At 42.2% G+C, this 135,802-nt stretch overlaps 4 protein-coding genes across 7 annotated transcripts; 3 read left to right on the forward strand and 1 right to left on the reverse strand.

Annotated features, from left to right (window-relative positions):
- The first annotated feature begins 3,992 nt into the window (after nucleotides 1–3,992).
- On the forward strand, nucleotides 3,993–73,311 carry LOC130855061 (ubiquitin-conjugating enzyme E2 E1). 2 transcript variants are annotated; one of them, XM_057737913.1, is made up of 6 exons: nucleotides 3,993–4,140; nucleotides 5,241–5,425; nucleotides 9,335–9,385; nucleotides 69,686–69,818; nucleotides 71,318–71,465; nucleotides 72,521–73,311. In XM_057737913.1, exons 2-6 carry the CDS (start codon nucleotides 5,274–5,276, stop codon nucleotides 72,616–72,618), a joined length of 582 nt encoding a protein of 193 aa, XP_057593896.1. In that variant the 5' UTR covers nucleotides 3,993–4,140; nucleotides 5,241–5,273; the 3' UTR covers nucleotides 72,619–73,311. The 2 variants fall into 2 exon arrangements, with proteins under 2 accessions (XP_057593896.1, XP_057593895.1); XM_057737912.1 differs by lacking the exon at nucleotides 9,335–9,385 and having other exon boundaries at nucleotides 4,005–4,140.
- On the reverse strand, nucleotides 69,842–100,615 carry NKIRAS1 (NFKB inhibitor interacting Ras like 1). 3 transcript variants are annotated; one of them, XM_057737917.1, is made up of 5 exons: nucleotides 100,315–100,615; nucleotides 91,513–91,623; nucleotides 85,067–85,308; nucleotides 75,418–75,525; nucleotides 69,842–70,380 (listed from the first exon to the last, which is right to left on the reverse strand). In XM_057737917.1, the coding sequence occupies exons 2-5, from the start codon at nucleotides 91,604–91,606 to the stop codon at nucleotides 70,378–70,380; spliced, it is 447 nt and encodes a 148-aa protein (XP_057593900.1). In that variant the 5' UTR covers nucleotides 91,607–91,623; nucleotides 100,315–100,615; the 3' UTR covers nucleotides 69,842–70,377. The 3 variants fall into 3 exon arrangements, with proteins under 3 accessions (XP_057593900.1, XP_057593899.1, XP_057593901.1); XM_057737916.1 differs by having other exon boundaries at nucleotides 74,106–75,525; nucleotides 100,315–100,613; XM_057737918.1 differs by lacking the exon at nucleotides 75,418–75,525.
- A 141-nt stretch (nucleotides 100,616–100,756) lies between these two features.
- Nucleotides 100,757–103,259, forward strand: RPL15 (ribosomal protein L15). Its single transcript, XM_057737915.1, has 4 exons — nucleotides 100,757–100,842; nucleotides 101,452–101,633; nucleotides 101,830–101,966; nucleotides 102,903–103,259. Exons 2-4 carry the CDS (start codon nucleotides 101,462–101,464, stop codon nucleotides 103,206–103,208), a joined length of 615 nt encoding a protein of 204 aa, XP_057593898.1. The 5' UTR covers nucleotides 100,757–100,842; nucleotides 101,452–101,461; the 3' UTR covers nucleotides 103,209–103,259.
- Nucleotides 103,260–117,697: 14,438 nt separating this feature from the next.
- Nucleotides 117,698–120,812, forward strand: LOC130854946 (putative uncharacterized protein MSANTD5). The gene is made up of 2 exons (XM_057737782.1): nucleotides 117,698–117,706; nucleotides 120,327–120,812. Exons 1-2 carry the CDS (start codon nucleotides 117,698–117,700, stop codon nucleotides 120,810–120,812), a joined length of 495 nt encoding a protein of 164 aa, XP_057593765.1.
- The last annotated feature ends 14,990 nt before the right edge of the window (nucleotides 120,813–135,802 follow it).

The raw sequence follows: 135,802 nt of genomic DNA on the forward strand, positions 1-135,802 counted from the left end.
TCAGAGGAGATGCTAAATTATAAACTGAGAAGAATGCTTTCATACTAAGCACTATCCCTTGCCCGAGAAAGCTTTAGACTCTTATCAAGTCTTGGTAAATTTTGAAAATCACATGGTTGTTCAATGCCTCCATGTGGTAGGAAAAATAATTTAGCTCTGTCCTAGCTTCCTGTGATAGCAACATTCAGGACCAATACAGTCGGATAATGCTTAGGGTCCTTCAAAGGGATCAGTGTTTTTTGAAAAAGAAGCCTGTGGAAAAAAGACCCGAATTAAAGATAAAAGCCCTAGATCTCATTAGGCTTCATGGAATTGACCCTTCTTTGCAAACCTTCCTTATCCTTCTGTATAAGGAATGGCTTTTCAGGCAAAGGAGCATCATAAAATAAAACAAGTGGACTGAATTCCATAGTGAGTCTATCTTTTCAGAGAAGCTTTATAGAAATTCTTTTTACATTCGAAACATAAATTTTTTTTCTTTTGACAAAAAGGAAATCCTTTCTACCCAGCCACAAGGTAACTTTAAAATATATATATATTAACAAATGTTAATTTTTTTGACAATTCTTTGGAAGTGAAATTGGACAAAGAGAACAGTCACCTTTATGAAATATTTGAAGTTCCGTGTAAGCAACAGGCCAAAAATAGGTGTGCTCGAAAGTTAGACGGGGTCTCTTTCTTTTCAATCAACCGTGTCATTCCACCTCCTAGGGATCAGTCAACACCTTAGTCTTCAAGTGCTTCTACTTAAACATACTTGATACTCTAAAGATGGCTTGAAGAAGAGGATTGGATCATTCTGAGAATCAGGAATAGGAATCAGTAAAAACTAGAGCCCACTTTTTCAAAACCCAGGGACGGCACAGTGCTGCACCACGTGGGTCTGTGGCTGAATGCGTCTTTTAAATGTAGATTGAGGCTTCCTCTCAAAGCAGCCACTGTGTAAGCGCACATTAGCCTGACTTTGACTTCCACAGAGTTGGGAGGAGGAGTGGAGGGATATTTTCGTGGCATTCCCTTTGGTTTCTTTAGGCTAATGTAGCACGAGAATGTATTATCTACTTAAAATATACCTGTCAATACGAAATAGAGAAATTATAAGGATTATTTTCACAATAGGGAGTCGGGGACTTCAATTAATTGGTTCAAGTAAATGTTATAAAATCAGCAATTCCCTTCACTTGCTTCCATTTTTTTCCACTTTCCCAACTGTCTTGATTGTTAATATGCTCTTTAAAATATTATCAGAGTGCTTTTATAGTTAATATATTGCTCTTCAGTGTAACTAAGACTCTTCCCCACTCCTCCCAACCCTGCCAGGACTGGTAAAATCCTCATGGACCACGGTCACAACTCTGCCCCCGACTTACTGCTTGACCTTGGACAAGCCACACTGCTTTCTTTGCCTTAATTTCTTCATCTGCAACACGAGGAGTTTGAACTTGAAGATATCTTAGGCCTCTTTTAGTATATAAAGTCCTATGATTCCTCCACTCTTACCTTTTCTCTTAGGCGGTTTCTTATACTGTCATCAATTCTACGTCATAAAGACCCCTTGTCCTAACAAAATTGCTGAGAAGTAGGATCACGGTGGGATTATTAATACTTTACTTTGAGTAACGGTTAATAAACCATCTTTATTATAGATATATTTGATCCTTCTTACAACTAGCCAGTCAGTATGGCACAGGTATTGCCCTTCACAGCTGAGCAAAGGGAGGCTTAGGTCAATTTAGCTCCTTAGGCCTTGCAGCTAATAAGTAGAGAGTCAGAAGATCGCAAATGAATTATTATTTTTTTATGACTGAGACAACCGTATATTTAAAATAATCTGACATAAAGAATAGTCTTTCGAGAGCAGCAGATTCCTTTCTAAACATTTTGAGGTTTTTATTCCCCCTCGGCAGGTCATTCCTGAACCATAAAGCTCCAACCAGGGTTAGAGATAAGAAAGACCAGTACACAAAAGAGAGCTAGTGTCCCTCCAGACTGGTGGTTGGGAAAGCACTTCCCTGCAGAGGAGGGGCCTTTCCATTACAGATTTATTTCCCCAGGGATCAGGCCAATCCAAGCATCAACAACGCAACACAAAATACCACGTTCAGATTTTTTTAAAAAATATTATTATAGTTACTATCCAAATATACGATTCATGCAAGCCAAAAGTAATGAAAAAATTCACCCACCGTCCTAGTCACATCAGGAAATCAAACCTTTTCTTTTCCTGTATTCTTTGCCAGCTCTCGTCTTGACACGTATATGAGTTTTTACTGACTGTACTCACAGGGTAGACATGTATTTTAAAGTATCAGGAACCCAAATTTTCGTAAGAGGAAGTCTCAATTTTAATAACTGTCTTCAGATTATTGTTTTCATCCCAATGGAGTTTGTTTCATGTTTGCTTATTATTTTGTCTTGAATTTATATCTTTTTCATCAGAAGTACAAAAAGTATACAACCTGGTTTTAAGGAGATTTTGGGGGGTTGCTTTCAAATGATATACAGCAGAGAATGTTATTATTTTTATATGCTCTACCAGGACTCATGAACCCAAACACACATCTGGGATCTTTTCAAAATTTCTAGGCATGTGACTGAGGGATTGCTATGGCTGGAGGTAGGAGGCTGAAATGATGACCTATATGGGTTTTTTTCCTCAGCTTTTGGACCCCTTGATTCTATGACAATTCTTGGTAGATACAGGTTTCCTGATAAGGACTGAGCAAGAAGTCTGCACAATTACTTTATGAGTCTTAATAAAGTTGGAGTTTCATGTTAAGGGCTAGAAGGGGTTTAGGTGGGTGGTAAGAATGCTGTTTTCCTGGTTAGTGGATATGCCACGGGTTTTATAGCTGGTGTTGTCCTGTGGTAACTGAAGCCGCACTGTTGCCATGGAAAAGGATGGCAATTTGAATGAGATAATTTAGAGTGGCCCATGGAAATCTGACTGGACAGTTGCTGAACGTGTGACACCGTACATATTTCTTCAGTTTCCTTCAACTGAAATGACCAATAAGTGAGAAACTAAATTGTAACGTGATGGCTTAATCTTAAAAACATTAACCTTGGTAAAAATGCTAAATAAGGAACAATTCAGAAGAATTAGAGGGACTATTATAAAAACATTATGATTATTTGAATAGCATTTATATCGTAGCTGAAGAAGGTACAGCAGCCCCCCCCAATTTTTAATCCAATTTCCGACACCAAAAATTCTAAATCCAGTCTAATTCAGTAGTATGCGGTTTATTCCCATTGATTTCTCACATCTGTAAGGCTGTCTCTCGTTGGTTGGTTTTACCTGTCACGAACTCCTTTGTATCACTTTTATAAAACACCACCTCTTTCTATAAAAAGTGACTGGAAGAATCTAAAATTGTAAAAATTGCACGTGCCTGAACAGAAAACTCCTAGCTTGGGATTTTCTCACAGGCGTGCCTAAGCCGACCTCTGTTCCTAGCAGGTAAACTGCCAGAGGGAGAAGCCAGGGTCGTCAGCTCGCTGGAAACCCTGTTGTAGGATTTATTTCCCCCTTAAACTGATCACTTTTTTGGGGAGGAGTTCCCGCGGCGTTCTCTAGTCCAAAGTCCTGGCCACCAGATTACCATCTTTTTTTTTTTTTAACCAATTTGCCCCCCACCCTCCTTCCGAAAGCCCTTTCGGGAAGAACTTCCTCTCGTGATCGCCCTATTCCCTACGGTTCCCAGCTTCCCCACCCCCGCCCGGGTATGGGCACGGGTTCCCCTCTCCAGCCCAGGAGCCGGGGGTCCCCAGACCACTCGGGAGGAAATTCATAGCTCCTCGCCCCCTGGCCGGGCGTCCCGGATGGGAGGGGGCCGGGCCGCCCAGGGTCCCCCCCCCCGCCCCCCAGGGCTGCTCGTGCCCCGCCGGAGGTGTGCAGGGGGAGGGGAGCGCGGGTGGGTGGGACCGGGCCGGTGGGGGAGGGGCGGGGAGGGGGAGGGGGAGGAGGAGGAGTGTGTGCGAGCGTGTGTGGCTGGGGGAAGCCATTGCCTGTTTAATAGTTGCTGTTGCTGCACTTCCGCTTCTCTCCCAGCGAGAGAGAGACACGAGTGGCCAGGCCCAGCCGCAGCCGCAGCAGCAGCCGCCGCGGCGGCACGGAGCAGCCAGACACAAAGAGAGGTACGGGGATCCCCCCCGCCGCCCGCCGCCCCCCGGCCGCGCCGCCGGGCCTCGGGGACACCCCTCGCCGCCTCCCCCGAGCCGCGCCGCCCGGGCCGCCGGGCACGGGGTCGGGGGGGCGGGGAGGGGCCGGGGAGCCCCGGGGGGCCCCGGGGGGCCGGGCCCGCCCGCGGGGGATGGGCAGGGACCCCGGGCCGCGTGGGGTGCGGGGGCCGCCCGCGTCGGGGCCGGGGGGGGGGGCGCCGGGGCTCGAACTGTCAGCGCTGCCCCGGGAGCCCCCCGCTGGCTGCCGAGGGGGGCCGGGAGCGGGGGAGGGGCGGCGGAGGAGCCCCGTTTTCCTCCGGGGCGGGGGCCCGCGGGGATTAACCCCTCCGGGGCGGACGGGCTCATTGTTATTCCTTCGCGGAGGAGGCCGAGTCCCCCCGCGCCCGCACCCCCACCGGGGTGCCCATCGGGCGTGTGCTCGGGACCCCCGCTACGGCCGCGCAGCCCCGAGCCGGACGGCCGAGGGGCGGGCGGCGGAGGGGCGTCGGGGCGCGGCGGGGGCCTCGGGCCTCGCCGCCCCTGCCCCCCCCGTCGGCCTCTCCCTTCCCCCACCCGGGCACCCGCTCCCCGCCTCCGTCCCCCCGTTTCGGCTTCCTCTCTTACTCCCCTCCGCCCTCCTCTCCTCCCGACCTCGCCAAACTCCGCTCCCGGCCCTCCGGGCCCCCGCGACCCCCCGGAAAGCCGCCGAAAACTGCCCGAGGCCGGCCGGCCGCCGGGACCTTCCCTGCCCGCCCGGGCCGGGCGCCCCGCGCCCCCGCCTGCCCGGTTGCTCCCCTCCCGGCCCGGAGGGGAGCCCCGGGGGGACGAGGGAGGGGCTGCTCGCTGCGCTCCCGACCGTTTTCCCACCGAGTCCCCCATTGGGGGCCAAGAATAAACAAACACACCGCGTCCGATTTGCAAAAGCCGCGATGGGCCTGAAGACTTTGGAAAGCGAGTGGAGGGCGGTGGGCGGCCGGGTGCACCCCTGGCCAAAGCCCTCCTGACAGCACCCGAGTTCCTTATTTACACTGGTTGCATGGTTCGTGTGTTTCTGTTTTGTTCCCCTCCCCCTACAGGGGCTGTTTGCGGGGTGGGGTGGGGGGTTCGCTATGTCGGATGACGATTCGAGGGCCAGCACCAGCTCCTCCTCATCTTCGTCCTCCAACCAGCAAACCGAGAAAGAAACAAACACCCCCAAGAAGAAGGAGAGTAAAGTCAGCATGAGCAAAAACTCCAAACTCCTCTCCACCAGCGCCAAGAGGTACCGTACCTCCCCCCCCACCCCCCCCAAGCAGGCTTCCTATTTCCCGAACGCACTGCCTCTTGCTGCATTTGGTCTGCCTCCAGCGAGGGGAGCTTAAATGCTCCTCATGGGTTACGTGTTCTTAAAAAGGAAAAAAAAAAGGGCCTTAGAAGCCCTAATTATTTTTCTCTGTTGCTTCTTCTGTTTTTTCTTTTAATCATTGTCCACACGCAGCTGCTGTGGCTTGCCTTTCCCATATCTTGCTGCCGTTTGTGAGACTCCTCGTTAGCATTAGTAGTGACCCTCAAGTCTGATTTCAAGTTACTCGTCCTATTAATCACTAATCTGTGACCCTTCCCAAGGCTGGCATCCCACTTAATTACTAATACCTGCCCGGACAGCTCTATCACAAGGAATTCTATTACCATCTTACTTCCTTCTCACCTGTTGCACATATCTGTTTTGAATAGCTTTTTCCGCAAATCGCATAAGGAATAACGAACTCACATTAGCAGAGTAAAACATTTAATAGGTGGAGATAGATGTTTTCGGATGGAATTTAGATTTTTTCTGATTTACAGAGTTGAGGCAAGTGAATGAATCAATAAATGATGTAAAATGGTTATTTAGGCTATTTGGGGATTCTTTGAGAACTTCAGTTTACCAGGTTTCAGTGCAACTCAATTTTTTTCATGCTATTTTCTCTTAGGCTGTAAAATTTTTTGTTTTTGTTTTTTGTTTTTGTTTTTTCCCCTCAAGATGAATTCAAGCAGTGGCTCTTTTTCTTTCCCCTCTTTCTCTTATGTCTCTGGAAGAAGCTACTTTTTACCTCCATCATCCTTCAGAGGTATACTTTGATCCCTGTGACTGTTAATCTCTAGCAGATTCCTGGGAACCCCCATACTTTCTGATAAATCCTTCTGTCAGGTGTACAGTCATTGAACATTAAAGTGGCAAACCAGAAAGATAGTAAGGAATCCAAATGGTAGGTTAGAGGGAGATATCTGTCTTAAAAGAATGTAAAATAAAATGGAACATGAGGCTTTAGATCTCTCCTCTGAGGAGTGAGCCAAAACTTAGAAATTGAAAGTGTGTCCTGTCATTCTCCCTGACTTGAAATTTGGAAAGTTGGTAAAGCACTTTGGTGAGCTAACCATAGGAGGATGAAGGAATGACTTTAGCTTATTGTAAACGGTGTAGAGGTGTAGAGTTAAGTGGCTAGATGTCTTGGCAAGATTGTTCTCATTTTCAGAGGGTTAGTTTGATTGCATCTCAGCTTCCTAGGAGTCTTGACGGGCTCTCCTTGATTAGCCCTGTGCTGGTTCTTCCAGAATTTTGGCACCTACCCTGCCAGCTTTGGATGGGGCCTTCCTTAATCAACAACCCCGTCCCCCTCTTTCCCAGCTTCTGGGCTCCCTCATCCAAGCTCGGGCAGCTTTTGGCCTGATCTAAGGTAGAATATTTGCTTTAAGTCATTAGTATTTTTATATTTTGCTGGCTATCCCTGGCGTGCATGAATATATTTGGGATAAAGGCACAGGTGTCAAATATAAGATAGTGTGTGTCAGCAAATTACAGAGGGGTTTTTTTTTTTTTTTTTTTTTTTTTTTCAGTAGACGTAGTTTGTCCATTTACGCTAAGGAGGTTAGAAACTCATTTGGAAATGCCTGGGAAAGAGATGGTAGGTGTAAAATAAATGAAAGGTGGGAAGCTACCGACAAGTAATTTTATCTGTAAAATTAACATCAGCTTTAGCTCCCTGGGAATCTTGCTGAAAGAGTGGCTGTTAGTGTAAAGCAGAGCTATGGTTAATAGTAAAGGTAAAAAAATGGAGAGGGATAGTGTATCTAGGAAAGAATAAAGGGAAGAGTGATGTTAGCGGGACCCTATAGATGCTGTTCTGGGAAATAGATTGACTTGGAAGGTAGGTGTTGCCCATAGAATTGGAAAAGGCACATATATTAGGAGATGGAATGAAAGAGAATCCTGAATTGGCAGATGGAAGGTTGCTTAACTGCATGTTGGTTTTTACTCCACGGGTAAAGGAAAAGCTCCTATTGAGGGTGGTCTGGACAAGAATTGCTCTGGAATATATGTGTGGGTTACTGTTAACAAATCTTTTACCAGTATTCTAGAAATGGTGTGAATGTTTGTCGTAGAGTGGATAAAACTGTCTGGTATTACACTTCTTAGGTATTAGAGAAGCAGCTACCTTTTCAGTGACTATTTTATAGGAGAGGTTGGGTTGGCAAGGAGCAGTGAAGTCAGTATGTGTCTTTATAAAAGTTGCACTGGGGGAGGTTATTTTTGCCCATGTACATAGGTCTTAGCATATACAGTCATTCTAGTAGGTGCAGGTAAGAATCAGGAAGCCAGGGTTCCAAACTTTTGACTCAAATAAGAGTCAAACAGTGGGGATGCCAAGGTCTTAGAACTAAAGTGATGATTGATAGCAATAGAATTGAGCTGGACACAGATAAGTAGATATCAGAGATAGTGAGCAAAGCCCTTTCTAAAGTTCACCAGATTTGTAGGGACAGGAAATGTCCTCCAACAGGAAAGTTTAAAGAACTTCCCTAATCAGCACCCCAATCAGAAGTAAATTTCTCTTTACTTATAAATGGAAAAAACAGTGTGTTCTAAAACCTATTCTCCATCGCATCTAGCCAGCCTGTCTTCCTACCCTTAGAAAGCCTTTGGGAAGAGAAAAGCATCCATTGTGATTGATTGCTTTGAGAGAGAGACAGAGAGAGAAAATGAGTATGTGTGTGTGTGTGTTAGTTTTTTACTACTGTGCTGCCTCGGTGAGATTTTTAAGTTGTAACATAGCCCTTTAGGGCTTTATATGATAGGAGCAGGAAAGGTTATAAAAATAGAAGGCTCCGTTTAGAAGGTGGAGGAGGCTTAAAGGCCTCAAACTTCGCCGTAGGAATTGATGCTCTAAGTGCCTAGGTAAGCTGAAGACAAAGGCCAGGGCTCGGTGTGAACTGCCTTGTGGCGTCGGCCTAGGGGTGGGGGATGGGCTCTTTGTGGAGTCGCGGGCCGCTGCGGAGATGGGAAACCGGGTGTGTGTGGGGGGGGGTGTCCCGGGCTCTGAGCCAGCGTGGGGTGCACACCCACGGGAAGTGAGAGAGTGTCCGGGCGAGAGCAGGGCCGGGCAGGTGGGCCGGGCGGGCGGCCGGTGCACCTGTGCGGGCCGCGGGCGCAGGGGTGTCCGGGCGCGAGACGGCGGGCGCGGCGGGGCGAGCTGCGGGGACCCCCACCCGGCCGGCGACGGGTCCGCGCCCCGCGTGAGTGCGGCGTGGGGGTGGGGCCCGCCGGCGGGGTGGGGGTGGGCAGCCCACCCGGGGTCCGTCGTGCGGCCCGCGCCGCCCCCAGCTCGACGGCGGCGGGTTAGTCGGCGCCCGCGGGGCCTCGCGGGGAGCGGCCATGTTGGCTTCGTCCCCGGGGCCGCGGGCGGCCGAGGGGGGGCGCTCTGCGGGGGGAGGGAGCGCCCGGGGTGCCCGCGCGTGGGGGGAGGGGGCGCCGAGGTGCGGGGCGGCGGGCGGGCTCCGAGGCGGTAGGGGGTTGCCCTTCGCGGTCCCCCCGCCCCCGGGCAGGGCGGAGGGAACGCGCCCCACATATTCTGATTCAGTTCAGGAAAGTAGGTGCGAGTGAGGAGCTTCAAAATGATTTCCTAAGTGGAAATTGCTGAGAAATACCGCTGCCGTAGTGCGCGAGGCGGGATTCGAACCCAGGCCGGTGGAGGGGCCGGAGGCAGGGGCTCCCACCCGGGTGGGGTCGGTTCTCTCCCCGCGGGGAGCGCAGCCCGGGGCGCAGGTCCCGCTCCCCAGCAGCTCCGCCGCGGCGGGGGCTCTTTCTGCCCAGCGGGGCGGCCGCCCACCCCTGATTCCCTCTCTCTCTCCCCCCCTCGCTTCCTGCCTCCAGGATTCAGAAGGAGCTGGCGGACATCACTTTAGACCCTCCACCCAACTGCAGGTGAGCTCCTCTTCCTTTTTTTTTTTAAACTTTTAAGTTTTTTTCTTTTTGTTATTGTAAACTTTTGCTTTTGTTCCTTGGTTAACGCTTGTTTGGGTACTAACATCAAGTTAACAGTTGAAATTGAATAACCTGAGTATAACGTTTTGATGAGCCTCTGACCGGTTCAGTCCCATGTCGAAGAGAAGTGGTGGATTTATTTGGAGTGGACCCTTGTACGTATGTGTAAACTGAACTCAAAGATGTATGCTTGCCTGGTCAGTGACCTTTGATAGGGCATTAAGGATGATGTAAAGCCTTTTAGATGCTCGGGTACATTTTAGTTTAGAAAATTGCTTTACTATCATAATCTGTTATTCAGGCTCTCTACTAAGCTAATAGAGCATAGAATGAAACACTGGATCCTCAAACTTATTTTATATAAATTTTGTGTTGGACTTGGGCAGACAGGTTCAGGACATAATTTTGTGACTTTGATTAAAAGGTTTTGATTTTAATTATTTTATAGATTTAAACTCTTCCGCAGGGATGTTTTTCTTGCAGTTGCTTTACTCGGACTATACATGATGTGCGTTTCAGTTTCAGAACACTGATACCAGCTTTTGAAAGATTTGGTAGTGACTTGATTTTATTTAAGATAGCCTTTTGGCTACTGTTGAGTCAAGGTGGAAGACTTGATGATTTTACTAAATCAAAGTGAAGTGAGGAAGGACATATATTACAGTGGTGCAACTTAAGAGAGATTAATCGTTCCATTCTATTACTCCCTTAGTTTAAAAATTAAGTATAACAACCTAATGCTCAGTTCTCAGGATCGTTTCAGGAATGGGATGTGAGATTTCAGGATTGTACTAGACTTGTAGACCTAGAGGAAGAAGTTGTTGCTGGCAAGAAAATATTCAGTGGTTGTACACAGAATTTAACGTGAGCCTGTGGAAATACTCAGGAGTATTGAAAGAATATTTTGCTTATGAACACTGAACTTTCTAAACTAACGTTAATGGATTAAATGGAAGCTTTAGTATTGCCATTTTGGGAACACGTTCTTAATGTTGGTCAGGTGTGGGATGTTCTTTGGTAAAACTTCATCCTGTTTTGTAAGGAAAGTAAATCATTTTGGGCTTGCTCTTGCAGTGCTCCTAAACTATAGTTTGTAACCAGTTAACAGTTCTGGAGGAGTTCTTTCATGGCTGTGAAGAATCTTTCCAGATTGTTCTCAACAGTGGAGAGATAGGTCAGACTTGGCTGGGATATTTTCTGTTTTCATTTTAGTGGAATTGTTGTTCCGATGGAGGCCTGGAGCTTCCCTTGGTTGGCTGTGTTGAACCCATGGGCCTTCCCCGTGGTATATCTACGCCGTGTACTTATTGCCCCTGTTTGGTATCATGTCTGCTCTGCGTATGTGTCTGTTGTGAGTTCAGACAGCTTTACCAGGTTTTTAAAGCATGGTGTCAAAACTAATAACGTGTATCAAGGTGTAAAGAGCTTTCTTATAAGTGCAGTCAAATTTAAACTTGATGTAATTTGAAGGTTTTCATGGGATTAATCACTTTAAAAAAAATTGGTTACGTACTCTTTAGTTTCATACCATTTTAGCCAAGTTCACGTGTGAACAGCGTGTGAGCAGTTTGTGTTGCTGAACATATAGAACTTATTCGTGGAAGGCCCTCCTAATTACCCCTTCAGGGTGAAACCTCTGAATGTTACCTGAGGGTCAGGGGAAGCACCAAACTGGATGGATATTGGGTGGTGGGTGGTGGAGAGACAAACTTCCACATACTTAATTGATTTCAGAGAGAACACAGGCGTTTTTATTTTGTGAGAGAAATGTGTATTATGTTCACTTTTAAAAGTAAAAACTGCTTTATTTTCTGAAGACACTTTTTAGTAGAGCTGCTTAAGTAGTATGATCTGCAGTTTCTACTTTTGGTTGGCTTACTGGTGTTACTGACAGAATGTTATACAGAATGTTTTATGTTATATATAACCTCAATGTTCAGCTAACTTAAATGAGTTTGGTTTTATGTTTCTGTTGGTACCTTATAGGATTGAATTATTTACTGTTTTAATGTCCATTGCTGCTTAGTTGGAAATGGATAATTTACAGATACTTTTTGAAAGTTAGCATCCAATTAAAATGTGTGAATTAAGTGATATACTGAATGCATGCTTTTTTTTACATAATTTTCTTAATGTTACTCTGCATGAAAGCTTGATAGCTTGGTTCCTATGAAGTTGTAATTTCATCAATTGTAAATTATGTTTTGAATGAGTTAAATAATTGGTTTTCAATTAAAGTATCTTATATATTAAGCTTTTGTAGAACTGCCTTTCTTTAGTCAGTATTCAGTGCGTGGTTTTGAATTTAAGCACATTAGTTTATTAAAATATAGCAGATGGCACATAGTAACCTCTCAATAAACCAATAATTATTGCAAGTCAGTGGGAAGTTGCTTCTGAATGTGCACTGAATGTGTTCAGTAATTTTAGCACTTGGCAAAAATATTTGAATTCAAAGTTATTGAACTTCAAAACTTGTTTGAAGTGCAGTTTCTAAAAAAGTTATGTATGAGCATCAAGTTATGTCCTCAGTGTTTTATATTATGTTGAATAGATTTTTTTTAGAACAAAACGTGGAATGTATTCAATGACAAGGTCAAAAGTATTTTAAGTGAAGTTTAAAAGTTGCTGTGTATTGCCTTTTAAATAAAATTCCTTGGTATCTCTGAACTGTTTGATTATATGTACAGGTGTAATAGTCTCTCAACTCATGTACCAAGCTTTTGGCTGTTAGGCTTTTCCCTCTGCATTCTGGCTCTTAATCATTTAGGAAAAATTGTTGTCTTAACTACGGTAGTGATTTCCTAAAGCATTGGATTGTAAAATTATGCCCTTTTAGATAGCTGGTGAACTCTGAGCCACTAGAGTCAGTTTTGTAGCTGTTATTTATAGCCTGGGGTTCAAGCTTTGCTAAATTGACTAGTTATAGCTATATAACTAACCTGTAGCCATAAATGTCTGTAGGCAGTATGTCTGCACATAATAAATGACACATTTTGCCTAAATCCTTTAAACTTCAGATTTCACTTAATAGATATATTAGAATTACGAGTAAATACTCATTTAGTGCCTCAAAACCTAAAAACTAAGATTTGGGGGGGGGTTGCTATTTAGGACAAAGTGTCTTCAAGAAGTTATTAGACATTTCAAGCATGGTGGAGAATAATAAAAGTAAATTTCCTTTTATATGACTTTATTACATTTTGACCATTTTTCTGTTTCCTAGATATTAATATTTAAGCCCAAGTAAGTCAATGCTATTTATTTGGGGGGATAACTAGTATGTTTTAAAGTTTTACAGCTAAATCGCACATTTTTGAGGATGATATGAAGGCTACCGTGAGGAGCATTAAAAAAAATGTAAAGCAGTGTCTAAGGAGTTTTCTCAACCTTCTTTTCCGCATTTACTAAAAGGGCTGAGTACCTCATCAGGTTGTAAAGTTCAAATGAGATTATAGAGTTTTCTGTGTTAGATGGTGATATTATTGGAACTGCCCATTTAGCTCCTTTTAATAGCTTATTTTTTTTCCTAACATTGCCTTTCATTGCTTGTATTTTAAATACAATTTTAGGCCATTACACAATTATGATATAAGAATGTATTTTTTTTAAAAAGAGTTATTTATTTTATTGGCTGTGTTGGGTCTTTGTTGCTGCACGCGGGCTTTCTGTAGTTGCGGTGAGTGGGGGCTACTCTTCGTTGTGGTGCGCGGGCTCCTCATTGTGGTGGCTTCTCTTGTTGCAGAGCATGGGCTCTAGGCACATGGGCTTCAGTAGTAGCAGCACATGGGCTCCATAGTTGTGGCGCACGGGCTTAGTTGCTCCGCTGCATGTGGGATCTTCCTGGAGCAGGGATCGAACCCATGTCCCCTGCATTTGCAGGTGAATTCTTAACCACTGCGCCACCTAGGAAGCCCAAGAATGTATGTTTTTGAAAAGCTGAAATGCAGAAGTTTTGGAGTGAAAAGTGAAAGATCCCCCTCATGACCCCTTTTCATCCTGCCCCCTGCACAGAGGTGCTCTAAGGTAGCACAGATCACTTCTGTGAATTTACATTGTTGGATTTTGTGGTTTTATAAAACCTCCTGGCATTGGCGGTAATAATAATGAGATGTCAGTTTAGAAATCCTGGGCTGCTAACCTTGGAGTGAAAAGAGATGATCCTTTTCTTACAGTAGTAAAGGCTTATACATATCCTCCAAGTTTAGCATGTTTTGTATGCTTGTTTGGGGTTAAGAAATGGGTTCAACAGAAGTCATCCTGTAGAAAACCCTAAATCATCTTACTTGCTGAAAAATATCCTTCCTTTTATGTATCATTCACTTATCTGATGTTACTAATTACATTCAGGATATAAATGTGACTGCACCATCTGGATAATGTTTAGTTTCATCATAATTTTCATTTGGAGAGTTACTACTACAGTGTGCTTCCCTTTGTGTGCAAAAGGTAGTGTGGAAAAGTAGTGAGAACTGGGAGACTGGAGTGTCGGCACAATCAAAATGGCATCCAAACCTGGGTCAGGTTCCTGGAAATTAGATCCTCACTTGGGGCCTGAGTGGGTAGGTAGGAAGGAAATCCATCCAAAAGTGAATTGTTTCCTAAATGAGTAGGAACTCTTGTGGCTGTTGTGCTGACCAGAAGACGTGTGTGTGGATTGTAAAACTATACTGCTGTTGTTTCTCAGAAAGTGAAAAAGAATTACTGTATGACCCAGCAATTCTACGTCCAGATGTATTGCCTAAAGGATTAAAAACAGGGACTCAAACAAGTATTGAGTCAGTGTGCATAGCAGCTCGTAGTAGCCAAAAAGCAGAAACAACCCAATATCTGTTGACAGATGAGTAGATAAACAAGATGTGGTCTGTCCATACCATGGAATGTTATTCAGCCATAAAAAGAAATGAAGTTCTGATACATGCTATACCAAGAATGAGCTTGAAAATACTACACTAAGGAAAATAAGTTAGACAAAAGGACAAATATTGTATGACTGCACTTACGAGAAATATCTAGAATAGGCAAATTCATGGAGACAGAAAGATGAGAGGTTTCCAGGGGCACGGGGGCGGGGAGGATGGGTAGTTATTTCTTAATGGGGACAGAGTTTCTGTTTGGCGTGATGAAAATTTTGCAAACTGATGGTGGTGATGGTTGCACAACATTGTCAGTGTAATTAATGGCTTTAGATTTTACCCTTTCAAATGGTTAAAAATGGCAAATTTTATATATTTTACCACACCCAAACGTAAAAAAACCCCAAAAACTATACTGCTGTTAAAATGTTATTGGTATTTTGAGGGAGAATTGCTGATGGTTTAGAAGGCAAGACTTCAGTTTTTCGGAATTTGTTTAAAGGATTCTAATGTTAGGTTCCTGTCACAGACCATTTCCGCCTGTGAAACGTGGAACGTTACTGCCTTCAAGGAGTTCACTGTCTAGTAAGCACAGTGAGAAATGCACGTACAGATTTTGGATTGTACTTGGAAACATGAATATTACTTGGAAAGTATTAGTAAGTGCTGTATGCCATCTTTTAAAGGTTCAGAGGAGTGAGGGTGCGAGGGGTTGTCTCTGGAGCAGGGGAGGGGACTGGAAGTGGGTGGGAAGAGTGAGGTGCACCTGTTGAGGGGGGAATCAGCGCAAGCAAAGGCATCACAGAGGAGAGGCATCGACGGCACTGCTGGGCAACAGGGAGTCCGCCTGTGGCCGGGAGCAGGCAGAGGGGCAAAACAGGCAGGTGAGACCTGCGCTCCTCAGTGTCACCAGGAGGCGCTGACTGCATTTTACTGATACTGGAGAGTGGCTGAAAACCCTTTGGACCTGGCATGGTAATCCAGTTAGAGCTCAGCATCTGGACAGAGACAAAGCAAGGGCCGCGTGGTGCTCCTGCCGCAGTGGTCCAGGTGGGAGGCCAGGTGGGCCTCGGTTGCGGACAGGTGGTGGCCATCAAAGTGGAGAGGAGAGAGGTGGACAGCTCTAGAGAGAACTTGGCCACTCATTTAGACGTGGAGGACTGGAAAGGAGTCAGGGATCTTTGGTTGTCAGGGAAGATGGTGGGTGCCGTTCGCAGATGCAGATGAACCAGGAATACTGGTTCCTGCTCCCGAGGTTTAATGAAGTGCTTTGTTGACCGTATACAGCGCTGAGCATGTTGCTGCCCCTTAGTAGGCCCTCAGTAAATATTTGCATTTTGATTATACATTTAAGCTTATTGTTAATCAATCATTGAACTCTCAGATCTACCTATCCTCCTTCTGGATTAGACAAAGTAAATAGATTATAAACTTCCTAACAGCCACTAACCATGATTTCTGTCTTTGATTCTGGTCTTACATGGTTTTTCCCCCAACTTTTTAAATTTGAAAAATTACAAACCACAGAAGAGTTGAAAGAATACTGTAGGTCACACCAGCCTTCGCCCTGATACATCAGCTGTTCACGTTTCCCCTTGTTTGCTTTGTCTCTGTCTCATCTCTGTATTTATTTTGTGGAACCATTTGAAAGTGAGGTGCAGGCATCGTGACGCTCGTGTGTTTAGGTTTCCAGGCATTGAGTCTGAGGTGGGCTGGCAGGGTGCTGGGGCTGGAACTGGCCTCAGGTGCCTGCGTTCGATTTGGAAGTGGGTGGTAAGGTACACCCAGTTGCCCAGGGAAGAGAAGGATTGAGACTTGTGCTGTGAGGAATGGCAAAGCAGAGGGGACCTGGAGACAAAAGACGCAAAGTAGGAGGAGAGCTGCGAGCCCTAGGGGAGGTCAAGGTTAAAGTTAAGAGTATACTTTGTAGACTGAGAGGGAGAAAGGGAAAAGGAGAGAGAGGGAGATGCAGTGTTTTGTTTTCTAATTAATTACTTAATTTTTATCTTTGGCTGCGTGGGGTCTTTGTTGCCACATGCAGATCTCGTTGCAGCGCGTGGGCCTCTCTCTAGTTTCGGCACGGGCTCAGTACTTGTGACACAAGGGCTTAGTTGCCCCAGGGCGTGTGGGATCTTAGTTCCCTGACCAGGGATCGAACCTGCATCCCTTGCAGGACGGATTCTGTACCACGGGACCACCAGGGAAGTCCCAAGATGCAGTGTTTTTTGAACACGATTGTAGAGAAGGTGATAGACTATAGAACTGAGGTTGTAAGTGGAGAGTGTGTATTTTAAAAGGCTTGTGTCCTGAACTTGATGCTGAAGTGACAGTTTCCAGAGGACTGGAAGCCTTCGTGGTCCTTGAGTAACACTCCAGCTGCTTGAAAAGCAGCATCTGTCCCCAGTGTCCTTCGGTTTATTCTTTTCCAGGAGACTTGAAGTTCCTTGAGAGCAAGGATTATGTCTTTGCATCCTTACATTGTCTGAGAGAGAGTAGATAAACAACAATACATATTTGTTAAATTAAAACACAAACACAAGAACCTAATTTGGGTTTGATGATTTAATGGAACGTCCTCATTACCCTCTTTAGAAAATAATGGAAAGAGCTGAGGAAATTGCTGTCGCATTTTACTGCTGTCCATGGCTGGCAGTCTTTCCGAGTTGGCACCCAAGCACTTTTGGCAATTTTCACCTTCCCGGAATCACAGAGGAGCTCTGGACTGCAGTGTGATACAAAAGACAGTGCTGCAGCTGGATTGAGAAGATGTATACAGAAAATACCACTACCTTTGATTCCTGTGTTTTGACTTGATAAGATTACTGTTTGCCAACACGTGAGTGTGGGTTTAAGGGTGCTAAGTAAATTGGGCTTCCCAGAGATGTTCTTCCTGTCCCAGAGCCGTTCCAGAGATTGGGTTATGTCGGAGATGCTGGCACCGCCTGAGACCTCTGACACGTTGCCCATCATCAGCCGGGTGAGACAGGGCTTCATAATAAGCCCATTCTTATCCAGCCTCTCTTATGCAGTCATGCTCTAACGTGAAACAGAGGGCCTAGTAACTGGTGTCAGAATACGCTTCTAATCCTCTGGGAAACTTCCTGCTCTAAAGGCTAAGGAACTCATCAGAGCTCCTTGCTGGATAACTGCAGTCCAGAACTGCTGTGTGCTGACGGCTCCTTTCTAGAAACGTATATGCGAGTGATGTGGATTGCTTGTAGAGTCTGTGCCACGCTGCACAGGTGACGGACTTGCAGAAGCCTAGAGTGATGTCTCAGTCAGGAAAGTCCTACAAAGCCAGCAGTTTTTATATGCCAAACATAACTGAAAGTTATCACCAGGTTTTGCTACCTGAAGCAGCATACTGTTCACTGATACTTTAATTATCAAAGTAGTCAAAAACTGACTTCTGTCTGCTTTCTGAAGAACCTGAACATGACGACGTGAAATGCCAGGCCAGGATAAAAGGACTGTGTTATCCAGTTCTTACATAGCATCAACATTGCATTTGCCACAGGTGTCACGTCTGATTGTCTGTAGTGACTTGTGTCAGTACTAATTTTTAAATAGTAATTGTCAACGAGAGGTCCCAGTAGGGTCTACCAGCGTGGAAATGGTGACCATTATGTGTAAGACCAGGAAATACAGGGTGTTTGTATCTACTTAAGTTGACAAATGAAAAATTGATGTGGGCTGGACCCAAATAATAAGTTCTGTAGGCAAGAGACATTGAAGCACATTCTCTAATAGTAATGGATAGAGCAGCTTGAAATGACTTTACTTGAAAGTTTTAGAGGGGGTACAGCTCAAGGAGTCAGAGTTATAATCAGGAAGCAGTGCTGTAGAAGAGTGACAGCAGCATGAGTGAATCGGATCGTATTCGTTTAAAATGCAGGCAGACCTCGTTTTGTTGCGCTTCACAGATACCACTCTTATTACAGATTGAAGATTTGTGGCAACCCTGTGTTGTCGAGCGACAGCATCTTTTAGCAATAAAGTATTGTTTGAGGTGTGTAGGTGGCTTTTGTGGACGAGATGCTGGTACACGCTTAGACTGCTGTACAGTGTAAACGTAACTTAGGTATGCTCTGGGAAACCAGGCAGTGTGTGTGACGCAGTGTCCTGCGGTATTTGCTCTATGGCGGTGGTCAGGGTCTGAACCTGCAGTATCTTCAAGGTGTGTCTTCTGTGTGCTAGGCTCTGTGGGTGACTACACAGACCTGGCCTCTGCCTTGCACAGCTTGAGTTTTAGTAGGCAGTACAGACATTAACCAAGTTAGAGGATCAGTAAGTACAGATTGTGTTGGCTGGTGGGAGAGAAATTAACAGTGCAGTAGTGGAGAAAAATTGCGGAGGGGGTACTTAGAGAAGGCTTAAAAAGACATTTAGGCAAGGAAGGACCTGAAAGATGAGAAGAAAGGAGATAACCTTGTGAAAATCAGAACACATCCCTGGGAAGAACGTCCCAGACAGAGGGAAGTACACACATAGACTGTGGGGTTGGCAGGGCCACGTGATGCAGGATCTTGTAAACTATTGCATTCTGAGACCAGTGGGAAGCCATTGAAGGTTTGGAAGCAAGGAAGTGACATTGTTTCAGTAATGGCTTAAAAGTCTTACCCCACCCTCTTTGCTGTGTGGCAAATAGCTGGGAGGAAGGCATGCGTTGGAGAAAGGGAGACAAGAAAGTAGGGTGTGGCTTTGTTCCAGGCAGCTGGTGATGGTAGCAGGGACTAGGGTGGTGGCAGTGGAGGTGGGCTTAGAACCCCTAGACCTGTCGATAGGTTGCATTTGGCAGGTGAGTAAGGACCAAGAATGGCTCCAGGTTTCTGTGGTTTTAACAGTTAGGTAGATGGTGATGTGTTTGTTGGTTTTTGGTTTTTGGTGTTTTTTTTTTTTGTATTTTATTTATTTTTTTAAAGAACTTTTATTGAGATACAATTGACGTAAAATAAACTGCATATATTTAAAGTGTACAGTTTACTGGAATAAAGTGTGCTTGCGTACGTGTGTGTGTGTGTGTGTTGGAATGAAGCAGGAAAGGAAAATGAGGTGTTTTGGATGTGTCAGGTTTGAGATAGATGCAAATGACGCATCCAAATGAAGGTGTCAAGTAGACGTTAGCTGCAAGTAATTGGAATTCAGAGGAATATCGTGAACTCAAGACACATAAAACCTTGAGATATGTATACACTTGGGGGACATTGGTATATAGAAGCTCTTGAGTGTTTGGGGAACACCTCTGGCTCATCTGGAGAGGAAAGGTGTAGTGAGAAGAGAGCTCAGGATAAAGACTTGGACATCTTTAGTTAGAGGTTGTAGAGTCTGAAGAAGTCAGCAAAGGAGACAAAGAAGGAAAATCAAGAGAATGCGGGATCAGAAAGCAGCGAGTGGAAAGGGTTTTGAGGTGGAGTAAAGTAAAGCTGCTGAGGTGGGAAAAGATGAAGGCCAGCAAGTACCATTGGATTTTACAACGTCACGTTTGTTAGTGAACTTCCCAAGACAGATCCAAGAGAGGGACTGATTTTTGAGAAGCAAAAGATGTTATTTGTGTTACTCTTCCCAACTAGACAATTTCGTTGTATTTATACCGGGAAGTGATTCCTTATTGCCAGATTTTTACACTAGTGGAGAATTTCTTAACATTGTATATGTTATTTCTCTTGGGGGTTGGAGGTATGTCATTTTCAATGAATTCTCAAAGGATTTGGGGGAGGGGGGGTTTCTTTTCTCTCCCTCCACCAGAAAAAGTTCAGCTTTACTAGATTCAACGCCTTTGTGATCTTTATGGCTGAGATTGTGGTATGGATACTCTATGTAAATAGTGTGGGGTTCATACCTTGATGAATCCCTTTTGCTGGACTTAGTTTGAGAATGCTAGGCAGCAGATAAATTGGAAAATCTGTAAATTGCTGCTGCCATCCTTAAACTTTCTTTACATGCTTTGATTTGCAGCAACATTCTGTGCTCTTCACACTTGTGAATGCACTAGAATGAGTAGGTATATGTGTTTACTTTTAACACAGCGTAAGTTATTTATCATAGTCAATATCTTTTCATCCTTTTAAGATTATTTTAATGTTTTGCACTGAATGTACCTGGAACTCTTAAAGCATCACGTAAGCATCATCTTTCCAATCATCTACCTGTCACTTTTTATTAATTTGCTTCAGAATATCCCAGGCACCCTTGGTCCTGTGTAACTTGATAATGAAGATTGTCCCCTTTTCTGAGACTGGTTTTCCAGACACATGCTTGTAAATTACATACAGTAAGCCAGGGGGCAATAAGACACCTAGAGTTATTGCTGAATGGTTAATAGTTTCATATGAGAAAATGTCCCACAGTTTATCTTAGTTCTTCCCATCAGAGCAGTATGTTTAAATAGCAGCTGTTTAGAAAAACTCAGATGCCAGATTCCTGTGCAGATTTGGAGCGGGCTGAGTGGGGGGAGGCTTGGGGGAAGTGCTGCACAAGCATCCTAAGTGATCTGGTTGGTGTCTTTTTAGTCACATCACAAAAGTTGTCTCTCAAAGCACTACATTTTTAGTCTCAAAAACATATTTCATTGACCTTAGCTTTGTTTAAAAGTGGGTTCTTTGGGTTGTAATTGATGTTTTTCACATTTTAAAACAATTAGAGGTTATTTTCTAGTACATCCTTATAGTAAATAAGTATTTGGAGGATAAGTTATTTATGAGCTCTCTTATTCAAATAACTGTCAAACTTATAAGTTAAAATGGACAACGCAGAGAAATCGTTTTTATTTGTATGACATGAAGCTTCAGACTTGAGTCCTGGTGCTGGGTCACCCGGTGAGATGGAGGCGTCCAGTAAATTGTGTCGTTTGGGTGAGTCAGTGACTCAGGCTATCTGGAGAAGTGAGAGCAGAGGTCTGGGAGTGTTGCCGACAGAGTTAAGAAATTTTCAGGATTGGGAGACACTGCTAGTTCAGAGTAGTAGTTGGAATCACAGAAGCATTAGCTGCTGCCAAAGGAAAGCAAACAGTAACTTGTGGAATCACAGGTGTTTTGGCTACATGGCACTTTGCTCCCCAAATCACTTAAATTTCTCCTACTACCACTCATAACCCTTCCTCCTGTATGGGAATACATCTCACTTTTTTAAGGAAAATTATTGGAATTGGCTTTTTAAAATTTTATTTCTTACACTGGATGGGTGGTGAAGGGGAAGCTGGGATGAAGTGAGAGAGTAGCATTGACATATATACACTACCGGATGTAAAATAGATAGCTAGTGGGAAGTTGCATAACACAGGGAGATCAACTCGATGATGGGTGATGACTTAGAGGGCTGGGATAGGGAGGGTGGGAGGGAGTTGCAGGAGGGGGAGGGGATATGGGGATATATGTATAAATACAACTGATTCACTTTGTTGTACAGCAAAAACTGGCACAACGGTGTAACAAGCACCCAGAAGGATTTTTTTATATAAACATGAAAGATAACTTTCCTCTAACATAAGTAAATAGTTCAACACATGTATGTTAAGTGGTTGTAGTAATGTGTGAGCAGAGACTGGCAGCAAAGATAGCAATGCCTTATGTTACTTAATAGTGTATGATACTGCTTTGACCTTGGTCCTTTTTCTGAGCGTCTCTTTTTAGGAAAGTCCTCAATGCATAGCTTTATTCTTCAGCTGGATTGGCCACCCCCCAGAAAGTGCTGCTGCTTTGTAGCTCGGAATACGGAGATGTTTCCACATCCAAAATGTATTTATTACATAGTAAACAGTGTCAAGCCATATGGACCAGTCCTAAAATAAACCATATGTTAAGGACAAAATTCTTGTTAGAACAGAAATTTGAAATTGGTTCTTATTCTGTGTGGCCATACAGCTGGATTCTGTGTAGATGTAAGGATTTCTTCTGCTGCATTTTACTTTAACTATTTACGTTTAGATCTACTGGGAGGAAATTCTGTATTGTAGTACTTGCAAGTTAAAAAAAACACACAATGAAAAAAACTAAAAAGTTATTAAGGCCTTGGAGCCCAAATTAATTGTTATGATAGAAATTTTGTAGCTTGGAGGATTGGATCCTCCCTTTTCTCTGATTCTGTGTCCTGTTTGCTATGAGATGAGTGAATTTTCATCCACAGATTACTGGTGCTGTGTTTGTCTTTTTCGAGGACCATTCTTGAAACCGTTGTACATTTAAAGGTTTGTCATACTCCAGCTGTCATTGCTCTCCAAAGGTTTAAACTTCCCAACCTGGTAGTCAGACCCTCCAGTTCTGAAGCTTTTCTGAGATCCGACGAGCCCCTAAGTGTAGTGTGTGGTGTGCGGATGATAGCATTTACTCATTGTCCTTTGACCTGGAGGTGCAGGAGAAGAAATGCTGTCTTATTTAACGGGCTAAGTCACAACTCCGATACTTAATGACACTGCTGCAGGCTTAATTTGCGATTTCCTTTCTGGTTGAAACCTTTGTTGGCTCACTCTGGCATTTCTGGCTTTCTCATACACTGCTGTGCTCCCTCTCCGCCCTGTCTCTTCAGAACAAAAAAGTTAGCCAGTTGGTAAAGTTTTCTCAGTTTCTTCTGAACATGTTCACTTGAGCCAGAAAACAGTTGGTGACACTTCACTTTTTGAGGAAGAGGTTTGATTGTGTGTATCTAGACTATATATATGAATTGCTATTGGCCTAAATACCCCAACAGGTATTTACCAAGCCTGGTAGATTAGTAATTATGTTCCTTGAATGAGTTTTTAAAATGTATAACATACTGAATACACATGAGTTACATCATGAGAATTGTCTGTAATAACAGATTTTTGTTTGTTCCAGTTAAATCTTTTTTTTTTTTTTTAATTTATTTATTTGTTGGCTGTGTTGGGTCTTTGTTACTGCACACGGGCTTTCTCTAGTTGCGTAGAGCGGAGGCTACTCTTCATTGTGGTGCACAGGCTCCTAATTGCTGTGGCTTCTCTTGTTGCAAAGCATGGGCTCTAGGCACTCAAGCTTCAGTAGTTGTGGCTCATGGGCTCTAAAGCGCAGGCTTGATAGTTGTGGCACACGGGCTTAGTTGCTCCAAGGCATGTGGGATCTTCCTGGGCAGGGATCAAACCCGTGTCCCCTGCATTTGCAGGCAGATTCTTAACCACTGCTCCACCTAAGCCCCCTCCTGTTAAATCTTATTGCTGGTTTTGCAAGTGTATGAGGCCTGGCAGGGTTATCAGTGACTCAGCTGGAGTGGGTGGGGTGTCTCCTGCGTGCCCCACCTGCGTCCCCACCTTCCTGTTTCACTGTGACCCAGGCTGAGCTGTACAGATCACTGACAACACTGCCGGTACCTTGGTCTGTGTCTGCTCTGGCTTATGCCATCGTATGGCCCTTTGACTTAAGATACAGCTGTAATCAACTGTTCCTCACCTGCTGACATTTATTGGGCATTTCCTGTTGTGCCAGGTACTGAAGATAGAGCAGTGGGGAAGCTCTCATGGAGTTTACATTCATATGGCGGGAGGAACAATTTTAAAAAAGTACAAAACAGTTCTCATCACAAGAAAAAAAATTTCCGTTTCTTTAATTTTGTGTCTGTATGAGATGATGGATGTTCACTCAGCTTGAGTGATACTTCACGATGGAAGTCAAATCATTATGCTGTACACCTTATACAGTGCTGTATGCCAATTATATCTCAGTGAAACTGGAAGGAAAAATTTCCAAAAATAATTTCAGGTACCAGTACTAAGAAATTAAAATGGCGTAACGGCATAGTGAGTGACAGGGCAGGTGGGAGCAGGTGGCCCTGAGTGATGACGAGGACCCAGCCATGAGAAGGGCATTTTTAGATCCAAAGACAACAAATAGAAGGCTGGACGTGATGAGGGAGGGCCGAGAGTAGTAGAAGAGGTAGGCAGGAGTTGGATCTTACTGATTTCAGTAGAAGGCCATTGAGAGTTTTACTAGAGGAGCGATCTACCACCATGACCTGTTCTCAGACAAAATTTCCAGCTCATAAAAAGAGAGCTTATGGAGATACTCTTTGTAAATATCCTTGGTTTTTGCTTTTTTTTTGTTTGTTTGTTTTTGGCCTTATAAACAGATTCACTGACATTCTTTATATAGCATTTCTTTTATATCTGGATATAGTAGATCTGTCATACCTATTACATCTAGATATCTTATATCTGCTATGTCTAGAAATGTTATAAAAATTAAAGACACGCTACCACATTTGTGTCTGAACCTGTGAGGGCAAGTATAACAGTGCTCAGCTTGCTTGCCCGGCCATATTGGTCGTGTGAAAGTGGGAATGCTTTGTAATGCCTGCGTTAGCCGACAAAACAGCTTGTTACTGGCCTCTGTAGCCTGCTTGCCTGGCTTCCGGCTGAAGTGCCGATGGCTGGGTCGGCCCGTGTGGAAGCATCAGGAGTCTGGCTGCTGCCTCTGCAGAGCGGGAGCAGCACGCGAGAGCTTGGGGAGAGCAGGGCCCTGGTGGTTGGGGGCAGCTTGCCGGCTCTCCTCCCCGTCCCCGCTTGGTTACCTGTGATGTTTAAGAGGTTGATTTCTGCAGCATGAAGCCCCACATGTGTGTGAGAGGACTGTGTGGCATGCTTTCCAGTTTCCTTGATTTGGTAGATTCCTTTATGGAGTAATAGTTTTGCTGTACTTCTTAGGATAGCTGAAATATTTGGATTAAAAGGGGGCCTGTGGGCCGAACACAGGTGATAAGGCTAATAAACATTGGTGATACAATCATTCTTAGGTGTGTATTTTGAAACTTCAGTTACTAAAAGTCTGTTTTGATTTGTTTTTTTATGCTATAGAAATGACCTGTAAAATGAAATGTAATTCCAGCATATCTTAATAATTGATTACAGGAGGTTTGGAGTTGCATTGATAAGAAATTACATCATTTCTTACGGAAGGGTACGTTTTCTTACTGAAGGAGTAGTTCTCATGATTTTTTTCAACTGAACTAAGAAGAAAGAGGCCTCTTGGAAAAATTGTTTTCACTACTTACCAATATAGAAAAAAATTACATATATCATCCCAGATTTATACATGTCATTCAAAATTCTTAAGGGGACAAAATTTCAGTGCAAATGTAAGATGGGTATTCGCTCAAAGGGAAACTCCAATAATACAAAATAATCAAAATACAAAAAACCTTAAGTAATTTGTATTTGACTTGGAAGTGAATTTTGGTAATTATACTGTAAGATGATATGAATGTGTCCAGCTCCCTGGGTATTCACTTTATGCAGAATAATGAAGGAACAGTGGGAAGCTTGATATATGATATTCTGGACAACTCTTTAGTCTTACCATACAAATCTTAGTTTAGCTTCTTTCTGCCTCATATTCTGTGCTGTGGAGACTTTAAAAATAGAATAAAACTTAAATAGTAATTATTGCAGCTAACACTTATGTCAATATGGTGGTTACTGCCATTTTACAAATGAGGAAGGAGAAGCTTCACATGGTTAGGTAGCTCTCCCTAGGTCACTTGGCTCTTAGCAGGGGGAGCTGCATTTAGGCCCCAGCCTTCAAAGCCTTGCACGCCCACCATCCTGCTCACTCAGGGGCTCTGAATTAGACCTCGCTTCACGTCGCTGCCTGTTCAATTTTTACTCTGCAAAACTGTGTTTAGATTTTAAGAGACAGGCTTATTTCACAACTTAGCCACTGACATTGTTTTATCAGGCTGCCCATTTATCCCTCTCTGTATTCTCCAAGGAAGGTTTCCTGGTCATGGCCTTCCTCTTTTAAAAATTGAAGGACTCCAATTGCCCTTAGAATTAAGTACCCCCCCAAAAATAAGGTGATTTGTAGTTGAGAGAAACCAAATAATAAATTAGTCTTTTCAGAGGGATGTAGTAGGAAAGCTACTAGAAAAGAAGGTAACAGTGTAGCTTTTAAGTCCTATCTCTTTTACCTGCTAGCACCATGAACTTGGATAGGATACTTACCTGCAAGGAGCTGCCATCACCATGTAGATTGTGACAGTTGTCTTGCTTATTAATTTACTTTAGCGCACATGACATTTTTCTGCATAGTAAATCAAAGGATATTTTAAAAGCCTTTCCTGATTCCAGAAGGAATTATAACACTGAATGTTTGCATCGGCTTTCATTCCTGGATTGTAAGATGATTTACAGACAGGTACCACTCATCTCCAAGATTTCAATGAGAGATGGGAAGGAAATAAAAAACTTAATCAAAAAAAAAAAAAGGAATTAAGCACCCCCAAGTTTTTTATGTGATGTGCAAATCACTTACAACCTGATTCCAGTCCGCTTGACCCCCATCTTGTTGTTTCTCCCCCTGTAACTTACTATATCCAGTCTGCTCCCTGGAGCGTTCCTGGTTTCTGTCCTTATCGTTCTTCCAAGCCCAGATGGGGATTCGCCCCACACAGCTCTCACCTGTGTCCCATGGCACTTCATACTTACTTCTGTACATGTTTATCACACTCAGTTACCGTCGTTTGTGTTTTCTTTAAAATCTGATTGTTTTATGTCTTGAGCGTAACGCCAGGAGATGCCTAAAGAAGTTTGAATGATTACTGAAACAAATTATTTGATTAGCAGTGGTTGTATAAATGTTTCCTTAGATGTTAACATCAGTCACTAAGAAATTATAGTCAAGTTGAAGTGATGAAACCACAAAGTCAGTTTTAATCTTTCATTGGTAGAAACAAAACTATCTCTGCTACTTCGTGTAAGATTTATCCTTAAGATTTTAAATATAGGTTTAATTTTTTAAGAAAATATACAGTATACCTGGTGATTTAAAATTTAGATCAAAATGAGAAAATGGGATCATGATTTGGATGTTTACCAGTACTAGTTGAAGCATTTGCTGGTAAAGGCATTGAAGTTGCTGCATTATAGATAGATGTTACTGTTTGTAAATAAAATGTTAGAGTAACAGCCACCATCAGAAAAAAAGATTTGAAGAATTTTTTTGAATAAAATGATAAGCTGAGCATTTATGTGTGTGTATAGCATGAACTAGATTGTGTGCTGATAGATGCTCTCAACATAAAATGACAAAATAGGTAGTGAACAAGACGTCGTACATTAAGGTTGGTTAGTGACCTAAGATATAACTGTTTGACTTTTTTTTTTAAATCATAATTCCCTTTCATCTACACCTCCTATCCCGTGATCACAGTGATTCCCAGTTGAGCCTCTATCCCAGCACAGCTGAGGGAGAGGCAAGAGCCCACCTGTAACGGGCTTGCTTCCAGTGCTGGGGGTGGGGAGGGGAAGAGAGATGAGCAGTTTGCTGGGGGGCTGGGGAGAAGGAGGGAAAAGCCCTCCAGCGGTTCTGAGGTGCCTGGAGGAGGTGGGGGTGGCCTGAGAGGCATCCCCTCCCCTTTCTTCTCCCGTGAACCTAGGGAAGGCAGCATGATGTGGAGGGTTTGCTGACTGAGGGAGCTGAAGGGAAAGGTGGTCCTTGGAAGGCTCTGAACTGAGAAGGGAAAGGGGTCTAAAGAGAGGTGACCTATTTCTCTCGAGGTTAGAAATGGGGTCTCCCTTGTTTTTCCTCACAGGCTATATTTGCACCCTCACATTTGCTGTTTTGTACAAATAAGATACACCCAGAGAGAAGCAGAAAAAAGCAAAGGAGAAACCATGGATTGATTGGCTCTGCTGGACCTGGGTTCCTGGGAAGAGGAGCCCCCAGAGTTTGCCATTATTTCAGAATTTCTAGAGAAGCCCCGGTGCTGTAAGATTGTGGACATGCTACATGCTTCCCGTCTCCCCTCTCCTTTTTACTACCTCCATGGCCACACACCTGGAATTTTGGTCTAGAATTATTTTAAAAACATTTTTGCCAAGAAAATATCTTTGGAAAAAATCATGTATGTATGATTTTTTTTTTTTTAACTAGTTCCTGGCCCTTCAGAACTCTTTGATTTTTTCCCCCTTTTCTTTCCCTTCCTTCCTCCCCCCCCCCCCCCATTTCTTTCTGAAGTATAATTGACATACAACAGTATATTAGCTTCATGGGACTTCCCTAGTGGTCCAGTTGTTAAGACTGCACACTTCCAATGCAGGGGGTGTGGGTTCAGTCCCTGGTCAGGGAATGAAGATCCTGCATGCCGCACAGCCAGTCACCAATCTGTTCTTTGTAGCCATGAGCTTGGTTTTGGGGTTTTTGAGTCCACGTGTAACTAAGATCATGTGGTATTTGTCTTTCTCTGTCTGACTTGTTTCACTCAGCATACTGTCCTCAAGGTCCATCACACTTTTGCAAATGGAAGATTTCATTCTTTTTTTATGACAGAGTAATATTCCATTTAGAGTGTGTGTGTACACATGTACACACACACACACCGATCTTCACTCATCTGTCAATGGGCAGATGTTAGGTTGTTTCTCTATCTTGGCTGTTGTGAATAATGCTGCAGTGGAAGTAGGGGTGCAGATATCTTTTCAAATTGGTGTTTTCATTTTCTTTGGGTAATACCCAGAAGTGGAATTCCCACATCATATGATAGTTCTATTTTTAGTTTTTTGAGGAACTTCCATCCTCACCAGCTGTTTTCATTCCCACCAACAGCGCACAAGGTGGAACCCTCTATTTCTTTCTTTTTTAAAAAAATTGAAGTATAGTTGATTCACGATATTATTAGTTTCAGGTAAACAACAGTGATTCGGTATTTTTAAAAGTTATACTGCACTTAAAGTTATTAGAAGATAATGGCTATGTTCCCTGTGCTGTTCAGTATATCCTTTGCTTATCTGTTTTATAGATAGTAGTTTGTATCTCTTAATCCCACACCCCTAACTTGCTCTCCCCCCATTCTCCCCCTCTGGTAACCACTAGTTTGTGTCTGTGCGTCTCTGTTTTGTTATATACATTTGTTTTATGTTTTAGGTTCCACGTATAAGTGATAATGTAGAATATTTGCCTTTCTCTGTCTGACTTATTTCACTAAGCACAATATCTTCTGGTCCATCCACATTATTGCAGATGGCAGAATTTCATTCTTTTTTATGGCTAATATTCCATTATATGTATGTACCACATCTTCTTTATCCATTCATCTGTTGATGGAATCGTAGGTTTCTTCTGTATCTTGGCTATTGTAAGTAATGCTGCAGTAAACACTGGGGTGCATGTATCTTTTTGAAGTGCTGTTACTGTTTTCTTTGGATAAATACCCAAGAGTAGAAGTGCTGGATCATATGTTAGTTCTATTTTCAGTTTTTTAGGGAACATCCATACTGTTCCCCTTAGTGGCTGTACCAGTTTACATTCCCACCAACAGTGTACGAAGATTTCCTTTCCTCCACACCCTCACCAGCGTTTGTTATTTGTAGACTTTCTGATGATGGCCATTCTGACAGGTGTGAGGTGATATCTCATTGTGGTTTTGATTTGCATTTCTCTGACGATTAGGGATGTTGAGCATCTTGTCATGTGCCTGTTGGCCATCAGTATGTCTTTGGGAAAATATCGGCTCAGGTCTTCTGCCCATTTTTTTTTTTAATAAATTTATTTATTTGTGGCTGCGTTGGATCTTTGTTGCTGCACACGGGCTTTCTCTAGTTGCGGTGAGCGAGGGCTACTCTTGGTTGTGGTGCGCGGTCTCCTCATGGTGGCTTCTCTTGTTGCAGAGCACAGGCTCTAGGCACGCGGGCTTCAGTAGTTGCAGCACGCAGATTCAATAGTTGTGGCTCACGGGCTCTAGAGTGCAGGCTCAGTAGTTGTGGTGCACGGGCTTAGTTGCTCTGCAGCATGTGGGATCTTCCTGGACTAGGGCTCAAACCCATGTCCCCTGCATTGGCTGGCAGATTCTTAACCACTGTGCCACCTAGGAAGTCCTTGCCCATTGTTAATGGGGTTTTTTTTTTATATTGAATTGTATTGGCTGATTAAGTATTAGAACCCTCTGTTTCTTTTTTTTTTTTTTTTTTTTTATTTATTTATTTTTTGGGGGGGTACACCAGGTTCAATCATCCGTTTTTATACACATATCCCCATCTTCCCTCCCTTCCTTGACGCCCCCCCCCAAGCCCCCCCCACGCTCCCCGCCCCAGTCCTCAAAGGCATCTTCCATCCTCGAGTTGGACTCCCTTTGTTATACAACAACTTCCCACTGACTATTTTACAGTTGGTAGTTTATATATGTCTGTGTTACTCTCTCGCTTCGTCTCAGTTTCCCCTTCACCCCCCGCCCCCTCCCATACCTCGAGTTCTCCAGTCCATTCTCTGTATCTGCATCCTTGTAGAACCCTCTGTTTCTTAAAAGCAGGTGCTTGATCTCCTGGCTGTGCTTGGGCCATGTTTAGTCCTAGTTCAGTGAGCCCTTCAGGATGTTGTTCACATTTATTCCAAACTCTTTACATCAAGTCTTCTAATATCGCCTTGACAGGACCACGGATGGGTATAGTGTCTCAGTTGTTACATGTCATAAACAGATTGAAGTTTCAGAGATTCAGTAGCCTAATTGCCTAATCCCCATTACATGTGAAAATAAAAATCACAAATAATGAAGAATTGTAAAGTTACACCAGTCAGGGGTGATTTTTTGGCAAGCCAAAATCATCTATTGAATCTGAAAACATGATGAAATCTTTAGGTTTAGAAAATGAACAGAGTGGAAGGAAGGGCAGTGTGACTGAATGTTGGGCGGTGCCTGGGTCTGTGCATCACCCGGCACTGCTTTTCTCTCTCCTTCACTGCTCTTCTCTGTTCCAGAGGTGGAACCCGCCTGTGCGTGAGGGTGGCCTTGCCGTTGCTCTCCCCGGCCCCCAGCAATGCTGTAGGGAACGTGTGGAGCCGGGTGCCTGGTCTCCATGGAGTTGTGCTAAGGGAACAACAAAAGCAGTAACTCTTGTTTGGCAGTTGCTGTGGGGCAAGCTTTGCTTTCAGTGTAGAAACTCATTTAACAGTTAAATCATCCCTATTGGTGGGTCTTGTTAGGCCCATTTTACAGATGATGAAGTCAAGGCACAGGCTCTGTGTAGCTAGTGCGTGGAAGAGGTGCCCAGGCATCTGGCTCAGGGCCCGTGTTCTCAACCCCTCCACTTTGTGGGGAGTTAGGGAGTCCAGTCTGATACCACTTTTGTTATTGGTTAAGACTCTTTATGTTGCAAGTAACAAAAGTCCAGTTTCAACTCGTTTAAATAAAAAGAGGAGGTTATTATAAGGACATGCAAGTGTGTGACTTTATGAGTCTGATAACTGGAGACCTGAGATGCTCTGGGTAACAAACAGCAGAAGCCTTGGATTCTTTCCGCCTCTCATGTCTGCTGCTCTCTACACGTGTGCCTTGTTCTTTCTAACCTTGCAGGCCGCTGCTGGCTGCGTGCCAGCTGCCTGGAGGAACAGGACCACAGGCACTCAAAAAAGCTGACTTATTTTTTTGCAGGGGGTGGGGTGGGGTGGGGTTGTTTTTTGTTTTTTTGCTAATTCTAAAACTTCTGGCTAAGGGGCCAGTTAGTGCAGTTTGATTAACTTCTGGACCAACCAGCTAGTTTGGTAACTGGTCCAAAGGACACCAGTGTTGATAATTAATTTAACAAAATGGAAGAAACTGGTTCATTTGACTCTTTAATAACTGGCCGTGGAGGTTTCTCAGTACTCTAATAGGCGCTCTGAGGAAGGGACGGTGCCAGCCACCTAGCAGCACAGTGCTTGGGAAAAGGTAACTGCCCAAATGTTTACTGAATGAAGGGAGGAATAAGTGAATGATTTTCCTGAGAAAGGAACACTTCTAAACATAGAACTCAATTTTCTGATGGTTGTCCAGGGAGTGGCATAGATACAAATAGCCTGTTGGAACGTTTTTAGCAAGGGAGAAGGGACTGTTTTTCCTGGGCTGTGAAGTGTTACAGTTTATTTTAGCTCTGTAGCACCACACCTCCCATTTCTTTGCTCTTCCTCCACTTTTTCCTCAGTCTGCTCATGGCTGTCTCTCAGTACCACCTTAGTATGAAGTGGAGATATTTTGTATTTCTTAAATAGAAGTTTTGTACTGCCTGTTCCTAACCTAAAAAAAGAGTAGTGGGTGTGCCTCCCTTGAAAAGTGAGCCGTTTGATAATCAGATATTAAAAAGTAAGAATTTAGTAGACTATCCCAGTGGGGAGGATTTGTTTCCTAGACACCTTTGGAAGCAGTGACATTAATTAATTTATTTATATGTAATACACAAATTAATTTTATTTGGTTTCTTTTATGTTTTTATTTTATTTTTAATTTCTTCTTGGCTGGGTTGGGTCTTCATTGCTGCACGCCACCTTTCTCTAGTTGCGGCGAGCAGGAGCTACTTTTTGTTGCGGTGCGCAGGCTTCTCATTGTGGTGGCTTCTCTTGTTGCGGAGCACAGGCTCTAGGTGCACGAGCTTCAGTAGTTGTGGCACTCAGGGTCAGTAGTTGTGGCTCGAGGGCTCTAGAGCACAGGCTCAGTAGTTGTGGCACACGGACTTAGTTGCTCCGCAGCATGTGGGATCTTCCCCAACCAGGGCTCAAACCCATGTCCCCTGCGTTGGCAGGCAGATTCTTAACCACTGCACCATCAGGATGTCCCTTAATTTGGTTTATTCTTTTCAACAACAATTTGTTTTCCCCATTTTTAGATTATTAACAGTGATTCAGAAAGCCACATGTGGTCCGAAAGCCATTGCGGAGCAGTGGTTAGAGTACTGAATGTCACGTGGTAGAGAAGGATGCTGGAAAGCAGTGGCAGTGTTAGGAAAACTGGAGGGAGGGTGAGCTTTTGTGTTTAACAGCAAATTTTGTTGCCAATGTAAAGAAAATTATAGGCATTCCTATGAAGAAAGAGGCTGACTTAAGGTACTAAAAGTTTTATATCAGAAAATGGCAACTTTTGGTATTGATGACTTCACAGGTTAACTCTTGGTCTGTGTGCAGACATTTTTTGAAACATCTGTGGGCAAGGCGCACACTGCTTCATTCTTGCACAGCCGTGCAGTTATCTTTGCTGTAATGAGAGTTCGGTTTTGAGCCTCACAAAACGTTCATTCACATCTTAACTCTGCTTCTTAGTAGCGCTGTAACCTGGGGCACATCACTTAACCCCTTGCAACTTTATTTTCTCATCTGTAAATTGGAGATAATAACCCCTATCAGATTCTCCTTCAAAGGGCAAATATTTGTCACCATTGAGGGCGGTTTTTCTAAACCATGTCACGTTGTTTACCTTTCTCATTTGAAGTCCTTTGTCTTCCCTCAGGAACCTGGAAGCAGGTCTCCACCCCGCAGCTCTCCTGAGATCACTGCTAACCTCCCTTCCTCTAGTCTGCTGTTCCTTTGAGACGAGGAATTGGATACACTTATTTTCTTACGCTTCTATTTTATAAATGTTTTAACTTAAACTATTTTTATGATGGGAGAGTTCACTTTGGGTACAGTTCTGCAACGCTCATAGCTTTTCAGTTGTATCTCTTTAGCTAAACGTAAGCAGAAAGACAGACCAGGGCTCGACCTTATTTCTTTTCTAACTTCGTAATATATGAGAAGGGTGTGTTTCAGAAACTCAGTTTTAGGGGGTATTCCCTTTTCTTCTTTTAAGTTAAGGAATTTCTTTTTAAAATTGAAGTAAGCTTATATTGAATTTTGTTTTAATATAGGACTTGTATTCCCTGGAATGCATACAAATCAGTATGAGGAATCACTGCTCCAATTGATAATGCTTAAATTCAGGAAAAGACACTGAGTTAATTACTTGCCTTGAAGTAATTACTTAAAGCAATCTAGCAGTGTTGTAGTTCAGTGCAGTGCAGTGGTTCTCAACCCTGTTGCTGTCTCAGTTACGTGTAACCTTTTAAAAAGTATTGAGGCCAGAGCCCACCCCAGTGAATCATCATCTCCACTGGAGGCTCAGACATCTACATTAAGATAGAACGCCCAGGCCAGGGGTAAGAAGGCATATAGTATATCTTCTGCTTGTAGTATCCTTTTGGCCATGATTTCTGTTATGACATAATCATAAATTATTAAAACAAAATAAAAAGTCTTTCAATTTTAGAAACTTATTTTTTCATTTTTCAGACTTTTAGAAGGAAAACCTCAGAGTAAAGATGTATAGCTTTCATCAATCATAAATAATCGTTTAAAGAATCCTGGTGAATTGAGACTGCGTTAAATTTCAGTGTGTGGTTCTATGCATAATCTACAGAAATAATCCTCAAAGTTAATGGTTTATTTCAACATGTAATAGCTTCGTACTTAAAGGCATTAGGAAAAGGACGGCGGTTCGGTGTCTGTCCCTCTGAGTTTTGAGCTGTGTCTGATGACTTCAGTTGCTGTTTTTATGATCTAGTTGTAGCGTAGACAAGATATATATATTTCAGAAAAAAGTTTTGAGTGTTTACTGTTGATGTTAAGATTACTTTTTATGTTCTATGGGCCTTTTGGGACAAAATCTGCTTAGATGTAGGTGAAATATATTGAAATAGGAAGAACTAAAGCACTTTAAAGTCTTGTGAACAAGTCTTTAAAGCACAATTTTTGTAACTAAAGTAAATAGATATACCTAAAATGAACATCCAGCTAATAAAATTAGACATCCATTCACAGAATTTAGGAAACAGCTGATTTAGAGTGCCACATAAAAATATTTTCTCATTTCACTCATGGCTCATAAGTTTTCACCAGTAATGCATTCACTCATTAAACACCAGATATCTTCCATGGGTCAGGTATGTTGTTGGGGGAGCACGTGTAAACGAGATAGGCTAGACCCAGGCCCCGTTGGAGCTCTTAGTCTGGAGGAGCAAGGGATTTTAAACAAGAAATAAAAGAGTTTTAAATGTTACTCTGAAAACTGCAAGGGGCTTCGATTCTCTTGGTCTGAGGCAGCTCTTTTGTCCATTCTTCCAAAGAGCTATTTGGCTTTTCTTGGAAATTTTAGAGCTGAAAGCGAACTTAGATCTAGTCCATTTCTTCATTTTACAAATGAGAACACTTAGATCTAGGGAGGTGATGTGACCTTCCTACAGCGGCAGAGCTGAGGCCTGGCCTGGTTGGGAGAGAACAGCAGTCTTCTGATTCTACCCATGTACGAGTGACGTGCGACGCTACCCAGGTGCTCTGTGTGCATTTAGGGGGCTGAGCCAGAGTGTGTTCCAAACTTACTATGGATACTAGAAAAGCTTCCAGAATTCTAAGCATCCCGGATATTGGTGTCACAAAAAGATAGTAATGTGTTAACTGTGAAATATTTAGTCATACATTTGCTTTCTTCTGAAGAGAGGAGAGACTATGTTTGGGGAATTTTGCCTGCTTCACCCAAGTCCAGTTTGCCACGTGTTTTTAGCCTTGGTTGATCCCAACTTGAAATTCAGAGGATTTCTGGTGTGTTAAAAATCGTGCCTTGTTGGACTTTATAAAGCATTGGACATAGTATTTGGTTGGTAGGTTTTGGTTTTTCCTTTTGTTTTGTTTTTTAATAGGAGTAGCCTATATTTGATTTGGTTTAAAACAGCTTTTTTTTTTTTTTTTTTTTTTTTTTTTTTTTTTTTGAGAACGTTTTGACATAAAGAGGATTAGAATAGTATATGGTATGTACTTTCAGTAGAAGACAGACTCTGGTAGTATGGAGAATTGAAAATTATAAATCTTTATCATTCTCTTATAAATTTCCCTTTCTTTCCACCTGTCAGTTAATCTGTGTTGCTTTATACTACACATTGACACTTTTCAGTCCCTGCAGGAGAAGTTTTTCATATTGATTAGTATGTGTTTAATGAGTGATGGCTGGTACATGACTTTTTTAATATTTAATATGGATTTCTTTTAAGCAGCGTGTAGTTGGGACTTCTTTTCCAATCTGGCAATCTTTGTATTTAAATTGGAATGTTTAGTCCATTTACATTTAATGTTATTGTTGATGTGAGTGGGTTTAAATCTATTGTCTTACTATTTGTTTTCAATTTATTCCATCTGTTCTTTTTTTTCATGCTTTCTTTTGGGTTGAGTTTATCTTTTAATGATCACGTATGATTTGTTGGGTTACTGGCTATAACTTTTTTTTTTTTAGTGGTTGCTTTAGAGTTTATAAAATGTCTTTAGCATATTATAGTCTGCCTTCAGGAGATGTTATGCCCCTTCCTTATAGTACAGGATCCTTCAACATTTATTCCTCCTAGCTGGTGTGCTAATTGGTGTCATAATTTTTATTTTTACAAGTTATAAACCCCATAATACTTTGTTACTATTTTTCTTTAATACTTAATTATCTTTTAAAGCAATTTAAGAAATAATTTGTATTTTCCACGTCTATTACTATTTCTAGTGTTCTTTATTCCTTTGTGTAATTCTAGATACTCACCTATTACCATTTCCTTCCACCTGAGAGATTGTCTTTTAACATTTTTTACAGTCAGGTTTGCTGGTCATGAATTCTTTCAGTTTTTGTATATCTGAAAAAAAAAACCTTTATTTTGCCTTTGTTTTTGAAACGTTTTTTGCTGGGTATAGAGTTCTATGGTAATAGTTTTTTTTCTTTTTGTATTAAGGATGTTGCTCCTCTGTCTTCTGTCTTTCATTGTTTCTTATGAGAGGTCTGCCATCATCCTTATCTTTGTTCTTCCATGTATTGTCTTTTTTTTTCTTTCCCCTATGTATTGTCTTTTTTCCCTTTGACGACTTTTAGGATTTACTGTTTATTACTGGTTTTATGCATTGTAATTATAATCTGCCTTGGTGTAGTTGGCTTCATGTTTCTTGTACTTAAGGATTGTTGAGCTTTTTGGATCTATGAGTTTATAGGTTTCATCATATTTGGAAATTTTTTTGGCCATTAATTTTTTCTGCCTTTTTCTCCTTTGTGTATTAGGCTATTTGAAGTTGTTCCACAGCTCACTGATGCTCTGTTCAAAGTCTTTTATTTTTTTATTTTTGTTTGTTTCATGTTAAATAATTTCTATTGCTGTGTTTTCAAATTTATTCGTCTTTTCTGTTGCAATATTTAACATGCTGTTTATCCCATCCAGAGTATTTTTTGTCTTGGATATTGCATTTTTTATATCTTGAAGTTTGACTTGGGTCTTTTTATAATTTCCATGGCTGCACCTAACACACTCAGATATTAGTCAGTCATTTAGAACTTAGAGAATGGTCATAACAGTGTTTATTGTCTTTGTCAGTTTTATTATCTGTCATTTGGGGGGTTGTTTCTGTTGATTAGTTTTTCTCCTTGCATTTTCAAACTTTTCCATATCTGGTAATTTTTATTGAATACCAGACGTTGTGAATTTTACCTTTTTGGGTGCTGAGTGTTTTTGTATTCTTCAACATATTCTTGAGCTTTGTGGTTGAGATGCAGTTAAGTTACTTAGAAATAGTCTGATCCTTTAGAGACTTGCCTCTAAGCTTTGTGTAGGGTGATCAGAACAGCTGTGAAGGCTTACTTTTCAAACCCTTTGCTGAGGCAATATCACTCTGAGTATTTTACCCAAGGCCCCAGGAATTAGGAGATTTTTCTTCTCTAGCAAGTGGGAACACAGACTATACTTTCCTGGGGATTGGGTAGTGTGGTGCCCTCTTGTGCGTGTGCTGATAAGTACTCTGCCAGACGTCTGGAGCTCTCTCTCTGGGCAGCTCTTTCCTGGCCACCTGGGTTCTCTCGCTGCACCACAGGGACAACTGTAGGCGTGTGTGTGTGTGTGTGTGTGTGTGTGTGTTTCTTTTTTAGGAGTCACTGCCCTGAGCTGCCTGATGTCTAGTGTTTAGAAACTATTGTTTCCTGTATTTTGTTCTTTTTTTTTTTTTTCCAGTCATTTAAAGTGGTAGGGTAAATTTGGGCCCTGTTATCCATCCAAAGTGACTTAAAAAGGCTCAGACAATTTTTTCGTAAATAAAAATTAGTCATTAAAAAGCAGTACTTTTATGTTATTTCAATTTTTATACATTTATTATAATACTTTTAGAAATGTGGGTGAACTGTTTGAAAAGATTGACAAGATATAAAGTTACTGGCTTCTTGTCATAATGACTGGGGATGGGGAGTGGGAATTAAGTTCATCTTAAATGGCTTGTGTTTCAAATTTTATCCACTATAAATGAGTAAGAGATTTTGTTTAAAATTTGTCTTGACATTGGAAATTGGTACTGTTTCTGGCCATATCAACTGCATTTTGTAATTAGAAGTTTTAGTTGTTTAAGACTGTTGGTTTAGCTTTTACTCCTCTAACTGACTTAGGATTAAGTGTGTTTTTAGTACCTACTAACTCTTTTATGTATTTATTTATTTATTTATTTATTGGCTGCATTGGGTCTTCGTTGCTGCACAGGAGCAGGGGCCACTCTCCATTGTGGTGCGTGGGCTCCTCGTTGTGGTGGCTTCTCTTGTTGCAGAGCATGGGCTCTAGGCATGTGCGCTTCAGTAGTTGCAGCTCATGGGCTCAATAGTTGCGGCACACGAGCTTAGTGCTCCGTGGCATGTGGGATCTTCCTGGAGCAGGGATCGAACCCATGTCCCCTGCATTGGCAGGCGGATTCTTAACCAATGTGCCACCTAGGAAGTCTCTAGTACGTACAAATTCTACCATGATTATAGGTCAGGCTGCATCAGAAAAATACATGTATTGAGTATAATAGGACTTAAATGGCTTCATTGTTAGAGATTACAGTTCTGTTTTCCACAAATTTCTGTTGGATTTGCAAATGAAATATTTTGAATCTGATAGGGAGAAAATGTAAATGTCATATATTCATCTCTTACACTTCTTTCATTTTTAAAAATTGCCTTTTCTAAACCAGTGCCATTCAGTTGTGGGATTCTGAGGCTGTGTTCATAGTCACCATTAGCCAAAAAGCCCACACAACTACTAGTTTGAAGAGTGTTATACTGTACTGTCCTGACACGAATTTGAAATCCTGTGGGTTGGAGAGTGAAAGAGCCACATGTAGCTGAAGAGTCCCAGCTTTATATCATTGTCCTAGATCATCTTGTTTTGTGAAAGTGTGTTTGGATGGTGGTGGTTTGGGGTTCCGGTAGGAGAGGGCTGAAGGCATTCTGGGGGGAACTGCTGTCGGGGGTAGAAAAGAAGACTTGAGGCACAGGGTTTAGTACTGTGATTATTCTCGTGACTGTTACGCTGCACCAGAAAATTAATTTACCTTACAACATTTACTGTAACCAAATAAAAGTAAATATGGTATAACTTTTAGTTTGACTGTAGTGGGTGGTAAATCTTAGATTTAATAGGCTTTATGTTAGGATCAGGTAGGAAGGGAGATTTGAACTATTTCATGGCTCGTTGGGGATATTTTTGGTGTTGGGTGATTAGCAGCTTTAGTGACATGAAGTCACAAAAGTTGTAAGTATATTTTTAGATTTTTAAAATTTTGATTCTTTAAGTCATACATAAAATTTTATACTTTTTGAGGAAAGATAGATTCCTTATTGTAGAAGACTAAATGGAATAAACGCTTACAACTTAGACTTTCCTGCAGTAGGTGCTCAAAGCTTTCTTTTTCCTTGCTTGATATTGATGACCTCTGAGGAAAACAATGGCTTATTTTACTTAAGTAAAGAACCTTATGGTACTATAGTTATGGTATAACTACCATAACATAGTATTATAGTATACTATTATAATACATAGTGTATATCCTATATGTATAAGTATATAAATCTAATACTATATGCTACTTATTACTATATCATAGTATATATGCTATGTATTATATGTACATATATACTTAAAATATGTATTAGAGCAATGTAAAGTATGGTATGAAGCTGTTTTTCTGGCAAGAGCATAGTTTGAGGACAACTCCCTTCAGATTTCTAAGGTTAAAATTGACTTCATTTCTGTCACTCCAGGGTAGATTTTGTTGGGGGTAGAGAGAGGGACAGAGGGGTTTCTATTACACCTTGTCTTAGTTTGTATATTTGTGAAGTTAATGCCAGTCTTATTAATAACCACAGGCTCTGCAGTTCCTAATGTATTGTCTAGCACGTAGTAGATGTTAAATATTTATTGACTGACAATCTGAACTGTGCACAGTAATTGCTGTCAATAAAAGTGAGTCAGGACCAGTGACTTGCACAGCTCTGTGGAACACCATTCACATAATGACACTCTAGGTTTTTTCTCAGTTCTTTGCTTGCAGAAATCTGTCTGAAATCTTTGGTGCCTACTGCTGTTGAAGTAGAATATAATGGCATGTGAACACAGAGTTATGTATTTAGTCTTTATTACACACGGTCAACTTTGAGTGAGAGCTGCAGTAACTTACTCCCTGCCTTGTCCCCTCTCACCTTGCACAGTTATTTCCTGCTCTGCCTCCTAGTGGTTTGCCTGCATTTGAAACAGCACTTTTCCACGCCCCCCAGAGCGTCTGTATCATTAGTACTGTGTGTCTCCCACACCACTGCCATCTTGGCGGTTAGAACAGCGGATGACCCAGATGACTCTCAAGTGCATGTCCAGCCATCCTTGCCTGCCCTCTGGAGTCAGTGCTTTCAACCAAGCATTGGAACTTAAAAACGAAACGTCTAAAATTACCTAGTTTTTCTTTCACCCAAATGCTGTTCTGTATTCCTTTATCTCTTTAGCGGTGTCATATTGTTTACCCAAATTAACAGATATTGCCACTTTGTCCTGCATTCTGGTTGTACCAGTACCCATTCAGGATGTCTTTCTGATATTTCTTTTTACCATTTACAATTTCTTACACTCAGAGTTCCTTTAATAAAGGTCTGTTAGATGTGAAACTGGAGTATGTAAAAATACTCAGCGTAGAGCTGTGGTGTATGCCGGCCGTGCTGTGGTTGGGGTGGTCTCTCCAGGGTGCAGGCTGCAGTAGCTCGTGTGGCGTGTGTTACTGCGCCCTCCACCCCTCCCCACCCCAGAGCCGAGTTTGTATAAACTAGGTTCCTTTTCCTCCTCTTCCCTTCTTGCTTGTTTTATTCCATTTTATCCTCATTTTCCACTTGTATTAACTCCCAGAGCACCCATCCTAATGTGTTTCAATATATCATGGGTAAGTGCTCTTGCCAATATATTTAGTGAGTTTGTATGTTTAACCTGCATAAACGATGATATCGTTTTCTTTCCTAAGCACAGTGTTTTAAGCTCTCTCCCTCTTGCTATGCACAGGTCTAAGTCATTGCTTTGGTCGGCTATATAGTATTCCATAGGGTGTATCCATTCTGTCTGTACAAGCCTAGCGTGCCTCCAGCTCCGTCACCACTGGCAGAGCCACAGCACGCATTCTAGCGTCTGTCCTTTTATGGACCTCTGTAAGAGTGTAGCCAGATGGCAGGGGGTCATAGGGTTTGCTTAAGTGTAATTTAAGTCGTGCCATGTAGCTCTGCAGAATGATTGTCCCTGTCTCCATGCCCAGCAGTAGCAGGGCATGGGAGTTCTCATAGCCCCGTATCTCCTTGGTGATTTTCTCATTTTTGCCATTCTGCACGTGTAAGGTGGTATCTTGTGGTTCCATGTGTATTTCTTGGATTATGCCACTTCTTAGCCTCTTGTCATATATTTGTCAGATTTTTGTGTCCTAGTCTATATATCTGCCTAATCATCATGTGTCCACTTTTCTGTTGAAGTGCTGTTTTATACCTTATGTATTAAATCTTTGTTCTAGACTTTGCAAATATCTTCTCTGACCACTGTTATCTTTATAATACAATGTCAATTCTCCCCATTGTAAATTTTAAGTCAGTCCCAATCTAAATTCCAGTCGTATTTTGTTTATTTGTTTGTTTTTGAGGCAACTCTATAAACTTACTCCAAACTTATACATGGAGAATGTATCCAGACAACTAGGTCATTCTTAGAAAAAGAAGAAGTTGTGTGGAGGGCAGGAATTGTTGCTTTACGAGAGGCGAAGACATGCCCCAATATTTAACGGTTTTATTGCCCTGGCCTTGTAGTAAGGTAAAGCACTGAAGTAGATGTAGCGTGCTTAGAGATACAGACTTATGTATATATAGGATTTTCATATATGATTACAGTGACACTGGAAAAACAGTGGGGGAAAGGATGAATTGTTTAATAGATGGTGCAGGGGAAACTAACTCACCCTACGGAGGCAAGTAAAACTGGATTCCTACCTAATACCATATATGAGGAGAGAGCAAGATGGATTAAAGGCCTACATTGGAAAGTAAACTATAAAATTAAAGAAGAAAATGTGACCCATAGGCTAGGAAGGACCTTTTAAGCATATCTTCAAAAGCACAGACCTTAAGGTGAAATGAAATTAATTTATCACGTGAAATTAAAACATTCTGCTTAGTGGACTTCTCTCTCCCTCGAGCTCTAAGTGCCTGGCAGTGTGCATGGCATGTCCTTTCGGGGAGGGAGGCTGGGTTGGCTGTGCATGTATGTACCATTGGCAGCAGGCCGGAAGCCTCTGCGCTGAGCTCTCCCATCTTGCTCAGCTGTGAAATTAGAATCCTCCATGTGACAGTCCCCCCTCTCCTGAGCATCTGTAGAGGAATAATCCAGAGCAGCGTTTTCTGAATAATACAAGAATTACCCGCGGTGGCTGTTTAAGAGGAAAAGTCCTCTTTTCTCCATCTCTCCCTCCCATGTCATTTCAGTAAGTGGAGTGGAGATGATCTGCCTTTTCCTGAAAGCCTCTAGAACAGGCGGTGGCACACCTGTAAAGGGCCAAATGATAAATATTTTAGGCTTAGCAGGCCATGTGGTCTCTATTAAAACTATTCAACTCTACTCATAGTGTAAAAGCTGCCATAGACAATAATACAGAAGTGAAAGAGCATGGTGGTGTCCCAGTAAAACTTTATAGACACTGATAAAATATTGGTGTCACAAAATGTCATTAAAAATTTTTTTCAATTACTTAAAAAATGTAAAATTCTCCATTCTTAGCTTGCAGACGAAACAGAAACAGGCAGTGGGCCCGATTTGCCCCATGTGTGTCATAGTTTGTCAGTCCTGCTCCAGAGTAGTCCTTAGGCAACTAAAGTTTGAAAACCAGTGCTCTAAATTATCGAATATAGTTGTTATTGTCTATATCATTTGGGGAAATCTTATTTCATAATAACAAGAACTTCCAGGACCTCTGAGGGGAAGTAATTCTTGATGCTCAGGCAGAAGTGATTGTTTTACGGTCTAATGTAACCTTTAATTTTTTTAAAATTGTTTCTTAAACATATTCAAGAACAGGTGATGGAAAGGTAAAGTGGAGTGTTTAAGCTATATTTACTATGTCCTGAAATGTACCATTCAAGATGCAGTTGTTAGAGATGAGAAATAGAAACAGCCTTTTTTTTTTTTTTGCTTTCTGAAGTAATGATAATCAGGTGTCTAGCTCTGTTTTTGTCTTTTTAAATTGATTTGTCGGGATGAATACATAACTGCTACCTTGAAATATTCTAAAGGCAGAGACCAGATGTGCTGTGTGTGGTCAAATGTTAATCATAGTGTTACACACTTCTTGAAACTTCCAAGAGAGGAGTTTACTATGCAGAGTTGTCAATAATTCTTTCTTTAAGTTGGTGGAATGGCCTTTCTGATGGATGGTACAAGAAGAATAAACTTCTCTTCCCTTTGGTTCATCAGTAGGGTAACCATATAGTTATCAACAGTAATTATGGCAGGACAGTCGGCACAAACTAGAATTGTCCAGGATGTGCACTGTGACCTTGTTCACCAGGCACGTTACATACTGTTAAGATGGACCAGCTTTTTAAACTCCTGGATGAAGAGGAGACATCCATTAATACCGTGTTTCAGTAGTACATGATGATGTCAAGATGAGCACTTTTAAAGAAAGTAAGGGTGGTTAGAAATATTAGCAAGGTAACTACAACTGAAATGAAGTTTTACTTTCACCTCGAAGGGTGGAAACACTCTGTGGTGTTAATATTTTTAAAACTATGTTTCATACATTTGTGTGTTTGTGGGTATGTACACATATAATTTTTAAAAATTTTGTTTTGCAGCTAGACATGAGAGACAATTCAAACAGTAGAAAAGGGTAGAGAAAGTAAGTTTTCCCTTGTCCAGCCCTGAAAGCAGTTGCCATTGTCAGTTTCCTGTGCATCCTGTGCAAGTCACTGTAGGTCTGTCTAATCGGTAGATACACACACATCTCCTCTACCTCCATTTTTTATAAACACAAGTGGTAATATGTTACAGACACTTTTGTACCTTGCTTTTTTCATTTAAGATATCTTGGATTTTTGCCACTGTTTTCACAGCAGGCATTGGTGGTACCATCCTGATTTATAAGTGAAGAAACTCAGGCTCAGAGTCTAAAACTTATTTAAAGGTAGTGTATATTAAGTATTTAGCTAAGCAGGTGTTTAATAAATATTAGGTCCCATCATGTTCCCTTGACCAGGTATGTCCTTATCCTTAAGAAGCTTAATCACAGCACAACTTAAGGAAGAACAGTAAGACTACTAGTTAAATGCCCCAATATGTGATATAATTGGTCACTGGCCTCGCAGATCAGACATGGGAGAAGTCAGAGTGTAGTCAGGGAAAATTTTTAGATGAATGTAGTGAGACTGGGAAAGGACTTACACAGAAGGCCAAAGCAGGACACTTAAGAAGGGAAGAGAGAGAGCAGCATTAGCAAGAAAGCCCTGACTGGAACCAGAGTGGGAGGTGCTGGTAAGCAATGGGGTGCTGCCAGTTCCGTGTGGTCATTTGTGACTGGTCCTTCACTTGGCACAGGGCTTTCAAAGGTCATCCGTGTTTTAGCAGTTATCAGTTCTTTATCCCTTTCATGGCTTAATAATGTTCCCCTGTAAGGATATCCCACCTTTTATCCATTCATCATTTGATGGATGTGTAGGTTATTTCTCCCTGTGGCTGTTATGCATAATGTGGCTATGACGTTCACGTGCAAGTTTTTGTGTTTACGTGCTTCATTTCTCTTGGGTGTATATCTAGGAGTGGAATTGGTGAGTCAGGTGGTAACTCTGTTAACATTTTGAGGAATTGCAAAAACTATTTTCCAGAGTGGCTGCACTATTTTACATTCTTATCTAGCCAGTACTTGTTATTGTTATCTGTGTTTTATTATAGCCAACCTAGTGGGTGTGAAGTGGTGTATCACTGTGGCTTTGGTTTGCATTGTTTTTTAATTGAAGTATAGTTGATTTACAATAATATATTAATCTGAGGTGTACAGCATAGTGATTCAGTAATTCTACAGATTTTTGATCTGCATTTTTCTAGTAGCTAATGATGTTGAGCATCTTTCTGTGTGCTTTTTGGTCATTTGTATGTCTTCTTTGGAGAAATCTCTATTTAGGTCTTTTGCCCATTTTTTGATTGGGTTGTTTTTGACATTGAACTGTATGAGCTGTTTGTATAATTTAGAAATGAATCCCTTGTTGGTCATAGAATTTGCAAATATTTTCTCCCCTTCCGTAGATTGTCTTCTCATTTTGTTTGTGGTTTTCTTTGCTGTGCAAATGCTTTTAAATTTAATTAGGTGCCATTTGTTTATTTTTGCTTTTATTTCCATTATTCTAGGGGATGGGTTGAAGAAAATATTGCATTGTGTTCTGCCTATGTTTTCCTCTAGGAGTTTCATAGTATCCAGTCTTATATTTAGATCTTTAGTCTATTTTGAGTTTATTTTTGTATCTCGTGTTAGAGAATGGTCTAATTTCATTCTTCTACATGTAGCTGTCCAGTTTTCAGAGCACCACTTATTGAAGAGACTGTCTTTTCTCCATTGTATATTCTTGCCTCTTTTGTCAAAGATTAATTGACTGTAGGTGTGTGAGTTTACTTCTGGGTTTTCTATTCTGTTCCATTGAATCTTATGTCTGTTTTTGTGCTAATACCATGCTGTTTTGATTACTGTTGCTTTGTAGTATTGTTTGAAGTCTGGGAGAGTTATGCCTCCAGCTTTGTTCTTTTTCCTCAGGACTGCTGTGGCAATTCTGGGTCTTTTATGGTTCCATATAAATTTTAGGATTATTTGTTCTAGTTCTGTGAAAAATGTCATGGTTGACTTGATAGGGATCACATTGAATCTGTAGATTGCTGTGGCCATTTTAACTGTATTAACTCTTCCAATCCAAGAGCATGGCAGATCTCTCTCTTTCTTTAAATCATCTTCAGGTTCCTTTATCAATGTTTTATAGTTCTCAGCATATGTCTTTCATCAATAGTGTCTTTTTAAGGGCCAAATATTTTAATTTTGGTGAAGTCCAGTTTGTTAGTTTTTTTCTTATGTGGTTTTTGTTTTTTTGTATCCTAGGAATTCCTTACCTACCCCCCAAATTATAAAGATTTCTCCTGTGCTTTCCTCTAGAAGTTTTATAGTTTTAACTCTTAAATTTAGGTCTACTCATTTCTGTTCATAATTCAGTTTTTAAGATTAAATGCATACAGGAGAGTTGGCAGGGGAGGGAGGTACTTGTTGCTGATTCCTTGGTTCTCGGTAGTGAGTAAATTGGTGAGAATAATGGCCAATAAATAACGTGTAAACCAGTGGCCCTTCTCTATACAAGATTTTGCATTTGATAGTCTGCCAGTGCTCCTCAAAAACCCTGGTGGTGTTTGTTGAGGAGCACTACCCTGACATCTATGATGGTCGTGTGTCAGTTGTCCACCGAATATCCCCTTGGGCTACCAACACTTCTCATTTTATAATAATTTTTTCTTTTCCATCAAGTCTCCCCTTCCCCCCAGCAGTGGTTGGTGCATGACTCAAACCCAGCCCCCCAGGAGTCTGCATCCTTCTGGCAGCAGCAGTGGCTTCAAAGTGGGGTGTGTGACCCCATCTGGACTGGTTGCAGCGGTGGCAGGAGTATTGGAGAGGACTGTTTTCAAAGGTCATCCCTTTTTAGCTGTCAGTTGGGTGTGTTACGCTTCTGATACCTGTCTGTCTTTACCAAGCTGTCATGTGTGAGGAGCCTGTCTCAGGAGAAAGGCACCTGTGGTCCAGGTGAGATGCTCCTAGTGACTCTGTCTGTCCATGTGGGTCTTCCCTTGCCTGACCTTGCCTTGGCCTTTTCAGTTATGTGGGCCAAAAAATTCTTCTTTTTGACTCAGAAATCTACACTTGCAACTGAAAAAGCCCTGACTGATAAGATATTAACCTTCTCAAATAAATGTCTAACATGTAAGGATTTCAAATAAGTTAGGATCTATTTATTAATAGATAGATAGTAGAGGAACAGTAACTTCTGTGTGTGTGTGTGTGCTGAAGTGGCTTCTTGTGGTTTTTACAAAAGCTAAGAGATCCTGTTAAATACCTAGGATCGTGATACTGCTTTTGCGGAAGACTGAATTTGAGTCCTAAGGTTAAATGAGAATTAACTGAGAAGTACATCTTTTAAGTGTCTGCTTTTAATGAATATATGGATTAATTATTCATTTGACCAACTTCTTGATGGTATTTTATGGAAGAATTAAATGCATAATACAGGCGTCACATTTATGAACGCAAGTTGTTCCCTGAACAGGTTAGGATTTTTGAGAGTATTTTTTATTACTTTAGAGTAATTACCTTGTGAGACTATAGCTTGAAATTAAAATGAGGAATATTTTTCAACTCGCAGATTCACAGAGCAGTTATTTTGGTGTATGTAGCTAATGCAGGAATAGGGAGTTCACCATGTGGTGTAAAATCAAAGCATGCTTAAAAGAGTCTTTGGGCTTAAAAAGGTCGATCCCTAAAACATCTCTTTTCCCATATTTGGGGTAACTAAGGGATACGAATATGCAACCTTCTATAAGGAATCACTTCCATGTTCTTACTAGTTCATGTTTAAGTTTTACTGAATTAGTGCATGTCTTAATAATTGATGTCATGTAAGTTAATTTTTGTATTATTTGATTTCAGTAGAATGCCTTCATTAATTACGTGGAATTTTACTACAGTTTTGATCTTTGAAGTGAAAAGATGACCTTGATTATTGGAAAGCCAAATGCAGCTTTAGATCTTTGTGACAGCTGTTGCTGTTACTCAAGTAAGCAGTCATTATTTCTGGGAAAGGTTTACCACTTACTCCTTTTGAAATAATTGTGTGGGTTTAATAGTGCTTTAGGGCTCAGAGCCCCTTGGCACAGTCCTTCCTTTACTTCTCACAGTTCCGCTCAGCACTGGGGTGCGCACGCGCTCCTGTGCCACCCGCTCCAGGTGAGGCTTGAGCTGGGATTTGCACGGGGTTCTGATTTTCAGGTTTCCTGTGTGTATAGTTATATCATACTATTAAGTGTATTTTTAAAGCTTCTTGAAAGCAGCATAACCCTTTCTTAAAACAGATTCAGGTAAGTGAAGCATTGAAAACATTAAAGCCTTCCCTCCATGTGGAGTACAGTTTGAACATGGTTGCTTTGTAGTAGGTATTTCTAGTGTGTTAGGCCCTCTAAGTTGCTGATAAGATAGCACGCTAAGATTTCTCACTAAATTTGTATCAGCTTCTGACTTGCCTTCTCCCTTTCTCCTGTTGATGACCATTGAAGCCACTCTGGACCTCACATATATCCAAAACTCTTTGCTGAAATGCAGCCCTGTCCCTTTATACCGTGGCAGGGTGAGCTCCTGCTGGCTTTGATCCTGTGCTTTGACTGATAAGCAGGGAGGGGCTTTAGAAAGGGGAGTGGGGCGTTCACAGGTAAGAGGGGAATCAGAAAATTAATGTCATAATTGGCCAGAAAGTTCTTGAAAAAAAGGCCGATGAAGAAAGTGGGAAGTGCCATTTAATTTTGAGCCTACAAGGTCATTGTTAACCTTGTTAAGAGCATAGTTCACTGTGGAATATTGAGGTAAAGCAGGATCGAATCTCAGGCAGGAGGGTGTGTGTGTAGGTAGAATTAGAAAGTTGGCACTAAAGGGTGGGAAGAAAGCTGGACTGGTAGCTCGAAGGGGCAGTAGAGGTGTTTAGGGGTATACTTCAGGCTTTGTTGAGTTGTGTTTTTCCTTTTGCATGGGCAGGTTTGAACTTTTTGTAACCAAGTGTTAGGTTCATTGGTAAAGTAAGAAAGAGAAATTTGATAGACCACATATTTGTCTTGGAAAGACATACATATTCTGAAATGAAAGGGGAAAAGAAGAAAGGGGAGTGAAGATAGAAATTTTCATGTGGAAGAATTGAAGTTTGAGGGAGCAAGAGAGACCAGGATAAGTGAGAAGTCCTTATAAATAATGCGTTCAACACTTTAAGATGTTCTTCCCCAAACCTATACCTTTGGTTGCCCATCACACTGGAGGTATGCACCACCCAGGACCACGCCACACTGACTGTTTAGGACAGAGTCTGGCCACTTGGGAGGGCCTGTCTCTCAGTGTGCGCTGTCAGCCGGCTGGGGGTTTGGAAGCCCCTCGTGCACGTGGAAGCTGCTTCCAGTGTGGGTCCCTCTGAGGACCGGGTCTGGGTGGAGGAGGAGACAGGGGCCTTGCCTGGGTCTCGAGTGAGAGGTGCCAGCCAGTGGCGCTGCAGGCTGGGGCCAGGCCTCTCCTCCGCAGGAGCACCTGCGGAAGTGAGCTGGGAGTTTCAGCACGCAGAGGGCTGCTGCCAGCTGCGGATTTTAGCTGATCGTGCAAGGACGTTGAACACAAAATCACAAAATAGAACCTGACATCAGAATGAAGGGTGACCCTTTTATTGAATAAACTACAATTTATGAAAACCGTAATACTTTATCCCTTTCCCCTTGTTCTTTACCATTTGGTGAAAACTTGGTCTGGGATTTGTGTGCGAGAACCACTGACCTGTATCAGGGAGGCTGCTCATTTTGGGAAACTCATCTGAATGCTTGTCCTCCTGTTCCCCCTTCACCTCATGAGGCTGGCGCGTCTGCGTGTGTGAGGGGGAGGGGAGAGAGGGCTGCCACGTGCAGTGTGTGTGTGTCGGGCCCCTTTCCTTTTGCCTGCCTCCTGGCAGGTCACCTGGTATCGTGACCACGTGCTGTTGGCCCCTCTTAGCTGGCGCTTCCTTGGGAGTAGGCACCAGCTTTTAGACTCTGGTGAATCTTGTAAGAATGTTGTACCCCGCATGATACTGAACAAATATTAATGTATAAATAGGTATTTTAAAATTGGTTTATACGTAAAACATGTTGGGATTTAGTTTACGTTCTACTCTCCCTGTCCCATGCCTGGCAGCCCCAACTGCCGGAGCCACTGAAGTCTTCCTTCACTTCCTCTTGAGGAGCCACCTCTCCTCCAGAACCACGTCCTGTGTGTCACATCTGTGTGCTCAGAGCAGGTGTGTCACGCGTCTCCTGAAGAGGAGGGTGGCGCTGGTGGCCCATGGCTCTGGAGGCCGCTCCAGCAGCTGTCCCCCCCCCGGCTCCTGGGTGCTGTCACCCTGGCTGAGCTAGCGCACGCGCGTTCTGTCCCCTGATTGGGTTTCTGTGGGGCTGGCACTGTGCTCCAGGGCCGGTGACTGCACCGCACTAACTTGCTAAACCAGCTGACTGCCCTGATTTTGTTTTAGCTTTTCAGCGGTGTCTGTGCAGGGCACGCTGTCCACTCAGTGCCCGGTAACAAAACTGGCTAAATGTCCTAACTTAATGCTGGTGTTCATTTTATCTCATGCTTATGCGTTGTGGACCAGGCCTCTTTGTGAGTCTTTAAACTTGTGAGCCCTGTTCTTAACCAAAGCACAACCCAATCAAGCTGCCAGATGAACTGATTAAAAGTATTCATTTTGCTTAAATGTGTTGCCTTCCAATATTTGCTTTATTTGCTGTAAGGCAGAAGCCCATTTAAATAAGGCCACAAAGGCATTTAAATAGTGTTTCTTAAAAGAGTGTTAAACCTGATATTTTTTAACTTCTTGAAATAAACATAGTGCCTAAAATAGCATGTTCACTATATTTTTTAACTATTGCATGTAATAGCAAACAAATCAAGCAAGCACATAGCTGATGATATTTTTCTGAGCTAAAATCGGGGTATATATAGTTTTCTGAAATGTTAATGTATTAAACGTACAAAATTATATACATAAACTCAACATTTTGGTTTATAGCAAATAAAATAATGACTTCACTAAGTGCTACATGGTGTAGTGCTGGGAGAGGTGCTTGAGATTTGTAGGCAACAGAACTGCTGAGAAAGAAACTCAGCGGTCCAAGGAGACACGGGTTGGATTCCGTATTTGTGTGTGTGTGTGTGTTGATCAGAGGATCTGTGGTGTATTGATGACCCTTCAGGATTATTACCATGAAGTACATGTGATTTCCCCAGAGACAATTCTGTTTTCACTGTCACTGCTCTAATCCCGGTCATTAGGTTTCCGTAGCTTCTTAATTAGGCTCTCTGCTTTGTTCATTGAAGGTTGAATCATTGAAGGTTGAATGTGTAGCTTCCTATTTCTGAATAGATTGATGTTTTCAGTGTTTGGGCTTTTCCACTTCTTAAAACAGTGACTGTTTTTGCACTACACTCCTGTAGGCAGTGCAAAGCTATTAAAATCTAAATTGCTTGGTTAGGCATTTAAGGTCCTTTGCGATCTGTTCTCATTTAGTTTCTCCAGTTCATTGTCAACCACATTCCTGCAGGAGACGCACGTCACGCACATATCCGTACCACAAGTTCTCCATTTCAGTCACCCCCTCCCCTGCAAAAAAGCCTATTGGGCTCTCTAAGCATAACTTAGATACCACTACACCGTGAAACCTTCCCACTTCTCCCTAGAATGAACTTCTGTACCGTCTCTGTTCCTGTTTTATGTTTTTGTTGCCATTTTAGTTTGTGTTGTACTTCATGTGGTGTAGGGTGCGGTGAACTGTATGTCCTGAGTCCATAATTTTAGGCCAGGACTTTGGGCTTCATCTCTGGGAGCTAAGTGGATGACCCTTTGGAAAAATAGCTCACGTACATCCTGTTGTACTCGGAGGAACTTGAATTGGTAAAAATGAGCTGCGTCACCTGGTTTTAAAATGATTGTTTGCCATCCCATCTTTTCTTGGTTTTTATTTTTATTAAAATTATATACAACATAGTGTAAAGAATCTAATATTTCTTTAAGGTTTGTTTCAAAGGAACGACTGTTCCCAGCAGCTTTTCCCCAGGTTTTACACTCCAGAGGCAACTACTTGCACCTCTTTGAGCTGGTTATTTTGCTGTTTACCTCCCTGTTTTTAGGTAGTATGTACAAATTTTTTAAAATAAGTTAATTTATTTATTTATTGGCTGTGTTGGGTCTTCGTTGCTGTGCGCAGGCTTTCTCTAGTTGCGGTGAACAGGGGCTACTCCTTGTTGTGTTGCTTGGGCTTCCCTTTGTGGTGGCTTCTCTTGTGCAGCACGGGCTCTAGGTTCACAGGCTTCAGTAGTTGTGGCTCTTGGGCTCTAGAGCGCGGGCTCAATAGTTGTGGCGCATGGGCTTAGTTGCTCTGAGGCATGTGGGATCTTCCTGGAGCAGGGATAGAACCCGTGTCCCCTGCATTGGCAGGTGGATTCTTAACCACTGCACAGCCTGGGAAGCCCCAGTATGTCCAGAGTTACTCACTGTTTCGGTTTTGGGTAGTAACTCTTGATTTACAACAATGAATGGGTGAAGATTTAGTTGTTTCCTTCCCAGGTGCCCCCCATACTCTTTTTGTTTATATCACTGTTGTCATGTTGCTGTTCATGTTACGTGAACATTGTTCACAGCTGTACATGGTGCTGTGGACCGTGGTAGCAAACTGAGATTACTTATTTTTCCTGCATAACCTTTTCCCTCCTCTTGAGTTAGTTTTTCTCTCATCTTCTCTTCCCCTCTCCACCCCAGAGCTTTCCATACTTATAACTTCACATACTTTCCCGATCGTCTAACCCTCCTCAAAAGACAGGAAGATGCATTAGGTAGTTTATGAATTTCCTATTGTTTGAAGCACTCTCCTGGAGCCTTCTGACCTGCTTCCGTCTAGACAGATGACACTAAGTCTGCACACAGCTGTCATGCTGGGCTCTTCACGCTGTCTTTTGGGGGATTCTCTCTTTTCTCTATTCTCCATTGAATCTTGTTTCTTTTCTCTTTCTTCTTCACTCACTCCCAGTGTTGCTGTTGAAATCCGAAGCCAAGTGGATTGATTCATTGTACATTATCTTTTTTCCTCCCTGAAAACTTGATGTGTCTGTTTTCCCCCAGTGTCCTGTGCCCTTTCAATCTGAAAACTTATGTCCTGGGAAGTTTTCTTAAATTACCTTTTGACCCCTCTCTGATTATTCCTTCTGTATCACTATTAAATGTATTCAAATCTTGGATCCTCTTATGGTCCTTTAATTTTTATACATTTTCTCTCCTGATTTTTACCTGTCTTTTTTCTACTTTCTTGGAAGATTTCAACTTTACCCTTCATTGCATTCTTGAAATTTTTTGTTTGCTTTTTATTTTTAATTTCCAAAAGCTCCTTTTTGTTTTCTCCCCTCCCCGTTTTACTGAGCTGTAATCGACGTATAACGTTGTATTAGTGTAAGGTGTACAGCTTGATGACGTGACACATGTATAGCTTGGGAAATGATTACTACTATGAGTTCAGTTAACATGCATCACCGCACGTAGTGACAGTTTTTTTTCTTGTGGTGAGAACTTTTAGGATCTAATCTCTTAGCAAATCTCAAACATACAGTGTTGTTAACTGTGGTCCCCATGCTGTATGTGACATTCCTGTGACTAATTTATTTTATTATTTGCTGTTTGACCACCCCCACCCCTTTGTTTTTTCTGAATGCTGTTTCGTTTTAGCCATGTTCTTCTTTCATTGATGCAGTTATCGACTGTCTCTCTGGATATTAATGATAAATTTATTTTGAAATTTTCTTTGTGTGAATTTTGTTTTCTCTGGCCATCTTCCAGTCTGTCTTGATCTTTGTTTGCCGTGTTAGAGGAGCCATGCCCCTCGGTTATGTCCGTGTCTGAGGCCACCCCTGTTCCCCAGCGCCGGGGAGGAGTCCCGCAGGGTGTGCGGAAGCTTGCTTCAGCTCAGCACCTGCCCCTGCCCTCGGCCAGGGTAGCTCCCCTGCTTCAGAGACCCTCAGTTTTAACCTCTCCAGAAAGTAAACTGCGGTCCAGCAGGATTTCTTTCTCTGTGTAACAGATGGCTGTGACTTCAGCAGCTCAGAACAGCACACACAGTCAGTACTGCGGTGAGAGTAGGGGCGCAGCGCACCTGGGTCCTGGCTCGGGGTCTCTGCGGCTTTGGTCAGGGCGCCCGGGGTTCTGTTCCTGGCTCACATGGCCAGGAGAGAGGTCGACTCCTTCCAGGCCAGCAGGGGAGTCCCAGTCTCACAGGAGCTGGGTGGAGACACAGCCTGACCCGGGCGGTGGAGTCGCGGCAGCATGGCCTTACTCTGCAGCGGGGACGGTCCTGGGAGGGGTCGGTGCTGCTCGGCTCCCAGCCGGTCTTGGATCACATCTGGTGCTCATGTGCACTTGTACCCAGTCCTTGTTTTGCGGCCTTTCCCTGCCTTGCGCCTCACTTCCACAGGCGCCGCAAGCTCCTCGTCTCGGGGGAGCTGGTGGGTTACTGGGCTTGACCTCAGCTCTCTTGACAGCTGGTGTAGGGTTCAGTCTTGGATGTCAAATCCTTGACCACCTGTCTATTTGCCATCTTGCTTTCAGACTTCTGGTGATGGTGTCTCTTTTCCTGTTGGTTCCATCTTTGCAGGTTTTTGCCTTTTTAGAAAATCTTAGTGTCGTGTGGGTGGCATTTGGAGAAGGAGTAAATGTTGGTGCATGCATTCAGTCTGCCCTGTTTGTGCACGTGTTCTGAGGTCGCCTTTTCCCTCCTCTGGTCCAGTACTTAAATTACGTTAGGGTTTGTTCTTTGGTTTTGGTTTTTTTTCCTTCCTTAAAAGAAGGGAAAAATGAGAAATTAAAAATTTCCCGCTTCATTTTTCGTCTCTTCTTTAACCTTATTTTCTAGTCATGTACGTGGCCTCTTAGCCACATTATGTGCCTCTGAGTGGAACGCCTGACCTTGGGCTCGGAGCAACTGCCTCCTCTTAATCAACTTTTCTTGCCTTTTGGCCTTTGCTATAAAACTTATCCTGAATAGGCATATCCTTCAGGAGTTAGTTCTCTGAGAGTATATCTCATATAAAGTTGGAAATCACTAACTGCTATTTTTGTTAGGACCCTTTTCTGTTTGGGGAGAATGCCCTTTGGTAGTAGATGATTAGGATCATTTTAGGAGGCAGCGGATGTTAACATGAGGTAGCATACGCGTGCACGCCGTGTGTTAATGTGCGAGCCAGAGGAGTGGCTGGCCAGCGGCCCCGGTGAAGGTCCTGTGTGTCTGCTTACCAGTCCCAGTTCCGGACGTGTGAGACTTGGGCACCCGTGAGATGTCACATGTGGACGCTCCACCTGGGCCTCTTTAGCAGCTGCTGTGACACCTGACTCGATTAAGCTTTTGTCTCTGTTGCTCTGCCAGAAGGTGTGTGTAGCCAGCAGGACAGAGATTTGGTGATGAGATTTCGCGGTGAGAAAGAAGCCAGACCCTCCCCTCCACGCCCAGCCCTGAATTTGACATTCAGGGCATAGCCTCGCTCATTCAGTCTCTCAGACCTTTGCAAATATAAACAGCCTTCCCTTTCTGTGCTGGCCAGCTGGGGCTGAGAAAGAAGCCAGCGGCTCTCCAAGTGCAGTAAATAGCTCTCCTCACCTCCTGACCCTGTAATTGCCTGGTGGCGCTGAGTTGCAATGGAGAGGGAGGGAACGAAGAGGCTGCAGAGACCCTGGCTTCACAGAGCACTGAGCAGGGGGTGCTATTGTATCCTCAGACAGAGGTTGACCTGCATCTCAGTGCAGGTCAGTTCAGTGATGGCCAGCCCTCCCAGTGCTGCCGTGAGCTGGAGTGGAATGGATTAGAGCTCCTGGACTGCGTCTGGGACCAAACTCCTCAGCTGCTGAGGCAGGTGTCATGTTCTATACCTGGTTTTTAGCTTTTGTCTTCCTGAAGAATTGTGTTTATTTCTTTTTTCTCTTTGCAACTTAGGAGCATAACATTTGGACTGGTACTCAGTTGAACTGATGCTTGTTTCCCAAAACCATCTTTGGTTTTCATTAAGCTAGGGATTCCTCATCATTTTTGGATTGTCACATTGTTAGCAAAATCCCCTCTCCGCACTATGTATGTACTGCGTGGTGTGTGTGTATTTTCAGTTAATTCATTCATACAACTGAAGTGAATCAATTTTTGCTTTAAGAAATTTTAATAACACCTCTTAGCAGATCACAAGATTTTCTTGTTCCTTTTTAATTCCAGCCTCCATCCAAATGTGAAAGAGAAATGAAATAATAAGGTAGGAGAGGCAGACTAGTATATGTGATTAAATGAAATGGCGGTGAGTCTGAAGGCAAATAATTTTATTAGAAGCTCCATGGATGTAGTGGAGAGAATATCAATGTAGGAAAGCCTGGATGGTATTGGCCAGAACTGCGACTTTCTAGCTTAGCACTTTGTACAGGCACATCACTTAACCTCCTGAATCTGTTTCCCCATCTTTAAAATGGGAATACTGTTACCTTTCCTGATAACAAAAGATTTGGGTAAAGATCGAGAAAGTCAAAGTTTATGAAAGAATTGTGGAAATATGTTTCTCTTCAAATGTTGGATATTTTCCTGCGTTTGATGTATGTTGGTTCTTGGAGTGGTATTTTAAATGTGCATATATTAGGTTAGAAAACAAACTGATACCTAATGAATTCTGGAGAATTGAATTCAAACTTATTTTGCTTATTATACTTGGATAAATTTTTATGTATTTTATTGAGACAGTTTACATACAGTTAATTCACCTACTTCAAAGTCTTTCATTTTTTTGACTCTAGATAAATTGAGTATTTAGATAGGTATTTAGGTAAATTGAACAGATCATTAGCTAACAGTTGGTATTAGGTAATGTGTCTGCTGAGTGGTCTGTCTGATAGACTCTATCAGATCTCCCGCCTCGATTTGGAAAGTCTTTGCGTCCTGCTGTGGGTGTAAACGGGAACCTCTCTGGTTTACGCTGTTGGAGGGTTTGTAATCTCTCCCTGAACTCCGTCTCTCAGCTCCAGATTGAGAGCCCGCTAGAGAGGAAAGGTTAGGAAAGAGCCCCTGAGTTGAAGAGAGGAGGGAGGAGGCGGCAGGACAGGACGACAGAGCCCATTCGTTTCCAAGTTAGATGTCAGGGGAAGCCTTTATCATAGGGTTGAGGTGGGAGCGCTCACAGTCACTTCCTGTGAAAGACTGTTTTACATCTTCACCTAAAGGTGCAGTAAGTCACTGGGTCCCTGGAAAATGTACTTACTTGGGTTCTGACGAGCAGGAATGAACCTGTCGGGAGTCTCCCCTCCGCTCCTTAGAGACTCAGTTCTAAACCACAGTCTGTGAACGGTGGGCGTCAGCAGCCCAGGCGGAGTAACCCCATCCTCTAACCCCTTAAAGCACTGGCTTTCTGCTCAGAGACCCTGTTGCCCCAGGGTAACCACAGTTACTTACCTTCTCTGTTACTTTCTCTGTGACTGCGTGGGTTAGATGCCATTTATTCTACCCTTAGTAGAACGGTAATACACTGTTATTATGAAAGTTAAACATGATCATTTTTAAAAATCCCAGTAATTTAGATCTGTTTAAAGGAGAAAATAAATCCCCTGCTTCTCCTCCCGCAGGTATAACCACTGTTAACAGTTTGGTTGTATGGTATGTCTTACAAAAATGAGATTGCTTTACTATTATGGAATCTGCGTTTTCAGTTACGTCCATTATGGATTTCTTTAAACCCTGTTCAGGATGCATACTTCATCTCATTTAAGAGCTGCAGAGTGTACCACATGGGGTTGTACCACAGTTTATTTAACCTATCTCCTAGTGATTCTTTAGCTTGTTCCAAAATTTTTTTATCATATATAAGGTTCTTATAAATATCCTAATACTGTAACCGTGTGCACATGTCTAGTTATTTCCTTAGATTTAGTTCTGAGAGGCAGAATTTCTGTGTCAAAGGGTATGTTCGATTTATATTTGAATATGTTACATCTAATCACAATCTAGAAAAACTACTAATTTACTGTCCCACAAACATGGAAGAGGTTGCCTGTTTCCTCATACCACTAACACAGAAGATTTTCAGTCTTAAATTTTTGCCAGTCTTTATAGGTAAAATGTGCCTCGTGTTTAACTTGTATTTCATTGAGTCTAAGTAAGATTGAGAATTTGTTTATTGACCATGTGAGTTTCTTTTGAGAAATGCCTGTGTACTTTTATCTGTTGCTCTTAGTATGTTTAACATTTTTTCAGTCAAGATATTAACCCTTGATCATGTACTGCAGATCTCTTCCCCCCACCCTTTGGTAAACTGTTTATGACATCTTTCTCTTAAGGGTCTTTGGTTTTTGTGTAGTCACATATGTTCATCTTTCCCTGTGTGTGTGTGTGTGTGTGTGTGTGTAACTTCACTGGTGTCTCAGTCTTGGTTCCCCCAGAAGGAGACTCTTAAGACGAGAATTTGAGTACAAGCAGTTTTGTACTGTAAGGAACAAAGGTAGAGGCGGGGAGTAAGAAGGAAAGACTGTCCATAGAGGACGCCTCCTTAGGTAGCCCCCACCGTGTGAGGTGCCTAAGGGGACACTCTGCAGAACTGTCCCACCCCGCCGGCAGCCAGTGGCTGAGGGTGGCTCTTGAGAAGTGTTCCAGTAGTTTATTCCTGCCTTCCAAGAACGTCGCAAACTGAACCGTGTGAGACAGCCACCACCGTGTAATCGTGTATTATAACCTCGTGTCTGGGTCCCGAGTCATCTGTAGGCTTCCTGACTTCCGTGGGGGCCGGGCTGGGAAGACGGGGGGCCTGAGGGCCAGGCCACCACACCTTCCTGGGCCTCCTGCACGCCTTGTGGTCTGTCCACAGCATCTCCAGTGTGCAGGCGCTGGGTAGTCAGACTGCTACGCAGTATTTAGGGTTTACTAGGTGCACAGAGTGACAGCTGTGGGGGAGGCATCTCACCTTTTCAGAAAGGGCCTAGCTTGGGAAGTCACGCTGTGTCACTTAGATGTCACTATGACTAGCCCACATTCAGAGGGAGGGGAATTCGACTTCGCCTCTGGGAAGAGGGTCAGAGAATCTGTGGGTTGTGTTGTAAAGTCGCCAGCGGGAGTTATTTACCTGCACTTCCTGCCTGTTGGCACCAAGGGAGCAGCTTTTAGGCACAGGTGCAGACGGGCAGCTGGGAGTGGACCGAAGCCGGAACCTCGAGGCGGGAGGGTGTGCGTGCGGAGCAGGGCTCAGGGTGAGACGTCCCCACCCCCAGAGAGCAGGCTCCTCACTCACGTTCTCTTCTAGTTCCTGTGTAAGCTTTTAGGTTGGTTGGTTGGTTGGTTTTTAATGTTTGATGGGAGTAAGAGTCAAACACTTATTTGTAATGTTTCGCCAATTATGCTAATATTATTTTAAAATAATCTACCCAGCAGTTCTCAAACTTTTATTAAAGTTTCAGGATCCCACTGCACTCTTAAAAATTAGTATGAACAACAAAGAGCTTTTGTTTATGTGGTTAATTTTTACTGCATTCAAAATTACAGCTGAAACATTAAAAAAATTTAAAACAAATATTTAAAAATAATGAAAGACATGTTCACATATACCTGTTTTCCGAATCTAAGCCTAGAAGAGTGGCACTGTTTACATGTTTGCAGATTGCTTTAATGTCCGACTTACAAAAACTGCTGGATTGTCCTATCTGCTTCTGCATTCGGACTGTCCCTGTGTCCCTCCTCGTGTAGTCTCAGGAAAACTGTATGGTGCAAATGTGAGAGAGGCAGAGGACAAAAGGCCAATCGTGTTAAAATTGCAAAAGGAGTCGTCATCTGTGGGCCTGCTGGAGGGCTCTCTGGGAAACTGCTGATCTAGTCTTTTCCCTGATGATGTCAGTACCAGCTTCAGCTGAAGGCATTTTTACCCTCCAAAGCCACCTGGCTTCTGTGCTGAGGGAGGAGATAGGGGCTGGACCGAGGATAGGGAACATCCACTTGGGGTGTTGACTCAGAGCCCCAGAAGAGGGGTGCGGGTTGAGGATGAAGACCCAGCGGCGTGATGGCTAGAATCAGGAGAGCGGCAGGGGAGTCTGCTCCAGACTGATGGGCCAGTGCAGGAATGTGCTCTGAGATCCCCTCATACATGGGTTAACCATGTAACATCCAAATTGGAATACTTACAAGGATGATAAAAATTTTAAAGCATTATTAAATAAAAGCTTTATCAAGCAGTAAAATAATTCTAGAATTCACACCACATAGTAAGTGACCCCCAGAAACCACTGCAGCAAGATCGTTCAGGCAAGTCTCTCTCTGGTCTCTGGCGAGATGGTGACCCTCGTTCCATGAGCACTTTCATTCCTGCCCGCGTTTCCCGCTGTCAGGCAGTCCCCTGCTCACCCACCTGCCGTCCGAGCTGAGCTGCAGCTGCAGAGTGGAGGCGGCATAGGTGAGTGTGGGGGGATGGGAAACCTTCACGAGAGTTTTAGGACCAAAGATGTGTTCGAGAATCTCTTCTTGGAATTGAGTAGAACTGGGTAAGTTCTTTGAGAATGTTGGTGTCCTTTACATAGCTCTTCCTTGTGACACTGTTCAGTGCTTTTGAGGATCAGCACTGAAATGTGTGGAGGCACAGGTGTTAACAAGTGTCCCCAAAAGTCTGAACAAGGGGCTCTCCCCCCCCCCAAGTGCCCACATCTACCCACAGTCCCGTTAGCCCAGTAGACAAGTTGCTTGTGCTTAGTAGAACCTGTGGACTGATTTCTGTTAACAGTTGACCCTTGAACAAGGCAGGGTGGGGGGGCGTCCCAAGTATAACTTTTGACTCCCCCTAAAACTACTAACAGCCTGCTGTTGACCGGAAGCCTCACCAATAACATAAACGTTAACACGTTTTGTATGTTGTATGTGTACCTGCATTTATTTTATGCTTTCATGACACTTAACTTTTTCTTAATGTTTTCGATATTTCTGGGCTATGCGACGTGGCTGCGAGCCTTTTCAAATTGTCGCATATCTCCCCAAATTTTCCCAATATATTGAAAAAAATCCACACATAAGTGGACCCTCGCAGTTTAAGCTTGTGGTGTTCAAGGGTCAGCGGATCTCACTTAGATAGCAGTTTTATATGTGCTGATATAAGTGCTGCACCTGAAAACTCAGGACTCAGCCACGTGACTCTAAGGCAGCTATCCTGACTCTGGCCTCTTTTCGTGGGAATAGAGGAGCATTGGCCTTAGAACTTGACCTGCCCTGACCATTTCTCATACTTCTCTGGGAAAAAGACAAATTAGAATCGTTGTAAGTCAGGCTTGTGTGGTTCCTGCAGAAAAGAGCTATTGTCTGATCCACCTTAATCCTGAATAGATACCTGTTTAACCTTGTGTAGGAAAGTGGCTTGTGAGACACGGGGCGTGCTGATCTTTTAATTCTCTGTAATCTTTCCAGTGTGTCCCTCCCCCCCACCCCCCAAATCTGATTTTTTAAGCTCTCGACTTGGGACTAGTTTGTCATTTCACTTGCTCACCACCTACCTGCACTCTATTCCCAGTAGTTCAGAAGTTAAAGCACGATTCTTAGCTCAGTTAACTAAAAACTCTCATTACTAAGCCATCTCTCGTGGAGAGGAAGGAACCCCTGAGGGCTGTGGTTTTTCAGGAATGCAGTTCTTTCACTATCCCCACTGGAGTCTCTTTCAAATTATCTTGAAACTAGTTTTCTTTTAAAAATTGTGTCCTTACTCTAGGTGCATCTCATTTTTTTTCAGTGTGAATTTCCAGAACTGGGTGGTGGTTTTTTTCTAAAGCAGTGGCAGTGTAAGATAAAATTACAATTTAATGGCTAGCTGGGCTAGCTTTTGTGATGTTTTGTTATTTCACCTAATTTGGAAACATTGTCATATAATTCTAAACAGTGGTACATATTTTGACCAGCTAATTAAACATTGCTAATTACTATGAGGCCTACAATCCCTGTAGTATGTGTGGGAAGTTACTACTGTAGCTAGAGATGTACAATCTGATGTAAGAGAGATTGTGCACCCGCATAGCTGTAGCATTCTCTGTAAATAATCCACAAATTGTTCTCTTTTGATTTGGAACACATTCCAAAAATGAACTCTACAGCTTCCGTAGGCCTCATATTGGCCTTATGCTTCATAAAGAATATATCATAAACTCCGTTGAAGGTTTATCTACTCTCTGCTGGAGGAAGACAAGTAGGTACCACTTCCTCAATGTTGGTATAACAGGACTTTGGGGGGGGATTTGTGGGAAGGCTTCCTGGTGGACGTGGATCGTGTTGTTTTCAATCATAAGTTCATCTGAGTTCGTTTCCCACCCATGTGTAGGAAAATCTGTTTGGACCCACTGTTCTAGAGTAACTGCCTGGATACACAGGATGCGACTGACGTGAGTTCTTACGTGGGCACCAGCTCTTCTGGGGAGTCCTTTAGGTTGGCCCTTGGCCTAAAAGTTCTTAATGAGAGACAGTAGCCTGAATGGTACATGCCAGGCTGCGCCGCCTCGTATTTATATGAGAAGCCTCTCAGACAGAGCTGCCAGGAAGGACAGACGGGGACTGCCCGGCTTTTCCATGGCGGTCACCAGGCTCTGTCACTAGGCTGGTGGTCAATTCAGTGAGGTTTGCTGATTTTTCACGTTCCTTGTGCCACTCGATTCTAGGTTACAGATGGTTACTGTTCTACGAAGGGATGCCTGGGCCTACATGGTTTTTGGTTTTGTTTTTATAAAACTCCTCTGGGCGTGTAAGTAGCTCGCATGGAGAAGGTGGCTTTCACTCCCTAGAGCGTCTGTCTGTGGGGAGGTAGTTGTGGGAGATGAGGATTCCCTCTGGTAAATTGGTAAAATACATTCATGCTATTTTATCATAGTCTTCTAGAATTTCTTAGCAAAAGAAGAGTATGTTAAGAGTGGATTTTGAGTAGTCTGTCATAGGGAGCGTAGATTTGATTGTGGATCTCTAAATTCTGTGTATGGTATTGATTTTACAGTCTGAGCAGAGCAAGGCATCACCGGGGTTGATACTTGTTTCTTACTGCAAGAATTACAGAGGAGAGAGCTCAGTAATACAAATGGTCATTTAAGTCTAGAAGATTGGGAAGTAGAGTTGGTATTCATTGCCACTTAGTGTCCTCTATAGCTGGCTTCTCGGGTTTTAATGTGCTTAGGCATCATTTGGAGACCTTGTTAAAATGCAAATTCTGGTGCCTCAGGTCTGGGGTGGAGTCTGAGAGTCTGCATTCCTAACAGACACCCAGGGGATGCTGGTGTTGCTTTGTCCAGGGAGTCACATTTTGAGTAGCGAGGGTCTACACTAGGGCACATGCAAATCTGACTTGCTTGCGGGATCTCAGTTCCCTGACCAGGGATTGAACCCAGGCCACAGCAGTGAAAGCACCAAATCCTAACCACTAGGCCACCAGGGAACTCTTGCAGACCTAACTTATAATAATAACAGCCATAGATATTGAATGTTTTCTCTGTACCAGGCACTGAGCAGTAGAACAGAGATCAGAGGGTGGGCACTGGAGCCTGACAGTAGGAATTCAGGCTGAAGCTCTTCTCTTCCCGAGCTTAATATAGGGCCGATTTTCTCTAAGGCAGGATTCTCAGCCTTGGCACTGTTGTCAGCCAAGAGAATTCTTTATCGTGGGGGGCTGTCCTGGGCATTGTGAGATGTTTAGGGGCATCTTCCCACGAGGTGCCAGTAGCACCCTACGTCCTAGTTGTGACACCCAAAAATGCCTCCTCGGAGGCAATGTCAACCCCAATGGAGAACAACTGCTCGAAGGCTGCTGTTGAAATTTGGGAATTTGGGGCATTTTGTGACGTGAGTGATACACGTTACATAAGCAGCTAGTTTGCTTTATCATGTCGCTTCTACAAAGAAGAGGAGGAAAAGAGACATGGACTAGCCAGTCCCAGTCTCTGCCAGGTCTTTATTTTCATGAAGCAGTAGGCATTGGCCTGTGGGATAGCATCGGGGATTATTTGGGATGTTGAGGTGGGACGCACTGAGCTGCGCGCTCCGTTGATGCTGAGCGTCGGCCCTTTGTTGGAATCCGCTGGCACGCTGCACAGGCCGCCCCTCTTCTCGCGTCCACTGCCTGCTGCCGCCGTGTCCACACCTCACCTGCAGCACGCTTGTCATCTTTCCATCTGCCAGCCTCTCATCCCTCACTTTTTTCGAGGGTATGAGACCCGATAACGAAGTCTTTTAGGATTATGCCTAAAATTACATGTGAATCAGGGTTTTCTGTGTTTGTAAGCAAGGGTCATGTCTCCCAATAAAAATTTAAAAATTGATCAGATAGAAGTACAATTTTAAAAATTGATTATAATTTTTGTCTTGCTTTCAGATGTTCTTTGTAAGAAATCAGTGATACCTTTTGAAAATTGAAATGCAGCGTTGGTTTCTAACTGCTGAAATGGAAGACTAGCCTGTAATAAACTAATATGGAGGATGGGAATGGGGGAGGACTGAGGAAAACATGATTTTAAGACAAAACATAATGAAGCTTAAACATTGGTTTATGTGGTTTTCTCAGAGAAGTCAATCCAGCGAACACATCAGATTCCAACAGTAACACTGCTCTGATGACAGTTTTTAAGAATTGTTTTAATTCATTTCTTCAGATGATACCTTAAATAACTTCTACTAATTACTTTTTATACTGTTCAGATTCTATTTAGGATCACGTGTGTTAAGCAGTAGTTATGGGACTTCCCTGGCGGTCCAGTGGTTAAGACTCCGAACTCCCAGCGCAGGGGGCCCGGCTTCGATCCCACACACATGCCGCGACGAAGGAGCCTGCCTGCCGCAACGAAGACCCCACACAACCAAATAAATAAATAAAGATTAAAAAGAAAAAATAAAGTCCTCTATTATTAAAAAAAAAAAAACATTAAAAAGAAAAAGCAGTAATCATACCAATCGATAGTTCTTTGCTTTGTGTAATTCTCAAGATAGTGCTAGTGAGGTATGAGAACTGCGACCTGTGGGCGCCCTGCCGGTAGTCCCTGTGGGAAGGCGGGTCTCCAGCACTGTGGGAAAGGCCATCGGAGGTGAGAGGCCTGGACAACACTAGTGCCTGTGAGCCCGCGGGCTTCGTGACCCCTGCTTCCACTGTCGATGCACCTGTAGGACTTCAGAAACCACTAGATGAGTAAGAAAATACTGTCAAAAGTAGAGATTACTATTATTTCTCTTCAAGTGTTGACTGCAGCTGTATTTATTTTGACCTGAAGGGAAAAAACAGAATTAAGAGCACAGTTCTTTCTTCTTGCCTTGTATAAGAGTTTTTTGTATTATACTTTTTTTTTCTTGACCATACTTCATGGTTTGTGGGCTCTTAGTTCCCTGATCAGGAATTGAACCTGGGCCCTTGGCAGTGAAAGTGTGGAGTCCTAGCCAGTGGATCCCCCAGGGAATTCCCTACACCTTTCCTTCCTTCCTTCCTTCCTTCCTTCCTTCCTTCCTTCCTTCCTTCCTTCCTTCCTTCCTTCCTTCCTTCCTTCCCTCCCTCCCTCCCTCCCTCCCTCCCTCCCTCCCTCTCTCCCTCCCTCTCTCCCTCCCTTCCTTCCTCAGATCTTAGTTGCAGCATGCAGGATCTTTAGTTGCCACATGCTTTCAGGATCTAGTTCCCTGACCAGGGATCGAACCCGGGGGGGCCCCTGCATTGGGAGCTCGGAGTCTTACTACACTGGACCACCAGGGAAGTCCCTCCACTTTTATTTTGAAAAGCATTTCTGTTGCAGATACACCATAAGTCTCTGTTTAACAAAATCTGAAAGGCAGAGACATGGGCTCATTTTGCCGTCTGTCTCCGCCACCTGCAGAGGTTCTAATCACGGTTGGGCTTCACTGTCTCCACACAGAGGTGCGTGTTTTCGTTGTTGTTGTTCCCATCTTAATACCTTACAGTCAGCACCGCCATCTCCCAATTCAGAAGTTTCCATCCATTCTAATCACTTAGACTGATTAGGATACTTCAACTGGTGTTTACAATTGGAGTTCCATTTCTTACTGTGAAACCAAAAGTATCTTCTATTACAGGGAGGGGATGGAAGGCGGGTGAAGGCATATGCTGACCTCAGGAAAACCAGTCCGTCGCTTCATGGAGAAAGGGATGCGGTGCTTGGACACACTTCCCCCGAACAGCCTCACGTAGATTCTTCTTGACAATGACCTTCTGAGAGCTGGAAGCTTCTGCCCTCACCCACCCCCTCCCCGCAATGGGTCTGTCTACCCACCTTCTAGACCAGTAGAGCCTAACCTTTCCGGTGAGAATTGGAAGGGGGGGAGAAAAAGTTTTTGCAGGCCCCCTATGTCATAATTTTTATTTTATTCTATGATTAAGAAAATGCATATGCCAAAAAGCTAAGTAAATTCATCCAATAACAGCCTTAAAATGAGCAGCTGCCGTTTTTATCCAGGCAGCATTGCTTGGTCTTTCCAGTGGGTTCTCTGACCCCTCACAGTAATGTCCAGGCCTCCTGGTGGAGGCCCACAGGTTAGGGATGTACGCTGTTGAGTCTTTTCCAAAGCTTTAGCATTTCAACTAAGTTCGTTATTACTTCACTCACTATTTTTCTTATTATAACCCACCTTCATTCTCTGTTTCTGAAGGTTATGTTGTGGACTTGATTCTTGAACTCCCTTTCATACTTTTTTTCTGAATTTTCAGAAAATTTCACACTGAGAGCTGATTACAGACAAGTAGTGATCTTGATTCAGATTTCTAGCTACACACAGATGGTGAGCTACGGAACGTGAAAGCTCATGTTCTAAACTGGTTGTCCTACTCCCAGCAACCTGTGCAGGGGCTTCCCAAGTGCAAGCCACCTGCTCAAAGGTCACCAGAGGAGCTTTTTAAGTACTCTTGGGTCTACGCTCAGGAAGCCTGGCATGAATGGTCAGGAGTCTGTAATTTTTAAAGTTCCATAGAGTATTTTGATGACGGACTTTTCTCTGCAGTCATAGAATCTGCTTGTAGTGACTTGTGAGACCGTTGTTCTTTCATCTTTTTTCTATACTAGGGGGCCAGCAGAATTGGGCCCATGCCAACATGTCCCCACCAGGGTTGCACTGACTTTACTGTTATTTTTTTCTGGGTCTCTTAGCATCACCAAGCTGACTATGAGGAAAGCAGTATGGCTACTGACGCACTAGTGTTTTGGATTGCCTAGCTTCTGCACTTGGCCTTGGTTCCTCATCTGTAAGAAGAGGGGTTTAGGGTAAATGATAGTCTTTTGCCCTGAAGTCTAGATACCACGAACTAGTAAGAGAGAACGGTTTGTCTTTTTATCCACGGCCTCTGTGTCAGTGTCACCTCCATCTGCCTCTCCACTTCTCAGTTAACTCCAGTCTGGTAAACAGGCATCATAGCTGGATCAGCCATGGTCTGTAGACCTTCTGCTCAAGCACATATGCTGGATGCAACCACATAGGCAGGTCAGCGGACTTCAAATGCCCGAGGACCAGTTCTAACCTCAGGCTGTGAAGCAGCAGTCAGAGTCCTGTCATTTCACCTGGAGGGGTTACTGCGTATTTTTAGAGGGAGAGGGCAGGTTAAGAACACTCCTGACGTCCCACGTTGTGAAAACTGTGCAGATGTCATGCAGAATCAGAAGTTGTCTTTTTTTTTTTTTTAAACTCAAAGGTTAGTCTCTGCATGTAGGTGACTTAATACTAGAGACGCTGTTAATTACACGATCTCTCTTCCCATACATGTCCAGTATAAAACAGATTTTTAATAGTTCTTGGAAATACCCATCAGAAGGCGATAGTAAGGGACCATTCTATTTGAGCCAGTGGGAATAGTCAAGTAACTAGTATCCCCGGTGGCTGCTACCGCTTAACCAGAGATCACTGTGGGCCTGCTGCTCTGCAGATAGTCGCCACCCGCCCACGTTATCAGTGTTTTAATTCTCAGAACATCCCTGTGAGGTGGGCGGCCTGAGCTGAGCAACTTGCTCAAGGTCACACAGCCTGTGTAACTGTCCATGTCGGAACTCTTTCTGCCTCTTGGCCAGTTTGGGCCCTAAGCCTCCCTGTTGACCCCTGTTCTTTGTCTGTGTTTCCTCCCTCCTTTTTTGCCACATCATGTTTTCTTCCCCAGCTTCTTTTCTTCTCCTTTTCTTTTTACAGGCTCATTTCCCTAACCTATGTTGCTGTTGTTTCTCCCACTCCAAATTTCACACTGAAAGAAAAAAAAACCTCTGGTGGGTTTGAGGAAAGTGTAGAGCCACGGGTAGGTTTTCTCTTTTCCTTTTTTTTTTTTCCCTTTCCCTTCTTCATCTCCTCTTTTTCCTAAAAGGGCTTGAACCCCGGCTCTAAGCAGTGAGCAGAGGGCGTGTTGAAGACAAGCTGTTCTTGTCTGGTGCGTTATGGAAACCCTGGCCTTCAGCATCTGCATGGTACATGGGCCGCTGTCAGCGTGTGGGTGAACGAATCCAGTTCACACCGTACGTTTGTTTAAGAGCTTGGACTGCTCTGTAGGAATTACTCTGTATATTGACTGGGATCTACGAGCCTCTCCAAGTGAAGGCCTTGTTGTGTTTGGCTAACACACGTCGTTGTCCTCAAAGCGGCTGTTACTAGTTAGGTTTGAGCATCTGAAGTGAGAGCGTGGAGTTAGCCCCTGCACGCCGTTACCTGTCTGTGTAAATCAGTGACCAAGACCATCTCCCAAACGTGTCATCTTTTCTTTTCTCAGTACCAGAGTTTTACACTTACTTGTTTGGACAGGTGTGTTAAGCTCTCAGAGGTCTTGGTTATATTTTTGTTTATTAATGTGCTTGAATACAGAGCACTCTGAGCCAGCAGTGCTGTGGAGAAGGGTATTAAAGGGTATTAACAGCGTAACTACGTGTAAATAGCAGTGATCTCACAGGTGAGGGTAGGTTAACGTGTACTGTGCAGAGAACCTGATTGTGGAATCTAACATATGCTGAAATGAACACCAGATGACTTGTAACCGGATACCTGTCCCCCACCCCAACATGGTTTATACTGTAAAGGGAACTGTAATCTGTTGGACTCCTTTTAGGGTAAGCTTATGGAGACACAAGAACAAGGAGGACGAGCCCTAGTCAGAGGGTCAGAAATGAAGTTTTGATGCTTAAAATGGTCCTCAGAAATGATGTAGCTGTGAGCAGAACTTTGTCACTAATTTAATGAATTCTGTGTGCTGAGAGGTGTTTCTTTTCGTAAAGTATTGTTTACATTTTCTTAGGCTGTGTCAAGACGACAGTTTGAGAATTGAAGGGTTTCTTGCTTCTTCACAGCTAAATGGGCGTAGGCTGGTTTCAACGTCCTTTCACCATGTACTTGACCTGAGGCCTGCATCAGAGTGTGTCTGCAAGATGCGTGTGTTGTGTGGAGAGAATCCACACATTAGACGAGGGGGGGGGCGAGCTTTCCCCTTGGGGGACATGTTGTAAAAACTGGATTGTGCCACCAGCTGCTCACCTGTGGTGTGTTACTTCACAGTGCTGGTCCCAAAGGCGATAACATCTACGAATGGAGATCAACCATTCTAGGGCCTCCGGGCTCCGTGTATGAGGGTGGTGTATTCTTCCTTGACATCACTTTTACACCAGAGTATCCCTTCAAGCCTCCAAAGGTAAGAAATTCCCCCTGATGTATGCTAACATTCACATATTCCCATGAAAGATTATTCAGGCTTTTAAAATTGTTTTTAATCACAAAAAGTACATTGCTTGACAAATCTCTAAGTACATCTGAACATACACAAAACACTTCTTTGGGTTGACTTTGCCTCCTTTGGCAAAGACCATTCCTAAGAGTAAGCGCTTCGTTTTGAAGAGGCTTAAAATCCTGCTTTTTATACTAACATAGTTAGCAACGCATAAATAACCTGCTATTCCCCACTCAACAGAAAAGTTTCTGAATAGATAAAAATGGTGTCACAACATCCACACTGTAAAACAATTAGAGAATCTTCTGCCCAACAAAGCCTTGGGTCCTGCTCCTTGTCATCTTCGGGTCTCGTTCAGATCCTGACCCCAGGCTTTGGGGTCCTCCTCTGGGATGGGTGGGGGCTGCTCAGTCACTGTCTCCTGTGACACTCAACATTGACATTCACACAGTCAGAAGGGAAACCTCTTCTTGGGGAAGGTAGAGGTACAGTTGCAGCTGTGCAAGAAGTGATGGAAAGTCTGTCACTTAAAAAAAAAAAAACAGTGGTAAAGTTATAGGTTGTTTTCACTTTGGACTGATTCTGTGTATTTCACAAATAAAAACTAGCAGAGTGGACACAATAACCCAGGTTCACACATGGCTTATGTTGATTTGTCTACTGCTGTGGTCCTTACCCATTTCTGGCTCCTCACCTGTGGAGACTCCGATAAAGTGAATTCTGTGATTTAGGTAGGCAAGATATCTGCAGGATCTGATACAAAGGTCAGAAAAAGCAGAAAGAAACCTCATCTTCAAATATATTTTTCAGCCTTTTAGGTGTGTGATCATTTTTGCTAAGCACTTTGTCTTTATGTACCTGCTATGTTTGTTTGAATTAGATTATAAAGCTTGCTTTGGGGCTGTGTAATACTGGCAGCTAACACAAGAGGTCAGCAAACAATGAGCTGTTCAAACTTGGAAACAGGAAAATCTTTAAAACATTAAAACTGCTAAAGATGAATTCAAGAAATATACAAGGAACTATATCCAATGTCCTGGGATAAATCATAATGGAAAAGAATATTAAAAAAAGAATGTGCATGTATATATATACACATATATGTATGTATAACTTGAGTCTGCTGTACAGCAGAGATTGGCACAGCATTGTAAATCAACTATATACTTCAATTAAAAAAAAGAAATATTGATGTTACCTTTCTTTTTGTGGATGGATATTACTTTTTAAATGAAATTGAAAATCCCTGAGATTGAAAAATGAACAATTTATCTCAGTTTTATTAGAGTCTTAACCTATCTCTTATCAGCCTTAGCTAAACTGTTACTTCATTCACTTTTTAAAAAAACCAATGTCTGCTTCTTTTAAAGTTTTAATTAGGGTCATTTAATTGAAAAGGTAATCTAGTAAAAATTTTCATTGTTTGCTATTTAAATTTTATTTAACACTGTCTTTTTTTTTAGGTTACATTTCGGACAAGAATCTATCACTGTAACATTAACAGTCAAGGAGTTATTTGCTTGGACATATTGAAAGATAACTGGAGTCCAGCACTAACCATTTCTAAAGTCCTTCTTTCTATCTGCTCACTTCTTACAGACTGTAATCCTGGTAAGGTTAATAATTCTTCACCTTGTTTCATTCCTCCTCACCTGGAAAATAGTTATTTTCCACTTAAACTAAGATTTTCTAAAGATAAAGTTCAGGTTTTATTTTTGAGCGAGCTTTCAAAGGACAAAACCTAATTTCTTTTCAAATAAATTTCTAATCAAGAGTTCAATCTACTAGTTGAAAAATGCAGCAGCTTCACCATTAATTGATGTGTTCTAGGAATAAGGTGTTATAAACTGAAGGCTCACATAAGATTGCCTTAGGTTTTTACATCTTCATTCTGTCCCCTCTATTTTTCCCTCCTTTGTGTATTTCCCACCCAATTCTCACAAAGCCACACACGTGTGAATGTTGAGTCACCTGCCCTCTGTCTGGGGGGCCACTTAGCACCTGCCCTGTAGCCGAGGTGGCGGATTGGCTCTGAGAGGGATGTTTCCCTGCTTAATGTACTTGGTGATTATCAGACTGTGGGTTTTTCTCGGCCTTAATTCCTCTTACTAAAAATTTTTTCTAGATAAACCAAATATAAATTTAATTACTAAAGATACTGTTTAGGTTTCGGAGAAATACTATACTTAATTGGAAGTACAGGTTTTGACCTGGCAACTTTGGCTCTTTCTAGGTCAACAGTGTAGAGGTAAATAGTGTTAGGTTGCAGTAGCCCTGAGGACTTCAGTGTTCAGTGTCAGAATTGGTGCCACAGAGCAGAAGGTCCTGTGAACACAGCTGGATGTCCACTGTACTCTAGGCATTCTGTACCCTGACATGTAGGAGCCAGAACCTCCCAGTGCGGGGGTGGTTGTTGGGAGAGAAATGGAATAAACTAAGGAGATGAGGCCAGACCAGTACTGAAGTGTGTGCATTCTATCTGGATAAGAATCTGCCCCCCCCCCCCATGCTATTTTTAAAGTCTAGAAGGAAAAGTATCCAGAATGGTGGAGTTGTTTGATCACAGCTACTTGGTGCATTTCCACCCAAGCTGTCACTAACTTATTTGCTGAAACTTAAAATGTCCTTTTCCCTTCTTCAAAGTAATCTACATTCTTTTCTTCCAGCCGACCCCTTGGTGGGAAGTATTGCCACTCAGTATATGACCAACAGAGCAGAACATGACAGAATGGCCAGACAGTGGACCAAGAGATACGCTACATAAATTGGGTTTTCACAATTCTTTACATTATTTGTCTGTCACAGAGAGAGCTGCTTATGATTTTGATGGGGTGGGGGAGGGTGGGAGTTGGTAAAGAGTAGGGTATTTCTATAACAGATATTATTCAGTCTTATTTCCTAAGATTTTGTTGTAACTTAAGGTATCTTGCTACAGTAGACAGAATTGGTAATAGCAACTTTTAAAATTGTCATTAGTTCTGCAATATTAGCGGAAATGCAGTACTGAGAGGAATAGACATTTGGGTTCAGTTGCTTGTAGTCTGTAAATTTGAAACAGCTTGATTTGTACAGGTTACACACATGGCCATTTATGTAAAGTCCTTCCAAGATACACAGTTTTTTGTTTTAAAAAATTGGAATTTTTCCCTTCTTGGAAGGGAACATTGATATTTAACAGCTTTTAGAGACTGTCATCTCATATACATAAAATGGACACATGGCTATAAGACATCATATAGGAAATGAGTAGTTATGTATTTTATTTTATATGCCAATCTACTTTATTGTGAAAAGATAGAGGTCTGAATCAGGACTTGTGAAAAACCTGTAGTAAAATACCTTAAGCTGTTAACTGTAAGGCGTGGAGTAGGAGTTGCTCAGTGGATTGGTTCTATGTTGTGGACTACTTAAGTCTGCATTTGTTACTGTGCTAATAAACAATATTAAAACAACCACCTAATGCTGCTGTATATTCATTTACTTCCTTCTGCCTTTTTTGTAGTTTCGTTTTTCTTAGTAGATGTTTGCTACTGAACAACCTAGAGGTAATGCAGCCTGACTACATTAGTATTGTTTGCCCAGCACTTATGTTAGGATTGGTACATTATTCTTATTTATCCAACAGCTTTGCAGGATAGATTTTGAGGTGCTTAGAAAAGGTTAGATAATCTAACTCATGACCTTTCAAAGGTAGAGTTCTACTGCATCTTTTTCAAAGCATTTTCCAACTTGCAGGTGCTGTAGTGCTACATATGTGAGAAGTGGGTTCTCATGGAGAAATACCGCACCCACAGTAGAGGAAATTTGGCAATACCTAAGCACACACACCTACTCCAGAGAAGTTTGCCCAGGGCCTGGGGTGGAGGTACATGTACGTTCATTACACATTTAAAAAGAATATGGGGGCTTCCCTGATGGCTCAGTGGTTGAGAATCCACCGGCTAATGCAGGGGACATGGGTTTGAACCCTGGTCCAGGAAGATCCCACATGCCATGGAGCAACTAAAAGCCCACGAGTCACAACTACTGAGCCCATATACCGCAACTACTGAAGCCTATGCGCCTACAGCCTGTGCTCCACAACAAGAGAAGCTACGTCAATAAGAAGCCCTCACACCACAATGAAGAGTAGCCGCTGCTCTCCACAACTACAGAAAGCCCGCGCGTAGCAACGAAGACACAACATGGCCAATAAACTAAAAATTAGTAAAAAATAAAATATAAGAACATGGTCACTCTGTACTAACATACCTAAGCTGCATTCTGCTGAGGAGCAAACCGCAGGCTCTATTATACTAATTTTAAAATAATTGTAAAAGTATTTCTCCATCTATGTAAAAAAAAAAAAAAAAAAAAAAAAGCTAAAAGCTCAACACTCAGTAAGTGGGAGAGAAGGCAGGAAATGACCATATCTGAGTGACAACTTTTTTGACCCCCCCTCCAAAAAAAGATGAGATTTTAAATAATTCTAAGTCAGCTAGTACTGCCACATATAAGGTTTATCTCTTTATATGCAGTAGTTCTTGGCTTGTACTCACCGAACCTCGCCTCAGAAGTATTGAAGATACTACTATTTACTAGATGTTTTAACGTTTCTTTGCTGGACAGCTTATCTCATATTTTATATTTAAAACTAATAGTGAACTGCTTTCACAGCTGAAGCCAGTAAGAAGTTTGCTTCCAACTTTACAGTTAGTTACAATATTGTCAACTTGCTCAATACAGTCAGCCCCATTACTCAGATCCTGCCGAAAATCAGTACCTAACTTCAAAACTACTGCAGGACGTATGGTATGGAAAATGGAAGCTTTACTGTCCTTAAGTGTTCAGCAGTTTCCTAAAGAAGGAAGAACCCATTTGAACATCTTTACACGACCTACTCAATTCATGCTAAACATAATTTGAACAAAGCCGAATTGTAGGTTTAGCAAGATCTTTACCAGATAAAATTTAGCTTAACTTAGTACCCAAATTGTTTACTGTTTGTGATCCAATTTGGACACACAAAAAGATGTCATTTTATAATCCTAGGCATTAGATGATTAGTGAACTTTTAAAACAAAGTCATGTTTGAGCAAAGAAGTTTGCATAAAGTTACACAGAATGACAGCTTCTGAAACAGGTGAGAGGTGAGGGGAGCTGCTCACAGGTACATGTGCATACTACCCAAACTTTATTTAATTCTTCTGACAAGGGCAACATAACGTAAATAACAAAGGCGCTAATTTCAGGTACAAGTTTCAAACAATGAGGATGCAAATATATTTCATACCAGGCAATAACTTAGCATAAATAACTATAAGTAAATTAAATTACTTCCCTAGGGGATTCCTAAGGACCAAAAGCAGATACCAATGGCCTATTTTAAATATGTTCACAGACACCTAAAGGCAGTCACTATTCAAGGAAGAGTTGTGGCATCTAAGTCTTAGTTCTCAGAGCTGGAGGTCCCTTTGTTTTTCCTCCCAGGCAGAGGGAAGCTCGACTTGCTCTGGGGCTGGGAGAGTTTGCTGGCTAACAGAGTGAAGGGCTCGATCAGGGTCTTGCGGTCGGTGACCGTCACCTCCCACAGGCGCACTTTCTCACTCTTGGCCCACTGCTGTGCCACTTCGGCGTCCACTTGTCTCTGCTCAGAAAGGTCAATTTTGTTTCCTAATACAACAATTGCCACCTGAAAGAGAAATGGATAAAAAGGTCACACTTTGCCGGCATCAGTTCCTAGGCAAACTGGAGAAATAAAATTGTCCCATGTAATAAACTTCTTCATCCAAACTATTCTCAGACGTGACCTGAATGGTAAGATAGGGTATTACTGCACTCCTCCCTCATTACGTTTTGTTAAAAACGCAGATGCTCTACAGGCTGCCGACTGTGCAACATTTTAAATTAACAACAGGTGAAGTTACTCACCTCGGGTAGGAATGGAAGACAGACTTGGGGAAAACAACATCGAGGACACAGATAATGGTAAGACTGAAATGTGTCTGCATTCTGGTTTCGCTCTACCTGCTGTCTGGGAAACTTGTGATACGTACTTGAAAATACAACAGCCAGGACTCCTGGAGCCCTGTGAGGTCTGCACACCTGGAACTGGAGTTCCACGAGGACAGGAATTGTTCTGTTCACGTAGCAAAGCGCCTGACGCAAGCACTAAATATGTGTTGAATGTACGACCCAATAGGAACATTTTACACTAAATGCCACGCAATCTGTCCTAAGTGGAATGCTCACTACACCCCAGGCACTGTTTCAGGTGAGCAGAACAGCAGTCACAAGGTAGTCAAAGCCTGGGGCTGGGGTAGAAGAGGTGACATCCAGATGTTGAGAGGGTGCCTATAAAGATGTCCTAAAGCAGGAGGCGGGGCAGGTGGTGGAAGGGCTCCTCTGAGGAGCAGCTCTGAGCTCGGGCCTCTGGGCCCTGGCTGTGCTCCTGCTTTTAAGAAGCGCTCCCTGTGACCCATCCCTGCAGGGTGGCGCAGCAGGCCCCAGAGCTCTCCTCCATTTCTCAGCAGGAGCCAGCCCTCCCATCCTTCTTCACCACCCAAATTTCCATCTGCATGCTGATCCCCTAGCCAGGTCTTCATCTGCCCCTCTTCCCCAGCTGCAGAAGCTGCTGCATTTGCCCCTAGACATCCACGAAGTTCCCTCCCCATGTTCCCGTGCAGGATGTTCCCTTCCCCTTCCGGCCTGGCTGGACTGGGAGCCCCGCAGTGCATGCCCAGTGGGGCAGGGGAGGTGTCCTCCTTGGCTCAGTGCCGCCTCCAGCACTGTGCTTCCCTAAAAACCCTCAACCTGAAGGCTGCCGTTCCTGCCCTGTGCCACCTGCTCCCCGCTCCCCACCCCCACCTGTTGCTGCTCATCACAGAGCTGGCCCGTGCTCACCCCACACACGATGTCCCTCATACAGGCGGTTATTTCACTAGGCGCGTGGATGACCCTTCTGGTAACTGCATCTCTCGGCTCCTTGACTTCAAAATGCTAATCGTCCTCCGGACCCCAACCACTCACTCCTGTGAACTGCTGCCCTCTGATCTCTCACCCAGGAATCCCGCTCTGACCTCTGCCTGCCTGGTGCATCCCCAACCCCCCGATGCAGCAACTCCAACACCACAGGCCCCCCACACCCCAGCGCCACTTTATCACTGTCCCTCACCCCTCTCCTGTCCTCGGTCCTCACCCAGATTAGATTCTCCTCTTTGACTCCCTGCCATCATCGCATTGTATTACCCCCACTGCACCACGGTTAAGCTGAATTTTGTTTTAAGAGTTTTTCTTTTTTAATAAATGTTTTTTGTTTATTTTAAAATTTTTTGGCCACGTAAGATCTTAGTTGTGGCGTACCGGCTTCTCTTTAGTTGTGGCGTGCGGGTTTTAGTTGAGGGGTACAAGCTCTATAGTTGCAGCCCTCGGGCTTAGTTGCCCTGCAGCGTGTGGGATCTTACTTCCCTGGCCAGGGACTGAACCTGCGGATTCTTCACCACTGGACCACCAGGCAAGTCCAAGTTGAACTCTTAACTGTACTATTTGCCAACACCATTTACTGAACATGGCTGGAGAAGAACACAACCCTGCTTTCCGGCCCCAATTCGTAACCACCGATGTTCTCCAGCAAGTATATCACAGTCCCTCCATTCACTCTGTAACGACAGCATCTCCTACCTTGGCCCTCCTTCTCCAACCTCCGCTGTTCCCCCTGCCTCCCTGGTCTCACCCTCAGCTGAGGTCCACACTATTTCAGCAAGAAGACAGAAGCAACTAGAAGGGAACTTTCACGTGCTTCCACCACCACATCTAACAGCCTCTAAGCCCACGTCCCCATCCTCAACATGGACAAGGATGTCACTCCAACAATTATCCCCTCTCTCCTGCATCTCTCTGTTGAATCAGCCAAACATCCAAACAACTATATCTCTCAACTGAAAAATAAAACCTTCTTAAACATCCTTCTCCAGCGCCTCTCTGTTCCCCTTTATGGGACAATATATTTACCCTTTGACTCAAAATTCTTTCAAAGAGCTATGTTTGCTGTGCTGAATTCTCTCACATCCACTCCATCAGACTTCTGTCTCCCTGTTTCACTAAAACTGTTGAGATTTCCAGGTTACTAAAGGCTGGCCACGTCTTGGCTTTTTTGATCTGTCTTCAGCATCTGACACAGCTCAGTCATTTCCTACTTTTTACAGTGCCGACTTCACTTTCTTTCTGGGACATCCTTATCTCTTGGTGCTTCTCCTACTTAAAGGCCCCTTCGCAGCCCCCTTTGCTGCCTTCTCTTTAATTCTCCAGCCAGTAAATGTCAAAGTGCTCTAGAGAGAGAGCATTTCAACTAAACTGCTTCTCACCTTGTCCCCCAGGGTCAAAGCCAGCACAGACTGACCTTTTTTTTTTTTCTGGCTGCGCAGCATGTGGGATCTTAGTTACCTGACCAGAAATCAAACCCGTAACCCCCTACAGTGGAAGCGTGGAGTCTTAACCACTGGATCGCCAGGGAAGTCTCAGAGTGATCATTTTTAAGCAAGTCAAAAGAGGCTCAACTTCATTCACATTAAGGAAAAATGAAACTATGAAAACACCATTTCACCCAGAAAGATCACAAAATCCAAAAACTTAACCACACATTGTTGTCAAGACTGAAGAAAGAGGCATTTTCCTACCATTCGTATGGTCGGTAACTTGGCTCTGTATTTACCCTTGACTCAAGAACCTAATTTCTGCTGGGTGATCTTACAACTCTATGCTAAAATGTACAAAATAATAAATGCCTAAGATCATTCACTGCAGCACAGTTCATAAGAGCCAACGACTGGAGGTAAGGAAGGTCCATCAATGTGAGACTCGTTAAATCAGTATGGTACGTCTACAGCCCCACGATGAATATCAGGCATCAGTTTAAAAAAAAAAAGGAATCTGAGCGCTGCTGCGGAAAGGGCTCCCGGATATATCACGTGACAAGTACAAGGTGCAGAACAACATGCCACCTTTGCTATGAGAGAGCGAAAAATAATAAAAAAAAGTTATTTGCTTATATTTATACAGAGAAACTTTGGAAGGATGCCCCCAGACTAGGAACGGGGTAAAATATTGAAAAAGCATGCTTGAGATAGGATTAAGATGGCGGAGTAGGAGGACGTGCGCTCACTCCCACTTGCAAGAGCACTGGAATTACAACTAAATGCTGAACAATCATCAACAGAAAGACACTGGAACTCACCAAAGAAGACATCCCACATCCAGAGACAAAGGAGAAGCCGCAATGAGATGGTAGGAGGGGCGCAGTCGCATTAAAATCAAATCCCATAACTGATGGGTGGGTGACTCACAAACTGGAGGACAGTTATACTGCAGAAGTCCATCCACTAAAGTGAGGGTTCTGAGCCCCATGTTAGGCTCCCCAACCTGGGAGTCCAGCAACAGGAGAAGGAATCCCCAGAGAATCAAACTTTGAAAGCCAGCGGGATTTGATTGCAGGACCTCCACAGGACTGGGGGAAACAGAGACTCCACTCTTGGAGGGCACACAAAACAGTGTGCTCACCAGGACCCAGGGGGAAGGAGCAGTGACCCCATAGGAGACTGAAGCAGACCTACCTGCTGGTGTTGGAGGGTTGCCTGCAGAGGTGGGGGGCAGCTGTGGCTCACCGAGGAGACAGGGGCACTGGCAGCAGGGGTTCTGGGAAGTGCTCACTGGCGTGAGCTCTCCCAGAGTCCACCATTAGCCCCACCAAAGAGCCTGTAAGCTCCAGTGCTAAGTAGCCTCAGGCCAAACGACCAACAAGGTGGGAACACAGCCCCACCCATTAGCAGACAAGCAGATTAAAGTTTTACTGAGCTCTGCCCACCAAATTGGATTAAAGTCTTACTGAGCTCTGCCCAGCCAGCCCTACCCATCAACAGTCCCTCCCATCAGGAAGCACGCACAAGCCTCCTAGATAGCTTCCTCCACAAGAGCGCAGACAGCAGTATCAAGCAGTATCAGCAGTATTTCGTCTTGTGGAACTGAAAACCACAGCCACAGAAAGATAGAAAAAATGAAAAAGCAGAGGACTTTGTACCAGATGAAGGGACAGGATAAAACCCCAGGAAAACAACTAAATGAAGAGGAGATAGGCACCCTTCCAGAAAAAGAATTCAGAATAATGATGGTGAAGATGATCCAGGACTTTGAAAAAAGACTGGATGCAAAGATCGAAAAGTTTACCAACGACCTAGAAGAATTAAAGAGCAAACAAACAGAGATATGCAACACAATAACTGAAATGAAAAATACACTAGAAGGAACCCATAGCAGATTAACTGAGGCAGAAGGGCGAATAAGTGACCTGGAAGACAGAATGGTGAAAATCACTGATGCAGAAAAGAATAAGGAAAAAAGAATGAAAAGAACTGAAGACAGCCTAAGATACCTCTGGGATAATGTTAAACGCACCAACATTCACATTATAGGGGTCCCAGAAGGAGAAGAGAGAGAGAAAGGACCTGAGAAAATATTGGAAGAGATTATAGTTGAAAACTTCCCTAACATGGGAAAGGAAATAGCTACCCAAGTGCAGGAAGCACAGAGAGTCCCAGGCAGGATAAACCCAAGGAGAAACACACCAAGACATACAGTAGTCAAATGGACAAAAATTAAAGACAGAGCAATGTTATTAAAAGCAACAAGGGAAACACGACAAATAACATACAAGGGAACTCCCATAAGGGTAACAGCTGATTTTGCAGCAGAAACTCTGCAAGCCAGAAGGGAGTGGCATGATATATTTCAAGTGATGAAAGGGAAGAACCTACAACCAAGAATACTCTAGGGCTTCCTAGGTGGGGCAGAGGTTAAGAATCAGCCTGCCAATGCAGAGGACATGGGTTCGATCCCTGCTCCAGGAAGATCCCACATGCTGCGGAGCAACTAAGCCCGTGTGCCCAAAAAAAAAAAAAAAAAAAAAAGAATACTCTACCCAGCAAGGATCTCATTCAGATTTGAGGGAGAAATCAAAAGCTTTCCAGACAAGCAACAGCTAAGAGAATTCCGCACCACCAAACCAGCCCTACAACAAATGCTAAAGGAACTTCTCTAAGCTGGAAACATAAGAGAAGAGAAGGACCTACAAAAACAAAACAGTTAAGAAAATGGTAATAGGCACATACATATCGATAATTACCTTGAATGTAAATGGACTAAATACACCAACCAAAACACACAGACTGGCTGAATGGATACAAAAACAAGACCCATATATATGCTGTCTGCAAGAGACCCACTTCAGACCTAGGGACATATACAGACTGAAAGTGAGGGGATGGAAAAAGATATTCCATGCAAATGAAAATCAAAAGAAAGCTGGAGTAGCAATAGTCACATCAGATAAAATAGACTTTAAAATAAAAAAATGTTACAAGAGACAAGAAAGGACATTACATAAAGATCAAGGGATCCATCCAAGAAGAGGAGATAACAATTATAAATATCTATGCACCCGATATAGGAGCACCTCAATACATAAGGCAAATGCTAACAACTATGAAAGAGGAAATACAAAGCAGAGATAGAGACACAGATGTAGAGAACAAAACGCATGGACACCAAGTGGGGAAAGCAGGGAGTGTTGGGGGGTATGAATTAGGAGACTGGGATACCAAATTGTACACTCTAAATATATGCTGTTTATTGTCTGTTAACTGTATCTCAATAAAAGTTCTTAAAAAAAAAAAAAAAAGGCATGCTTGAGGGCTTCCCTAGTGGCACAGTGGTTAAGAACCCACCTGGCAATGCAGGGGACACAGGTTTGAGCCCTGGGTCGGGAAGATCCCACATGCCTCAGAGCAACGAAGCCCGTGTGCCACAACTACCGAGCCTGTGCTCTAGAGCCCATGAGGCACAACTATTGAGCCCATGCACCACAACTACTGAAGCCTGAGCGCCTAGAGCCTGTGTTCTGCAACGAGAGAAGCCACCGCAATAAGAAGCCCACGCGCTGCAATGAACAGTAGCCCCCGCTCTCTGCAAGTACAGAAAGCCCGCAAACAGCAATGAAGACCCAATGCAGCCAATAAATGGGGGGGAAAAAAAGCATGCTTGAGGTACAGGAAATGGATGACTGAACACAGGGCTGGGAACAAGTTCACTAGAGTCCTTTTTGGTTTTTGGCTGCCCCACGTGCCTCATGGGATCTTAGTTGCCCGATCAGGGATTGAACCCGGGCCCTGGCAGTGAAAGTGTGGAGTCCTAACCAGTGGACCACCAGGGAAGACCCTAAAGTCCTTTCTCTACATCATTTTTATTTTTGAACCATGTGCAAACATTACCCATTTAATTTTTTAAAGACAGACATGAAAAAGAAGTAAATAAGTGCCACTCAAGCTAGACTCTTGTCATCCCTTTGCTTCCCATTCTGAGTCCCCCTCAGCTGCTACCTCACTCCCCCCAGCCCATTCTGGCCTCAGTGGTGTTCCCGAGCATGACAAGCTCCTGCCCCCACCCCTGCTCTGCTGGGGCCTCCACCTGGAGCACCCCTCCTCCAGACATCGGCTTAGCTCCCTCCCTCACATCCTTCAAATCTCTGCTAAAAATCACCTTATCAAGAAGGCCTTCCCACATCATCTACAGAAAGCAGTGCCCTCATTCCCCACTCTGTTTGACTTTTCTTCCCACACTGCATCACTCCTCACAATATATATTTGTTCACTGTCTCTCCCTCTCCCGCCCCCCCAGACAGAAGCTTTACGGGAACGGGAACAGGGACTCTGTTCTATTGTCTCCTGTATTCCCTCCACCTCACCTAAACAATACCAGGCATATGGCCCAATAAGCACTTGCTATCAAAACTACACACCAGTCAGAATGGCCATCATCAAAAAGTCTACAAATAACAAAGGCTGGAGAGGGTGTGGAGAAAAGGGAACCCTCCTACACGGTTGGTGGGAACGTAACTTGGTACAACCACCAAGGAGAACAGTATGGAGGTTCCTCAGAAAACTAGAAATAGAGTTTCCATATGATCCAGCAATCCCACTCCTGGGCATATATTGAGACAAAACTAATTCAAAAAGATACATGCACCCCCTAGGTTCATAGCAGCACTATTCATAATAGCCAAGACCTAGAAACAACCTAAATGTCCACTGACAGATGAATGGATAAAGAAGATGTACATACATACAATGGAATGCTACTAAGCTATAAAAAAGAATGAAATAAAGCCATTTGCAGCAACATGGATGGACCTAGAGATGATCATACTAAGTGAAATAAGTCAGACAGAGGAAAACAAATATCATATGATACCACTTACATGTGGAACATAAAATACGACCAAATGAACCTATCTATGAAACAAACTCACCAACATAGAACAGACTTGTGGTTACCAAGGGGGAGAGGGTTGGGGGAGGGATGAAGTGGGAGGTTGGGGTTAGCAGATATAAGCTTTTATACATAGAATGGATAAACAACAAGGTCCTACTGTATAGCGCAGAGAACTACATTCAGTGTCTTACGATAAACCACAATGGGAAAGAATTTAAAAAAGGATATATATATGTGTGTATATATATGCATAACTGAATCACTTTGCTGTATAGCAGTAATTAACACAACATTGTAAATCAACTATACTAAAATAAAAAGATTTAAAAATAAACATTTGCTGAATGAATGTGCTTCTTAAATCCCCCTGATCATCATATGAGAAAGATACTATTATTATCCTTATCTTACTGTTATTATCCTTATTTTACAGATAAGGAAACTGAGGCAGGAAAGCTGAGAAGCACAGCCAAGATTCAAGTATCAAGTACATGAGTGTTCACCGAACTATACTTTTAACTTTAGGGGGGCAGGGAGGGGGATCTGGGGATAATCCCCAAATAATAATCAGATAATCCCCAAATAATAACAGCACTTATCTGTCTAGGTGGGAAAGATGGAAAACAGGTTGTGGGGAGCACTCATTACTGGCCTTTTTATATCTTTTGAAAAGTGAACTTTGTGAATGTTGTTACCTACTCACAAAGTAAGTATTCAAAATAATAAAAATAAGTAAAATATCAACAACCCAGAGGTCCTTCAACAGGTGAGTGGTTAAATAAACTTTGATACATACACACCATGGAAAACCACCTAGCAATAAAAAGGAATGACTGACTCACACACGCAATTACTTGGATGACTCTCCAGAGAATTCTGCTGAGTGAAAAAAGCCGATACTGAAAGGTTACAAACTACAATTCCATTTACGTGAACACTTGAAATGACAAGGTTACAGAAATGGAGAACAGATAACGGTGAAGGGACGGGGGGATTGGGAGGGGAATGCGTGTGGCCATGAGGGGTTCCATGAGGGGTCCCTACAGCGCTGGAAAGGTCCCCGACTGCATAAACGTCAGTACCTCGGCTGTGTTATTCTACTATAGTTCTGCACAGTGTTATTAGCATTGGGGGGAGCTGGGTGAGAGATCGCTTTAATTTCTTAAAATTGCATGTGAATCTACAATTATCATAAAATTAAAAGTCTGACCAAAAAAATATACAAAATTTAGGTTAAGAACCTCTAGCCAGTGCTGTTAACGGGTTCATGACATGGTTGCCTGGACACTGAGAAGTCAGCCATGTGAAGACCTGGAAAAAGACCTGCAATGAGAGAGTTCCAAGCAGGGGAACCAGGAGCTGAGAAGGACTTCATAGGGGAACAAAATTATCATATTGAAAAGCAGAAAGCAGACCCACCAGAGTATCCCTGGAGTACAGTGACAGAAGAGCAGAATGCTAAAGGTGAAAAGGACAGACATGGGCCAGATCATCTCAGAATTTATAGACCACAGGAAGAATCTTATTTTCAAATAGTAAATGGATAGAATCCAATAATTAGAGTATTTTTTTTCATTTTTTTTTTAAGGCTGAAGACAATCCTATTTATCCAAGAATACAATAAAAAGACCTAGAAACAGTGATCCCAAATAACATGAAATAAACTGTAGTATCTGACACACAGAGTCATTAAAATTCAACTTGTAGATGGAAATAAGCAAAGGCAGAAAGTCAAATGCTGGCCTGGGTTGAATCAGTCAGTCCTGTATTTCTTGAGCTAAGAAAAACTTCATGAAGTTTACACAATTTTGTGAATACAATTTAATGCTTTTAAAATATTTCAATTGCCAAAAAGCCCATGCTACAATTTAAACTACTACAATTCATAACTGGCATTTTTAAACACACCCACTTACCTCTTTTTTGTCTTTGAACTTATCAATTTCTTTCTTCAGAAGCTCCACTCTTTGAAAGGATTCAAGGTTATTCACACTGTACACGAGAACAAAGCCATCAGCAAACGAAAAATAATGCTTCGGCAGCTCCACACCTTCCTGCAGGCCTCTGGTGTCGTAAAGATGTAACTGTTCCTTGACTCCCCGATCCGTTTCCACTGAAGCCATATACACATCTTCCATTGTTTCACAGTCCTCCATTCCTGGAGTTGAAAGAAATTACTGTTATACATACAAATATTGAATCGTTACAACATTCACCTAAAACTAAAATAATGTTATGTCAATTATACCTCAATTTAAAAAAAAAAGCTATAACTCTTTTTGGATAACTCAGTACCAACTGTTGAGTATTTCCTTGTGCTTCAGAAGTTGGCTTTCTAGGTTCCTTATTTACTACACACAGGAATCATATTTCCATTTACTAGCTTCTTTAAAATGAAAAGCAGCTGTTACAGTAAATGAGCAAAGTACTTTTTAAGATTATTTCTTCTGTATAGAAATAAAAGAAATAAAAATTTGGCTATGAAATTTACTATTACTTATTTTTAAAAAGTAACTTACAAGAGTCTAAGAACTTAATATCTCGATTGGAGAATGAAAGGGTGGGTTTTAAAGCAGCTGCAGCAACTAAGCGGCCCCACTTTCTTCTTTATCAGAGCCAAGCACAGGACCTGGGTAGGTATGATTTTTCTCTGTACAACTTCCACTGTTTCCAGGGTCTGTTGAAAGGACCCAGAAGTGTACATGTCCAGTCTGGGACTAGGCACCAGGCCTTGATTCCCAAGTACCTACTGCGCACTTTTGTGCGCATGTCTTCCAAGTCCTTAAAACTAACGAGACTTGCTACCTACCGTTCCTGCCTACACCCGTCCCTCCTCCTTGCTTCTGTCCCTTGACCACCATCCGCCTGGTCAGTCTTCTGCGCTCTCTTTGAACAAGGAAAGCGTGCATGAACGTGGTCCTCGATCAGCCCCTCTACCGCTGAGACATCTGCTCGGTCCACCACCTGCTCCCACTCCCCCGCTTGCTCCCTTCACCTGAACGACTGCAACAGCTCAGGAAACACCTGGTCAACACTGCGTCCTTTCCAGGCTCTGCTGAAATGTCAGCTCTGCAGATTTTCTTCAGATTATCCACTTCCCTCCATCCTGCTCTTCCTGTGCCTTGTACAGGTAACACCACTTCACCCTTAAATCTTTTCTTATCTGTCCCCTCCGAAGCTGGAGTGTGAATTCCTTGAAAGCCAGGACTGTGGCTAATCTCTCTTTACAGCTCTGAGGACTAACAAACAGACTGACATGTGTAGAAAGTCCTTAGTAAACGTCTGAATGAATGAATGATCTCATAACCAGTGCCCCAATTTCATTCCCCTGCTCGCCTGAATGATAAGCCTCGGGAAATGCATTTCACCTTGCTTCTCTTGTGTAGGTTTTGTCTCTTCAATTTGTCCAGAACTTCCTCGAGAAACAACCATTCTGTGTGCACAGCAAACATTCAATAACCATTTGCTGACAAGGGTAATCCCCATGGTGAGAAGATGAACACTTTGAATGTTAATGACTACTGTGAGAGGTAGTCTGTGGAGATACAAACTTATTGGGCTTTGATTACAAAAAATTTAGAGGCAAAAACTACCAAGACTTTTGTCATGGTGGGTGTTTTGTCCTGGTTCCCTTCCTCCTCCCATTAATCTTGGACCTTTTGAGATTTTATCACCCTATAAGTCAAGTGAAGTTACAACTCCTGGCCAGCTGCCTGCATCTCCTCTCCCTCTCTACGCTGCCTCTGTCCTCGTGGAAGACTAAGGCTGCACTCTCAGGGAAGGGTAAAACAGAGGCTGCCGGCATGTGAGACAGAGGGTATGAGTTCCACTGTGAAAACAGCGGGCAATTCAGTGACGTGCTCCCTCTGCTCCCAAAACTTTGGCGGCCAGCTCTTTATTCTCTAGGCGGAGGAATCTGGGGAATCTAGACAGTGAAGAAGGAAAAATCCTGAATATGCTAACCTCTGGGATTAACCAACAAATGCCCCACCCAGGTCACCTTGTAATGAAGCAAAGTCATGAACCCTATGCACATGCTTAGAGCTTTAAATTAGCTTTTCAGTTTTCCATTCTTAATTACAAGCAGACAAACAAGGATTACCAGATACCTGAGAAAGAGACCAAAAATCAGGGAAGAGCACCTGAAAAGAAAAAGACTATGCAAAGAAAACAGACCAAAAAACTACCAAATATTATACTCAAAGAGAGAAGATAGCACATCCATGGAATAAGAACAGGATCCTAGGAAATGAAAACTCAACAGAAGGGCTGAAAAATAAAGATGAGGAAAACTCCCACAGAGTGGGACAAAATACTGAGAAATGTCAAACAGGAGAAGAGAAACGTTAAAAATCAGAGGACAAGCCCAGAAGATCCAGCATCCAAGAAGAGAGTTCCAGAAAGAGAGGACAGAGAACACAGAGGAGAAATAATTCAGAGCTGAAAAACACACACTTCTATACTGGAAGGGCCCGTCAGGTGCCCAGCGCCGTGGATGAACAAAGACCCATCCTACGACACACCACTGTGGACTTCAGAGCACTGGGGAGAGAGCCTCCAAAAGCATCCACATCTGAAGCATCAAGAATCATAACAGCTTCCGGCTTCTCAGAAGCACTAGAAGAAGACATTAGAATCTCGTAAAACTGAAGACACGCATGGCCTATGAGCAAGCGATTTTACTCCTCAGTATATCCCCCAGAACTTGTCCAAATCACAGCTGGGATACATGCACAACACTGTTTACAGCAGCGTTATTTCTAACAGCTCCGAACTGGAAACAACCCAAATGTTCACCAAGATAGAAGAGAGAAATAAATGGAGGTATACTCATGATATACCTATAATGAAAATTAAACCACACCTACCTAAAACAACATGGGTGAATCTTATGAATACTGAGTGAAAAAAAAAATACTGAAAAAACAGTGATTCCATTGATATCAACTCAGTAAGAGGCAAAAATAAACTATATCACCTAGTGATACATACATAGGTGGCAAAATTATAAAGAAAAGATGGCATTAATCAAAAGTCAAGGGAAGGGCTGAGTTCTGACTGAAGAGAGGAACACAGGGAGCTGACTAGATACTCGCGATCTTCTACTTTTGACCTGTGTGGAAGTTACGCAAAGGTTTTATGATTATTCATTAAACCACGTATGTGTTTTATGTACTTTTCTATAGATACGATGCATTTTATAATAGAAGAGGGAGAAAAGATGGTAGTAGACCAATGCTTTCAAAATTCTGGAAGGAAATTATTCTCCATCTAGAATTCTATACCCATCAAAATTATAATTCAATTGTGAATGCAAGTAAAAACATTCTCAAACACGAGAAGCCTCAGAATATGTATCGTGTACATCTTCCCAGGAAACTCTTTGAAGTTGGCCCGCCATCAAAATTAGCAGCTAATCATAAGAAGAGGAAGACATCGGATTCAGAAAGCAAAACCGATACACCACGGGGACAATAATAAATATCTTCATTCAGAAGCCCCAGGATTACTACTGTGCACCAGGCACAGCGGGCATTCCGAGGGCGGTCACCGCCTGATGCCTCATCCCACTGTGCAACCTTTTCAACCCAAAGAGTGCTGTAAGATGTGCTCCACCAAAAGAAGGGTATAAACAAAAGAAGATGACAAGAGATCTAGGAAACAGGAAATCAAACCCAGGAAGAAAGAAAAAGTAAAGGGAAGTTCTATGGTGATAGCTGTGCAATAGGCTCAGATAAGAGGATGCTAGCTCCTGAGAGAATACCTAAAAAAAAAAAAAAAAAAATTATCTATCAGACAGTTGGCCTCACAGAAAATTGAGAAACATCTAGACATGTAGAATAAATTAGCAAAACATATAAACAAAACTAAAGAAATGACAAATAAAACAAACACTAGCCTAAATAAAGAGAAAAAGAAAGCAAAGTAACAATCATAGTACCTAATACTGCTCTGCTGAGAATATTTACATGTGCCAGTAGTTCTCAGAGTGTGGTCTACAGAGATCCCTCGCAGTCTCCTTTCAGGGAACCCATGCGGGCAAAACTATGTTCATAATAATAATAAGATATTCATCTTTCCCACTGTGTTGACATTTACACCAATGATGTAAAAGTAATGGTGGGTTGGGCTTCCTAGGTGGCACAGTGGTTAAGAGTCCGCCTGCCAATGCTGAGGTCACGGGTTCGATCCTAGCTCCAGGAAGATCCCACATGCCACGGAGCAACTAAGCCCGTGTGCCAAAAAAAAAACAAACAAACAACAACAACAAAAAAGTAATGGTGGGTAAAACTGCTGGTGCCTTAGTACAAATGCAGGCAGTGGCACCAGCTGTGGCAGAGGCTGAGTTCTTCACCATCTCACTCTTGCAGTTTAAAAAGAAAAAGCTAGTTTCACTTAAGAATGTCCTTGATGAAGCAGGAAAAATTACCAAATTTATTAAATCCCAATCTTTGAGTATATATCTTTACATCTTTTTAATATTCTATGTGATTAATGGGAAGTATAAATTGAATAATGGTAACCATCTGGAGGAAAAGCTCCTATGTTTGAGTTGCAAGCTGAATTAACCATTTCTTTTTTCTTTCTTTTTAAAGAAGGAATGACAGAAAAAACCATGGTTATTCAGGGTACTTGACAGACATTTTCTCAAAGATGAATAAAGGGAGCCTATCATTTCAAGGAAAATAACTGATAGTATCTGTTGTTAATGGTAAGATTTGAGCTTTCGAGCAAAAGCAAGGATTGTATCCATCAGCATAAACTCCATCACCTCCCAATACCCATGAGATTGGTGATGATATTAAATGGTATTTGGAAGATCTGCTTATCTCAGTTAACCAGTATTTTCCAAATAATCAATTCATAATTGATCATTTGAACATGCAGTGGGTAAAAAACACACTTAAAGTGCAAGACAGATCAATGAGATTTGCATGTAATAAAAGAAAAATTCACGGATGTGGTTTCAGATTCCACACTGCACCAACCTTTAAGTAATCACCACTGACTGAGTTTTAGCAAAATCCCAAAGATGAAAATCCACAATTATCTGCAAAGCTATTAAACTACTCCCACCCTTTTCAACCACATAATTGTGTGAGGCCAGACTTCCTTCACATATTTCAACTAAAACAACATATAACAACAGATAGAATGTAAAGGCAAGCAGATATGATAATCCAGCTGCCTTCTATTAGGCTGGACATTCGATTTGCAAAAAATTCTTACTAAATTTTTTTGAAAATGTAATTATTTTTATAGAAATGTACTACCTTAGCATGTAATAAGTTTATTGTTATTATTTTAAGCAATGTATTTTTAAAATTTCCTCAGTTTTAATTTCTAATACAATCAGAATATCTTAAGACATAGACTACATAAACAAAAGCTCTTGGGGTTTTAAGAAAGTAAAGGGATTCTTTTTTTCCCCTTCGGGCATAATTTATTTTTTGCACAGGCATAAATTAGAATCTGAAGGTAAAAAATTCAGAACCAATAGTGCAGCATCTGCTACAGAAGGGATGGTTTTTAGAAACCAAAAAGTTTTCAGAACTGCTGGCACAGGCATCATAATAAAAACCAAATACAGATTTAACCAGAGTTGTTAAATATTATTTTGGGAAAGTAGAAGAGAATCAGAGCTCATCCAAATGGTTAATAAAAGTAAGATAAAATGTGCTTTAAGCTACCTGCTAGAGATAAAAAATTGAACCATCTATGATTCTACTTCTCTAAGATAAGCCTTCTTTCATTCTAACGTGTTACATCTGTCCTTCCTTACTAAACTGTGACCGCCTTAAAGCCAGAGATGCAGCTTCACCTCTGAATCCTCACAATGCCTCACCACAGCCTGTATCATAGAGCAGGTACTGAACAATTATTTAACTCAATGAATGAATAAACGAATGAGATAATCCAATTCACAGAATTAGGTCGCACTGTAGCAAACAGCTGTCTCTTCCATTCTTAAAACCTATACAGCAGTACTGGGAAGTGTGTTTGAAACGCGAATGAGAGATCATTCAATGTATTCTGAAGTTAGTGAGACTATGAATCCAAAACCACTACTCATTATGTAAATACACTGGAAACCACATAAAGACAACATTTTTCTTAGCTGTTATAACTCTTGTTCTAACAGAGTAAGTGCAAGCACCCTGGAATTTCAACAACGTAAAGATGTTTGTTCCTTGCCCCTACTTTCCCCCCTCATCTCTGGTCAACTTCTGTGATCCTTTTGGTCCCTCCCGATGACACCTCACTTTTGTGCACCATCATCTATCTTTAGGTTAGCACGGCCAACAAAAGACCCCAACCAGTTCCCAGAAGCAACAGAGAAACTACAGAAAAAGAGTCTTACCAATGGTGTGATTCCCATAAAGGAGCTGCTCCAAAATCGCTGTTTTCCCCACAGATAACAAGCCACAAACCACAACCTTACAGCCCTTTCCCATCTTCTCTTAGGATATCACTGTGAAGAGAAGAGAAGATCTTTAAAACTGTGCACTGTTAAAAACAAACAACAACAACAAAATCTTTCCTTTTTCTTTCTTTCTATGTTTAAATTTAATTAGTAATATGTACACAGGGAAACTGCAAGTATAAAAATGAAATACAGAATAAGGTATATCCTTCCAACCCCCATTCCTGGTTCCCATTTGCTCTTGAGCCCTTAGAGCCATCAGTGTTACTAGTTTCCTATATATCTCTGCAGAGGTAACCTAGAGAAACATAAGAATACATGTATAGATATATATTTGTTTTCAAAAAGAATAAACACATCTTATACAAAGACTATTCCAATACTAATTAAGTCTAGAGGAATCCGAATCGAATTCTAGATGAAGCAATCCTTGAAAGACAGCCTCCTCATCAATATTTACCTGGAAAAAATAAGCATTTAAGTAAAAATTTAAGGGGGCATGAATATTAAAATTTGGATAGAGAATGGACATCATTTTTAAAGAAGTATTAACAACATCAATGCCAATGTCAGTCTTTTCTCAAGAGAGTGAGAAACTGGATTTGGAGCTTAGTCACACTTTTTTTTTTAAATTTTATTCATTTTTGGCTGTGTTGGATCTTCGTTGCTGCACTCGGGCTTTCTCTAGTTGTGGCGAGTGGTGGCTACTCTTCGTTGTGGTGCAGGCTTCTCAATGTGGTGGCTTCTCTTGCTGTGAGAGCACAGGCTGTAGAGCACAGGCTCAGCAGTTGTGGCGCATGGGCCTAGTTGCTCCTCGGCATGTGGGATCTTCCTGCATCAGGGATTGAACCCATGTTCCCCCCGTTGGCAGGCAGATTCTTAACCACTGCGCCACCAAGGAAGTCCCTGTTTTTTGTTTTGTTTTGTTTTTAACCAACATCTAAAACCTTAAGCAACAAATGAACTTCCCATAAGTCTTCCCTACTTTGTTTTGTCAAAGTCTGTATTTTCTTTTATTGAGGTATAGCTGATTCCCAATATTACATTAGTTTCAAGTGTACAGCAAAGAGTGATTGAAAATTTTTATAATTATACTCATTATTATAAACTAGTGGCTATATTCCCTGTGCTATACAGTATATCCTTGTAGCTTATTTATTTTATATATAGTAGTTTGTTCCTCTTAATCCCCTACCCCTATCTTGTCCTTACCCCCTCTTCCCACTGGTAACCACTAGTTTGTCCTCTATATCTGTGAGTCTGTTTCTTTTTTGCTATGCTCACTAGTTGTATTTTTTTTTAATTCCACATGTAAGTGATAACATACAGCATTTGTTCTTTTCTCTGACTTATTTCAGTAAGCATAATACTCTCCAGGTCCATCCACGTCGCTGCAAATGGTAAAATTTCATGATTTTTTTTTATGGCTGAGTAGTATCCCATTGTATAAATATACCACGTCTTCTTTATCCATTCATTTGTTGATGGACACTTAGGATGCTTCCATATCTTGGCTGTTGTAAATAATGCTGCAACGAACATGGATGTGCAGATATCTTTTCAAATTTGTGTTTTTGCTTTCTTGGGATATATATCCAGGAATGGAAATGCTGGATCATAAGGCAGTTCTATTTTCAGTTTTTTGAGGAACCTCTATACTGTTTTCCACAGTGGGTGCACCAACTTACATTCCCACCAACAGTGTACGGTGGTCCTCTTTTCTCCACATCCTCACCAACGTTTGCTATTTGTAGACTTTCTGATGATGGCATTCTAACAAGTTGTGAGATGATATCTCATTGTGCTTTTGATTTGCATTTCTCTGATGAGGAAAGATGCTGAGCATCTTTTCATGTGCCTGTTGGCTATCAGTATGTCTTCTTTGGAAAAGTGTCTATTCAGGTCCGCTGCCCATTTTTAAATTATTTGGTTGTTCGGTATTGAATTGTATGAGTTGTATTTTGGATATTAACCCCTTATCAGTCATATGTGCAAATATTTTCTCCCATTCAGTAGGCTGTCTTCATTTTGTCAATGATTTTCTTTGCTGTGCAAAACCTATTAAGTTTAATCACACGCCATTTGTTTATTTTTGCTTTTGTTTCCTTTGCCTTAGCAAACAGATTCAAAAAAAATATTGCTAAGATTTACGTCAAAGAGTGTTCTGCCTATGTTTTCTTCTAGTTTTATGGTTTCTGATCTTACATTTAGATCTTTAATTCGTTTTGAGTTTATTTCTGTATATGGTATTACAGGATGTTCTAATTTCATTCTTTTACATACAGCTGTCCAGTTTTCCCAGCACCACTTATTGAAGAGCCTGTTTTTTCTGCATTGTATATTCTTGCCTTTTGTCATAGATTAGTTGTCAAAGTCTATAATTTTTTATGACCTAGAGCAGCCACAACACTAATTTCCTGACGTGAAAAATTTTAATGCTACCATTATTGCTGTACAATAAGAACATAGCACTCATTTCCTGAACAGTATACTATATTTTACTAGTAGATAAACAATCATCACTTAGGTGATATAACCATTATTTCCTGTGTGGCATACTTGGAATATTTCTGATAAATCTTCCCAAGAATATTTATCACCTGCTTCCAGGAGAACCACTTCTCTAAGGGGACTTACTTTTCTTTCACAGTAATTGCAACTGAAAAATTCTCAGTCTTTATTTATAAGGGCAGAGTTTTGTGTAACACTGATTATCTACGGTATGGTAACGCCTATGTCAGCAACTATGACCTATTTTAAAAGGTTTTCTACACATACTTCTGAATTCATGATTAATTTAATGTCACTGCCTTTATCATAGGATTCTACTCTCTCTGCATATTGTGGTCTCCTGTAAGTTATACCATTGAATCTTTCTTTCAAAGGGTTTTTTAATAATAGTTAAAATTTAAAGGAAGTTGCCACCTAACTATGCCAGAAGAAGATAAGAAAGTGATAGCAGCACAGAATGATCCTGCTGTCAGAAAAGGTTGCTGTTGGAATTTAAATTCTGATTTTCTATTGTTATTTTGTATTGTTATTTTCCTTCCTCTGAAAATGTCTTAGCCCCAGCTGGATTTCTAAATACCAATCCTCACCTCCTCTCCTTTTACTGTTCAATGAGAAAAATGTCCCATATTATACCCATATTATACCAATCTTCAAAATAAACTCAAGAGTTTTAACAGGTTAGGTACACACTGCACTTGAGTGAAGCAGCTATTTTAAGGAAAAAACACCCAACAATTAACAGCAATAGACCCTCTGTGAAAGGGAGGCAAGTATGAGTGCTGGGGACTGCAGCAAACTGAAAAAATGCTGAAATCAACAGAATCTGAGAAATTCAGAAATCAAATATTCCTGGGAGTCTTTGTAAGTAGTCTTAATATATCTGCTTTAAAAGTGGTATACTACAATTGTACTTTGATCGCTTGTGATATCAGGATTAGCAGGTAAAGTTTGTTTAAATATATGCATTATTTAGTATTTGTGTGTGTATCAAACAAACTGGGGGATTTGTTTCAATATTTCAGAGAAGACTATCAAGGGCAAATAGTAAAAGTAACTGAAAACAGATAACTCAAACACTAGGTAAGGATTTTAAGGTTTTTTAGGAAGGAAAGCAAAGGAAAGAAAGAAAACAGAACAGATCATGGTAAATATTGTATACCATCAAAAAAAACAAAAGACTTCCCTGGTGGCCAAGTAGTTAAGAATTCACCTGCCAATACAGGGAACACAGGTTCAATCCCTGGGCCAGGAAGATCCCACATACTGTGCAGCAACTAAGCCCACGCACCACAACTATTGAGCCCACGTGCTACAACTACTGAAGCCCGCATGCCTAGAGCCCGTGCTCTGCAACAAGAGAAGCCACTGAACTGAGAAGCCTGTGCACCGCAGTGAAGAGTAGCACCTGCTCGCTGCAACTAGAGAAAGGTCGCACGCAGCAACAAAGACCCAATACAGCCAAAAAAAAAAGAAAAGAAAAGAAAACAAAGATGAGAGGGTAAGTGTGGTTAATCAAAACATACCTGAAACATTCTAGGTTCCTAGTTGTCTTCAAGTGGGAAACAATAATACTACATAAAGCTGAACATTAGTGACTTGCTTTACCAACAATTAAAAAATACGAATTCTTGATACTTTCTAGGTGGCGCGGTGGGTAAGAATCTGCCTGCTAATGCAGGGGACATGGGTTCGATCCCTGCCCCAGGAAGATATCACATGCCGTGGAGCAACTAAGCCTGTGCGCCACAACTATTGAGCCTGTGCTCTAGAGCCCCTGAGCCACAACTATTGAGCCCACGTGCTGCAGCTACTGAAGCCCACATACCTAGAGCCTGTTCTCTGCAACAAGAGAGGCCACCACAATGAGAAGCCCATGCACCACAATGAAGTGTAGCCCCCGCTCACTGCAACTAGAGAAAACCTGTGTGCAGCAACGAAGACCCAACACAGCCAATAAAATAAATAAATAAATTTATTTAAAAAAATATGAATTCTTGAGGTACAAACTACTGTGTATAAAATAAAGAAGCTACAAGGCTATATTGTACAGCACAGGGAATACAGCCAATATTTAATAATTATAATAATTATAAATGGAATATAACAAAACTGTGAATCACTATGTTGCACACTTGAAACTCATATAATACTGTACATCAACTATACCTCCAAAAAATTAAATTTTCTTTTTTCCTTTATTTTTTTGGCTGCAACAGATCTTAGTTGCAGCACGCAGGATCTTTGCTGAGGCATATGGGATCCCTTTGCTGCAGCATGCAGGCTTTTCACTGTGGTGCGAGGGCTTCTCTCTAGTTGTAGCATGAGGGTTTTCTCTCTCTAGTTGTGGTGCATGGGCTCCAAGGCGCATGGGCTCTGTGGTTTGCGACATGCGGGCTCTCTAGTTGAGGCGTGTGAGCTCAGTAGTTGTGGCGCACGTGGGCTTAGTTGCCCCGTGGCATGTGGGATCTTAGTTCCCCGCCCAGGGATTGAACCCGGATCTCCTGCACTGGAAGGCGGATTCTTTACCACTCACTGGACCACAAGGGAAGACCCCCAAAACTAATTTTTTAAAGTATGAATTCTTTAAAAAATTAGTATCTAATGTAAGGTTTGAATGAATAACATTAAATGCACATACAAAAATATTTTCTACATTTGATCATGATGGCAGGGACTCATATTACATAAAAAGAAGCTGTTCTCACACATATATACTTATACTTACAAATAAAAACAACTAAAAGCTTAGTTCTATAAGCATTATTTCATAATTCCCATACACAATAAATATGCACCATTTCCTTCCAAATGTAAAAGGAGGTCATCTGCGGCACTCTGAAAGAGCAGGGAATCACATGACTAGATTCTGGGGGTGGCCAAGCCTCTTATTAAATCCAGGTTTCAAGAGTTTGAAAGGCTCCAGAGTAGATGGATGACCTTTAAGGTCCCTTCTAACACTGTAATGCTAAAAGAGTGGGAACTACTTATCCAGAAACTGCATCAACATGTGGTTAATATAAAAAGCAGTAGCTACAGCTACCTGTACAGTCCCTACCCTAAGAAACTGCTGGACAATACAATTCAATCTGTGACCTATCAACCCCTGACATTCTGATGTAAATGACTAAGAGTATGTGCTTAACAGGCAAAATCCAATGCAGTCTTAAACACATATTGCTGGGACTTCCTAGGTGGCGCAGTGGGTAAGAATCCGCCTGCCAATGCAGGGGACACGGGTTCGATCCCTGCCCCAGGAAGATACCACATGCTGCGGAACAACTAAGCCCGTGCACCACAACTATTGAGCCTGCGCTCTAGAGCCCATGAGCCACAACTATTGAGCCCATGTGCCGCAACTACTGAAGCCCGCGGACCTAGAGCCTGTGCTCTGCAACAAGAGAAGCCATCACAATAAGCCCGTGCACCACACGAAGAGCAGCAACTAGAGAAAGCCCATGTGCAGCAAGGAAGACCCAACACAGCCAATAAAATAAATAAATAAATAAATTTATTTTAAAAAAAAAAAACCACATATTACTTTGCTTTCCAGGCTAATCAATAATGTGGCTAGAGAATTAAGATATGATGTGATCCATTCTGTGGAAAACACTGAGCTCAGTCAGCATTCTCTTTGAAGAACCTCAGAAAAAGCTATCCCAAACTGTCAGTACTTCTGTTCTTCCTTCTATCCTTCTAAGGAAATCATTCCAGTTTTAAAGTAATACACACACTTTTTTATGCAACCTGAAAAACATTAACACCGAAACACTGTTAACTTCATAAAGAGATGTTATAGATCTTATTATGTAAGCATCACAGGAGGAAAACCTCTACACTGTGTATTTGCTTATGTAAACATCATGGATGTGAGCAATACTTTCACTTAGTCGTAGACGAATACACTTTACATACATAAACATATATTAAAAGAGTTTTGCAAACAATGCTGCACATACTGAAATACAATAAGCAGATTCCAGCTTACCATTCTTTTACTCATTCAGTAAATATTTACTGAGGGATCACCCTAATGCCAGGCATTAAGGACAAACTAGAAGGCAAAACAAGAAATGATCCCTGCTCTTAGGCATCTCAAAATCAACTGAAAACACCAATCCAATTCTTGCAAAATTGGTAAATAAGAAACTGCAAATCAAGAAACAAAACTGCAAAACCTAATTAAGAAATGAGTGATTAATCACATTACCAGAATCCTCTTTCCAAATGATTATTCCAACTTTGAAGTCAGTCATTCCTGACTAATTTTTCTCACACCCCCACATCTGATCCATCAATAAACCTTCTACCTTTGAAACACATCCACGGCTGGACCACTTAGCACCTCCACCACTAATGAAGGAATCCAAAGCACTATCTTCTCTCATCTGATCTCTCAAAGATGTCCACATTATAATCCCCCAAATCCATGAATATTCTACTTTACATGGTAAAAAAAAAAAAAAAAGACTTTGTGGTTGTGACTAAATTAAGAACCTTGATATGGGGAGATTATCCTGGATTATTTGAGTGGACCCAATGTAATCACATGTCTCTATAAGGGGGAGACAAGAGTGGCAGAAACTGATAGAGACAGAGATTTGAAAATGCTATAATGCTGGCATTGCAGAGGAAGGGGCCAGGAGCCAAGGGATGCAGGTGGCCTCCAGAAGCTGGAAAAGGCAAGGAAATGGATTCTCCCCAAGCACCTCTAAAAGGAACACAGTGCAACTGACAACTCGATATTAGCCTATGGAGATTTCTGACCTACAGACCTATAAGACAATAAAAGTGTACTCTTTTTATTCTTTTATTTTTTGGCCACACCACACAGCATGTGGTATCCTAGTTCCCCAACCAGAAATCAAACCTGTGCCCGCCGAATTTGAAGCTCGGAGTCCTAACCACTGGGCCACCAGGGAAGTCCTTGTGTACTCTTGTAAGCCAGTAAATTTGCTGTAATTAGTTACAGCAGCAACAGGAAAATGAATACAACTTCCTAATCGTCCACACTTTTTCCCTTCTTCCTTTTAGCCTCAAGTGATCTTTTGGGGGGGGCCACACTGGGCACACTTGCCAGATCTCAGTTCCCAATCCAGGGATTGAACCCAGGCCACGTAAGTGAAAGCTCCAAATCCTAACCACTGGACCACTAGGGAATTCCCCAAATGATCCTTTTAAAATGTAGGTCACATGAAGTCACCCTTCTGCTCAAAATCTTCCAATGATTTCCAATCTCAGAAAGTTTGAAAACCCGATGTCCTCATAAGAACCTTCACCTCTGATGTCAGCGGCGAGTTTCCCCTGTGGTTGAGTCCAGCCACTCCGCCGGTCCTGTATTAACGCAGGCACACTCCAGCCCTGGCACTGTTCCCTCTGACTTAAGTCAGTCCCCACATCTCCAAGGCTCAGGTCTTTTCTCAAATGTCAGTTTTCAAGACTTACCCTGAGTATTCCACCCAAAATTTCCACCCCCACCCCGACACTTCCTACCCGTTCCCTCTCCTTAATGTTTGCCCTCAGCACTTATCACAGAGCATAACAGACATCTCATGTTTACTGCCCTTTTCCAAGCTAGAATTTCTGCGACGACCACTGCTACCTTCCCAGCAGTTGCCCACATATGAGGCACTTCATAAATATCTGTTGAATCAGTTAATGCATCTGTAAGAGCTTTTACAACGGTAAAGCTGTAATTTAAAAAAAAAGGATAACAGGAAATGGGGTAAAAAAAATAATCAAACCCGCTAATTTAGAAGATAAATGATGCTCCTACATCTTCGCCACGTTTAAACCTAGAATTTGTAAGAGAATTAAACTACATGACTTATCTAAAATAAAAATATTCTGAAGATGCAAAAAAGCTAGTAAATGAACTGTCAACAGAGAAGGCAACAAAAAATGCCTGCATTTTCTCGGCTTTTTTTCCCCCAAACATTCGCACCTGCCGACGAGATTTTGGCATACAAATATTCTGCTTTTCACAAAAAATAAAAAAACAACGTAGTTCTGACACAGCAAACCTAGGACCACATCTGCACGCAGGAAAAGCACGGACCTGGAAAGGCGCTGAGCCGCCGGCACCCCTCTCCCCGCCGCCCCCCACCAGCATCCTTTTGGTACAAAATTCCTCGGAGCGGGGCCTCCGGGGGCTGCAACCCCGACTGCTCCGGGGAGGGGGGGGAAGGACGCGGCCCCCACCGCGAAGCCCCCGCACCTCGAGCGCCCTACCTGCCGGCTGGGGCAGGCCCGCCGGGGCTCCTGCTTCCGCGCCCGCGCGTGAAAGCGGGGAGCCCGCAGCTGCCCCCAGGGGAGGCGCCCGCAGCGCGAAGAGGCCTCGCCAGACGCCCCCTGACAGACCCGCGCGCCCCGCACCCCGAGGAGAGCGGCGCGCCAGCGGCGCGGCTGTACCGCAAGCTGCGGCCCCGAGAAACCGGCCGCCAACTTGCCTCCTCGCGGCGGTAACACGTCTGGACGCTTGCCCGCCCAGGCCTCGCTACGGACGGTCGCCGGCGGCGGCGGCGGCAGCCCTTGTTTCTCAGGCTCGAATCCGGCGAACGGGGGGCGGGACCCTGGGGGAGGTTGTGCCCAATCCCAGCCGAACTCCGCCCAGCGGGCTCGCTACCGGAACTACATGTCCCATGAGGCTCTGCGCGGCCGCCGCTTTCCACCGGAAGGAGGCTCGCTGTAGTGGGGGAGGAACGCCAAAGGGATTGTGGGAGAAAAGGTCTTTCCTTTCCCTCTGGCGGCAGCCATCAGGTAGGCTGCGTAGGGATTTTAGCTACTCCATCCGCCGCCAATCTCTTTTCACCTCGGCCATCCAGGCTCGGGAACCCTGCGTCCTCGGAGCTCCTCCTGCCTAATGTGCGGCGCGGGTTGGATGGGGATGCGGAGCAGCACGGGCGTGGAGTGGCAGCCCCCGGAGCCGGCTGGGGGGGGTGCTGTGATGGCGGCGCGAATCCGAGCTGGGCCCAAAGCGTGGAGGATAGGGAGGCGTGTGGGCTGAGGGATGGGAGGCCGGGCGTGGGGCATCCGGAAGCGAAGCCGGTGGGCTGGGAGGAGTAAGAGGTTTTCATGGAGGAGTAACCCACGGCGGCGGCACCTTCCCTGGTGTCGGGCATGGCCTCTGCAGGCCGGGCCTGGGGCGCCGCCCGGCTCAGTCTCTCGCCCCCGGGCGCCCAGGGCCAGCTCGGCTCCCTCGCCCCGCTGCAGCGTGCCGGGCGCTGGGCTGGCTGCGCCCCGCGTTCGTGCAGAACCATTGCATCATCATCGGTGCTTTTCTCGCGGTCGGTGGGGACTAAGATGAACGGACGGGGTCTGGTTACACGTGAAACGGATGATGCTTCTCATACGCGGCTTATTTCAAAGGTGAGCCGACATGGGCGCATACAAGTACATCCAGGAGCTATGGAGGAAGAAGCAGTCGGACGTGATGCGCTTTCTGCTCAGGGTGCGCTGCTGGCAGTACCGCCAGCTCTCGGCGCTGCACCGGGCCCCCCGCCCCACCAGGCCCGACAAGGCGCGCAGGCTGGGCTACAAGGCCAAGCAAGGTGAGCGGGCTGTGCGCGGATACCTGGGTGAAATTGTATTCTCCGGGAGGAGCCGGGAAGCGGTCGTCCTCGCCTAGGGCTTTGGCAGAAACTGTCTGATGGCCTGAAATATATTTGATGTTGGAGAATTAGAGACAAGTCATTGAGTCGTCCACTGACTCTTACGGGCTTTTTTTTTCCTTTTTTTTTTTAATAGGTTATGTCATATATCGTATTCGTGTGCGCCGCGGTGGCCGCAAACGCCCAGTTCCTAAGGGTGCCACCTACGGCAAGCCTGTCCACCATGGTGTCAACCAGCTCAAGTTTGCTCGAAGCCTTCAGTCTGTTGCCGAGGTACGTGGGTCTTGAGTAGCACTTGTCTTGGTAATCTCCTGGAGGTGGTGGAGAAGGATCTGAACAACTTTTCTGATTGTTCATTTGTACCTAGGTGAACCTTCTTGTTTTGATGGGGTTGGTGGGTTTTATTTTACTAATTCCCAGTGAAGAGTTGCTGTCAGAATTTATCAGTTTTCGTTGGGAATCTGTTTTTGTTCGTATACAGGAAAGTGTTTTGTGGAAAGTGTTTATGATTAATGCGAACCTATGGAAACTAAGATTTAAAGGGCGGTAAACGTCTTAAAGAGCACATCTCCCCAGGTGTTAAAGCAGCTCTGTTTATTCATATCACTAATTTTCTGTGGTCAGTACAAAGTTGTCTTTCTTGTCTAGTTAATTAAGCTATGCTCTGTTGTAGAGGTCGGCAAAAGGGCGTGTTGCCCCGCCATAAGCTACAAATGTTTTGTTTTAAAAGAAGGCAAAAAAAAAAAAGGCAAAGAAGACTATTTTTAAAAGAGACTGTTGTGGCCTTCGAAGTTCTCAGTAAAAGTTTGCTAATCCTTTTATGCTAGAAAAATGCATGGTTCCAGAATACTAAATTTGGTTAGCCAGATTTTAGCATTCATGCCTTAGTGGGCAAGGAGGTAATAAGAGAGAATGGTTTCCTATCTAAGGATGTCCTTGTGTTACTTTATAGTAAGTACACCTTATCATACTTGGGGTCACAGCCTCTGGGGAGCAAGTCAATCTGAGGATACTTGGGTGTGTTGTAGTATGTGTGTCTGCCTTATCATACTTGGTCGCAGTCTCTGGGGAGATACTTAATGAATATTTGAATAGTTTTAAGTGAGCAGCCTTAGTCTTTTGTCTAGTGGTGAATAGAGAGTTCTTGCTTCCTAATTGGCTACTGGGATGTGTGGGAGGCTGACCTTGGGCCTTTGTTTCCTGTTGTAGGAGCGAGCTGGACGCCACTGTGGGGCCCTCAGGGTCCTGAATTCTTACTGGGTTGGTGAAGATTCTACATACAAATTCTTTGAGGTTATCCTCATCGATCCATTCCATAAAGCTATCAGAAGAAACCCTGACACCCAGTGGATCACCAAACCAGTGCACAAGCACAGGGAGATGCGGGGGCTGACGTCCGCAGGCAGGAAGAGCCGCGGCCTTGGCAAGGGCCACAAGTTCCACCACACGATCGGTGGATCTCGCCGTGCAGCCTGGAGAAGGCGCAATACTCTCCAGCTCCACCGCTACCGCTAATATCAGTGATGTCTGTAAAATTCTTACCTAATAAACAATTTAGGACATTCATGTCTGCTTAAAAGTGTTTTTTAATTTGTCTGTTAAAACTAGTTGTCTGCAGATTGTTTCATTGAATGCATTGTCAAATTATGAAAGTTAAAGTGCAATAATGTTTGAAGACTAAGTGATGATGTATCTTGTTTCTAATAAGGGAAATGCCTTTGTTTTTGCTTTATTAGGGAGTTGATATGTCCGTGTTTAAAATGCTGTTTGGTACATTAGGTGTAAAATAAATTCTGTAAAAGGAGTGCAGAAATTAGCCATGTAGATTTGTTGGTGCATGTAATGAAACCTGCAGCTTTACTGGGGTGATGCAATGCTCTGCTGTTTTACTCTAAAGTGGCTGTTTTGTGGAGTTTGGCAAGGAGAAACCTTAAAGTGGATTTTCCTTGGAAATGCCAAGGATGTCCTGATGCTTTATCATGATCATATTCAGAAACATGATAGTTAAGGCCCACATTTTTTAGACTCATTCTAATATTCCATTTCACCTGCTTCCGAAAGGCAAAAAGTAAAGGAATGCCACCATTTTTAAGAGAATTGAATAAACCTGTTGAAAGAGGGTTCTCTTAAAAATGAATCAAATCCTGGTTAACCTAAATTAAATTGCCTGGGCTTCTGTGGTACCGCTGAAGTTCACATAAAAGGTGGGAGCCCATGGTTCAATCCCATGACTGGGGTATGTAGAATACTGAACTTCATGCAAAATAGTTATGGTATTTACACAGTAGTGTATGTTGAAACTGATGGAAATTGAACATTAGGTAAAAGAGAAGGGAGTTGTTAGCCCTTAGGTTTGTAAGCTGGTGATGCTAGGTTTGGGAAATTGGTGTTCATCAGATACCTTTCAAGTGTGGGTGGATAGAAAAGGCTTAGGTCAACATTTTAAACGTTTTATTTATAGGGTTTGACCATTGTGAACTCTAAGCCACCTTGGGGGAAGTAGGGTTGGTTTTATTCAGAAGTAACATTGCAAAGTCTAATTAGTGTTATCTTGGGTCAAGCCACTTGATCCATTCCCATAAGGCTACTGAGAAGTTATGTAGTTAGTGTCAATACAGGTTCACTTGGTTTCCAATTTTATGTGTTGTCTACAGTTAATTTTCTCATCCCTGCTCAAACTACCCTCAGGAGCCTCAACATTCCAGACTTGCCAGGCCATCAGTTGTGGTTGGGCATACCACCACCTGCTGCTTGCATCATGTCTTCCTGTAGACTAGGCTTCTGTTTCCCAGGTGGAGTTGAGTGTGTAGGAAATATGGAAGAGGAATTGCCCCAATTCTTTCCAGTTCTTGATTTGCTGTCTTAATAAGTTTAATTTTGAAGTCTGTTGATTTTCTTGAACCAATTTTTCTTGTATTTTCCTCAAGGGTCTTTTAAAAGACCCGCCTAAATGATTTCCATAAAACGTAGCAGGCTCGCAAAAACTTTGAGACCCAAATTCCTTCCCACTCAAAAAATCTTACACCATATTATTTTGTGTGTAGAGGTTGTTCAACTATAATAGAATAAATGTCTATTAAGCTAAAACAAATGGGTCTTCTGTTATCTTTTGTTATCTAATACTAATGTGCTTTAAAGCAAACCAAATAACCTGCAGAAAGATAACACGTGACACAAACAGCAATTTCAGGGAAAATAAAATGTATAGTGCTTAATCTTGAGTTTTTCTCTCGGTTCTTTGGTCCTTGCACAAATTAGAAAAAAAATTTAAGTAACTTTTCCCCAACTATTCAGGATGCTAATTTGGGGAGGGGAGGGAAGACTTAGGCCAAAGGTCAATGTTCTTGCCTGCTACCCTACAGGTAGTCTTCACACATCAGCTAGGGTGATCACAGGAAACAAGTCTGAGTAGCTTTCTTGGTCTTCCCACTCCCCTACCTTGTGATCTGATGTCCTGCTGTCCTCATACTATCTCATCCACCCTCCTTGCAGTTTCTCAGACACACCAAGCACTCTAATGCCTATGTGATGGGAAAACTGACTAGATACTAAATGTCACCTTAGAGGCTTTCCCTGACTACCCTAACAAGCTGTTCCTGTTTAATATTTCTAGATCAGTGGGTGGTTCAAACATAACCCCAATTGGCTTCTTATAACCCCACAGGATGGAGGAACTGATTCTAACTCCCTGCTTCTGTCAATAGGCAAACAGACAAAGATGAAGTGATTTACTCAAGGTCACACAGTGGCAGTCTGGATTCATCTCCCTATAAACATTTTAAGTTTTGATTAGGTAATACATTGACACATGGCCCAAAATACAAAAGATAAAATAGGTACTATAGTAGACTTCTCCCTGCCCACTGCTCGCCTGCCCCCCCCCCCCCCACCAATTTCCCTTCTGGAGGCAACCAATGTGATCAGTTTGTTTTTTCCATCAGGAGATGTTTTCATAAATATACAAACATAATGCATATGTGCTTTTTTACCCAAATTGTAGAATATTATACATATTGATTTTTTTCTTGCAGTTTCATGTCTCAGAGCTTATTCTATGTCAGTTCATGAAGAGCTTCCTCATTTTTTTCTTATGACTGGTATTCCATCATATGACTGGATGTACCATAAGTTGTTTAATGTGGCCCTTACTGATGAATATTTAAGATTTTTTCCAATCTCTTGCTTTTACGAAAAGTTTTTTGCATATGTCTATCTGTAGGATAAATTCCTAGAAGTAGAATGGCAGAGTTAAAAATTTTATGTATTGCTAGATTCTGCTCTACCAGTCTCAGAATAGTATTGTTATCTAGTTTTATTTTTGCACTTCTGAGTGTGGCAGAGGCAAAGCCACACACACACCATAGCTCTGCCCCCGCTCCCCCCCATCCCCAGCTGAGCTATGTTTTTCAGGTGCCTTGTACCTTCAGGTAGGGGTCTTAATGACATTTTTGCCAATAGAATGGGAGCAGAAGTGATATATTACCTCCTTTCAAGGCAATCAAGAGTTGGTATGCCAACAGAGGCCAGTGATTCAAATCTTGTAGCTACAAGATGGAAGAAAAAGTTGCTCAGCCCCTACCGGCCTGCACAAGTGAGAAAACTGTTGTGTCAAGCTACTGAGCTAGTTGCATTTGATCTTGTGGTGGCCTAGCCTAGTTTGACCCTAAGTCAATAAGTTGAGCATGATTTTTATATTTAAGTCTTATGTTGCTTTACAGTGACCTTCCACTGTAATCCTTTGTCCATTTGTTCATCAAAATCCATACACCTTTAAGTACCATGCCATATTAAATGAATTGGAGGGTGACTACTCCCTTATCACTGCTATACTTCATCATTTCTCCTCTCCTAAGCTTCTTAAAGGTGACTTTATGTAGTATAAATTCTTGAAAGTTCAGCCGTTCATTTTATCCTTTCAATTTTAAGCTCTCATTCCATCTCTAAATTCTGAAATTCCTAAGGGAAATTTGTAGGTATATTGCATCTGTCAGGCAGACTAGATTAGGCTGCAGTAACAAAAAACCCCCAAATCTCAGTGACTTAAAATAATAAAGGTTTATTTCTTAAACAAACTATGTGTTCATTGAGGGTTGGTCATGGTCCTCATTCTGGAAACCAGGCTATTGGAATAGCCACTCTCTAGAACATCGCCAGGGGTTCAAGGCCAAGGGCAAAGGGAGCATGGCACAGCATGCCCTGGCTCCTAGAGCTTTTTCTCAGAAAGTCGCCGGAAGCAAGTGTCATGGCTATACCTGAGTTCAAAGCGTGGGGAAGTGAAATCTCACCAGGTAAGTGGGAGCACCACATATCTGTGAACAGCCCCAGTGGCTAATCCGTTTGATTTCCTTTTGTCCTTGTGCACACTTGAGGTTTTGTGGAGAACAGTGTGTATATCAAGCTGGGAGCAGGAACCAGTACATTCCACTCTGGCGGAGAGGGGTACTTTATCACTGACACTGCTTAGAACTGTCAGCATATGATGATAGTAAAAAAAGACCGTTAGTCAGCTTTTGTGGTTTTTAAGTTCTCTACCAACAACCCTCTGGTTCAATTGATTCATTTGGCAAAATAGGATTATCTGCACACAACTCTGCAACCAATTTACCTGCCATTTTGTTATGTGGCAGCTTCTTTCCTGTGAACCATACAGATATTCACTGAAAAATGCTTTAGAATTGCACTATCCAATATGGTAGCCATTAATCACCTGTGACTAAATTTAGATTTAAATTAAATATAATTTGGGACTTCCCTGGTGGCACAATGGTTAAGAATCCACCTGCCAATGCAGGGGACAGGGTTTGAACCCTGGTCCAGGAAGATCCCACATGCCATGGAGCAACTAAGCCTGTGCGCCACAACTACTGAGCCTGTGCTCTAGAGCCCTCGAGCCACAACTACTGAGCCCATGTGCTGCAACTACTGAAGCCCAAGAGCCTAGATCCTGTGCTCTGCAAGAGAAGTCACTGTCATGAGAAACCCCGCGCACCACAACGAAGAGTAGCCCCCGCTCACCACAGCTAGAGAAAACCCGCGTGCAGCAATGAAGATCCAATGCAGTCAAAATAATAAATTAAATAAAATTTTAAAAAATTAATTAATTAAATATAATTTAGAAGTCAGTTCTTCAGTCACACTAGCCACATTTCAAGTGCTCAATGGTCACTTTGGCTACCATATTGGACAGCATGGAAAACATTTCAGCCATCACAGAAACTTCTATTGTACAGTGATGCTTTAAACCCTTGACATTCTTTTCTCCTTTTTTGTGGTATTTCTCAGTAGATAGAGATGAGGCATCTTAAGTCTGGTTTTCCCACACAAAATGTATTTGATGTTTAGATTTCATATTAGAATAGTATTATTGCTACAGATTTTTAAAGGGTATAATTACCACTTCCTTTGTCAGGTTGGTATTGGGTGTTTTAGAAGTTTTTAACAAGTGTTGTATCCCAACAGTACTAACTATTAAAAAAAAAAAAAAGGAAGGAACTGCTACAACACCTTTTCTAAGAATAAAGGTTTTTGTCTAAAAAGCCCTAGATTTCCACAGGCTTCCACTGCTGGATACTCAGGTTTTATAAATATGCATAATTTGGGGCCTGACATACCAGTAGTGTGGTGACATGCAGCCACAAGCTACATCTTGAGCACCCCACAGAGACTTACCTAAAGTAGTAGTTTTTACCTAGAAACCCTTTCCCCATAGCCCACCATCCTTCTCCAGTTCAGCCTTAGGGACTGCTGGCTGGACATTTAGAGTGTTCATAGATTTTAACATTGTTATACAGGTTGCAGTGAACATCATCACTATACATATAGTTTGCAACCATTTTTTAAAGCTCTTTATTGGAATATAATTGCTTTACACTTTTGTACCAGCTTTTGAGGTACACCAAAGTGAGTCAGCTATATTTATATATATATATCCCCATATCCCCTCCCTCCCATGGCTCCCTCCCACCCTTCCCTGTCCTGGCCCTCTAAGGCATCACCCATCATCGAGCAACCATTTTTATATATGAAAAATAAACTTACAATAGAGCCTGTTAGTAGGAAACAATGATCAAGTTTCCTAAAAAAAAAATCTGCTGCTAAGGTAGCATAGATAGCCTGTACCTCTAAAACTCATCATCAAAGCACTCAAATTTCATGAAGCAGCTAGAACACACACTTCACAGCTCACTCTCAAATCCTGGTAAAGGGCAACTTACTGTCTCTCTGAAATTGATTAATCATTTAATTTAATTAGTATGCTATGAACATCTGAACTCGTTTGCTTGCAATTCTCATTGTCACTTAGAGAGAGGTCCATTATTTGGCAGTCCTAGTTGGTTTAGAAACAGTAATTGATGGGTAATGTAATTATCAGTCATCTAATCACTAAAGTTATTTCTATGAGACCGTAAACATACTATTTAGGTTCCAGAGGTTGCTTATTAACTAAGCAAGGAAATTTCACTTATCAGAAAGGAAAATTCAAAAAATGATCATCCACATTAAAGAATTCAGTCCATTGGCTCCCAGTTGCATTCTGTGGGGAGGACCTGCTAGAATCCATTGCTGTTAACACATCTAGTAGAATACTGTGATTAGCACGAAAAATGTTTAAATGCTCCGCCCCCTCCTCCCAATTTAGTAGTTCTCTGATCTGTTCATTCTTGTTGTTTTTGTATGAGATACATTGGTATAATGACTGCTCGCAGAGTTTGCTCCTCTATGTCCCATTCTGTTCTTTTTCTTCTCACTTCTCACAGTTGGTCAGTGGCGAGCTGGAGGCCCCCAGAGTCAGATCAACAATGCAGCTGAGGACAAGACCAAGAAGGGCCAACCCCAAAGATAGAAACCACCATGAAAGCTGTTAGCTGCCACCTGGAAACCTTTCCTAATGAAACAATGTAACCATAGAAATTAATATGTCTAATTATTCCATGATGTTATTGAGTGTTTTTTGTTTGTTTTGTTTTTTGTTTTCCGGGTTTGTTTTTGGTTTTTTGGCCCCACGGTGCAGCTTGTTGGGTCTTAGTTCCCCTACCAGGGGGTCGAAACTGCATCCCCTGCTTTGGAAGCACAGAGTCTTAACCACTGGACAGCCAGGGAAGTCTCTCATTGATTGTTTTTCTGTGACTTGTAAAATACATCTGAAGTTCTGAAAATGCTTTGAGCAACAGCATCCTCATTGTTTCAAAATGGTGCTCTTCCTCTCGTAACTTTTCATAAATGTCACCAGGTGTTAGAAAAGCCACTACCTTCTTTAATAAAACAAAAGTTTCATCTCAAGGTCTGTCAGATTTGGAACAGGTTTTAAGTGGGTTGGGTACCTGGATTAGTCAAGACTCCTTTGACTTTCTAGGGCTCTTAGTGGTCACCACAGCCACCAACATGACCTCCCCTAATACTCTGCAGTGTGGCTGGGACAAGGGGAAATTATTTAAAGAGGATTTTATTGAATCTAGAGGGTAACAGGAAGGAAAGAACTAGGCAGACAGCCAACTAGATAATCTAGTTTTAGAAGATAAGGAATACTTTTTGGGACCCACTCTGATGCCTTAGGCAAGCTCCTTACTCTGTCTTGTGCCTGTACCTCCCACGATAAACACGACAGACAATGCTGTGCATTTTGGGGCAGCAGTTAAGGGCAAGGATGCTGGAATCAGATTGCTTGAGTTCAAACTCCTGCACTCCCATTTCCTGGACAAATCATCTCAGGGAAGTGGCTTCAAGTCTTTAAGTGTAAATTCTGTCATTTGTAAAGTAGGTAAAACAATGCACCCAGAGTATGTCAATATTTTTCCGGTTCCACCTGGGGAGAAGGAGTACTCCAAGAGCCTGAGGTCTAGATCAGACTTTGTAGGGAGAAATATTTCTGTAGAGGAACAAAGGGATCTGTTAGGTCATGATGGCTTGAGTGAAATTTCTCTTCAGAGCCAATTACCTTCAGAATTCTGCATTTCCCCAAGGCACCACTTAATTGATAATTGGGTTTTCCAACTAGGTCAGGAATAGCCCTTTTTCTGCAGACCATAGATCTCGATTGTCAGTTTACATATCACTGATATAAAATGTACTGCTCTGAATAGTCTTAGCTCTTACTAACCCTCCAGTCCCTAATATTGTAATTCCTCAGTGAACTAACATTGTTTCTAAATATGTAAAGTGTCTTTAACTCCAGTGTATGTCATAACTGACTTGTATATAAAAATAAATCTCGGACTTCCTAGGTGGCGCAGTGGTAAAGAATCCACCTGCCAATGCAGGGCACACGGGTTCGAGCCCTGCCCTGGGAAGATTCCACATGCCACGGAGCAACTAAGCCCGTGCGCCACAACTGTTGAGCCTGTGCTCTGGAGCCCGTGAGCCACAACTACTGAGCCCATGTGCCGCAACTGTTGAAGCCCATGCGCCTAGGGCCTGTGCTCCACAACAAGAGAAGCCACTACAATGAGGAGCCTGTGCACCACAATGAAGAGTAGCCCCCACTCACAGCAACTAGAGAAAGCCCGTGTGCAGCAATGAAGACCCAGCACAGCCAATAAATAAAATATATAAATAAATAAATTTATGAAAAAAAAATAAAAAAAAATCTTGTTGCATCTTCAATAGGATCAGAAACAATTTTTATACTAGTATTTTTCCCTAAAGAAGTTGAAAAAAATTTTTTTAATATTTATTTATTTGGTTGCACTGGGTCTTAGTTGTGGTACGTGGGCTCCTTAGTTGTGGCACGCAAACTCTTGGTTGCTGCATGTATGTGGGATCTAGTTCCCTGACCAGGGATGGAACCCAGGCCCCCTACATTGGGAGTGAGGAGCCTTGACCACTGTACCACCAGGGATGTCCCAAGAAGTTGAAATTTGAGATAGAAATGGATTCCAAATCAGGGATTCCTGTGCCAGTGGATATTCATAGATGTGCTCTCCGGGGAAGTGGACAGGGAAAGAGAAGTCAAGTTCCAGGGTGATTTCAGTCTTACGGGGGTGGTTTCTGCCTGATCCCACAGTGAACACTGGAGTGGAAGTAACGCCCCAGAGTTTGTCTCAACTCATGGCGAGGAAACTGGGCTTTCATACTTTTCCTGCACCAGCCAGTCATGGGAAAGTAAATGAACCGGCAAAGTGGCCCCCGTAGCTCCAGGGCAGCCTCCTGTGAGAGTCACAGGCACCTGGAAGCTGAGGAGGGCAAGGTACAAGCAGTAAGAGGATCCAGAGGGATCTGACTGAGCATCCACAAAAGCACAGAGATTCTGTTATCCTCTCTCTAGCTGGTTTTGTTTTGTTTTGTTTAATGAAAGCGTTGTCATTATCAACAATTTCTTTGGCCAACATTTCAAGTATGATAAAATCAGGGAACAGTTTTACGTGAATTAACTAGGCTTGGATGTTTTGGAAGGGTTCTTAAAAAGTAACCAGTTTTAGGTAATGTTTCAATGTGGTGTTTCAAAATATATTTGTGCTTCTAGTGGGGGCATGAGTATATAATTATATGTAGTCTCTTCTATATATTATACACTGATTTTCTATTTTATTTATTCTTTTATTTTTTAATTGAAGTATAGTTGATTTACAATATTGTGTTAGTTTCATGTATACAGCAAAGTGATTCAGTTATACATACACACGTATATTCTTTCTCATATTCTTTTCCATTATGGTTTATTACAGGATATTGAGGTTAGTTCCCTGTACTATACAATAGGACCTTGTTATTTATCCATACCATGATTTTCTAATAGTCAACTAAATACTGTAATTTCTAGGCCAAGGAGGTTCACAAAGCTCTCACATATCTTAAAATGAATGAGGATGTTCTTAACAAGCTTACCCTAAATCACTTTTCATTTTGAATCAGTGGTAAACATATGTTTGACTTGCTGGCTAATCAAGTGTGGAGAGTAGTCTAAGGAAGAGTACGTTGCTTTAAATTTTTCACACTTATTTAAGAGAATATTTAAAATGTAAATTAAAATTCACTCTAAAAATCATGTTCTAGGTTACCTGTAAAATTATTTCTATTTTTAAATATGCTTACAATGTGTGGAACTCTCAAACTTCGTAAACATAATGCTAACGAGCAAGAATTTTTTCTTAATTATAGAAAATTTGAAAAATACAGAAAACAAAAATTTATGTGAATTCCACTCTGCAGAGAGAACCATGTTGTTTTGGTTTCTTTTCTTCCAGTTTCTTTTTTTTATTAAAAAAGCTATAGAATTTCCACCTTTCATAACCGTGGAATCAATAATTGATGGAATAGATAATCTGGACAAGCTCTCTTTCCAAGGACAACTAGAAAGGTAGAATACATTTTACATATATATATAACATTCTCCCTCTCTCTCTATATATATGCACACACACATACATGTATATCTCCATACAGACACATGTATATTCATACACCCACACACATATATACACATAAGTATATAAAATAAAGTAAATATATGTGTGTGTATATATATATATATATATATATATATATATATATATATGAGCTAACAAGCAGTGGAGAACCACAGAACCCAGATCCAAGACAACACAGGGAATCCAGAGAGGGGGTAGCATTCAGAGCTGCTTCTGGAAGGGGTAGTTGAGAGGCAGAGAGGCTCGGTGACACTCTGAATTGAAGGGCTACAGGGATTAAGATGAAGGCATCCAGTTCCAAGCAGTACGGGAGGAGGGTGATGATAAATCCTCTGCACAGGGTTGGGGTTCCCCTAAATCTATTCTCCACAAAGCAGCAAGAGTGACGTTTCTGAAACTAACCACATCATGGCACGCTTTTGCTCAAAACTCTCCACTGACTTTAAGTCTCAGAGTAAAACATAAGAAAAAAAAATTTTTTAAAGGACAAAAGGACTACAAGACTCCTATGCTAGCAGGTTTCAATCCTTTTTTTGTCTCAAAAGGACCCAACACCCTCTTTTTATTATAGGAATTTATAATGCCCTCTTGTCTATCATGATATGAAATTTAAATATTACAACTAACCTACAAATATAATTTCAGAAAAATCAAGATAACGGCCAAACTGTAATATGAATGAAAAAATAAAAGTAATCTATAATAAAACAGTATGTATTGTAATATGTAAATTTCTGCATACAACTAGATCAGAAGGTATTATGAAGCAGTAAGAAGGTGTTTATACCTTTATGCAGAATTCCTGTGAATACAACCTGATACATGTGTGTATTCTATCAGCTGCTCAAATACTGTAAACAGTGCTGCCTTCAGTGCTCTGATTTCTGAGTGGTTTAAAAACTCTTGGTAGGGGACTTCCCTTGTGGCACAGTGATTAAGAATCCGCCTGCCAATGCAGGGGACACAGGTTCGATCTCTAGTCCCGGAAAATCCCACATGCCGCGGATCAACTAAGCCCTGTGCACCACAACTACTGAGCCTGCACTCTAGAGCCTGCGAGCCACAACTACTGAAGCCTGTGCTTATAGAGCCTGTGCTCCACAACAAGAGAAGCCACTGCAATGAGAAGCTTGCGCACCACAACAAAGACCCAACACAGCCAAAAGCTGGGTCTCATCTTGGAAGGATAGAAGCCAGGGATGCTGCTAAACATCCTATAATGCACAGGACAACTCCCCACCTCCACCTCCCCAACAAGAATTTTCCCGCCCCAAATGTCAATAGCACCACTCTGGGAAAACCCACCTCAACACATACGTTAGCTTACATACAGAACACACAGGGTTGGGGGATAAGGGCCAACATTCACCACCCCCTCCTCCTTCCCTCCCCCTGCTTTTTTTTTTTCTTCTTCTTTTTTTCTTGTTTGCCTTGCTTTATTTATCCTGCGCATGCTCAAGAGATAAGGTAATATTGCCCCCAAGGGCATGAAAATTGGTTCTTGAGTGGCAAAACAACAACAAACAAAACAAACAAACAAAAAACAGATATTATGATACTTCGTGGCCCTCTGAAACTCAACCCCTCCTGACAAAATCTTATTCCTTGGTACTTCATTTCTCCCATTATGGAGAATTTAAGTGATGTTTAACTTTTTTTTTCCCTTAGGTGGGTGATAATAAAAAAACAGGTTGAGGGCTTCCTAGGTGGCGCAGTGGTTAAGAATCCACCTGACAATGCAGAGGTCACGGGTTCGATCCCAGCTCCAGGAAGATCCCACATGCCACGGAGCAACTAAGCCCGTGTGCCAAAAAAAAAAAAAAAAAGATGTCAATTGCTCTGTAAGTAAATATGTTTAATACAACTTCAATAAAAATACAATAATTCTAAAAAAAAAAAAAAAAAAACAGGTTGAGAGAAACTGCCTTTCACTAAAGTGTGTCATTAATCCCTTCCAATGATGGTCTTTTCTTCTGATCATTTTTGGTTAGTCTTATGGGACACTTACCCATAAACTACTAGAGTAGTTGTGTTGTGTAGCAAAGAACATTCATGAATAAATGTTTTTGCAAGCTAGTAAATTTTTAAAATGTGCATGCTTATGAATCTTTTTGAATACATAAAGATGTACAAACTTACTGTTCAACTGTTTACATCTAATTTAAGATGTTTTGTCCTGTTTTTCTAATTAATTAATTAATTTATTTATTGGCTGCATTGGGTCTTCGTTGCTGCATGTGGGCTTTCTCTAGTTGTGGAGAGCGGGGGCTACTCTTTTCTGTGGTGCATGGGCTTCTCTTTGTGGTGGCTTCTCGATGCGGAGCATGGGCTCTAGGCGCGTGGGCTTCAGTAGTTGCAGAGCTTGGGCTCAGTCATTGTGGCTCTCGGGCTCTAGAGCGCAGGCTCCGTAGTTGTGGTACACGGGCTTAGTTGCTCCTTGGCATGTGAGATCTTCTTGGACCAGAGCTGGAACCCGTGTCCCCTGCATTCTTAACCATTGCACCACCAGGGAAGCCCTGTTTTGTCCTGTTTTTCACCTCATTGTCTAGGACAGGTCATTAATTTGAAGAAGAAAAATCTAATAGAATGCCACAGTAACGAATATAGAAACACAAATACTAGAAATTCTAATGTAGAATATTTTCAGCTTCACACCACATAATACTTTTGTTTTCTGTTAAGCAATACTTCAAAAGTTACCTATTTATATAATAAGTATAAACAATGCTTGGGACTTCCTAGGTTGTGCAGTGGATAAGAATCTGCCTGCCAATGCAGGGGACACAGGTTCGAGCCCTGCCCCAGGGAGATACCACATGCCGCGGAGGAACTAAGCCCGTGTGCCCCAACTACTGAGCCTGTGCTCTAGGGCCCGTGAGCCACAACTACTGAGCCCACGTGCCACAACTACTGAAGCTCATGTGCCTAGAGCCCGTGCTCTGCAACAAGAGAAGCCACTGCAATGAGAAGCCCGCGCACTGCAACAAAGAGTAGCCCCCGCTCACTGCAACTGGAGAAAGCCCGTGTACAACAATGAAGACCCAACGTAGCCAATAAATAAATAAATAAATTTATAAAAAAACAAAACAATGCTTAAGAGAGGTTTCTTTCTTTTTTTCTTTCTTTTTTTTTAAGAGACATCAATAGTTTCATGGATGGGGTTAAGAGAGGTTTCTAGAGTTAGCTCAAGAAATGGCAAAGTAATGACCTGAACTTTATATAAGCCCAAAAGAAATGGGGATGGTTTGTATTTGTGTGTGTGTGTGTGACAGGGAAGAACAAATCTGACTCCATATTGGATCCATTTCTTTTACTTTAACCTTTGTATTCTATTGCTTTTGCTACGAGTTAATCACTAGAGGGACGTTGCCCATAAGCTTAAATTATACATAATGGCCCATCTCTGGGAACCCTGCCTCCCAAGTAAGCAGCGAGCAGCAGCGAGCTTTAAGCTAAAGTACCTTTGTTTAGCTCACAGGAAACATCCTGACCAGGCCTACCTGTGAGTGACTGCAGGGAGGGAGGAAGAAATTAACACATCCCTTCTGGAGGCTGACGGGAAGCAGGAAGTGTTTGACTTGACTCCCTCCCCTTTTAGTATAGAAGGAGTCTGAATTCTAACTTGGGGAAGATGGTTCTTTGGGACACTAATCCACCATTTTCTTCATCAGCTGGATTTCCAAACAAAGTCGCTATTCCTTGCCCCAACTCCTCGCCTCCGGATTTATTGGTCTGTAGTGCAGTTGGCCTCGGTAACATGTGTATCATTTGTCCTTTCTTTCCTTCCATCATTTACATGCAGAAACTTTTTTCACAAAGAAGAATGGAAACATCTTCTTACCTTTCCTCACCTCCAAACAAACCACTGCAACAAACCAAAACCAAACACCAAATGTTATTGTATCCTTATGTTTTGTCCTGGGTAAGAAGGAAGCCAGCATTCCAGACAGCTGTGGTCCATGCTGTCATAATGACACTTGTGATATTGGTTCTTTGAATGATTCAACGATTACTCAGTTATTAGAATGTTGTCATTCGGTTGCAGTTCCTCTGGCTATTTTGCTTTCACACTGCAAATGTGCTAAAAATTTCAGTCCCAGCTTGAACTTTTATTTATGCTGAGATCAGCCCTATGGATTGCCTCATTATACAGCGCCTGCAGGGGTGGCACTTCTGGGCAGGCAGCCAGCACTTTCGGGTCTGCAGGGATGATTTCAGGTCAGTTTACACAGCAAAAGAAAGGGATCCGGTTGACTTATAAGGACCAACTCTGCAAGAATTAATGCTTACCAAAATGGTGATTGTTCACAGCTTGTCTATCTTCCTGAGAGAACATTCTTCAGAGGTTTTACTCACCTTCTTTCAATGAAAGCATCCATTCTTGCTCTTTTGTAAAGAAATTTTTTTTCAGAATATCAGAAGACATTATCTGATAGGTTTTCTAAAATTTGATAAAAAATTGCTTAAGGAATGCACTTAGTAATAAATGATTTCTAAATCCTGGGAGAACATTAAACACAGTGCTGATTGTCCAGAAGGACTCACTCCAATCTAATTCACTCACTTTTTCTTTTGTACCTTGAAAGTGATTTTAAGGATTTCCTGTCCTTCAGATTTTTCTTGCAGGTTATGCAAGCAAAGATGAACTGGGTAAAGTCAGCATCTGAGAGTGGAATTCAGCCTCTCTGCTGCCTACCAAAGCCTTTCCATCCACCAGAATGTAAACTCAAACGAGCTGTGAACGTTGCTTTCCTTTCCTCTTCTGACCACAGTGACTTTTTGGTGTCTGTATCTGTTCTCTATTGCTTCTGTAACAAGGCAGCACAAATTTAGTGTCATAACACCACACAAATTTATCTTGCAATTCTGGAGGTCAGAAGTCCAAAGTGGGTCTTGTGGGACCAAAAATCCAGGTATTGGCAGGGCTGCATTTCTTTCCAGAGTCTCCAGGGGAAGATCTGTTTTTCTTGTCTTGTCCAGCTTCCAAAGGCTGCCCCCATTCCTCATTTGTGGCTTCCTTCCTTCTTTAAAGCCAGCACTGGCTGGTCTGGCCCTCCTCAGCCTGGCCCATGGTGACACTGACTTTCTGCACCCCACCCAATCACTCATTTAAAGGACCTTGTGCAGAATACCTAAATAGACATTTCTCCAAAGAAGACATACAGATGGCTAAAAAGCACGTGGAAAGATTCTCAACATCACTAATTATTAGAGAAATGCAAATCAAAACTACAATGAAATATCACTTCACACCAGTCAGAATGACCATCATCAAAAAATCTACAAACAATAAATGCTGGAGAAGTTGTGGAGAAAAGGGAAACTTCCTACACTGTTGGTGGGAATGTAACTGGTGTAGCCACTATGGAGAACAGTATGGAGGTTCCTTAAAAAACAAAAATAAAGCTACCATATGATCCAGCAACCCCACTCTTGGGCATATATCCAGAGAAAAACTTGGTTCAAAAGTATGCATTTACCCCAGTGTTCATTGCAGCACTATTTATAATAGCCAAGACATGAAAGCAACATAAATGTCCATTGACAGATGAATGGATAAAGAAGATGTATTACATACATACAATGGAATATTACTCAGCCTTTAAAAAGAATGAAATAATGCCATTTACAGCAACATGGATGGACCTAGAGATTATATCCTAAGTGCAGTAAGTCAGACAGAGAAAGACAAATACCATATGATATCACTTATATGTGGAATCTAAAAACAATGATACAAATGAGCTTATCTACAAAACAGAAACAGATTCACAGATATAGAGAATGAATTTATGGTTACTCGGGGGGGGGGGGGCAGGGTGGGGGTGGGGAGGGATAGACTGGGAGCTTGGGATTGACATGTACACACTGCTATATTTAAAATAGGTAACCAACAAAGACCTACTGTATAGCACAAGGAACTCTGCTCAATATTCTGTAATAACCTACATGGAAAAAGAATTTGAAAAAGAATAAAAGGCAAAAAAACAACTGAACAAAGCCTCTTGTGATTGCACTGGGCCCACCTGGATAATCCAGTCTAATCTCTTTGTTTTAAGGTCAGCTGATTTAAGGTCAACCTGAATGCCATCTGCAACCTTAATCCCCCGTCATGTACTGTGAGATGCTCTCAGGTTCTGGGGAATCATGCCACAGACTGTGCACATCTTTGGGGGTGTTGTTCTGCTTGCCACGGTGTCTTTGATGTCAGGCAGTAATGAAACCATTTAAGTATCAACCATATTGCTCTCTGTCCGCTCAGTAAGGCTCTCCCTTCTTTCTCGTTTAGACAACTTTGCACAGACTTTACCTTCTAGGACCTCTTGTACCTTTCTTTCATCCCCGTTTTCCCACTTGGCCCCCTTCTCAACTGCCTGCCCCCCATCATCTGAATTTCTACTCACCCTTCAGTCCCAAGACAATGGCATTTCTGACTATTCCTTGACATTTGTTTCATTCTTCCATTATAGCTCTTTCTACACATATTCATTCGTTTGTCCCTTCCACAAATATTTACTGAGGAATGACCATGTGTCAGGAGAATGAAATATACCAGTGGATAAGATTGATATGGTCTCTGGTCCCATGTATCCCATATTTTAGTAGCAGAGGCATGAGTGATTCAGTGAAATAATTGCAGATGGTGACAAGAATCGTGGAGCAAGGGCAGAATTAAATAGGCATCAGGGAGGTCCCCAGGAGGCGAGGACATAGATAAGATGTGGAAGATAGAAGGAGTCTCCCTGTGATGATCGGAGGGAAAAGTATTCCAGGCAGAAGGAACAGCAAATGTAAAGACCATGGGTTGGGAATGAGTCTGGGAGGTTGGCGGTAGGAAAGGAGGCCAGTGAGGAAGGAAGTCAGGGAGAGCAGAAGGAGAGGTTTTTTGTGTTTGTTTTTGTTTTTAATATTTTGGCTATGCCCCGTGGCATGTGGGATCTTAGTTCCCCAACAAGGGATTGAACCCGTGCCCCCTGCAGTGGAAGCTCGGAGTCCGAACCACTGGACTTCCAGGGAATTCCCTAGAGTTTTTAAAAATAGAAAGCAACAGGCTTAAAAAAATAAAGTTCATAATGACTATTATGGAGAGACTGCCAGAAGCAAAGAAGAGCAGACACATTTCAGGAGACCACCTAACTTCCTGCATTCCAGCAAGGCAAAGTAAGTGCCAGCTCTCTTTAGCTCTGGATTAGGCCCTGAGGCTGCAGAGAAAACTCAGGATAAAAATGGAGAAAGTGACATTTCAGGCTGAAATTACTACTACCTCCAGGAAGTAGAGAAGGTAAAAGAAATCCAGGGAGAAGAAATGCCCTCAGACCAGTGTGTTAAATCTTGGAATGACCATGAGATTAGGAGTTGCCTACAAGAATGGGAACGCCTTGAAAGTGAAGAGGTAAAGAAGAACTATCACATAACATCAAGAATAATTGCCAGGCATCTCAAACAAAGGGGCATAGATAAGGGCAGGAGAAAATGTCTCCAGATGCTAATAAAGATGCAGGACTTATACTGGACCGTTCATGAAGCTAACCAGAGGATAAGGGGCGAACCTTTGCCATGTCCTTATGGAGAGGCCCTTCACAGGATCCTAGGACACAGAGGGGAGGACAAGGACTTCTCAGAAGTGGCTGACCTCCCACCACCTGAATACCAGCCCCCCACCTGTGCCATCTCTGATCGCTTTGAGGAGCTGCTGTGGGCTCCCCCACATATGATCTACATAGAGGATCCTCAGGTACCAAGATGGGAGCCCTGAAACAGGAACATTCCACAGTCAAGTCCATGCCTGTTTCCTGTGTTTCTCCCCCCCACACCGTGGCCCCCAGCAACAGTGGTCAACTTTCTCTGACACTGAGTCAGATCAAGAAATTACAGTTGGGGGACTTCCTAGGTGGCGCAGTGATTAAGACTCCACCTGCCAATGCAGGGGACACAGGTTTGATCCCTGCTCAAAGAAGATCCCACATGCAGCGGAGCAACTAAGCCCATGAGCCACAACTACTAAGCCTGTGCTTTACAGCCTGTGAGCCACAACTATTGAGCCTGTACTCTGCAAGTAGAGAAGACACGGCAATGCGGAGCCTGTGCACCACAATGAAGAGTAGCCCCTGCTTGCCGCAACTAGACAAAGCCTGTGTGTAGCAATGAAGACCCAACACAGACAATTAATTAATTAATTAAAAAAATTAAATTACAGTTGGAACTTGGATCCCAGTTTGATTCAAAGAGCAGACAAAGGAATAGCACAATTCTATATGCTTATGACTTTTTTCTTTCTAGCCCAATGTGATGAGAAAAAAAAAAATGTGAAAATAAGTGACCATGACCCTCAAAAAAAAAAATGACTATTACGGTAAAAATAAAACTGACAATGGCTAAAACTAAACATGGTAAGATTTGTTGTTGACTCAAAAATAATAGAATTAAATCTTGGCAAAATGAAAATCTGCAAAATTTGATAAGGCAGTTGGACTTGGACGAAATGTCATTGACAGAAATCTTAATAGTTGAAGCTCTGGGGAAAAAATGATCAATGAATCAACTCTTTTGTATAAGATTTTGAGGGAGAAATTTGATTGTTATGAAAATAGTTCCAGCAAACCAAAGTGAAAATGGGAACTATTTGAAATAACTTTGCCATACACAAAATTGATCAATTATTGATTAGTTCAGCAGTAAATTATTCAAATTGGCCTAATGGATTTCTCTAGTTAATACTTTCTTGCCGAAAATTTATCAGTGTTGGGATAATTTTGACTAAAATGTTTGTATTCATAAGCTTGTCAAAGAACCAACTATCTATGGGTTTGAAATGACTGCCATTAAAAAATCCCATGGGATCGTGAGGATGAAGTGAGTCAAACAAAGGAGGACGAATGTCATGTGATGTCACTCATGTGGAATCTAAAATAAATGATACAGACGAACTTATTTACAGAACAGAGATAGACTCACAGACATGGCAGACAAACTTATGGTTACCAAAGGAGAGGGGGTGGGGAGGGAGGGATGAACTGGGAGATTGGGACTGACATATACACACTGCTATATATAAAATAGATAACTAATAGGAACCTGCTGTGTAGCACAGGGAACTCTATTCAATACTTTATTATTATATATGGGAAATTATACATTATAATTTATATATGTGTATATGGGAAAAGACTAAAAATAAAGTGGGTGCATGTATAGGTACAACTGATTCACTTTGCTGTATATATGAAACTAACACAGCACTGTGAATCAACTATACTCCAATAAAAATTTTTTTAAAAATCCCATGGTTTTTTTTTAAGGCTAAACTGGTAGAATCAAAATGGTAAACTCCAAAGTTTTTAAAATATGAAAATTAATTTTAATCCATATTTTCAAGTATTTTTGTTATAATACTAACATAAACATTTTGAAATGTTTTTGAAAATATACGAAGTAAAAAGAAAAAAAAAATCCATAAAATTACCATTGAAACAAACCCTTGTAAACATTTTGATATATTCTTCCAATTTTTTTATGCATAGATATTTTAAAAATAGTTGTAATACTACTTCATATGCAATTTTTCACACTGATTTTGTCATTTAACAGTAGATTATCAACATTTTCATGTTATTACTGCATCTTCATAAACATTCTTTTTAAAGGCTGAGGGCAATTTACTCATGTTTTCTTATGTTTGGGTAGTTAAGGATTTGCCAATTTTACAGTAACATATAAACAGTGCTATATATCATTTCACATAAAGATTTTTCTATTTTCAGGATTATTTTGCTAGGATTGAGTGCCAGAAATGGAATTATAGGGGTCAAAGGATTCTTTATACCTTTAATTTTGAAGAAAGGGACTGATTTTCACCAGTGGTACCCTGACCAGAAATGTGTACAGTGAGAAAGCAACTCAAGTACCTAACAACAGCCTTTCTGTAATTCAGCTGTCTATATTCTTTACTTATTATCTTGGAAGATTGTGGTTTTCAAGGGGAATTGGACAGCTTTTTGTTTGTTTGTTTGTTTTATTTAAGTATAGTTGATTTACAATGTTGTGTTAATTTCTGCTGTATATATTATATATATTATTAGTAGTATATGAGGGTGAGTCAAAAATTATCCTCACTCTGGCTGTAGAATTTATTTTAATTAACTTTTAGAAAAAAACAAAATACATCATTTTTTGACATAATCTCCTTGCTTTTCAATACACTTTGTCCATCTGTCAACAAGCTTTCGTATTCCCTCACTAAAAAATGTTTTAGACTGAGCTGCGAGCCACAAATGCCCTGCTGTCTTCACTTCTTCATCAGAAGTGAATCTTTGTCCTCGTAGGGCTGCTTTCAGGGGACCAAATAGGTGAAAGTCTGATGAAGCAAGATGAGGACTATAGGCAGGATGCTTTAACACCTCAAAATGCAGTTTTTGCAGAGTGTGGACAGTACGGGCAGAAGTGTGGAGATGTGCATTGTCATGCAAGATCACAACGCCCTTGGATAGCAGTCCTCTGCGTCTAATCCGAAGTTTAATCTTCAGCTCTTCAATAAGCATCTCACTGTAATGAGCACTGTTAATTGTTGAACATTTTTCCTGATAATATTCCGACATTGGCTCTTGAGAATCCCAGAAACTTGTAAGCATCAATTTTCCAGCTGATGGTTGAACTTTAGTTCTTGGTTGGTGATTGAAGATGTTTCCATTCCATACTCTGCCATTTACTCTCAGGCTCACAGTGATGAATCCATGTCTCGTCACCAGTAATGATCTGCTTTAAGAAAGTTTCACCTTCCTTAGAATATTGGTCCAAATTTTGTTTGCAGATATCCAAACCCTTCTGTTTATGCTCTTCTGTGAGTTGCTTCGGAACCCATCTCGCACAAACTTTCCAAAACCTTAGTCTGTCATGGATTACTTTATTTTGAGGTGTTAAAGCATCTTCCCTATAGTCCTGATTTTGCTCCATCGGACTTTTACCTGTTTGGTTCCCTGAACGCAGCCCTGCGAGGACGAAGATTCACTTCTGATGAAGAAGTGAAGGTAGCGGTGCATTTGCGGCTCGCAGCTCAGCCTAAAACATTTTTTAGTGAGGGAATATGAAAGCTTGTTGACCGATGGACAAAGTGTATTGAAAAGCAAGGAGATTATGTCAAAAAATGATGTATTTTGTCTTTTCTAAAAGTTAATTAAAATGAATTCTACAACTAGAGTGAGGATAATTTTTGACTCACCCTCGTATATATTAATATATATAATATATATATTTAAAAAAGAGGGCTTCCCTGGTGACACAGTGGTTAAGAATCTGCCTGCCAATGCAGGGGACACGGGTTCAATCCCTGGGCCAGGGGGATCCCATATTCCGAGGAGCAACTAGGCCTGTGCACCACAGCTACTGAGCCTGCTCTCTAGAGCCCACGAGCCACAACTACTGAAGCTTGTGTGCCTAGAGCCTGTGCTCCACAACAAAAGAAAGAGGCCACCACAATGAGAAGCCCGCGCACCACAGCCAAGAGTGGGCTCCAATCTCCACAACTAGAGAAAGCCCACGTGTAGCAACAAAGACCCAATGCAGCCAATAAATTAAAAAAAAAAAAAAAAAAAAGGAATGTACATATATAAGCAAATATATATATAAGTAAATATGTATATGCACAGTTGATTTACAATGTTGTGTTAATTTCTGCCATATATATTATATATTATTATTAGTATACATTAATATATAATATATATTAAAAAGAATATATATAAGTAAATATATATATTTAAGTACAGTTGATTTACAATGTTGTGTTAATTTCTGCTATACAGCAAAGGGACTCTGAATCACTGTATAGCACAAATTAATACAACACTGTAGATCAACTATACTTAAATATGTATATTTACTTACATATATATATATTTTGTAATATATTTCCATTATGGTTTATCATAGGATACTGAATATAGTTCTCAGTGTAGGACCTTGTTGTTTATCCATTCCATATATAATAGCCTATATCTGCTAAGAATTTCTGTTTTTAAAGCAATTTTTATTTTCATCAAACTAAGGAATTCACATATTTTAAGAAACCAAATGGTACTACAAGGCTTATGAATAGCAGGGATACCCTGCCCTACATGGATACCCTTCCCCATCCTTCAGTCCCCAGATTTAACTCTTTCAGTATCTCCTTAGTATTTCTAAATGATAGCCTTAAAATGCTATTTCTTTTACTTGTAAGTTTCAGGCATTATTTATTGCCTTTCTATTGTGGAAGATGAAAATTTAAATAAATAACACTTCTGTATCACAAGCACCTCTTCCTGATGTAACTTGACATGTGTGGGTCTATTGTCGCCCCCCTGCCCATAACTCATATACTTCTCTTCCCTCCATCCTCCTAATGTATGTTATATCACCTTAGTAGCCTTTTTTAAAAAAATTTAATTAATTAATTAATTACTTTATTGGCTGAGTCGGGTCTTCATTGCTGTGCATAGGCTTTTTCTAGTTGCGGCGAGCAGGGGCTACTCTTCATTGTCGTGTGCAGGCTTCTCATTGTGCTGGCTTCTCTTGTTGTGGCTTCAGTAGTTGCAGCACATGGGCTCAACAGTTGTGGCTCGAGGGCTCTAGAGCACAGGCTCAGTAGTTGTGGCGTATGGGCCTTGTTGCTCCACCGCATGTGGGATCTTCCTGGCCTAGGGCTTGAACCTGTCTCCCCTGCATTGGCAGGCAGATTCTTAACCACTGCGCCACCAGGGAGGTCCTCACCTAAGTAACCTTCTAAAGAGAAGGTGTATAGAAGGGGAGTTTGGGGAAATTTTTCTATCTTAAAATATCTTTATCCTTCCCTTGCACTTGACTGATGGTTCAGCTGAGTTTTGAGATTTAGGGTAAAGTATTTTTATTTCAAAAATTTGAAGGCATTCCTCAGATGTCTGATGATAGTCTGATTTCTATGTGTTGCATGTGATCTGATCTTTCTTTCTAGATGTTTTTATGATCCTCTCTTTGTTCCTGATGTTTCGAAATTTCACCATGACATGCCTTGAAGATAATTTTTTTTTTCGTTATTCATTCAGGACAATCTGTGAGCATTCTCATCTGGAAACCCTTTCATTTAATTCCAGGAAAATTTCTCTGGAATTACTTCTTTGATCATTTTCTTTCCAGAACTCCTACTACATCTCTTGGATTAATCTTTAAGTTTTTTAAAAAAAAATTGCTTGTGAGAATTCCCTGGCGGTCCAGTGGTTAAGACTCTGAGCTTCCACTGCATGGGGCATGGGTTCTATCCCTGGTCAGAGAACTAAGATTTTGCGTGCTGTGTGGTGCAACCAAAAAAAAAAAAATGCTTATAATGGCCTTTCGTCTTTCTGTTCTGCTTAACAGTTTCTTTGCCTTCTAATTTTTCTAATACATCTTTATTTTGTATATTGTCTTCACTATGTGAGAACTCTTGCTTGTTCTGTTTTCCTTTTTTGTAACATCCTGGTTCCATGGATGCTCTCCCTTCTTACCTCTCCAAAAACAGAGTACTTTTCTTGCTCCTTGTATTGTTTCTTAGTTCCTATTTTCTCTCCATATGGTAGAATCTTCTCTCAAAAGTCTAGCGATCCATTGCTATCTGCTTATATTTGAGTGAAGCATTAGAAAGCTGATTGGACACTCTGTGTGTGTGTGTGTTGGGCTGCTCTAGGGAGCTGCATTGACTATAAAGCTTCACTGTTGGGTGGGATCTAGGTGAGACCTACTGCTTCATTTATGCAAATTTTCAACCAATCCTATTTTCAGTTTCACTACTCACCTTGGCCTCAAAGAAAATCTCCTTCCCAGCTATTGCCTTTAGTAGGCGGTGTTTATCTACCGGTCTGTTAGGTCGCTGTGACTTCAGGGGAATCTGGACATGTTTGAACTTTCAGTGTCCTTGATCTGCTGATTTCCCTTGTTATTAGTCATAATCATCAACTGCTGAGTAATCAGTGACCCTAAAACTTACTGGCTTAAGACATCAACTTTTATTATCTCACGTTTCCGAGGGTCAGAAATCTGCACGCAGCTTAGCCGGGTTCTCTGCACTGGGATCTCCAAGGGCTGCACACAAGGTGTTGGGTGTGGCTGATGCTAGCTCAGGGCTCAGCTGGGGGAAAGATGCACTCTGACCTCACACACGGCTTGCGGCAGGATCCAGTGGCTTGCGGCAGGATCCAGTCCCTTGCTGGCTGTTGTTCTTCCGCCAAGTTCTTCACCACAAGGCAGCTCCTTAGGTTGTGGTTTGTCCTATCAGGGTGGGCAGGTAAGAAGAGCTGCAGAGTGTGAGGAAGAAATGTCTCAGTCTTGTATAAACCGTCGCAGAAGTGGCATCCATCACTTTGCTATATGCTATTTTTTTTTTTTATTTTTATTCTATATTGGCGTAGAGTTGATTTACAGGGTTGTGTTAGTTTCAGGTGCACAGCAAAGTGATTCAGTTACGCATATACATATATCTGTTCTTTTTCAAATTCTTTTCCCATTTAGGTTATTACAGAATACTGAGCAGAGTTCCCTGGGCTATATAGTGGGTCCTTGTTGGTTATCTATTTTATATATAGTAGTGTGTATATGTTAATTCCAAATTCCCAATCTCTTCCTCTGCCACATTCTATTTTTAGAAGTAGGTTACTACTAGTCCAGTTCACACTCAGGGGGAGGGGATCACACAACAGGGCAAACACCAGGAAGTGGGAATCGCTGGGGACCGTCTCAGAAGGCTACCTACCACGTGCCTCCAGAGAGCACTCCTGCTGCAAAGCCTGTCTTCCTGGAGAGTAGAGCCAGGCTTCTCAAACTTCGCTGTGCATACACGTCACCTGGAGCCCTTGTTTGCATGCAGATCCTGATTCAGTAACTCTGCAGTGGGGATTGAGACGCTGCGGTTCTTACTGGCTCCCAGGCGCTGCCAGTGCTGCTGGTCCAGGCCCACACTTCAAATAATGAGGTAGTAGAAGAGCAATGTGCCTCTCGGCTTGATCTGAAGAAATTACATTTGGCCTCTTTTCTAAAATTCTCTTCTAAGACTGTCTTCCCATACATAAAAGATCAATGCTAGTCCAAAAGCCCGATACGTTAGCCACAGATTATAAAGTTTTTGGACCTCCCAGTGCTTATCTGCATTGCCTTAAAACAATGGAATTCAATCAACTATTCTTCAATTAAAAAAATAATAAAAATTAAAAATAGAAAAAAGATGAAATCCAGACATATAAGTAATCAGTATGCAGTCAGTGAGTTAAGAGGTGAGGAATTTCATCTCCAATTTTCTTTCTTTCCAATATAGAACTGTTTCAAGAGGAGGAAGAGTGAGGTTTTACATGAATTTAGAAGCTGAGATGGTTGCAGATGTTGACTGAGGCTTAAATGATCATATTATCCTTACCATTATTAAAACATTCTGTTTTATCTACACAACCAGAAAGGAGAAAGAAGGGTCTAAGCCTTAGAAATAAATTTATTTTCTTAGAATGTAGATAGATAAATGTATTGATGATTGGTAAAGGCTCATTGGTGATAAGCATAGCCAATTAATGAGAATTGCAGGTCTCTCCTATAGCCTATGGGCAGAAACACACCCAGCCCTGAAGGGAGAACTGAAATCAGAAGCCCGCTCACTGTGGGCTTTGCAATAATGTGAGGAATTCTTGCATGATTTAATATGAAGAATTCTTTGCATTTAGAGTTCTAGCCTGTCATATTACACAGACATATTACAGGGCAGAGATCCTGCTTGCTTGGAGGCATGGTGCAGATAACCTGGAAAGAGGCAGCCTCTAGCCTTATACCCTTAGTGGCATGGGTTACACAGGGCTGATCAATTCTCTAGCGGTAAATGCTACTGGTTTCTAAGCCAGTTTTCTCAAACTTGAATGCACCAGAAGCACCTGGAGGGTTTGTTAAACTACAAATTGCTGGCATCCCCTGCAGAGTTTCTGATTCGTTATGTTTGAGGTGGTACTCAAGAAGTGGCATTCCTAACAGCATCTAACAGTGATGCTCACGCTACTGATTCAGGGGCCACACTGGTCCAGATTAAATTCCTAGGGATGGAAGGAAGCCCTGAAGAATCCACCAGCTGGGAAGAGTTGCTGATAAACAGGTTGAGTGGAGAGGAGTTGATTGCTGGAAAAGGAGACACCTGGGCCTCTAAGGCCTCCTAAGTGTTGGTAAGAATTTGGCTTGGAGAACTCAGGAGAACGGTCAGTTAATGGAGTCACACCAGGACAGATGCCACTGCTGGGAGGGATTCTCAGAGGAGTTTTCAAAAGAATAAATAGGAAGATTAGATGGGAAGATCAGTGAGAGGGTCAGCAGTATGTATTGTTCCTGTAATGAGATAACATACCCTGTTGTTAGAGCTAGCTTTTGTACTTGATGTTTTTGTTTTCTTCACCCCAAACTCAGGAAAAATTATGGTAGGGTTTTTTTCCTGTTATTTTATTTTTTTAATTCATTTTTATTGAAATATTGTTGGTTTACAATGTTGTACTAATTTCTGCTGTACAGCAAAGTGACTCAATATAAACGTATACGCATTCTTTTTTATATTCTTTTCCATTATGGTTTATCCCAGGAGACGGAATACAGTTCCCTGTGCTGTACAGTAGGACCTTGTTTATGCATTCTATATGTAATAGTTTGCATCTACTCACCCCAAACTCCAAGTCCATCCCTCCCCCACCCCTTATTGTAGGTTTTTTTTTTTTTTTCTTTTCAAACTATGATATAGAGTATTGAAGATAATCAGGCATTTCTAATAGCATCTTTATTTATTGAACTGCCAGGCAACTTTTTCTTATTTCCATTCTTATTTTTTTCCCCAATTTGTTTAGTATGTTATTCAATCAGTGCAACACAACAAAATTCATCTAGGGTATCCAGATGGCATTAGATATTTTTCCACTCTGTTCAATGGGGCATCTTGGCCAGATGGTTTATGTTGTGATCTTGGATTTTTCTGTAATGTTGTATAGACTGCACTCATTACATGTAGTCATAACCCTTTCCCTACTAGATTCTCCTCTGAGGGAGCTGTCCCATTCCAGTGCCATGAGATATTATTGATGGTGGACAATAAAGGACTCAGAATAGGCAAGAGACTGGGTCTGTATTTGACAGTCATCCCAATGACCTTCAGCTCCACAGAGAATAACCTCAAAAATAGAACCGCCATGTAGAGTGGGAGCCTTTCTGTGCCCACTTGTTATCTGATTCATTCCTTTCTCTGTGGCATCCTCTCTCCTTATGCTAAGCCTTAGAAAATGCCACCAGGTAGAGGGGGTAAAAATGTTCGCCTTGAGAAGTGCAATATCGTAGAGCTGACACTGTAACGTTGTCCTCGTGTCAAGGTGGACTGTGTATGTCATTCCTTAAAATTGTTCCCCATTTGAACCATGATAGTTGTGTCATATTTTCCGTCTCACATGCTATTCACAATAGGACATTGATGCTCCTCTTCTGAAGAGATGAGGTCTGTGTGCCCTCCCCTCAAATCTGGGTGTGCCTGTGACTTCCTTTGTAACCAAGAAGGCAGCAAAATTGATGCAGTGTGACTTCCGAGGACTGGTCAGAAAAGGTGATGCCGCTTGTGACTTGTTCCCTGGAACTTGCACTGGAGCCCTGAGCTGCCCTGTAGACTGTATGCAGAAGCCTTGTAACTACTTGAAGAGGGAGAAAGACTGGGTTGGCCCTCAGAGCTCCAGCTCCTGCTCTCTGAGCTCTGCCTGCTGTCTGATTGCCACTAGTGAGAGATTCTGAGCCAGAAATGCCCAGCCAGGAGCACCCCCCGCCCCCAATTCCTGGCCCATAGAAACCATCAGATAATAAAATCATTGCTCCGTTTAAAACTGCTACGTTCCATGGGGTTTTGTTACACTGCAGTAGTAACTGGAATGCTTGTAAAGCAGTATCAGTGAGGTGTCCTTCGTCACTAACGAGAGAAAGGAAGCCAACCGAAGCAAACTTGATGTGATATGGGTCCAGGTTAAGAAGTTAGAAAATCAGATTAAAAGAGAACGGGAGGATGACCTTCAAGACAAAGAGCAGAAATCAGTAGAACTGAAGACAAATACTGTATAGTGAATCAATACAGCCAAAAACTGAGCCTTTGTAAAAGCTAATAACTTAGATACAGCTCTAGTAGGACTAAGGGAAAAAAAAAGAGAAAAAATAAAATTAAGAATGAGAAACTACAGAATTGATAGAGATTAAAGAGACAATAAGAGAATTAAACTACTTTATTCCAATAAATTTGAAAAACATCATGGACAAATTCCTAGAATAATAATTTATCACACTGACTCCGGAGGAGTAAGAAAGTCGCTAAATCGGTAATGACGAATATGGTTACCATTAGTTACATGTGGCTTTTGACCCTTGAAACATAGGGAGTGCACTGAGGGACTAAAGTTTACATTTTAGTTAACTTCAACTAATTTAAATTTAAATACGGAAAGAGTGTAAAGTAGTCTTCTGTTCAACACAACTTTGCTTTCGTAGACCATATTTCACTTTATTGCACCTAATGAGATTTTAAAAATATTTATTTTATTTATTTATTTGGTTGCCCCAGGTCTTAGTTAGGCAGGCGGGCTCCTTATTTGGGGCATGCGAACTCTTAGTTGGGGCATGCCTGTGGGATCTAGCTCCCTGACCAGGGATCAAACGCAGGCTCCCTACATTGGGAGCTAGGAGTCTTAATCACTGCACCACCAGGGAAGTCCCATTTGCATCTTGTAAGATATTGTCACTGCATTGGAGTGTGTGTGTGTTAAGATGTGTGCCTCGAATATTGCACATCACTCATCTTGATGGTGTCAATGGATGAAGTCAATTTGAGTGATTTTTTTTCTCTGCATGGATGTAATATTTTACTGTGTTTAACTGAATATTTTATGAATATATAAAATGAGAAGATGATTTATACCATGATACCTATGTAAGTCATCATTGGTAATTAAGTTGAAATGTTTATTATTTATGTATAATATAATTACTTTTCTATTAAAAAAATAAGTATAGAAAAATTTTTGTTTACAATAAAGGCATGATTGGGTGATGATATAGAAGCTAGTACTATGACCAGAGCAATAGAGAAAAAGGGAGCCTGGAAGAAGGTACATCACAAAAATTGCAGTTTGCTGTGGGCAGAGGAAACTGCCAAAGCTGTCTGTTGACAAGTGATGATGTCCCTGCTCTGTGACATATATGCTGTGTGTGCTTGTGTTTTAAACATTTTTCTGTTTTCATTTCTAATAGGTGGATATGGATAAACAGAGTCCACGATAAAAGCACTTTGTGGTCTTCAATGATGCTAAGAGTGTAAGGGGGTTCTGAGATCAAAATGTTTGAGAACTGATGGTCAAGGACACAGAGAAGGCAAAGTTGAAGTGGAAAGTTATTGTGCTACTGGGAACTGACCAGATTCATTAGGACAGCTTAAAATGAGGAATAACCTTAGACATTATTAATTGGCCTTAACTTTAAGGAAACTTCATCTTTTTTTCCTTTCTCTTTCTCCCCATATCTCTCCTTCACCCAGGTCCTCATATGGAAGCGCCCCACTTGGCCTGCTGTACTCGAGTTTGGGATTAGAGGACTCTAATGTTTAGGCTTTCCCCTCCTTTACCCGCATCCAGATTGAGCTGCCCAGTGCTCAGTTTCCCAGGGCCTGGTGTCAGTGGAATATAAAGGTTAATGAGGTAGCTTTCCCAGGAAATGTGCATTTTTTTTTTTAACAGATGACTTTTGGAGACAGTCACTTCATTCAACAGAGTTATTATTTTGGTCAGAGGAAAGAGGAAGGAGGAGTAGGTAGAAATCTGCTCTCTGAATAGTCTGAGAATTCCCATGGACTGAGCCATAGGCTCTGTAGTGTTAATGACAGAGGCTCCTTAGAATGACAGCAGCACAAGGCAGTTTGCACTGCAGATGGCCCTCTGGGCACCATCCACCCCGGGTGCGCTCAGCATCCTCCTCTGGCCCTGATGAGCCCCACGCGTTTCCAGTGGCCAGTGGTGTGGCTAGCAACTGACCTGGGCTATAGCTTTATAGTCTCTGATAGGTACCCACAAAGCCTAACAGGATGGAGGCGGCCTTCAAAAAGATGTGAGGCTCACAGACATGGATTTTATTTCATAGGCATTATCGTGGAAGAGAGGGGCTTACTTCCTTTGCAATGGCTTATTTTTATTTCCACTCTTCTCCTTTTCAAATTTAAATGGTAGTATCTTCACTCTCTCCTTCTCTCTCTTTAAAATAGTCTTTATATTTTAGAGACATTTTAGGTTCACAGCAAAATTGAATGGAAAGTACAGAGTTCCCATATACAACACCTTCTGTCCCCCAAGACACACACAACCCTCTCCCTTACCTTCTACATCCTGCACCATGGTGGTACATCTGTTACCAGTAGCAAACCTATATTGACACATCATCATCATCCAAAGTCCATAGCTTATATCAGGCTTCCCTCTGGGTGTTGTATATTTGACATGTATCCCCATTATAGTATCATACAGAACAGTTTCCCTGCCCTAAAAGTCCTCTGTGCACTGCCTTTTCATTCCTCCCTCCCTCCTAACCTCTGGAAATCAATGATATTTTTACTGTCTCCATAGTTTAGCCTTTTCCAGAATATCATACACAGTTAGCCCTCTCTGTCCACGGGTTCCACATCTGTGGATTCAACCAACTGTGGATTGAAATTCTGTACTACATGTTCAGAGGGTTAGTCACGGTTCTCATTTCAGAAATCAGGCTACTGGAATAGCCACTACATGGAACACTGTCAGGTGCCCATGGCAAAGGGTGAAGAGAGCACGGTGCAGCATGCTTTTAGAGCTTTTGCTCTGAAGGTTGTTCAGATTGAAAATTTTTGGAAAGAAAATTCCGTAAAGTTTCCACAAGAATGCTGGAATATTTCCATAGCATTTACATTGTATTAGGTATTATAAGTAATCTAGAGATGATTGAAAGTATACAGGAGGGGACTTCCTAGGTGGTGCAGTGGTTAAGAACCTTCCTGCCAATGCAGGGGACACGGGTTCAATCCCTGCTCCAGGAAGATCCCACATACCGTGGAGCAATAAAGCCTGTGCGCCACAACTACTGAACCCATGTGCTGCAACTGCTGAAGCCCATGTGCCTAGAGCCTATGCTCTGCAGCAAGAGAAGCCACTGCAATGAGAAGCCTGCGCACTGTAACAAAGAGTAGCCCTGCTCTCCGCAACTAGAGCCAGCCCGCGTGCAGCAATGAAGACCCAACACAGCCAATAAATAAATAAATACATAAATTAATTTTTTTAAAAAGAAAGTATACAGGAGGATGTGTGTAGGTTGTATGTGAATACTACACTGTTTTATATAAGGGACTTGGGCATCTGTGGATTTCGGTATCTGCAGAAGTCCTGGAACTGATGCCCTGAGGACAGTGAAGGAACCACACACTTGACCTTTTCAGAATAGTGTCCTCTTTATGATTTCTGCCTTCTACACTCTTCATATTAGCTTCATTTTACCTGTGCAGAAGCAGATGGCAGTTGACACATAAAATAAAAAAGCAAGCTACAAAGTGTAGCCTGGGGAAGTCTTGCTCCAGTATCACAGAGGGTGATAAAGCCCTGAGGTAGGGAAGGAAAGAGGACCACATTGTGTACAGAATTGTGTAGAGGGTGCTGGAGTGCCTGGGAGAGAAGCAGGACCCAAAGTTTGTGCAGGCCTTTGCAGGGCAGCTTAAGGCACTGGGTTTTTCAAAAAAAGTAACAGGAAGCTATTGGAGGGTTCTGAGCAGAGTAATTAGACCTCATTTACATTTAAAAAATAACACTCTAACTGGGGAGAAAGTGCCTGTAGGTGGATACAGGAGTAGTTCCCCTGTTAGGGAACTACTGGACTAGCCCAGGCAAGAGGTGAAGGTGGTTTGATCTAGAGTATTAGCAATGCTGATGGTGAGAAACAAAGACTGAAAGTAGAAGAGCTCAGATTTGTTAATGGATTGAATGGGGGTATAAAAGGCAGAGACAGACAGACAGAGGGGGAGAGAGAGGAGAGAAGAGAAACCTGACTTGTTGGCTTCAGTAACTGGCCGATTTCCCACAAAGTAAAGTTTGAGTTGGGGTGGTGTGTGCACGTGTGTGACGAGTGGAGGGGTGGCGGGGGCAGAAGAGATGCTGCACACCTAAGAACGTCTCACACAGCACATTTCCCTCAATATTTTATACCGAAAGTTTTCAAAGAGCAACTGGGAAAAGCTTTGACGGAATACCCACATACAGTATCTACAAGTACCATTTTACTGTACTACTATCCATCCATCCATCCATCAGCCCATCTTGCTTGTGTAATGCATTTTAATTGCAGACATCAACGCGCTTCCCTCTTCATAGCTCAGCACACGTCATTTCTTTCCAACTTTTCCCTTTTGGTGTAAAATTTACACACAAGGTGGAATGCGCACATCTCCCGCGTGCGTTCGCCGAGTTCTGACACATGCATACGCCTGTCTACACCTTTAACGGGAGCTGCCTAAAGGACGTCAAGGTGGCACAGTCAAACCGGGCTGCTGGACGCAGCAAGATGGAGCTCAGCTTCAGAACACAGGTCTGTCTGAGCTCTGGGACTGGATGAAGTCACCGCGGGGGTGTAGAGGGAGCAAGTCCGGGACGCGTCCGCGAGGAGCCCGGCGTTCCGCGGGCTGCGGGGGAGCGGGCCTGCGGGGCGGTCAGGGGTTGGCCCGGC

Source organism: Hippopotamus amphibius, chromosome 6, assembly GCF_030028045.1.
Source record: "Hippopotamus amphibius kiboko isolate mHipAmp2 chromosome 6, mHipAmp2.hap2, whole genome shotgun sequence".
Lineage (NCBI taxonomy): Eukaryota > Metazoa > Chordata > Mammalia > Artiodactyla > Hippopotamidae > Hippopotamus > Hippopotamus amphibius.

What these genes read in the sequence shown, in the direction of transcription:
- LOC130855061 (XM_057737913.1), top strand. Translation starts at nt 5,274, where the DNA reads ATGTCGGATGACGATTCGAGGGCCAGCACCAGCTCCTCCTCATCTTCG. An exon ending in ATCCCTTCAAGCCTCCAAAG is followed by an intron (nt 69,819 to 71,317) that starts GTAAGAAATTCC and finishes CTTTTTTTTTAG; the next exon opens with GTTACATTTCGGACAAGAAT. An exon ending in TCTTACAGACTGTAATCCTG is followed by an intron (nt 71,466 to 72,520) that starts GTAAGGTTAATA and finishes CTTTTCTTCCAG; the next exon opens with CCGACCCCTTGGTGGGAAGT.
- NKIRAS1 (XM_057737916.1), bottom strand. Translation starts at nt 91,606, where the DNA reads ATGGGAAAGGGCTGTAAGGTTGTGGTTTGTGGCTTGTTATCTGTGGGG. An exon ending in TTATGGGAATCACACCATTG is followed by an intron (nt 85,309 to 91,512) that starts GTAAGACTCTTT and finishes TTTCAACTCCAG; the next exon opens with GAATGGAGGACTGTGAAACA. An exon ending in AGTTCAAAGACAAAAAAGAG is followed by an intron (nt 75,526 to 85,066) that starts GTAAGTGGGTGT and finishes TTTCTCTTTCAG; the next exon opens with GTGGCAATTGTTGTATTAGG.
- RPL15 (XM_057737915.1), top strand. Translation starts at nt 101,462, where the DNA reads ATGGGCGCATACAAGTACATCCAGGAGCTATGGAGGAAGAAGCAGTCG. An exon ending in GGGCTACAAGGCCAAGCAAG is followed by an intron (nt 101,634 to 101,829) that starts GTGAGCGGGCTG and finishes TTTTTTTAATAG; the next exon opens with GTTATGTCATATATCGTATT. An exon ending in GCCTTCAGTCTGTTGCCGAG is followed by an intron (nt 101,967 to 102,902) that starts GTACGTGGGTCT and finishes TTCCTGTTGTAG; the next exon opens with GAGCGAGCTGGACGCCACTG.